The sequence below is a fragment of the Microtus oregoni genome, unplaced genomic scaffold, assembly GCF_018167655.1.
Source record: "Microtus oregoni isolate MIOR12 unplaced genomic scaffold, Mior012 000004F_ref0000308, whole genome shotgun sequence".
NCBI classification, from domain to species: Eukaryota; Metazoa; Chordata; class Mammalia; order Rodentia; family Cricetidae; genus Microtus; species Microtus oregoni.
Window position 1 is genome coordinate 35995651 of NW_024543063.1, and position 144179 is coordinate 36139829.

Sequence of the window (144179 nt, forward strand, 5' to 3'; positions counted from 1 at the left end):
TTGCCTCTGTGAAACTTAAATTCCAAGAACTACTTTTCATCATTTTCCCCCCAAGGAACCCAGAGGCTACAGCTGCCTCGAGAGCGAACAAAGGACTAAGAAAATGCTAGGCTCAGATCTTCTGTTGCTCAAGTGTGCAATGGAAGCCAAGCAACTATGAACAGTGTGCTGGAAGCATCACCATGATTGGCGTCATGTTTCACTTTCCTCTTGGGCAGTCTTCCTTTCATGAAGGTGACCATGGAACTGAGTTCTGGATCTTTTGGGATATAGAAAGAAATGGCTTAAGGGGCTTTGAAGCTTGACCCCTATAAGCATGCTATATGTGACTTTGAAGGGTTAACATTATGATCAATTAAGGTACTACCCAAAAGAATAGTAGACTCACAAGTCAGATCCTTGCTTTGGATTTAACTACTCTATGACAGTTTCCTCTGAGATGAAAAACTCTACCTTGGAAGGAATCTCACTAAGACACAGGATGGTAAAGGGGGTGGTGGGACAACAGGATGCTCTATAAGAGTTAAAAAAAAAATCACATCCTTAAGGGAAACTCATTATTCTCAAGAAACAAACAACACAAAGGTACCAGGAAGTCCCTGAAACTGATCAGATTCACTAGGCCCCTCCCTCTCCAAGGAGATATAAGCAGTAAGCCTGCTAAGAGATACTCTCAGACAAGCTGAGATGCCTAAAAGAAGCAGAGACCAGCCAAGCTGCCTGGAAGAGGCTCAGGCCAACTGAGCTACCTGGAAAGACCTTTCTTCTTTGTTGAGCTATCTTCAGGTTGTGCAGTACACTCACTTCTGTGAGCTGTCATTCATGCTGAGGTAGGCTTCAGTGATGCAGATGCTTTGGAGTCATTTCTGCATCTGTAAGTAACCCCTCATCCATATTCCTGTCATTCTATTGATCGTATTGATTCACCAAGTTGGACTTTGGTGGTGTCCACACCACCACCTATTGCTGATCTGAGATGTATAGACGTTTGTTCACCAGGATTAGTATCACACAGTATAGCACCTGGAAGGACAATTGCTCAGTTGGAGAAACTTCACTGCAATATCAGAAACAAATTTTGAAATTCATGGAGCATGCCTTACCACAGCTTATACACAACATTAATGTACGCAAACAGCAAGACATCACAGGGAGCAACCAGAAATCGGATGAGAGAGTGAGGTGGAAACGGACAAAGTCAGAATCTAGTTCTACCCCATTGTTCTTGGAAATTTCCACTCTTCACCATTAAAAAATAAACATGGTTTGTTTTCCCTCTGAGTTTAGTAATAAAACATGAGCCACAAAAGGGGATTATACAGCGACAGCCTTAGAATAATAAACACGTAATTTTAGTTTAACATATCTCTTATAGGAGATTGAAAAAAGGAAGGAGAGTCTCGGGCTTGTTGAGGAATTTAGAAGGACAGAGACAACTCAATCAAGGAGCGTGAAGACAAAGGGAGGTGTGCAAGGCTAGGAGGCGCCTCGGAGTCAAGGTGAGTTCTGACAGGACATCTCCTTACAAGTAGGCAAGCCAAAGACAAAATGAAAATCAGTATCTTCGCAGAATGTGATGAGCTAGCTGTAAGGAAGCAGCCAAGCAGCCTAGCAGGTTGGCAAGGGAAGTCTTAACAAGCAGGGGCCTACCAGGAAGGCCTCACCCCAAAAACATCACTGGAAATGTGTTCAGCAGTGGTTCCTGAGCCTATCAATGTCAGAATCATCAGAAGAGTTAGCCGAGACAAAGTCTTGGTCACTCATAGTTGTCAAAACAGAAAAAGAAAAGAAAGAAGAAGTGCGTGGAGAAAGCAGAGGTGGTCTGTTCCCACACTGGATTGTCCCTTCCCATCCTTTCAAACACACAAGCACATTGCTTGCCCCCTTGAAAACAAACTGGCATGGGCCTGTTGGCTCCAGAAAGCACACTGAGAGCTCCAAGCTCTACCGTCCTTCCACTCTATGGCACCACAGGCACCTGACCAACAAGCCTCTACTTCCTGCTCTGCTCCAAAATTCACACAGGAGTCTCTCCCTGGGTGGATTTTCTCCCTCTCCCTTCTGCTGCCTGGCAGATTCTTCCCCATCCTTCAACATGAAGATCAAGTGTCATCTGCTCTCCAAAGCCCACACACACACACACACACACACACACACACACACACTTAGAACACAGCCATGGCCATTTCCCTTTCCAGGCTATTTTGCTTTGTTTCTCTGCCACTCATATTATACGGGGTGATGCCCATTGTCTCCTCATCACGGAAACTGAATACCAGGAAGAAGAATACATCCTCGTCCCCACCACCGCTCCTCTGCACTGACGTCAGCACTGAACAGGAAGCGGCATCTCATTGCTCACTGGGGTGAGCTACTGAGTGAATGTGTTAACAGATAGCCTCATTCTGCAGCTCCAGCTTCCTTCTATGGGAGGTAAGATCTGCCTGCTAGGAGAACCCTGCATTGGATGGGCTCATCCATTTTCGTTCGTTTGTTCCGCAGGAGACATTCAGAAAGGTGCTGACTGTGTTTGTTATGAACGGCACATGCCAATCTCAAGAGGAGGATTTGGTGGACCTGTGCCAGCCAGGGTGTCCAGTGGGGGTGCTGGGGAGCAGGTCACAGGTGGGTGGAAATCCTGACTCCGGGGCCAGCCCAGAAGCAGCAAGCAGCTTGCAGAGCACCAAGCAGGCAGAGGAGGGACAGACACAACAATGGACACTCAAGAGCATTCTGTGCTGTTGCTAGTTAGCCTCAGGAGTACGCAGCAAAACACACCAAGTTTAAATAACTCATTTTTGTGGTTGGAAGAAAATGAAGCCCAAAAACCTCTTGGGGGCTGGGGGATGGCCGAGTGGGTAGAACACTAGTTATACAAGCATTAGACTCCCCAGTTTGGACTGTGCACCCATGTAAAAGCTAGGCACAGCAGTGTGCATCTGTAACCCCATCACTGCGCTGGGAGGCAGATGCGGGTAGATCCCTGGAACTGGCTTTTCAGCTGGTCTTGATGTGTTGGTAAGATCCGGGTTCAATGAGAGACTGTCTCAGCAGAACAAGGTAGAAAGTGGTGGAGGAAGAAATCTAGAGTTGACCTCTGACCTCCATACGTGCACACGCACACACACAAGCACACGCACACATGCTCTCCTTTATGTACACACATACAGACACACACATAGACACATGAGCACATTCACATGCACACACACCCATTCTGGTGTAAGCCACAGAGGACACACTGAAATTGCTGTGCAAGATCATCGTTTACTTTGAGGGAAATTCCATGTGTATCACGCTGGGCTCACCATTAACCAGGCCCTTCATCTACAGATGTAGTGAGGAAGTACCCCAAGTGTGCTCGGGGAGCATCTTCTGTGGGAAGAGGGTGCACTGAGGCATAAAGAGAATAGAAGGACACACACCAACTGAGGCTCTGATCAGAGAAATGGATCCTCCTATAGTAGAGAACCTCATGATTCTACACAAAAACAGAGTCCAGAGGCCTCGGCAATAGCCCAGGGGCTATTTGGGGTTCATAGTGGAAGCCTCTGAACTATATATAGTACTATAGAAATGTCCCACCAAATTAATATTTCTGTCTCTGTTTCTGTCTCTATCTGTCTGTGTCTCTGTGTCTCTGTCACTCCTTCTTGTTCCAAAAGTTCTTAGTACAGACTGTAGCATAAGTTCTCTTTTTTATAGCAATATCCACATGCAAGGAAAGACTATTCTGTCCATCCTGGATGGAGGGCACAGAAGTGAGCACTTTTAGCTTCAGCGGGAGGAGCACACGGTGGCTGGTCACTGGTACCCGCTCAGGAAGCAGAGACACAACGCCATTGCTTCACCTTCTTCCCGATCTCCCTACAGTCCAGGTCCACATCCCACAGCACAGTGCTGCCCACGTCTGCTGAATTTACTTACACTTCTCTGGGAACGCCGTCCCAGCCACACCCAGGGGTCAACCTGAAAATTAAGATTAACCATTCCATAAAATGTGGTGATAAATGTCAAGTTCACCCCCTTCCATTTCAGAGAAGAAACTCAACTCCAATTGACCTAAACAAAATAGGAGCTGTCGTTTCAAGCTTCAAGTGTTGTTAGAGCCATGAGCTCAGATGAATTCATCTAGAATCTGGTCTCTGGGTCCTCAGCACATCTCTCTTAGATCTCGGTCCTGCTATCAGCCAGTCTTTGTCCTTGCTGGTTAGAAAAGAAGACATTCCCTGGCAACTCCGAGTTCATATCCTATCCTTTAACAGTAGCTCCAGCCAGAGGGGTGGATTTACTTTCCATTTGATTTATCTTGAGTTCAAGATGGGTCTTTCTTGATTCATCCAAAGTCATTCATCAGTCTTGACTAAATTTCTGTCTGAGAGATGGGCCTGGTTGTGGTCTTATCCCACAATGATATTTACACATTGTGAGGCCAGTGGTCCAAACCACACACACTAAAAGTGGGGAAGAGGTATGTCCCCGGAACAAGCCAGCATTATGCTGTTCACAGAGATGGAAGTTGATTCTACACGGACAGAAAACGGGACCCACTGCAATAAAAACGACAGCAACCGTGTCTTTCGACCTGATGTCTTTTCAGTCTAACAGCTTCTTTGCAGAGATGGACAGGAGCAAAGAGGGAAGAAGGATCTGGAAAGTTCAGGATTCTCAGGAGCTCTTCCATCCCAGGAACCACGCTCTCCTGCCACCTCCAGCCCCGCCTCTGCTGCTCCAGTCACAGGGAAAGGAAAAGAGAAGCTGTAACTCTACCGGCTCCTGCGCAGGTGTATTTCTGTTCTTTTACCTAACCCTGAAGGCTGTCTTTATTTTCTCCCCTACTGCGCGGCTTGGTGACTGTCTGCTTTAATCATTTTAGACATTTAGAAATTTGCTAGAGGGGGAAGAAACTGCAATCCCCACAGAACAGTGGCACCCAAAGTGCTTTTCCTATTAATGACCCTGGCCCTGCAAAGGAATCTGAGCCAGAGCGATAAATTGCCACCCTCAGGGCCCTAGGGATGGGGACTTGTCTCTCTGCCTCCTTGTCCTCCATCAGAAGCTGCCCAGGAGACAGTGTTGGTGTGGATGAGATAAGCGAAAGAGCTTTCCACCCCATGTCTTCCTTCTAGCAGGCTCAGGGCTACGGGCAGCTCAAGCAGGCATTCTTCTCTTGCCGCCACCTAAAGAGCCACCGGGAAAGCGGGCAAGATGTGATCAGATTGCAACTTGGATGTCTAAGTTAGTCTGAAGAGAGCTCAAGCCTTTTTAGGGCCAATTGGGAACTCAACTCTGGATAGGAGGGAAGAGCATTTTGTTTGTGGGAATTAGAACGCAGAGGGACTAAGTTCCCATCTAGTCTTTGAATAGTCTTACTGTGGTGTCTATATTGGTCCTGAACTGCCAGACTAGAGCCATCTTCCCGTGATAGCCTTTTGAGTGCCTGAGTGGCAGGTGCTACTGCGGTAATCAGATCCTATTTCTTCTGCGAGGACCTGGGGGGAGCTCCTCAGTGTTAAACTTGCTCTGTTCCTGCTTAACCTCTGGGTGACTCGGTGGATGACATCATTACTACACACACATAAGCACCCGAGTCCCGACCCCAGCACCCACGGAAAAGCTGCAAGTCTGTTACCCTGAGCTGAGGGGCAGGGGCGGGGACAGGCAGATCTCGGCGGCTTGCTGGCCTGTCAGACTACCCAAAATGTCAAGCCCAAGTTCAATGAGAGACCCATCTTAAAAATACGATAGAGAACAAAGAAGTTACTCAGCATCAACCTCTGGCCTCCACATACACACTCACAGGTGGAGGCGGGGGGAGGGAGAAAAGAAGGAAGGGGGGAATTCTCTGGCTCCTTGTTGCCTTCAAGATATCATCCTCCTGAGCATACCTCCCAGGCTCCTGTGGCTATCCCCTGCTAACCCCCAGTCAGTTTCCTCCTTGCCGTACCCTGTCTCCTTGCTCCCACTCACAAGCTCACAGCTGTCTCTTCTCCCTAAGTGAGTCTCGACATGACATCATTAGCTTGCTTTCGTTACTGGAAAAGTTGCTGTACTCCAGGGAAAACAAAAGAGCACAGATGCGTTTTCTCACATTCCTAGGTCACAGAGGCCCACGGTAGCTGCACTCGACTGAGTGAACTGGTGTTAGCAGAGCCCCGCTCCCTCTGAGGGGCTGGAGCAGGACCCCTTTTCCTTGCTATTCCTGGGTTCCACAACAGGGACCTTTATGCTCCTTGGCTCCCAATCTCGCAGGCCACGGTCAAAGCTGCAGAACGCTATTCATCAGGGGTCACGCTGCCTGCTTTTGTCTCCAGTCTCCCTGCTTACTTACAAGGACACTTGGAGTTACATCTAGAGCCTCCCCCAGTTGGCCAGGATATCTCCTTGCTTGGTCACTTCCATAAACCAGCCTTGCCCTGGAAGATGTCTTGGTTACTTTCCACAGCTGTGAAGAGACGCCATGACAAAGGCAATTTATAGAGAAAGCGCTGACTGGGGGCTTGCTTAGAGCTTCCCAGGATCAGCCCATGAGGGGAACACCATGGCAGGGAACATCAGAGTGCTGAAGGAGTATCTGTGAGCTTATATCTGATCTACAAGCTCAGTACGGAAAGTGCTAACTAGGAATGACAAGGACTTTTGAATCTTCAGGGGCAGCTCTCAGTGGCACACCTCTTCCAACAAGGCCACACCTCCTAATCCTTCTCAGAAAGTTCTACCAGCTGGGAACCAAACACTCAAACATACAAGGCTATGGAGGAGGCCATTCTCATTCGAACCACCAAAGGTTCTGCCTACCATGCAGTTGCCTGGGAGTGGAAAGAGGCTCCCAGGTGCCCTCAGTTTCCCACTTATTTTCTCAGGTGAATGATCTGTTTGTTATCATTTTGCACACCAGCACTTGGGATGGGCCTATTGCCACCAACCGAAGCCATACATGAGTGTAGAGGGGAAGTTCAATACACAAAAAGCAGCCACTTACATCCGGGCATGGAAAACAGGAAGTGGGGTGCTGAAACAAGGACCATAGGAACAAGGGGAACAGTGTACAGACTCCTTTGCTGGGGAAGATGGCTCTTGGCTCTGACCTGTGGCTAGACCTAGACAGAGGCACACAGAAGATTGAGGCATCCTCTTCACCCCCAGTTCCCTTCTGCTTTCTCCATGACAATATGTTCATGAGTTTCTTTTATATAAAATGCTTTGGAAGCTGGCCAGTGGCACATTGTGAACGATGACCAGTGAAACCATCTGTGATGGTTCTCGGCTCTCTCTATAAATATATGGTCATTTTAGGTGCCTTGCTGAGACCCAGTGGACTCCGGTTAAAGATCTTGCTAGGAAGATCACTTCATCATCTACTCGCACTACTGAGCAGCCTCTGCCAACGGCTGGGAGCGCTGTCCTAAGGCTCCACAGTCCTAGAAATCATCTTTCTGGAAGGACCCATCTGGGGTTGACCGTCCAGATGAAGCACAGCCTCTGCTTAGTGAGAAGCCCTGTAGCCAGTGTCAGCTAGGGCTTGGGGATGCTACACAGAGCCAGAGACACTGCCTCCCCCTCCCCACACACACACAGAAGGAAAGGGGAGCTGAAGCTGTCGCCATCCACAGTAAATATTACCTAGCAGCCAGCAACTAGCAGATGTCAGAAGGATGGAGCCGAGCCAGTTGCACTGATTAAAATATCACCGTCTGCAGACACACGGACTCATCTCAGCCTCTGTGTGCCTTTCACACATGGTCCAAAGAGACCATGGCTGCCAGAGAAGCCTATGTGAAGACAGAGACATCTGTGGGAAGACTGAGCTGAAGGAATGAGGGCAGTGGTGACATAGGGGCAAGAAAAGTCTAGTAAGTTACGGAAAAGAAACAGACATATGGAAAATGTTTGCCACACATACAATGAAGGTTTGTTACCTAAATGTGTTTGTTTTTCGATTTATGTCATTTTAAATTAGGTATACATGTGTGTGCCAATGTGTGAATATGTACATGTGAGTGCACGTGCCTGCCCATGAAGGCCAGAAGATGCCATCTGATCCCCTGGAGCTGGAGTCCCAAGTGTTTGTGAACTGACGTCGGTACTGCGGGTTCTTTGCAATAACAACCCACACTCTTACCAGCTAAATCCTCTCTCCAGACCCAATATGTTTGTCTTATTAATTCATATCCATTCTTCGCAAATTGATAAAAAAAAAGGGGGGGGGGGGCTGGAGGGGCTGAGGAGTTTGACAGTTAGCAGTGCTGGCTGCTCTTCCAGAGACCTGGTTTCAACTCCCAACACACACAACAGCTCACAACCATCAGTAGCTACGGCTCCAGAGAATTCCAGTTCCCTCTTCTGGCCTTCCCAAGCACCAGGTGTGTCTGTGGCATACTGTCACACATGTATATGAAACATCCATGGACCTTAAGTAACCTTTTTAAAATGTAAATAAGAAAAAAAAGCTGCAAATGAATTTAAAAAATCCAACTTCGTGATTTGACTAAAATATGTCAACATTATTCATGTGTACTGCTCAAGGGAGGGTGACTCTTAAGTCATTCTCTGTGGCGAAAAAGTGGACATAGATCAGAAACTTTACATTGCAAATACCGTTCCACCTGGGCGGAGGCTGACCCTAGGAAAACGCCCGCGCACACCTGTGAGAAGAAGCAGGAGACATAGTCTCCTTGCCACATCATGCATTGCTGTGAAAATCCAGAATTTACCTAATGGTGCAATTACACATAAATTGCTAAGTAAATTATAATACATTCTGATGAGCAATGCAACTGAAAGAGCTTGAGAGACAGATCTATCATTATATCCTGACATAAAATGAACTTAAATACACTACGCAATTCGAAAAGAATATTTGGGGGCTGTAACTATAAATTGTTTCTAAATATCTGCAAGTAGATAGATACTAGTCAGAAAAAATAAAAACCAATTTGTAACAGTATGGTAGGCTTGGTTTAGTTCCCTTCTAACCGGTTTTCTTACCATCCATGGCACAGATGCACCTTCCCATAGCACATGGAGGTACCCGTTGACCTGTTGACCATACAGATGTGAACTTAACATGTTGTCACAAATGCAGAGACCCCTTAAATGCATGAATAGAAGAGCCTTTGGGGTGTGTAAGTGATAGTGCCTGTGTTGGTTTGAACAAGAATCACCCCACCACCACCACCACCATAGTCTCTTATAAACATATGAGAATTCTTGGTCCCTAGTTGGTAGAACTATTTAGAAGAATTAGGAGGTGTGGTCTTGCTGGAGCGGGCTCACTGGGGGGAAGCTTTGAGGTTTCAAAAGCCCACACTATCCCCAGGAACCCTCTCTGCCTGGTGGTTGTTGTCTCAACATGTGAGCTCCCAGTTACCGTTAGCTCTAGCAGGGTGCCTACCCGACCGCTGCCATGCTCCCTGGCATGCTGGTCTTGGGCTCTAACTCTGGAACTATAGGGACCACCAAAACTCTTTCTTGTATAAGCTGTCTTAGTCGTGGTGTCTTATCGTTGTTTAGGTGGAAGCCCTACTGGCATCCATACATATCCCAAAAGGTTGGGATGTTTGGAATCTCCATCTTGGGGCCCCATTCCACGCTCAGGTCTCACCCCTCTTATTCCAAACCCCACTCCCTCAAAAAAGCCCTCCAAGCAGCAATCCCTTCCCTCAGAAAGTCCACCAAGGGTCAGCTCCTCCCCTGTGGGCTGCTCAAGACCACAACGCATATAGGTTACTCAAGAAATGGTAGCCATATTTGCCACGAAATTCTTCCTTTGCCCTCCTGAGGGTCACCCAGGAGTTTCTTCGCTCTATTCATTAAACCTGGATTTAATAATTCAGTTTGACTGGCTTATTACACCAGCGGCAGCGGATTTCCAATAACTATGGATTCAAAAGTTATCAGTCACAGCTACTGAAAAGTAATTAAGACAGAAATTGGTACCAGGAGTGGGAGATTGCTGCGACACACGGTCAGCCATGCTGTGTTTTGGAAGAATGTGGAAGACTTGAGAATTTGCATTAGGGAAGCATCTGAACACTGTATGCTGGGTGTAATAGCCCATCCCTGTAGGAACCATCTCAATGACAGTAGTTCTGGAAGTGATGTTGACTCTGGAGGCCCCGCTTAAGAGGTTTCAGAAGGGAACAATATTAACAGCTCTGTTAGAGACCATTATTGTGATATTTTGGCAAAGAAAAATGGCTGCTCAGGAGATTTCAGGCAGCTTAATACTGACCGTGTCACATGGCGATCATTGATTACTCTTAGGCGGGTCAACAATGAGAGAGAGCAAGCAGGATGAAAAGAAATACAGAATGGACAGTTTAAGGAGAAAAAGCACACCAGGAAATAGAACATTAGAGCCGTGGTTTGTGCTCCTAGAGATGAGAAGTTTAAAGAAAGACCTGAAGCAAGCGGTAATGAAGGACACATGCCCTCAGGGCAAGACCCTGGACTTGGGAGGAGGAAATGCCTAAGGAATCTTCTTCTCCTAAAACAAAGGAAAGCAACAAAGAAAAGCTTATGCAAATGTAATTCCAGGAGGGAGTCAGGTACCTTCCCAAGCTGGCTGCAGAACTTGGCTGCCTCTGCCTTGTATCTTGCTTCAGAGTCAGGTAGGATGGAGGAGTAAAGGGGTTGAGGAAACTTCTCCCCTGGTTAAGGAAAGAAGCTGAAGCTGAGGCTAACAGTGGCAGGAAGTCTAAGGAATCCACTTTTCAGGTTCCATCCACCCTACATGGGAACCATTGTGTGAAACTGTGAAAGACAAGCCTGGATTTTACTGGAGACCCCAAGACGTTGGAGATACCAGAGACACTGGATGCGTGCCACCAAGGAGAGCTGCACACAGGGAGGGGAACCAGCCCAAGACAGAGGAATGTGTGAAAGTTAGATACAGAGCTACAGGATTTGGAGTTTGCCCTGCTGGGTTCCCATCTGGCTTTGGTCCAGTATTTCCTCACTTGGCCCTCATTCCTCTCTTTTAGAATGGTAATGTCTATTCTGTGCCATTGTATGTTGGAAGGATGTGATCTGCTTTTTTAATTTGATTTCACAGAGCATTATAATTAAGTTGTTTTGAGTCTCCAATGAGATGTTGGACTTTTAAAACTGTGTCGAGACTGTGAAAGACTACTGGTACTTTTGAAGCTGGGCTTTACCTACAAAACCATCTCTTTAACCCCAGATTCTGAGCTTTCTTATTTACCTCTTAGCTACGTAATGTTTTGCTTTGCTCTGGTACATATCAGTCTGCTGTATTTGCTTGACAAACTGACCCACCATACTGAGGCACTCCTATTTACTTCCAGTGTGTGGAGACACTTTCCTGAAACCTGCCTAGACGCATCAACTGTTGCAATTCCTTTCAAGCCAGTATGTCTCCCTTTCTCTTCTCGTCTGCAGTCTGTCTTCATAGTTAAACTGTCACTCTTATGCACCATTTCATTCTAACATTTTTATCTCGTCTGAAAAAAATGGAGTCCTGGGTTCACTTTTATTTAATCTAACTATTGGTGGGATTATTAACCCTTCCCCTGTGGCACTTGTTTTCCATTTCCTCCATCTGCTCCTTTGTTCTTTCCTTCCTTATTATTTTGAGTAAAATGAATACTTTTCATTACTCCAATTTATCTCCCTTATTAGACTTTTAGTTCTATCATTCTGAGCTATATTTTTAGTGATTTCTCCAGAGTAGCACTATCTATAAAAATCTAATTTGAGACACATATGTATATTATGGAAAAGTCAAATTCCCTAGCTATATTAACAAAATTAAAAGAAATCATTGACATTAAATTAATAATTCATTTATTGGGAATAGGGAGATGTCTCCGTAAATGAAGTGCTTGCCGTGAAAGCAATGAGGACCAGAGTTCAGTTCCCTATAACCTGTGTAAAAGTCAATCAAGCATGGTAGCAGCTTGTGATCCCCACACTCAGGCAAATGAGGCAGAGACAAATGGACATGCTTGTAAAAGAGACTAACCAGAATGGGCTAGCTCTGGGTACAGTGACAGACTCTGCCTCAATCAACAAAGTGAAGTGCGACCGAAAAGGATGTCTGATCTCAACTTCAGACCTCCCGAACCATGGATATACATATTCAGGATCATCTGCACACTCGGCTGCATCCAAACAAGCGTGAACACATACAAGACATGCAAACACACACACAGACACACGCCGATTAATAATCCATACCTAATATACTCAATATACTATCGTTTCAACAAATAACAACCACAGAAGATATTGCTGAGAGACCTTACATTCTGGAAGTTGCCTCATGCTAAGTCTTGAAATCTAATGTCAATTTTATACCCACAGTGAAAATGACAATCATTCCTGGAAGAACAATAACAAAAAACAATTCTGCAAGGGGGAAAAGGTGGTCTTGCTTTGAGTTCTCGTTTGAACTCTCATTTGTTAGAGCTACAAATTTTGTTTGAGTTGAACACTAGTCGTAACGCTGCCTGTGTAACCGCACCTGGCCACCGGCTTGCTGCCGGACTGCAGAACGTATGTCTGCCGACTTCATTCAGAGCAAAGCACTCTTGCAACGGCCGTCTCATTTACCCCTCCCACCCTTTATATCACAGATGCACAGGACAGGTAGCTATTGTTTTCATTTTAATCATCGCTATTCCTTTATATACTTCGATTGCAGAAAAATAACTTGCTCAGGCAGTGAAGTGCTTTTTCTGCATCCATATCAAGGCAGGGAATGGTAACATGTGCCTATAAACCCCAGCCAGGGGGAGGCAGAGACAGGACAATTTCTGGGGCTCTCTGGCCAGCTAATGTGGCTTAGCTGGTGAACTCCAGATCAGTGTGAGACCCTCTCTTTAAAGTCAGTGGAGAGTGACGAAAGAACACACTTAACATTGACCTCTGCCCTACACACACACACACATGTACACCCATGCACACACACTACACACGCCTTTGTACACACACAAGAACACACACACATTAATTAAATAAATAAAGTACGGTGGTGTGTCATTCCAGCACCCAGAAGGCGGAGATAGGATTTGCCAGCTCTGGGAAAACCTGGACTACATAAGAAGACTGTCTTGAAAAAAATCCCAAACTTAGGTTTAAGGTTTACCTTCACATTATGTAAGGCTCTTCATTCATTTCTGTATCCTTGAGTGCCCACTCGGTATCATTTTTCTTCAGCCTGGAGAGTTTCTTTTCCATTCCCTGGAGCTCTGATCTGCTGGCAATGAACTCTGTTTTCTTTTCTTCATTAAATAAAGTGCCTTTAGTTTGACTTTACTTTCAAGTGTATTTTTGCTGGATATAGAATACTGGGATGAGACATTTTATTTGTATCTCAAGCTCTCTAAAGATTCCATTCCATTGTCTCTGGTCCCCATTGTTTCGGCTGGAATGTCTGCTCCCATTCCCACACTGTTCCCTGTACCTAACAGGCGTTCCTTTTCTTCTCAGGTAACTTTGCAGTTTCTCTTTAACTCTCTTTTGCTTTTATTGGTTTGACTACAATGTTACAGGTGAGTTTCTCTTTTTTAAAAATCCTACTTAGTGTTAATGTTCGCTGAAATTTTCTTGGAACAATGAGTTGCTGGGATCCAGTTTTGAAATGTTCATCCCGTATTTTTATTCTGGCTATTCGCCTGCCACCATTTCTCCCTTCTACCTAACACTCACACACACACACAGAGAGAGAGAGAGAGAGAGAGAGAGAGAGAGAGAGAGAGAGAGAGAATAAGGAAAGGGGTTATTTCACTATTTGATACCTTCTCAAACCACTACAGCTGTGTTAAATTTTCTTCCTTTAGTCCATACCCCTTTTTACCATCATTTTTATATTTCTCTTTTTGCTTCAGTTTTGTGGTTTCTGGGGGCCTGGTTCAAGCTCAAAGCCCCTCTCTTCTGTAGTGTCCAGTCTGGACTCGCAGTTTTCCATTCTAGTATTCCCATGAGTGTGGACCTGTATTCCCGTGAGTGAGTGTGAACCTATATTCCCGTGAGTGAGTGGGAACCTGTATTCCCGTGAGTGTGTACCTGTATTCCCATGAGTGTGAACCTGTATTTCTGTGAGTGTGAACCTGTATTCCCATGAGTGTATACCTATTCCCGTGAGTATGAGCCTGTATTCCCGTGAGTGAGTGTGAACCTGTATTCCCGTGAGTATGAGCCTGTATTCCCGTGAGTGAGTGTGAACCTGTATTCCCGTGAGTATGAGCCTGTATTCCCGTGAGAGAGTGTGAACCTGTATTCCCGTGAGTATGAGCCTGTATTCCCGTGAGAGAGTGTGAACCTGTATTCCCGTGAGTATGAGCCTGTATTCCCATGAGTGAGTGTGAACCTGTATTAAGTTTTAAAGGCTCTGTCACTGAAATTTTCCGTTACTCATTTCCTATCTTTTTTTTTAAAGTATTTTACTATTGTTAGCCTAAAGCTCTCAGCGAAAACATCAATACCTCAGTTGTCTCTGCTCTGACTCCCTCACCTCACTTTCTCTTGTTCTGCACATGCCTGGTTTTTAGTGCCTGACTAACTGCTCGCGGATCAGCTGCTCACCCCCAAGTTCGGCCCTTCGGATTTCTTCACGTTTATGGCTCTTTGTAGGCTTTCAAGTGGAGGGAAGCCGCGCTGTGAAACCGCGCTGTGAGCATGTCCCCGGTGACCTGTGATTCTGCAGTCAGGAGTTGGAGCCCTTTCACATCTCCGTACCCCAGACCGACAGGGAACACCTCACTGGAGTTCTGTCACATGATTAACATGCACCAAACCCGTGGCTTCAAACAGCAATCATTAATTTATCTCACATTTCTGTGGGTTGACAGTTTGGCCTGGAGTCAACATGGTGCTTTTTCTCATCTCATTTGGGGTCCTTCACGCATCTTTAGCCACAGGCTGGGTTGGCTTGAAAGATGCCCTTCCGAGCATTGGCACAACACACACACCTACGTGACCTTTATCTCATCTACAGAAACAGGCTTGGATTTGTTCATGCGAGCTAAACAGCACAGCCGTCCAGAGCAGGAAGGCTCTGTAGCTTGCATGCTGGCATGTCTGCTGCATACTACTGGGCAAAGTCGCATGGCCAGCCTGGAGTCTGGAGACGAACAGACAACTTTTCCCCTTGCTGGAAAAAGCTTCAAAGCCAAGTCAGCAAGGATACACAGCAGAGTTATGGTGGCTCTTACACTCACTCTACCAAGGGCAATAATGGTTTGTACTTTTGAATTCACTTTCAACTCAGCATTCAAATTAAGTTTTCAAAGATAATTTTAAAAAATCTGAGTTTTGGGCTACTTAGGAAAAACAATGAATCAGAGACGATAGTAATTCAAAACTGAAAATGTACATACAATCCATGAACACCAACTATGACAGGGAGGGCAGGGTTTGTTCTTCAGTAGCCTACCAAGTCGAGTCTGCAGTTGCAACAGTGCTAGGCTTAGGAGGAGTGCGCATTCTAAGAACAACCTTGTCTCTGTGGGGCAAATGAAGAAGAAAGAAATCAGTATGAACTACAGTTCAAGTAAAGAAGACGCCCATTGCATCCTTGAACCTACAGAGCTGTAGTCAGCCACCCAAGATCAGCAAAAGAATGGGCCATAAGTATGCCAAAGTGGGAGGCGCTCACGAGGCTCCACCTCTTCCTGAGGACTGCTAAGTAGGTGATACCTCCTAGTGGAAGAACAGGCGTTTTCGTTGGTGGTAAATTGTCCAAGCTCCTCTAGGTAAGCCCTTATCCTATAAGTAAGCCTACTTAAATTCACTGGGTTGCCTCCCCCAACAAAGAAAAAGAAGGGTGGTGGAAGGGGAAGATTGAAGGGATCAGACCTGCAGCTTATCTGGGAGAAGAAATCTGCACTGACAAACCAGGCAGTCTCAAACATGTACAGACCTGTTTGAGTTAATCCTGTGTTTAAAATATGGAAGGAGGGATTATTTTTTCTAAATTATTTCATTGTGACATGACATATATCACAAAACATAACATTCTGAGTTTAATTCAGTAGCTCTTGTGGTATTCACAATCACACACAATAGTCTCCATCTAATTCCAGAACATTTTATTCTTCCCCCAAAGAAAACTCATATCCGAATGGTTTCTCTCCGTCCCTCCTTCCTTGCAGCCCCCGGAGCCCACTGACCCACTCTGTGACTGCAACTCTGTCTCTCCTGGGCATTTAATGTCAACGGGATGAGCAGTGAGCAGTCTTCATTGACTACCTTCTTTTATCTACCGTGATGTGTTAACTATCACCCACCCTGTAACATATACCGACATTTAATTTTTGTTGTTAAATAATATTTTATTGAACGGGTAGATGTTTTTCTGCCTGTTCATTGTTTGATGAGCATTAAGTCTACAACGCTAACACTACCGTGAGCTCGGGTATATGAGATCTTGTGCAAACACAGGTTTCCAGCTTACTTGGACAGATCGCTAGGAGTGGGATTGCTGGGTCGTTTCGGTGTACACTTGAAGGAGTGCCAATGCCATGAGCAAAGAATTTTCTGCCAAAAGAAACTGTTCGCAGTGAAAGGAACGTCACTGAGAGTGAATAAGCTGCCAGTTTCCAGAGTGGTCGGAGACTAGAGGAGAGTCTTGGCACCTGTGCTAGACTAGCAAGAGGCCGGAGTATAGGGCTGGGAGGTGAGTGTTCCGGAGCTAAACTGTATTGGTTACCTCTCTGTGGCTGTGATAAAACATCACAATCAAAAGCAACTTCAGGAAGAACGGGTTTATTTTAGTTCACAGTTCCAGAGTCACTCGTGGCGGAGAAGGCACAGCATGGCAGTAGGTGAGGGAACCTGGCTGGTTACATTCCATCCACACACATCGAACAGAGAGAAAGAACAAGGGGGCACACAGTAGGGCGGGAGGGAGATGGGGGGAGAAAAAACAGGCAATAGCATGAGGCTATAAACACTCAAAGCCCTCCACAATCCATGACACACTTCCTCCAGCAAGGCTCCCCCTCAGAAAGGTTCCATAAGCTCCCGCAGACAGGGCCACCAGCAGGGGACCAAGTGTGCAAATGCTTGAACCAATGGGAGACATTCCTCAGCCGAACTGCCACAAGGCTCCAATTTGATTTCTGCTGTTTTGTCCTGGGCGGCCCTAGGCACTTGCTCTGTGTCAGCTCCTGCGTCACCTCATCTCTGAAGCAGAAGTGTCTCCTCCTGTTCTGTTGAACCGCGTGGCCTATGGGAGGCTCCTGGCGCAGGCCCTGATGTGCAGAAACAGTCAAGAAGCAAAGTCAGTCAGTGCCATGGCCACCATGAGATTGCAAGGGTAGGAAATTTTTCTCAAAAGACAAGGGAGTTATCCCCTTAGCATTGTACTCCTCCCACAAACTTTCTGATTCTCGGCTCTTCGATGATTTTCTTTCTGAATACCATTTTATCAGATGCTAGCCGGTTAAGAGCCACCGGGACAGTAAGAACAAGTCCGCGGCATTCCTTCAAGACCGATCTGACTTCTGATCCAGCTGAGTAAGCGCAAAGGAGGGTCTGCAAGTGAGTGAGGTCCGACTCCTCAAAGGAATCCTGTCTCCTCTGGGTCAGCAAGTGAGTGGCTGGATCAGACTTGCCTCGCTGCTGGACCAGACTACCGTGTACCTGTCCCCTCCAGTTCTCCAAAGGACCCTGTGGCCAAGGCCCCGGCTTCAGGTGGCAACTCCATAAGGGGCCATGAAAGGATTGGGCAAGAATAAAATGTGTCTAAATGCGCAGTGACCAAAGATTAGTTCAAAATAAAATGTATAACAAAACAGAGATAATCCCTGAGACACTCAGCCCAGATCTGAGACTTCTGTATGTTGTAGACTGTAGTGTCATTACTCCACACACAAAGATTTCTGCTCTTATAAACACATAAAAATTTAATTATAGACAACAAAGCTTTTGGTACTTTCCTACAGCCATTCCTCAGCATGTACGCATCAAATCAGAATATATTTGCAGTAAAACAGGATTTTTTTTAAAAAAAACTGCTATTTAAGTTACTGACTTGAGATCGTCTAATGAGTTTTGGCTAAAACTTGGGACAAGCTTTTCCACAGCTTCTGCAATGATCCTGAACATATTTCCACCATTTTAAACTAGACATTTTTACAAAGAGCATGTTCAGTACTGGTAATTATAAAATCAAAACAGCCATCCGTTCTAAATAGTGTTGATGTTCTATGTGCTACAGAACCAAATATCCAGCCAAGGTTTGGTTCTTTATGTAAAACTAAACAAGTACATCTATCTCATTAGTATGAAGATGTGCTTTTGTGGTTGAGAAATGGCAAAATTCTACATATACCAAAGAATTGTTTTAAAATAAATTTCTACTTGATTTCTTATCAGAAAATATTTGATTTGTATATCTATCCTATGTGTTTATAAGTGTAGTACTGCCCACAGTTTTCCTGGGTGAACTTGAGTCACAGCAGACACAAGCTTAAGAAGCCCTGGCTTAGAGCATAATGCCCAGGTGTGGGCTTCTGGCCCTTGACATGTCCTGCAGGGATGTTCTGCTAGATTTCTCTATGAGCTACCCACAGCATCTCTGTTAGTCAGAGGAACAGACTGGCAGAATGAACAAGGACACACAAGGAGAGACAGATGGTAGACAAACAGGTGACAGACAGATGATAGATAGATAGATAGATAGATGATAGATAGATAGATAGATAGATAGATAGAAGATAGATAGGTAGATAAATAGGTAGATAGATAGATAGGTAGATAGATAGATAGATGATAGATAGATAGTAGATAGATAGATAGATAGATAGATAGACAGATAGATGATAGGTAGATAGATAGGTAGATAAATAGGTAGATAAATAGTAGATAGATAGATGATAGATAGATAGATAGATAGATAGATAGATAGATAGATAGATAGAAGATAGGTAGATAGATAGATGGTAGATACATAGATAGATAGATAGATAGATAGATAGATAGATAGATAGATAGATAGAAGATAGGTAGATAGATAGATGATAGATAGATAGTAGATACATAGATAGATAGATAGATAGATAAATAGATAGATAGATAGATGATAGGTAGATAGATAGAAGATAGGTAGATAGATAGATAGTAGATAGATAGATAGATAGATAGATAGATAGAAGATAGGTAGATAGATGATAGATAGATAGATAGATAGATAGATAGATAGAAGATAGATAGGTAGGTAGATAGATAGATAGATAGATAGAAGATAGGTAGATAGATAGATAGACAGACAGACAGACAGACAGACAGATAGATAGATGATTGATAGATAGAAGATAGATAGGTAGGTAGATAGATAGATAGATAGATAGATAGAAGATAGGTAGATAGATAGGTAGATATATAGATAGAAGATAGGTAGATAGATAGATAGACAGACAGACAGACAGACAGATAGATAGATAGATAGATGATTGATAGATAGAAGATAGATAGGTAGATAGATAGATAGATAGATAGATAGATAGATAGATAGATCCTCATTCATGAGCTCTATATCCATGGGTTAGAAACCTGTGAATTCAGTCAACTGGAGATAGAAAACAAAACTGTGCCTGTACTAAGCATGAACATAACTTTCTTCTGAGTCGTTATTCCCTAAGAAGCTATAACAAAACAACTATTTGCATAGCATTTACATTTTAGCCGGTGCTGTAAGTAGTCTCAGGCTGACGTAAGGCCCACAGAAGACTATGTGCAGGTGATGTGCAAGCACCACTCTGTTTCATAGAAGGCACCTGAACATCTGTAAATGTTGGTACGTGCAGCTGGTCATGGGACCAGTCCCTGGTAGACAGAAGTATGATTATGTGCAATGCTCCCCATGCGTGTGTGTGTGTGTGTGTGTGTGTGTGTGTGTGTACAAACTGTAGCCCCAGTCGTCAGGGAAAAGAGAGTTTTTAATATCATACATACATATCATAGAGATACAATATCATATATATACGTACATATATACTGAGAAAGTCACTATTCTCTAGGCACCAATATTGAGCACATTGGCACTCTCCACATGTTCATTTGCATCAATTGTGTAAATTCCATATCTGTCCCACGCAAAGCTTCTGCTATCATATCCATTTTACAAAGCAACAAAGGGAGATAAAGAAGTTATCACCTGCCTGAGGTAGTGCTGAGATTCCAGTGGTGGCCCGGAAGCCCCATGCTGTCACCCTCTAAACAATCCTGCCAATCACATAAAGAGAAAAAGATACTGACCACAGAAGAGCATACATGGTGAGATACTTCCTGTAACAGTGCCTCTACCTCCATGTAAGGTGTGAATCTCCTTTGGTCTTATGTCCCAGATATTGCTGGAGGAATCTGAGTCCCAGACAGGAAGTTCCATAAAACTTCAAGACCCAAACCCCAGCAGTAAGTACTTTTCCTTCCCATGAAGCCTAGCTATGTTTGCACTGTCTGCCCCAGGCGTTTGGCCTGTGCTTAGCTCTGCTCCACTTCTCTCTCCCCTTCTTGCTTCCAGTTTATTTTAGCAGGTGTCTTTTGTCTTGACTAATCGCTGAGCTCACTCTGCTGACCAGGAGGTAGTCGCTCTTCACCAGAGTTTTGTTTCCAACCCCAGGCTGTAGGGTCTTGCTCCTTAAAGACTCCCGTAGCCCCTCACCTCTTCTTTCCCAGCGTCTGTGGGATACACTTGCTTATTCCCGCCTCACTTTGGCCTCAGGTTAGGCGACTCCCTTTGCCCTGACCAGGCAGACCAACATGAACCCTCACTCCAATGAGCTGCAGCCCTCAGGGTTGTCTCGGTGCAGCGACTGCTCCTCAGAGGACACAACTCATAGAGGTCCCACCGAGAACAGAGATGCGCTGATGATCGCCTCTTTAGCGAGCCAAGCGGAATCTAGGAACCACATGAAGTGGTGTGCACTCAGCCCCACTAACTTATCCTAAACATGTCAGACACTAAGCTTGCAGCTCAAATGCGAATTCATCTCATGTGGCTAAGCTGGCTCACACCCTAGCTCCCTTTTATACCTACAGAGGGTGCTGCTGAGTCAGGCTGCATTGTTTACTTTAGATTGATGGTTCCTGGAGAATTTTAGTGCCTGTAAGAGACAGGTTAAGAGCCCAGCAGAAGTGAGCATATGGTTTCAGTTTCCATTTCTCCCTTTCTGGTCTGATGTTAGCAGACCTTGGGAGAGACACAGGAAGAATCTATACTTGTTTGTTTTGATTTTGTTGTAGTTGCTGTTTTTGATTTACTTGTTTTTTGAGACAGGTTTCTCTGTGGAGGCCTAGCTGTCTAGAACTCACTCTGTATACCAGGCTGGTCCTGAACTTGGAGATCGCCTGCCTCTGCCTCCCACTGTTGGGATGAAAGTGTAGATCACCTGGTGAATCTACACTTTCATAAAGATGTCTTCCCTGGCTCCCTCCCCAACCTACAGACATGGGAACTACTGCAACAGAGCTAGGCCTGAGTAGAACTCAGGAGTCCACTAATTTGGGTGGGAAACAGTTCGCTGGAGTCCATTCTCTCCCCCCACCACGTGGGGAGGGAACTCGGGTCACCAGTTTGGGGTGGTGAGCCCTTTTACCCACTGAGCCGTCTCACCAGCCCAAGGCACATTGACCTTGCTTTGTGATTGAGAGTCTCACTCGGAAGTTAAAACGCTGGTGGCTCTTCTGGTGAACCAGGTTTTAATGTCTAGCACCTTCATTTCTGTCACTCTAATTCCAGGAGATCCAACACCCTCTTCTGGCTTCCGTGGGCACTTCACGTATGTGGGACACAGACAGACATGCAGGCAAAACACGCATACAAATAGAATACAAATAGATCTTTTAAAAATTGTTATTCAGGAAAGAGACCCATGGGCTTCATCAGTCTGCTAATGTGGTCCTCTGTTCTCTCTCTCTCTCTCTCTCTCTCTCTCTTTTTCTCTCTCTCTCTCCCTCTCTCCCTCTCTCCCTCCCTCCCTCCCTCCCTCAGAGACCTCAGCTCTCAGGCCTCCCTACTAGCCTCTAATCCCATGTTGATTACAGCAAAGGCTTTTAGTTATGACCACTGACGCTAATGGACAGGTTGGGTGCGGCCACTTGGATTCTCCCTCTTGACCTAAAGAGCAATGTACAGTAGACTCTACAGCTAGCAACTCTGAAGCTTCAGGACAAGAGATGATACCATTGTGTGCCAGCGGTACAGGGAACACACAGAGGAGACAGGGAGCTGGCCTCTGGCGAGAAATACACAGCTATGGAAATCAGCTGCTTGAGCTCAGATTCTGAAGCCATGAGAGGCCAAGGGACAGGTAGCTGTGGCAGCCCAGCAGCTTAGCTACACTCTCTGCCCTTGCAGAGCCTTTTGTCCCATCTCCCTCTCCAGGTACCCCACTTCCTGGTTTGCAGGAATGTGAACAGGCCCCATGGGACTGCTTGAGGCCATGCCTTTCCCCACTGTGATAGACTGGATCCCTCACACCGTCAGTCAAGAGAAGTCCCCTCCTCCTTTATGTTGCTTCTGACCAGGATTTGGTCACAGCAATAAGAAATTAACCAAACTCTGGCCTAGCTGAAGTTTCTGCTCCCTCACCTAAAGCCCGGACCATACTGTGTCTGCTTATTACTCATGTACAGTGTCCACAATAAACATGTCCTCCCTCACACGGCTGCAGAGCGGTCCAGGATCAGACGTCCTGAGCCTGTCTTCAGCCACTTCTTAATCCTAAATCAGACAAGTCACCCAGCCTTCAGAGGCCTGTGGGCTCTCCAAGATGAGGACAATAGCAATGGCTTCTTAAGATAAAATTTCATTGTATATAAAATATATGCCTGTCCCATAATGAATATCGGGAATTATATGCAGTTATAGTGGTCACTGTCCCCAAGTCACAAGCCTTTAGACCCCATGAGAACTGCGCCTGCTCAATCCCTTTGGAGCCCAGCCCTCATGGGAGCTGATAGTGACTCTGCCTGCCGCAGGCCTGGTTCACCGTGCCACCCCCACCCCCTACATAGACTCATTGCCTTGGTAACCTTGAGCTTGCTCTTGGTTAAAAGCTGTCCTCAGCAGGATGAAGATCTTTTCTTGGAGTCCTACTCGGTAATTTGGATGGACTTATTTATTTGCGAGATAATTTTTCTCTTGTGCTGAAGTTTCTGTGCTTCTCCGAGCCAAATTACAGTTTATATCGTATCTCTGCTAACTCCTAGCCAAATAGCGCAGAGCAAAGCTAAGGCTGTGAACTCTTAGCCCACGGAACGGACTAGACACACACAGAGCTGCACACTCAGGGTCAGGGGGCACAGTTACATTCCTGAGCAGAATACACTAGGCGCACGCAAAGATGGCCAGGGCTTGAGGCTAGCCATCTGACCTTGTCGGTTTCCTCCGCGATGGGACCCTGCGGGCTTCCTCTCCTATTAGCAGATGCCGTGCGATGCCAGGCTATGAGCGCACACACGCGGTGCAGCAGCTGTTCCTCCTGGACCTGGCCCCGCCCTCGGGGCTGTCAGGGATGCACACCGAGAGCGTGCTGCGAGGGTCCAATTTCAGATCTCAAATCTATTTGGCTTAACCTCTGTCCCTCTGTCATTGATGTACCCATCAGGGGAGTCACCTTGGGTCAATGCAGAGTGCTCGAAAAGCTTGTCTGGGAGATTTTTTTTTTCCTACCATCAGTCAGTTTCACTGCTGAGTTTATGGTTGTATTTTTTTAAATAAAACAAAAGGTTGATGGGAAAATAAAATCTTCTGAAGTTCAAGTCGACCACAGCCCTCCATCCAAATGAAACAGAAACTAGAGCCAACCATGACAAATGCTGGTCTAATTCTTACAACTGCCTCCTTCCCATGCCATTCAATGACACTGACCGCGGGCGAGTTGTGAGAATGGCAATAAAGGTGATGCAGGTTAGCAATGAACACGGGGGAGCTTCGTGCCCACACCTCCCTAAGAATATCCTGTGTTAGCTCATCTCATCTTCACATAAATGAAGTAGGTGTCTCAGTTTGCACCCGCACACCTAGAGGTGATGGATTTGCCAGAGTTACCCTACTGGGCACTGGCATCGCTTGCCGGCTGCTAGATCTTCTGCCGGCATCCAGACGGTTTCTGAAGGGCTCCGAAGAGAGGCTGTACTCAGACACAAGAAGCAGCCTGCCTGCATTTCTACAAGCACGGCAGTGCTCTGTCCATCTTCTCCTGCCAGGGACTGTCCAGTCTCTCCAATCCTGCCATAGAATTTCTATGCAATAGGGCCATATTCTTTTTCTAGAATTTAATACCCTAGGCCATGAGAAGTAATCAATGTCCTGGACACAGCAACTAATAACATCTTTGCTTATGTCTCCCTTGATTTATTGGGATGCATGGCGTGGAAAGAGAAATGAATTTTAGCATATGCCTGAATGTAAACATTTGATTCCTGTTGGGTTGGTGAGTGTCCCACCTCTGGAAACAGCTGCCCTGAGAACCAGTGATCAGCAGTGTTCCTCTAAAACAGTCCCCTGCTCACCGCCTCACTGATGATCACGTGGCCTGCGGCAAATTTTCTAAGAGGTCTTCACACAAATTATGACAACATCTGGGGGCCTTGCTTGTCAATGACATGCTCGGACCTGAACCGATTGCCTCGGGATCCCTAGAATGGCCCCAGGGACGTACACATTGAGTAAAATCCCGGATGATTTAGAAACCTCTTGAAACCATGGCATCATGTTCTCCAGGTCTGAAAAGATGAGGAGTTGCTTATTCTTACTCAACTTTCCAGTTGTTATGTGTGCCATCCCAGGAGAACATAGACAGCTCCTAGACTTCACTGTGTCAGATAAAGAGCTATCAAGAGCATCTCTGGGTGTCTAAATTCCAAATCCGACCCAGACACATCCTTGCTGTCTGTCTTTTACATCCCAGTTTACTGCATGGATGCTGTTCACCTTGCCAGTGAGGCTGGCTCAGTGACTCAGCTTCACCCTGTGCTCTTGGTGAGGGGTTTCCCTGATTGGATGCCTTGCCACAAATAAACATCTTCTTGCCCAGAGACAAACTATATCGCAACTGTATGGCCTTTGGATCACAAGCTGCCCTGGAGAAACATAAGACAAGGTCCTGTCACCTGGCTTTGATGTCATCTATTGGGAAGAGAACCTTCAAATATGTACCTTAACCAACTTTAGTGCTAGCTAAGAGTCTCCATATCCCTTCTAACTACACACATGACATCATATTGGACTCATAACATAAGCGGAAGGGAAGTGTGCCATTTTTAGAAGAAAGATTTCAGTATGCCTAAGCATGCTTCACTGTCTTTATTTCTCCATGAAATGGAAAGAGAAAATAGTCCACCAACTCGGGGTTTAAGTAAAGCCCCCAGCCAATCCTCATGAACATTCAACAGGAGCAAGGGACCGTCCTTTGTCGTATGAAGTCAGTGAGATGTGGTGACTATTTGTTACTGTAGCAGAATGCAGCCTAGATTGACTGACACACAACACGAGCCTCATGGGGACTTCAAGTAAGGACCTAGAGACCTGTCCCAGATAAAGAAGACATAACCCCTCTGTCAGACTGTGGGAAGATCTCACCAAAGTTATTTAGACACTAGGAATTTTTTTATGCTGCAGTTGGGAAGAGCAAACACCAGCAAGGAGTTTTCGAGAAGGTGTGATCATTAAATGTCTTCAACGGAAATTTCAAACCCAGTGGTACGCGAGTATCTCTCAGTAAAGGAATGAATGGCATATTTATTAAACAACAAGGAGAGCGGGAGGCGTCTATGCGGGCCGTGATTTTTCTGAGAACTGAGACGGTGCTCCCGATCCCCCAGCAGATACTCCGACCCAAGCCAGTTTAATTAACTTTTGTCATGTGGTTCACTGAATCTAGAAATGCAAATTTATCTGACTGTGTCCAGAGATTTGTCAAACATAACCTGAAAAAAAAAACCAACTTTCATTTGCTGTAAGGAGAGGAGGAACGGAGGGAGGAAGGAGTCGGAAACAATGTGTAGGTGCCACAGCCACCTCATTTTCCCAGAAATCACGCTTTGTTTGGAAAAGAATGAGGAATGAGTTGGACATGTGACAAGCAGACAAAACCTCCAAATAATGAAAAGTTGCTCCATGGAAAAGCCCCGTTATTATTGTGCCTGGGGAGATGGACATCGCTGAGGCAGCTGGGCTCGGCTAGTCTCCAAAGATAAGCCAAGAGGAGGCCAGTCCAGAGATGGAGCCGCTGACAGCCGGAAGAAAGCCTCCCGCTTGGGAATTGGCGAAGATTTTAAAATACTGCTCATTTGGCCGACCCAGAACCCTAGAATTACAAGTGCAGGGAGATTTTCCTTTATTGAGAACGAAGTCTCTGAGCAGAAAAGTGAGGCTCCCGATGCCTCTTTTGAAGTCAAGCCAAAGCTATGGCTGAGCTGTTCCCAAAGCATGTTCCCCTCATGGCCAACAATTCCACACTGGTGGTACTGTGGGAACAGGGACCAGCTTCCCTGAATGTCCAGTTTGCTACTGAAAACTGCCTGGATCTAGCCAAGAGAAGATCGAGGGGGTGTGTATGAGGCAATGAGAATTCAGATGGACAAAGACCCCCCCCACACACACACACTGCTGATGAAACAGGACAACACAGCTCCTAAGAACTCAGCTCTCCAGCAGTGCCTGGGAAGTGGAACCATCTCAGAATGAAGCCCAGAGCTCCAAAGCCAGTCATGGTCTCAGTAAAGTGCTTTATGGTCAACTATGAGGACCTAAATTCAATACTGGGGAGGTAGAGAGAGGGGGCTCCCTGGGGCTTGGTGCCAGCCAACCTAGTTAAATCAGCAAGTTCACACTGCATGTTGGTCTCCGGCCTCCACATACATGCACCCATACACAAACACACATGCATATGCGAATACATACATATGCACAGATACAGACACAATTCTTTTAAATAAAAGAGGGCAAAAAAGTTTACCTCTCAGCCCAAAACATACACTCTTGGCAGACATTGTTAATCAATCACGGCCATCATGCATGCTGAGCTCAGAGGTGGTAGCATCATCCTCGGCATCTTACCTAGACAGTCATAAGCAATCAACTCAAGTTAGCATGCATGAGAAGCACCATGCTCTTTGACTCTGAATTCGAGATTAGAACTTCCTACGTGTAGCAGGAAATTCAAGTACATGCCAAGAGCTGTTTGAAGCTGGCTAGCTTAGATTCTCATCCAGCAACTATTCATCCCTTCCAGAATGTTCCAGTGTTTGCAGACCATGATTAACAGAGCCATGCTCTTCGAGGGAAGTGGACCGTGTTGTCTGCCCAGAGGGGAGATTATGAGCAGTCCAAGACTATTACACTGACCCACTTGCACTGCCAGCAAGTAAGCCCCTGAGAACAGAGGCCTGCAGAGAGGATGTGGGGGGAGAAACACCTGGAAAAGCCTTTCTTTTTCCTTGAAGGAGGAGAACGAGGAAGAGGTTAGGAGAAGGGAGAAAGTGCCTCTCCCCTGCAAGACACTCAGATTTAGTTGTGTGTATCAAGATCATCTATGGCCATCTGAAAAGCAAGGCTGCAAGATAAGGCATTGTGCAAATTTTGTCAGAATAAAATGATAAGGAAAGGCCAGGGTCTCTACTTCCGGGTATGCAATTATAAGAGATAAGAAATTCTCTCCACTGTGGAAATTAGCTGAGTTTGAGTTTTAGATTTCTTGGCCCTGAAAAAAAAGAATTACCATTATCCAGGAGGAGGGGCTCTGGGCAGATACAGAGGAGAACAGCAGAGAGGAGATGGACTGTCCAGCAGGGGAGAGAAGTCCCCATGCAGCTCACGGCAGGCCTTTCTGCCCAGTGTTCTGTTGCAAAGACAAGGAAAGGAATCCAGGGGTGTCTTGCTCTCCTTCCTGTCAGCACTGTAACAAATTATCACAAGTTTAGTGGCACTCTTAGAGATCTGGAGAAGCCCAAAGTGGGTTTCCACGGCTGAAGCAAGGGCTCTGCAGGGTTGCAACCTCTGGGTTGCGTGTCTCCCACCCCTTGGCTTGCAGCCTCTTCTTCCATTTTCAAAGACAGCAGTGCAACAGCTTGGCGTCTCTGTCTCCATGACCACCATCCCCTTCCGGCCTCTAGTCAGCCTCTGTATAAAGGCACCAGCGGTCACACTGATGGGCCCATGAGAAAGCCCAGCAGTCACCTCATCCGAGGAGCCCCAGCCACTACAGAAAATCCCCCTTGTCCCACAGAGGTAAACATTTCCAGGTTTCAGGAGTTAGTACGTAGACACTTCTTGGGTGTCATAATTCACCCCACCACAGAGAATGCTATGAACTCTGCCACTCGTCAGCCCTGTGACCCTAGACAGGTCCCCAGGTCTCTGTTTCTTTGTCTGTAAAAGATCTATTTTGTATGATTGTTGTAAAGAACAAAAACATGTTCATTTTAACAAAGTGCTCGGTACATGGTTAGTATTACTAATGGAAATAAATGCAAGGCTGAAGCCAGAGAATCCGGAGTCCAGCTCAATCACAGATCATCAGGATGCCCGCAAGGTTACTGCAGCTCTCTGAACCGCAATTCTGCCGAGAAGTGGCTACAGCATCTCACCTCTACTTCTGTGACTCTGTGACTGTGTGTGTGTGTGTGTGTGTTTATGTGTGCATGTACATGGCTATGTGCTTGTGTCAGGTCCAGGAAGAGGTTGGGTGTCTTCCTCTATGACCGTTCACCTTATTCTTTTGAGACAAGGTACCTTGCTAGATCTGAAGCTTGCTGTTCCAACTATGCTCCCCAGATCCTCTTGTCTCCATCCCTTAAAGAGGTAACACGCTGGTGCAGCAGTGCCAGGCTTCTTCATGTGGGTGCTGAGAAATCAATCTCGGGTCCTCATGCAAGCGTGGCAAATGCCGTTACCCACTGAGTCACCTCCCCAGCACTGCGTGGGCACATTTGCAATGGAGTGATACCACTGTTGCAAGCCTAGTGGATGGCCGGAACCGCTGAGTAAGGATGCTGGGGACTAATGGAAGATAATAATAGCCGGCCAGATCCGAGCACTTCCTAAATGCAGACAAGGTCCTACTTTCTTTCCAAGCATCTCCACGTTTAATCTTCACCTTGTTCCAAAAAGAAATGGACTCTGTTGCCACTCAGGTTTTGTAGATGAGGAAACAAACACAGAAAGTTCAGTTAAGTTGCCCTTAGTCATACGGCTGTAAGGGGCTTCTAGTCTCTTCCTGTGGCTATCACAGCAGGGTAACAAACTGGCTGTATAAAAACAACAGAAATAAACCACCCCCAAATCCAAAGACTAGAAACCTCAAATCTAAGTATCAGCAGGGCCATTTCCCACTGAGAGCTCCCAGGAAGATCCTTCATTGCTTCTTCCAGTGTCTAGCCTCAGCAGGCATCCAAGGTATTCCTAGACTTGTAGGCACATCATTCTGAACTCTCTTCATCTCTTCACGGAGTGGTGCCTCACAAGATGGTAGAGCACCGTCCCATCCTCCTCTCTCAGAGAAGTCCCAGATGCAGGGGTAGCAAAAACAGAGTCCTAAAGTTAATGACCCTGGGAACAGCATCCTCCCTAAGCCCAGATGTAGGGGTACCTAAAGCAGAGTCCTATAGCTAATGGCCCTGTGAGCAGCATCCTCCCTAAGCCCAGATGTAGGGGTACCTAAAGCAGAGTCCTATAGCTAATGGCCCTGGGAACAGCATCCTCCCTAAGCCCAGATGTAGGGGTACCTAAAGCAGAGTCCTATAGCGAATGGTCCTGTGAGCAGCATCCTCCCTGACCCCAGATGCAGGGGTAGCTAAAGCACAGTCCTATAGCCAATGACCCTGGGAACAGCACCCTCCCTAACACAGACTCCGTTGGTCCATGTTTCACTCAAAACTGATTTTACTTCAAACTGAGGCTGAGACCCATTATCATTACTTAATGTCAGTGTAACAGCAGCGTGATACCCAGGCTCCCACACGATATATCATCCTGTAGACTTGGATGTTAGCAGGACACAGCAGAAATACAGCCTCCCAACTTCCCAATGTGCTCTTGGCCATCAATATTGATGGTGTGTCATCAATCAAATCGGGCAGGCTTTTACGTGTTCTCATTTTTAACCAAGTCTTACCGTGCATCACAATGGAATATTTAAAACCATGTACACATTTTATCAAGCCTTCATGACCACTAAATGCTCTCTGGTTTGAAGCTCCAAATATTATTCATTATGTCTAGGGAGGTGCTGTGCAAAAGTAAAGAAGCCATGCAGGAGCTGAGTGATTAAGGCTAGAGACACAGAAAGACCATGAAACGCCACTGCCTTGATGCAGGCTCCAAACCCTCCCATTCCCTTCTCAGCTATTGGTCTCGAGGTCAAGAAACCTGGCTTGAATCCCGGCTGTCACGTGAGCGTGGGCACCCTCCTTCACGTCAACTTATCTTCATTGTCCCTGTTTCTAGAAGAGGAAAGGCTGCCTACCTCAAGAGCACTGGAGAATGGCAGTGAAGTCTGGGGGATCCCTAGAGTTTTGCCCAAGAATCACCTGTGGGGCTGGAGAGACGTCTCGGCAGTTAAAGAGTGCATACTGTTCTTCTGGAGACTCAAGTACAGTTCTCAGCACCCACAACAGGCAGCTCACAACCACCTGTAACCCCAGTGCTAGAGGATCTGACACCCTCTTCTGGTTTCCATGAACAACTGCATCCACATGCACAAATCCCCCATACACACACACGCGCGCGCATTTAATTTTACAAAAAGAATAACCAACCACCTTTGCAGAAAAGCCTTTCTGATCAGGTCACTTTGTAATTCATTTTCCCATGTAGCCCATGTAGGCAAAGCCAAACCTTCCTAGCAGGTGTCTTACGGTGCTGATCATGAGACTCTGACGTGGTGGTGGTGGGGGGGCTTCAATGATGCTAAGATGTGTCTGTTTTGATTATTGATTTACCCCCAGCACAGTATCTGGTGTATGGTAGCTCTACCCCATGCCTGGCCCTTATGAACATTCCCACAGACTGAGTAGGGACAGACTTGTCTGTGAGCAAGCCCACATAGCAGTATTGTGGGTTAACCCTTACACTGTGGGAATCTCTGCTCTGGGCTTTGTGGAATTTTTCGCAGGCATATCTTACTTCTGGCTATCCTAGTTTCAAATCCACTACTCAATTGCATGTGCCTTAAGAGGCTCCCGCCACCCAGGCATAACCTCTTCTCTGTGGCTCCTTCCAGACACTTGTCATAGCGATGTCCTCCATTGTAAAATTCCTATCCTGAGCCACTTGACATCCACGCAGCCTGTGACCATGGCCACCTATCTCTGTTAGTCACCACGGAGTTACCTCCCATAGTTGTGGGGGAAATATATTAATCAAGGTCAAATCAAGGACTCACAGTGCACAGCCTTACATGCAAAACAAATGCACACCTGTCCCTTCTTCCTAAGTATGGGCATGGCCCCCAAATCCTTCCTGTACACACCCCAGGCAGCCCCTTCCAGTCTGCTAGTGTCACCAGAGTGAGCTCATCATCCTCTTCCGATCAGAGAACTGTTAGTAGATCACCAAGACCACTTCCTCCTCTCTGTACATGTGCAGTCTCAATTTCCACCATTCATAACAACTGTTGTGCCTATGCATCAGAGCTCCAGCAGACATGGGTGTGTGTGTGTGTGTGTGTGTGTGTGTGTGTGTGTGTGTGTGTGTAGGGGGGTCATGGCTGCCTCCTGGTCCATGGATATCTCATTATTCCCTCCCAAGAAGGGTCACCATGTTTGTTCCTTTCTCTGCTAGAGGCTCTGTATGGACAACCAGGAAGCCTAAAACCAAGGTCCCTACTTGGAGGAGTGGCATCTGCCAGCTAGGCAGATTCCTTGACAAGAGAGGAGTTCAATGATGATCGTATACTTAGCACCATGCAGTTTGAGGCAGTGAGCAAGAGAATCCAGTTTATACCACTCTAGTATGTTAGAGGCTCAGTGAATGGAACTTTTAAACCCAGCAAATATGTGAAGTACTGTGAGATGCGAGCTCAGTCTGTGGATGCCTCCGTCCGACTGGGAGAATCAGACATATGGGTCTGAAGTGAGTCGTGATCCCCAAGTACGCAGAGGAAGCAAAACCACATGGGCATGAGCCATCCGGAGGAACCTAAGTACAGCATGACCCATGTGTGATGGACAAGTCCCATGCACAACAGTTGCTGTGTGCGCCTCCTTGTCCTGTGACCGCCTGGACCAGAGGGCATGTTAGGCTGAAACAGGAGATGTGCCTATAGAAACCACTGGTATGAAGTCAGTATTCAACCAACATCAGCTGCTGGGGTGGCCGAACGCATGCAGTGTTGTGAGCTAGAACAGACTTTGGAAGCTTTGGAAGGATCCTCTTAAGGGGAGGGGGAGGGGGCGGGGGCGGAAGAGTCCGTGCTCTGCGGAAGGAGACTGAGTACCCCAGTGTGGGCATGTGACAGAGATCCTAAGCAAAGGATAATTCTAGCTAGGACTGGACTGTGGGTCTGCAGTTATAGAATGGAAAATCAATACTTAAAACTCTCCGTAGAAACTGGTATTATCTGGGCCAGAGCGATGGCTTGGTGTTTAATGACATCTGCTGCTGAGCCTGACAGCCCGAATCCCAACCCTAGGACCCACAAGGTAGAAGGAGAGAACCAGCTTCTGCAAGCTGTCCTTTGATTTCCACTCACACATCGTGCAAGGCGTGTGTAAGCCCACACACACACGGATACACAATAATTAAATAAATATAGCAAAGATTTTTTTTTTTTTGGTTTTTCAAGACAGGGTTTCTCTGTAGCTTTGGAGTCTGTCCTGGCACTAGCTCTTGTAGACCAGGCTTGCATTGAACTCACAGAGATCCACCTGCCTCTGCCTCCCAATTGCTGGGATTAAAGGCGTGCGCCACCACCACCCGGCTGGAAAGATTTTTTTAGAGAAAAGCAAGTGATAAAGAAAGGAGGGAGAGACAGGCGGAAGAACTGATGGAGGAGCAAAGGGCAGAGGGACGAGGGCACCTTTAGAGACTGCTCATTTGGGACCTGACATCTTGAATATAAAGAATCGGACTTTAGAGAAGAGAGGACTAGGTGGGAATCCTGCCTTTGGTTTTCTATCATTTTAAGATGATTTTGAACAGATGGCTTTCTCTCAGTAAACCTCAGTTTCCTCGGATCCAGTGGAGGCCGATGTCCACATCACACAGCTGCTTGATGAGAAAGAAATGGGCTAAACTGTACAAAGCCTGGCACAGTGTCTGACCAGAGGGCAAGCCTGTTCAGCCCTCTCTCTGCTCAGTGTCCCCATGGCCCTCGAGAACAAAGAGTCAGGAAGTTGTGTGCAGCAAATATTAGCCCTTCTCATCTCGTCCTATTTAGTTACAAAAAAAAAAAAAAAAAAAAAACCCTCACTCAGTATTCCCAGGCAGTCTCCCATCCAAGAACTAACCAGGCCCAACACTGTTTAGCTTCTGAGATCAGGCACGTTCAGGGTGGTATGGCCAGAGACAAAAGGACCAATGGAACCAAATCGAAGACCAGGATATCAGTCCACACACATATGAACACCTGATTTTTGACAAAGAAGCAAAAAATATAAAATGGAAAAAAGAAAGCATATTCAACAAATGGTGCTGACATAACTGGATATTAACATGTAGAAGAATGAAAATAGATCCCTATCTATCACCGTGCACAAAACTCAAGCACAATGGATCAAAGACCTCAAAATAAAACTAACCACACTGAACCTCACTGAAGAGAAAGTGGGAAGTACACTTGAACACACTGGCATGGGGAGCCACTTTCTAAATAGAACCCCAGTGGCACAGATACTAAGAGAAACAATTAATAAATGAGACCTCCTAAAACTTAGAAGCTTCTGTAAAGCAAAGGACATGGTCAATAAGACAAAATGACAGCCTTCAGAGTGAGAAAAGATCTTCACCAACCCCACATCAGACAGAGGTCTGATCTTAAAAATATACAAAGAACTCAAGAAATTGACCATCAAACGAACAAATAATCCAATAAAAAATGGGGTACAGATCTAAACAGAGAACTTTCAACAGAGGAATCTAAAATGGCTGAAAAACACTTAAGGAAATCCTTAATCCTTAGTCATCAGAATCAAATGCAAATCAAAATGCAAATCAAAATCAAAACAACTCTGAGATTCCATCTTATACATATCAGAATGGCCAAGATCAAAAACACTGATGAAAACTTATGCTGGAGAGGATGTGGGGTAAAGGGAACCTCTGCGTTGCTGGTGGGAGTGCAAGCTGGTACAGCCCCTTTGGAAATCAGTATGGTGATTTCTTAGGAAATTATAAAGTAACCTTCCTCAAGACCCAGCAATATCACTTTGGGGTATATATCCAAAGGATGCTCGTACCACAAAGACACGGGCTCAACTATGTTCATAGCAGCATTATTTGTCATAGCCAGAACCTGGAAACAACCTAAATACACCTCTACCAAAGAATGGATAAGGAAAATGTGGTACATTTACACAATGGAGTACTACACAGCAGAAAAAAATAATATCTTGAAATTTGAAGACAAATGAATACATCTAGAAAACATCATATTGAGTGAGGTAACCCAGACCCAGAAAGACAACTATCACATGTACTCACTCATAAGTGGCTTATAGACATAAAGCAAAGAAAAACAGTCTACAATTCACAATCCCAGAGAACCTAGACAAAAATGAAGACACTAAGAGAGACAGACATGAATCTAATCTACATGAGAAGTAGGAAAAGACAGGATATCCTGAGTGAACTGGGAGTGTGGGGATCATGGGAGAGGGCAGAGGGGAAGGGAGGGGAATGGGGAAAAATATATAGCTCAATAAAGCAATTTTTAAAAGAAATTGTGGTTTGCAAAAAACAGTGGAATGATATGTTTGAGAACAGGAGAGAGTACAAGCAGGCATCCTAGAATTCTAAATTCAGATAAATAACAAATTTTATATTTTGTAGGAAAAAAAAACCCAACCTGATTACTGCTACAACTGCACCATCAACAGCTTGGTTCCTGGCCTGGGGCTGGCTGGGACCCAGACTGGCAGTCAAAGCAAACAAGAACAAAAGCCCAGAAAAATGACACCATGTCCCAATTCTGAGTAGTGTTTCAAGCCTTCTCATATCTCTGTTAGCCGAGACCAGAATGGCCAGCACACACATGGAGAGGGCTCTCCCTCTCGTCTCCTCTCCTCCTCTCCTCTTCTCTCCTCCTCCTCCTCCTCCTCCTTCTCCTCCTCCTCCTCCTCTTCCTCCTCCTCCTCCTCCTCCTCCTCCTCCTCCTCCTCCTCCTCCTCCTCCTTCTTCTCTCTCCCTCCCTCCCTCCCTCCCTCCCTCCCTCCCTCTCTGATCTACAGAATTGTTGGTTTCCAAACACCCCTCTCTGCATGTTAGTCTGCTTGCTATCCTTCACCAAACAAGAGCAGGCCACTTCTCACCACCCCTCAAGCCCTACACTGTCTGCCTCCAGGAGTTGGGAGGGAAGAGCCTGTCTGGCAAACCAAAAGACAATGCTTACAGAAATGTATTACTGACAACTCTCAGTGACATTCATGTTCTCCTTGGCCACCTTGTCTGCAAGCCACGGAGCAAGGCAGAGTTTGAATTGTGACCCTACTGCCACCCCACAGAAGGGGAGCTCTGAGACAAAGAACTTCTGGGGACCCCTCCCCCGCTGAGAGCAGGCTGCCCTGCCTGTGACACAGTATAGGTAGTGAGCACTCACAGCAGGTGACTAGAGGCCAGCGCTGGTGGTTTCCTGATGGATTTGTTTGTATCCTTGAAACGCCAAAAGTGTTGGGGGGTAGAATGATGGGAGCAGAGAGTGCAGAAAAGGGGAGACAGCAGGAGGTTCTTTAAGATCACCGGGGGGTGGGAGAATAGGGGGGGACCGAGCATGAGCTGCTGGGAAGAAAATCATAAAGAAGTGGAGCTTGCTGGGGAAAGTAAGGGTTGACAAGAGCATTGTCACACCCTAGCAAAGAGAAGACAGGAGATGACACGCGTGCAGAGCCTGTGGGGCTCCGCTCAATAGCTGCTTTCACGGGGCCACTCACGTCAAGTGCACATAAGACGATCCGAGGAGCCTGATACAGAATGCAGAGAAATGGGCGGTTAAAGGCACTAAAGTGTGGGAGCCTGGTGTGAAACTCTGAAAAATGGGCTGTGCGTGGTACTAAAACACAGGGGCTCCTTTTCTCCTTTCGTGATGGCCTCCTTTCAACTTGTCACATGGCCTCTTACTTGTTATTGAACATCATTCTACATGAGAGAAAAGAAAATGACTATTTTTCTATCACTACCGTGAATTCTAATAAGCGCTCGCAGAATTAAACACTTTATTGTTCTGTGGCTGCCGCGCGCGCGCGCACACACACACACACACTTCGCTCTTTCCCAGAAGAGCAGGAAAGCCACCCAAATCAGCAGCACACTCTACCACCTCTTACTGTGCCCACTCTGCCACCTCTGCTGGCCTCCACCTTGCTGCAGTGGGGAGGAATGAAGGGAGGAGACCATGGGTTCATCTCCTCCTTCCACATCCTCACTATCCATGAGGAAAACAGGATCGGAGATGACTCTGTGGTCACTTTATGGCTCTGAGGACAGGGCCATCTGCCTGCCATGCTCAGGGCACCTTCTGTCACTGCGGTGGACAGAGCGCTGAGCCCATGTTTGCTTGGAACCCGTGCGAGCTCCCATGCAGTAAGGGTGAATGGGAAACCTGTGTGCATGAGACACTGAAAATATCGAACACACAGACAGGAGACGAAGGGCCCCAGGGGCTGTGTGCAGCTCCTCAGCTCAAGAGTGTGCTCCATCGTATCATCCGGAGTTCTCCTTAAAACACTCAAATTCAGAGACTAAAAATATGTAGGATCCCGTGACCATTATAGCATGGTTCTAACCCAAGTGTACAGACCTGAGCGGAGCCCTGTGCAACTGCTTGCTTCTGGGTGTAGGAGCTTCCTCTGGAAGCCAGAGTCAAACTAGCAAAATCCAGGCAGATAACCCAGCTAGGGTCAGAGACAAGACGATTAAGTAAGAAAGTCCTAAAGCAAAGCAGACAAAGGAGAGTGGTTCAGTGGGGCCAGGCTAGGAAAGGACAGATCAGGATCAACGAGCTGCTACTGCCACCAAGTCCAGCTTTGGTCCTGACCTGAGGTTTAAACCGAGGGCCAGCAGTATGCATAGCTATGCAGTTTCAGTCAAGATACGGGTCTGCCATCATCTCTGCCCTGCAATGTGGCCTGACAGAACTGGGTGAAACCTCTTCCTGGAAGAGAAGATCCCCCTCTGGCTAGTACCAGGACCTCCGTCTTTTCTTTCTCCTAGTGTGAGACTCCTAGGAAGATTCTGATTTCCTGGGGTCTGTTGTTTGAATGGTCTAACAGCTAAAGGATCGGCAGAGGTGTCTTCAGAATGTCACCATGCCAAGATGGCATAACCAACGTCCCACCTGCTCTAAACCATTCCTGGCTCTAATCAGGGTCTTCACTCAATGAAGAAGACTGGAGAGTACCCCACTGGCACAAGGATGACCAGTGCCTGGAGATGCCATCCTACTGGGAAACCCTGGAGATGCCATCCTACTGGGAAACCCTGGAGATGCCATCCTACTGGGAAATACCATCACTGCAGATTCCATAAGAAGCCCTAAGCAGACCCCACGGAGCTTTGAGAGGTGTCAGATCCAGTGGCTGGTGTTCACAGGAGAAAAGAGGAAGAATGGACACGCTAAGATGGGAGAGAGACCTGGGAGACAGGTGCTGGAGTAGAACCACAGCCACAAACACCTGGATGCACCAGAAGCTGAAACGGGCAGGGGAGCTTCTCCCCCAGATTGGGAGGATGTGTATCCCCACTGACAGCTTGTCTTCAGCCTTCAGACCCCAGATGACGAGAGAATGCATTTCTGCTGTTTTTAAATTTTCTACATTTGTTCTCTCAACCCTAGAAAACAATTTCCCTTATGACTCTGTTTGTACCTGGCTGCCCTCCCCACCGCATTCAGCCCCATCATTCCCATCACTTTTGCGCTAAGAACACCAAGGAGGCAGAACGGCTTACAGCGTTTATTCAGCGAGTGGTAGCTAGGTTTAAGTTCCAGAAGCACAGAACCTTCTTCATCATGACTGCTCGGTCTTGGATGCCTAACTCATAGGATGTTCCATATTCAAATCTCCAATCAAAGAATTAATGGGTGGGTAGTACTTTCTTGGAGACTCGGTATAGGCTTGATCTCCACCCCAAAAGTTCTCTCAACACTCTGTGAAGGAAAGTCTATATATTATCCATAATATCATTGGAGTTTATTCATTCATTTCTTCTTCCATGACCCTCCACGACCCTCTGAGGAAGGTGGTGGGTGGCTCAGTCAGTAAAACCACTTGGCACCAAGCATGACGAGTTTACTTCCGTCTGTAGGACTCACGTGGTAGAAGTAGAGACCCAATTCATGCAAGCTGTCCCTGACTGCCACATTCAGGCTGTGGCATGTACACCCACACTGAGACACACATACCATCACAGACACACACAGTAAATCAATACATTTAACAATAAAGCAACGCTATAAGGGCTCTCATTATGCTGTAGCAATTATGACAAAACAGCAGATGAGCCCTGCTCTCATGGGGTTTTGTTCAAGTGGGGAGACCCACTAATGCCCCACAAAAGCAGTAAGACATGAAGAAGGCATGACCACAGTGGGGAATGAAGGGATTGGCATGGGACCTGGGGTGAGGAAAGAGCTCTTGCCATCTCTAAAGAGTTGACATTTTAACCGAGTCCTAATGAAGTGTATAGTACAGGGACAAGCCATGCTAAAAGTGGGGGAAGAAAGCACCCCAAACCAAAGAACTCAGTGCCAAGGCCCAGAGGCTCTACAGCTTGAGAGATGAACGAGAATGTCATGAGGTGATAGTCCTAGTCTGAGAGCTAAATGGAACTGAGGGGCTGAGGCGATAGGAGAGGTAGGATCCCGATGACCCAGATCCAGATCTCATAAACAAAGAGGAGGCTCTGCTGCTTTTAAGGAGAGACACACTGCAGAGTTTTGAGCAGGCAGTGACTTGGGATGCAAGTCCCTCTGGCCCAGCCCAGAGAGCAGACTGCAGAGTGCAGACGTGAGTGTAGACTCAGAGACCTGTCATGGGGTACGAGCATGGACAAGGCCATGGCTGAAGGAGCTTCAAAGAAGAGGGGTTTATAAAATGTATACGGGTGTTTCCTGTGGCTCCAGAATCTTCAGTAGAACTGCTTTTTAAGTTTGCCTGGCTTTAGCCGAATGAGAGGTGTTCAGTGGATACTTAGAGATGGACATGATGTCCCCGCTAACTCACTAGCTGCCAGGCTGACTCAAGGCTTGCCACATCTGGGAATCTCAGCTTCAAAGGATGTCAGAACACGGTGAAGAAGTTTAGCACTGTTCGGGCTGCCTTCACCTGCACCCTGACATACAATATGAAGAAAACAGCCCTGCGCTGTTGGCACTGCCTGCCCCATTGTTCACACAGCAGCGAATTTCAGTTGTTTTATCCGACTGTGGTCAACCCCAAATCCTGAAAGGGCTGTGCCATCACAGCTTCTCTCAGTGTGCTGTGTATGCCATAGGCTGAGGAAATTGGATACTCCTTTCTGGGTTGTGACCACACCCTGTCTGGAGGTGAGCCAACAGCAAGGTAGTCTCAGAATGCTGTTACTCATGAGGGATGAGATCTACCACAGGTGCCCCCTGGAACACATAGAGCAGAATGACTGAAGAGGGGTGTGTGTGTGTGTGTGTGTGTGTGTGTGTGTGTGTGTTGTGTGTGTGTGAAACTTAGGAAACAAGAGGTTTCATCCTGCCCAATTTTGCTCTTGAATAAACTGAATAAAGCAACACTCACTGAAGCCTCTGTGGGAAGAGATGAGGATGTGGAGACGGGGTAAACTCCTAAGAGGCTGCCCCCTCCCTGGTGTTTTGTAGGATGAAGGCTTTACCCAGTAAGGCTAGGGATCCTCCCAGGTCTATGTGACGCTCTATTGTTATGCTTTACTAGGTGAGAGGGTTATTCTACAATGAGAGGACCCAATTTAACCCTAGAGAAAGAGCAACAGTGTGGTGTAGTGGTCAGTGCCTGCTGACACACGGATGGATGTCGTAAAGAATGTAGGTTGTTGGTTCACAGCCTCTGGGACCAAAGGAAAAGCCAAGGGTTCTGTGAGCTGCTTATCTTCCCATCATCCACCAGTCTTCTGTTATGGACAGGTCAAATGAAAAAATGGTGAGATCACAGGATTAACATAAGATCACTTATCCCCAGGTACCTTCAAGAAGTCATGAAAAGAACTGAATGAAAGCCCTGGAATGAGAGGATTAAATGGTTGTCCAGTGTTAAACAGTCAGCCATGAAAACATAATACAAGTAATATTAAAAGGACAGAGCAGGTTATATTTAGAAATATATAAACATATACATATATGCATATAATAACAGGATAAAAACAAAAAAATTGAATGAAAGTGGGGAGGATTAGATGGAAGGGTTTGTAGAGAGAAAAGGAAAGGAAGAAATTTGTAATTATATTATAATCTCAAATATGCTCCAAGAAAGAGAAATAAATCAGTGTCTTAAGCACTTGATCAACATTTATTGAACATCAACTATATACTAACCATTGCCGTTGTGGGGACTCCAGATCACTCTCAGGTTCAAGGATTTCTGGAAGGACCTGTAGCATCCAGAAAAGCTCTTATGCTCATGGTTATAGTTTATTGTGGCAAAAGATACATAAAAAATTAGCCAATGGAAGAAAGGCAAGGGTCAGAATCAGGATAGATCAAGTAGGAAGCGTCCAGTTGACCTTGCTCAGTGGAGCTATGAAGCGATCAGCTTTGTTTGTTAGGGGCAGGGAGCAATTCAAGCAGTTCTTTGGACAAGGTTAGTCCTTTACAACACATCCCTACAATAGGAAGATCCCAGGAAAAGAAACCATGGCTATGCCTGAGACAGCCTGTCCTCTGGCTGGGAAAACAGCATCAGCATCCAGGAAACTCATCAGTAAACACTTCTGAGGAATGATGCAAAATTTAGTTTTAAACACAAGGCATGCAGTATGCATGATTAAGCACTGTGTTCCTGCCCATCCAGTAGCTAACAAGCCACAGGGATGTGCTAAGTGCCCCGTAGCTCTGCAGGACACCAAGGCAACCAGGATCGCACCTGGCCAGACTTGAGCATCACCCAGTGCCTCCTTCTTTGGCTGGCCTTCCCCCTTGTGTCATCATCATGGGATCAACACATACTTCTTGGAGCACTGAAGGAGACCAAGTTCCAATTGAGCCTCTGAGGATACAGGCATAGAGATGATGGGCATGGGCTTGGCTGCCATAGAGTTAGCACGCCAGCGGGTTTAACAGAAAAGGCAAAGAAGGGTGATCCAAGATGGGGTGCAACCCCACCAGTACTCGGATCACCACCTACTAGTATGGCCCAGTCGGAGGGGAACTGACACAGAACCCTCTCTTGGGAGGACAGAACAACCAGAAGCGATGTGCCTGCCAGTCCTGGAGGGCAATAGCTGCAGCTGAACCCAGAGCCAGGACTGTGACTTCCTTAGAATGCCAAACCAATAGATGCAGAGAAGTTTCTAGAAGTGAGCCGCTGCTACTTTAACCATGACTCAGCTCTCCCTCCCTGCCGCCAGTGTAAAAACCAAGTGGGAATCAACATAAAGACAAATGCAGAAGTTGGCTTTGGAGAAAAGGGGACGAATGAACCAGAACCGGAGGGCAGTTCCTCAATATTCTACTCCTTAAGGAGTATACATTCTGTCCACTTTCAAACATGGAGGTAAAACTGACATAAAACTAACCACTTTAAGGTTTAAAAAAAACCCAGTTCTTTCTTGCTATTCACAATGGTGTGCAGGCTCGACCTCCATTTCAACCCCAAATAAAACCATGCACAGATTACTGTGCCATGGCTGAGGACTTGAAATGGGCTTGGCCAGCAGGAAAGAGGGTGAGGTGTGTGTTGGCAACCCGAACCTACAATCTTCAGCATGAGTTGTCTAAGATCTGTCTATGGACCCAGGGTGGGTCCTCTGACCTCACCAGATCTGCTGGAGAGAAGATCAACAGATCTTTTCATTCTCTGGAAAGAATGCATCTGTGTGTTTAGGAGAAAGGAGTGAGCAGAGGGCTGAAGGGGCCACGGAGACAGGGAGAAGTCAGGCAACATCCTATATTACTAAAAGGGAAAGTCACAGCAAGGCTTCTTGGGGAAATCACTGTTAGTCCAGAGCCTGAAGACACCTAGAAGTACCAAGTTCACCAGCTAAGAGTGCTCCTGGAGAGTGGGCCATTAAGAGAACACTGAAATCTGACCTTTACCTGAGACAAGTATGATAAACACAATTAATATATTCCAATAAATGTTCAAAGAGCATACTATGAGCAAAAGAACAGCAGTTCCTGAACCACAGGCACCAGCATCATATAAAAACTTATTAGAAATGAGAATTCAAGCCTTCACCAGTCCAATTCAAACTGACACTCTGGGGACAAGACCCAGCCAACACCTGGTCCGACATCATCAGGGAGATCTGCCGCAGGAAAGTGGAGACTGGAAGCAGAAGTAGCATATGGAAGAATCCAGTTGACAGAGGAGGTTCACTAGCCCATTCCCACGTCTTCCCTTCCCCAACAAACCATTTCTATTTCTGTTTCTAACCATGTGTCCCTGTTCTCATTCTTCGTCCTGGGAAGCAAGAACCTGGAAGCTTCATCCAGTGTCCCTGACTCAGGTCCACGCCTGTGACCATCTTACAGAAACTGCCATTCACGAACTGCTCCCCGGGGAAACTGCAAACATCTCCTGCACACACACAGAGCCGGTCCACCCATTCCGGAAACTACCACTATCTCTTTGTGTCTCTAACCCTGCTTCCCATGTTCTTATTTATGCTTCTTCAAGGCGTAGTTCTGTTTACCCGGTGCTCGCTGCGTGCTGGGCCTCGTAGTCTTAAACAGCACATAAACATTATCCAAACAACTGCTACTTAACCCCTCGAGTTAAGTACTGTCATTATCCACACTTCCCTGAGGGGAAATCAAGGCTAACCGAGTAAGGCACCTTGCCTAAGGGCACACAGGTAGTACACGGAAGAGCTGAGAGCTAAGCCCCGACTGACAAAGCTCTGTGCCACCACTGTCCTTCACATGAAGTTTAATTAGCCTGGTTTATCTGGCCCCTCCCACCCTCTTTAGTCACTGTGTGCATGCACCACATGTCGCATGTATTGCACGCTGAGATTACATACACGTCTGTGGCCATGTGGAGCGTGCGAGCTCTGGCGGGGAGGGCGGTGACATTCGCTCCTGCATCTTCCTAGCACAGGTAGAAGCTCCAAATGTTGAAGGTGGGTAGGTTCCGTTCCACAGCAAGCGACCCTGCCATGCCCATGGTGACTAACCCACGCGTGGTTCATTTCAGGGTGTCTGTCGCTCTACCAGAGGAGAGCCTCAGTCCCCAGTCTTCATATCTGGGAAGTGCCCGCTTTTCTGGAACTCAATACAGTTTCCAGGGACCTTCCCCAGGCTCCAAGACATGTTCTCAAAGTGAACAGAGACTGGAGCTTGGCATTTGGGTTTGAAAGCCAGGGCCCTGTGGAATACCCAGAGCTGACTGCAGCTAGATCTTCTGGAAGGGAGCAGCAGGCTTCTCGGTTTGACAACACACGGGCCTAAGCTCATGGTCAGAATTGCATCGCTTCCACCCATCTAAGTGGCCAAGTCACAGATCACCTGGCTTCCCAGGTTTCCCAGACCTAGGAAGACAGACCCCATACCCGATAGAGAGAAACTGCAGAGTTGCATTAAAAGGAATTATGAAATGCAGTGGGTGATTCTGTAGTCTACCTTACAGATTTATTTTAAAATTCATGGATACAATTCTAAGTTATGTGGCAACTAGGTAAGACACTGTTAGAAGTCATCTGAGGGACACTTCAAGGGGATGGGAATGTTAACAGAAGTTGATGCAAATCTTCATTTCTTGCCATGCTAATAATATCAAATTAAAAAGCAAGAGAAAAAAGACTTCTTAAAAGGAGCAACTATGGGCCAGATGTGAGACAGAGCATGGTGAACGCATTGCTTCTGATCCTTACAAACATATCCATTGAGCCTTTCCAAACATGTCCCCGATGCAGAAAGAAGCCCAGAGTGGCACTTACCTCTCCTAAGCCATGGCTGAACACAAGCCCAGGTCTGTCTGCCGGTTTCTAAGTGAGCATTTTGTGACGCCAACCTCAGATCTGTCCATTCCAGGAAGACTACACAGTGTGGGGAAGTAATTCACTTTACATGGCTTGACCCCAGGTACTTAAGAACAATCTGGCCCTGCAATGACATCTTGCCTCTACTAGACATCTTTTGGTCAATGCAGGGTCAAAGTTTTAGTAGCCATGAGGGCAGCTATGTTATGGAGGCTTCTATCGCCTGGTTACTTAGGGAAACAGGATAGCTTAATTTTATTAATTTGTATTGATTTATATATAGCTTGGCTCTTCCCCACAAAAGATTTGAGGAAACTTATAACCAAAACAATACAATGGAATCTAGAGTTCCGGAAATCCAGTGCTGGCAGAGACACATTCCCAGAACGATCATAGCTTCCTTCGCTCTCTGTGTAGGCAAAATGAGAAAATGCCACCACAGAATCTCAGCTTTGGAAGAGGTAGCAGCATGTCTCCAACCACTAAATGCAAAAGTCACTGCTGAGTGTATCTTAAAAGCCTGGGAATTAGCCCCACTTTGGTTCAGGTGCTCTGCACAAGGCCCTAACACATGTTTAAAATAAGTTTTAAATCTGTCTCCAGGCAACTCTTTTGCAAGTGGTACAGGGATTGCACTTTGGGGAAAAGGGGATAAAATCCACACTAGTTAACAATGAAGGCGCCACCATGACAGCACTCTCTTCGAATCAGCATGCTTCCGTAGAGTGTTTGGGTACCAGGTCCAGTGCTCAGCCCCAAACCTTGAAAGATAACTCAGAGGGGAATCCCAGCCCTTATTGCAGCAACTGTGAGTGCCATAAACAGCTTCCCACGTGCCCCGGGCCACCCACGAGCTAAGAGTGTGAGGCCCTGGAGGAACAGAGGTGTACTCATGACAGAATACCTGGATAAGCAACTTATAAGGAAGAATGGCTCATCCTGACCTTAAGAGATGCAGTCTATTATACCAGGGAAGCCACAACAGCATTCCCAGTGGCCAGTGCGTGTATGGCTAGGACCCCTCACATGACCACAGGTCGGGAAATTATACCAGGGAAGCCACGACAGCATTCCCAGTGGCCAGTGCGTGTATGGCTAGGACCCCTCACATGACCACAGGTCGGGAAATTATACCAGGGAAGCCATGGCAGCATTCCCAGTGGCCAGTGCGTATGGCTAGGACCCCTCACATGTCCACAAGTTGGGAAGCTATGCCAGGGAATCCATGGCAGCATTCCCAGTGGCCAGTGCATACGGCTAGGACCCCCTCGCATGTCCACAGGTTGGGAAACAGTGAGCGGAGAAGAATGCTGCCTCTCCGCTGACTCTTCTCCCTTACCCCCTTTCTCTCCAGTCACGGGAAGGTGTCACCCACATTCAGCAGGAGTGTGCTGTCCATGAATCCTCTCTGTAAACACTCTCACAGGCATGCCCTGAAGAGCGCTTCCAAAAGGACTCTAAATCCTGCCAAGTTGATAACGAAGATGAACGGTCACAGCAGCTAAGTGTCATCTGCAAGGTGCTTTATGGGGAGTGCTGGGGGAGAGGCCGGGCTCCCCCGCAGAGAGTCTGCCTGTAGTGCTCTGAGATCACTAACTGTATAGCCCCGACATGACAGGAAGAGGAGGCTTCTCTGAGACAGGGCTTTGTCACTTGTAAGTGGGGGGATAAAGGTAGACCTAAGCTCACTGATTAGGAGGTGAGGATTCCATAAAGGAGCAAACTGGGAGCAAATAGCTCCGTGGTGTAAGCTTCATGTTGGCCATACGTTGCCATACCGGGAACTTCAAACGATGATTTGGTGACATGGTAGTGGTGGCGATGGCGGGGATGATGACTGTCACAGTGGTTGAAATTGTGGGAATGGTGGTGGCAAAAATGGTAGTGGCGGTGACCATGGTGCTGAAGACAACGGGGGTGGCAGAGATTGCGAATGTCATGATAGTGGGATGTGGTAGTGAAGATGGTGTTGAGGGTGGGAGTGGAGATGCTCATGGTGTTGACACTGATGGTGGTGATTACAACGTTGAAGGTGGTGGTGGTGTTCGTGGTCCATGGTGGTGGTGGTGGTATACATGGTGATGGTGGGGTGTGTAACCGCTCTCTATCCTACCAGGAAGCAAAACTAAAAGCTAGACAAAGCTGCAGCCTGAAGGCTATAATGTGTGGTGGTGAGGAGGAGATATAACAAGTTCTAGTTAGACTACCAATTTGTAGATAAACTGAAAAAAAAAAAAGAAAGAAGTTTGCTGTGTGGATTCGAGAATTGCCATTCATGTAGAGATGTCACATTGGGAGGAACAGGGAATGGTCTGAACAGAGAAAGAAGGAAAGGGAACCTATACAGGAAAGTTAGAAGTCTGTGCAAGGATATAGTATGTCCTATAAAAGAAGCTACTGGAATCTCATACATGCACACAATACGTTTTGATGATGAAGTAAACCCCTATTTCATCCCTTTTATTTCCTCCTGACCCCACTGCCAACATTCCCTCACACCTTCATGGGCATATTCTCTCTCTCTCTCTCTCTCTCTCTCTCTCTCTCTCTCTCTCTCTTCCTCTTCCCCTTCGTCCCTCCCTTCCTCTTTCTCTCCCTCCCTTCCTCCCCTCCCTTTGTCTCTCTCTCTCTCTCTCTCTCTCTCTCTCTCCCTCTCTCCTTCTCTCTCCAAACTCCACCTAGTGTTGTCAGTGTGTGCATAGGTATAGGACCGTCTATTGCATTTAATGGACTTTGAGTAGCATCCCTGGGCTTATACCCTTGAAGACGGACTCTCCCTCTGCAAACAGACTTTCATTGCCAATAGCTCCTCAGCTCTCCCTGCTCCACGCTGGGATTGCATCTGCCGTGACCGTGTTCACGTCTTGAGCATGCAGCTACAGCTGCTGTTGTATCCAGGAAACACCATTCAGTGGTAGCCATTTTCTGACTCTCACACTTCCAATCCTCCCGACCCTTCTCCCTCAAAGACTCCTTGTCTTGGCAAGAGACGGCACAATACAGGAGTTATGGTGGTTTGAACGTGAATGGCCCACATAGGCTTATGTATTTCAGTACTGGTCCCCAGTTGGCAAAATGGTTTGGGAAAAATTAGAAAATATGGCCTCATTGGAGAGGTGTATTAGGGGGGGCTAGACTTTGCGGTTATAAAAGACGACGCCATTTCCAGTTAGAACTCTCTCTGCTTCTGTATGGGAATCAAGGTGTAATCTCTCAGTTACTGTTCCAGTGCCTGCCTGCCTGCCTGCCTGCCGCCATACTCTCCACCACGACGGTCATAAACGTGTCCTCTAAAACAGTAAGCCCCAGTAAACTGCTAGAAGTTGCCTTGATCATGCTGTCTTAGTACAGCAATGGAAAAGTAACTAAGACAGATGTCTAGGGCTGAACACTCTGTGGTAGCTTATTCTCCTCACTTGGATGCAGTTGTGGGTCTCGGTGTTAATCAACATCTATGGTTAAAAAAAATGTTTCTCTGATGAAAGCTGAAACACACACTGCTTTATGGGTATGAGCATAAGTCCTTAGGAGTCGGGTTAATACTGTGTCTGTTTAGCAGAGTAATAGTGGTAGACTCTCCCCCAGGGCCGATGACTACCCAGTCTCTGGTTCGTGGCCAAAATGGGCTATTCTTTAGAGTAATTTGATCATTTCCGTTTCATTTGAAAAGCACATCATAGGAAACATTACCGAAAGCTGTGCTGATATCAAAGTGTGCTACATGTTCATTTTCAATATGAACTTTACAACTAAAATCCTTGCTAGAAGATGAAATAATGTCTCCCGGTGAGCTTGATTCTCAGCAAAGCTACGCTGGTCTAGACGTCCTTTCTTTCTCCATCCAGCCATCCATCCCTCTCGTCCTTCTTCTTTTTCTTTTTTCTTTTTGTTTTTTTTTTTTTTTTTTTGTAAGTTTGGTTTAAATCCATTGTATTTCTAGCTCAAATCTGCAAAAGGATTCCTGACGTCTTTTTGAAAGCAGGGCATAAAACTATTAACTGTTATTCTAGAGGAAGTTCTTATTGTTTTCTTTTTCATTGAAAATTAATAACGGCACCCATTTAGAGAGTACAGTGGACTGTTCTGATACATGTTCACAATATGATTTTTGTCATGCAACCAACCATAACTATCTTTGAAAAGCCTTGTATCATTTTTCCAGATGAAGAAAGGGGCTTCACTTCAAAGTCTGAGAAAATAGCTCTACCCATCTTCTGGGGTCAATGGTTCTAACCAGATTTGTTCTAATTGTTGTCCAGTTTGGAGACGGTTTCCTTTCCAAAGATAGTGGAGTTTACTAGCTGCTCAACACAGGGGCTGTTTGGGCACAGACATGTCTCTCTGCTAGAACACTTCCTCCATATCCATCTACCCTGGAGGACTGGAACACCAGCAATTTCCACTCCATGCCACCGCACACTCTCGTCCACCCAGTCTGAGACTGTCTTTCATCTCTGAGAAGGTGGTGTTGGGGTTCTCAACAGCAGCATACGCAACAGTGTAGAAGCAATCCCCAAATCAGTCTGATATCCTTAAAATGTATATAAAGATAAGTTGAGCAACCCCAAAGAGCACAGGGGGTCTCCAAAATTCACCCATTTTCTTTGTCATTGGTTATAGGTCTCCCTTGGGGCACTAGTCATTCTGCCAGCACTGGAGTTACAATGTCAAGTGGAATGATACAATGTAGTCATGGCCCTGAAGAACCTTAAGAGAGATGCTAATCCAGTCATCTCACAGCTACTGCTAAAGCTCATATTCTTAAATTCAGCCGTGGACAACGAGGAGATGGTTCTTCAATAATGTAAAGTCATCCTTGCCTGGGATATCAGAGACGGCTCCTTCTAGAAGAAGGGACACTGAGCCAAGAGGTAAGAAAGTGTAGGAATTATCAAGTCAGGATTTCTCTGGAAAAAACCAAAATTAGGATCTGCGAGCACAGAGGATACTGTTTCCAAGGTCTTGTTCTGCCCTTGGAATTTCAATCTTTGGTGGTAGACAAGCCTTGGTATTTTTAGAATCTCTTGCTCTGTGGGTCTGGTGACTCCAATATGCAGAGAAGGGTAGGGCCTGCAGAACTTGAAGAAAGAAACTGAGGGTATCTGGAAGAGTGGGGGTAAATTCTCAGGAAGAAAAAGTCGGGCCAGGGGCAGAGCCAGGAGGAGGCAATGAAACTTGAGTAGCAGGAAAGATGAGGAAGGCATGAAGGCGGGGCAAGATCCAGAAGGCTCCATTGAGAATTCTGTTTTGTGTTTCAACATCCATGGGGATCTAATGGAGGTTTCTTTTTAAATTTAAATATTTATTACTGTGATCTTTGATGATTAGCTTTGCATTCCAAAAAGATCTTTCGACTCCTTGATAGGAACAGATTGGAGGGAGCACAAGGAATTATCCTGAACACTGTGTGGACAGTGGGGGTGTCCATCTGACCTGCAGGTTGCAAACCGGAGGCCAAGCAGTGGGAGGATACACGGAGAGGTCTGCCAGTCGACTGGCCTCCACCAGAGAAGCCGGCCTTGCCAGTCATTTTGGCAGCTGCGGTAAACACTAATCAACAGCCCCGACTGGAACCCTTCTCCTCAAACAGACCCCGCACAGCGGTTTCAACAGCCTGACTTGGCACGGAGCTAGCGAGGCCATCTCCGGATACAGGCAGCCTGCTACAAGCCATATGCCCAGCTTAATTCTTCCAGAAGTCTCAAGCTTGCAACCATGCTCACACCACACACATGCACACGAGCACACACACACACACAGGTGCAGGGATAGAGAGAAAAATTGTCAGCAGTGATTCTTGGCTGAGATTGGCAACACACACTGTCACTTGAACCTATCAATAGACCCGCTGATGATGTTTTTCACTTAACACCTAGTGACAAGGCTGTCAGAAACTGGCAGGAGAACCCTGCTTGCCCTGCCAAAAAGAAAGAACATGAAAATCTGTCGAAGCCCATGCATGTTAATAAATATACCCCTGGAATTCTTTTGTAAGGAACCTGAGGTTTCAGATGTCTAGGCAGTATTGCCAGGGATTCAGATAGCCCCACGGAGCTGGGAGGTCTCTCTCTGGCTCCGGTGTCCCGTCCAGGCAGAATGAAAGGGGGAAGCAGTGACACAGGAAACCAATGATACCAATCTTTGTCGGTTCTAATGTAAGGTCAGTGGAGGGCAAAGGAGGGCCCTGCAGGCTCTAATGAAAATTCATATCCACTGGTACAGGCTATCCGTGGTACCTGGACTGTGTCTGCAGGGCGACATTTCAGAGGAAAGATGCAACAGCCAGAAGCTACACCTGTCTAGCTCCTGTGCATCCATCCAAGCTACTCTGGAGGGGAGGACTCCCAGGAGGGCTGCAATTTCTTTCCCTGCTGAAGCTAAACAAGGTCGCGTGACTTGCTTTGGCCAATGGAAGCTATATATGTCATGCTTCAGAAAGAAAGCTTTAAAAGTCCTTCCGTGCACCTTTTGCCACTAGCCCTTTTTTCCTGCCCGGCAGCACTGGACAGCGGCAGCTCCAGCAACTGCACCACACAGTGAGGGCCCCACACAGAGCACCCCAGCTAACCTGCAAAAGGCAAGAGCTTAAGCGGAAGAGGAAGCTGGTTGCTGCAAGCCACCGATGCCGTAGGGATTGCTACAGCAGAGCCGTTTTGAAGAATCTCCTGTCCTCCCACGACCCTTCCTGTTCTGCAGAAGTGTTCAATGCATAACGTTGACTGCCCGTTTGGGACTGAGTCTAGCCAGGATGATCCCGGATGAGATCTTAAACTCCCTGGGATCTCCAAATCGTGAATGATAAGGCTATCTACTGAGTCATGGCTTTGCGGTAATTAAACAAAATAATGTCTGCAGTGATTAGCTTTCATAGCACTCTGCAGAAAGGGTTAACATGAGCCGCCCGCTACTGCTGCGCTTAGCAAGGCCTGTGCGCGAGCTCCGAGCTTGGCAAGTATCCGGGGATCTGACTTCCAGAAGGGATCCACTTCCTGGACTAATGACTAATGAAGTGACTAGCTACACATAGACACTTGTGCTATCCAAACAGTTTATGCCAGACCCTTGTTTTCCTTCAGCAGTGTGGAATTTCACTATAAGCCATGTAGAGGAACCTACATAACTCAGTAAGAACCTGGCATGTTCAGCCTACAGTGAGCCACTCTAGTTGGCAGGATTTTAAACACGTTGTCCTAGCTTGCTGCTGAAGGACTTAAGTGTCCCCTGTGTGAGTCCACGAGGAGGGGAACCTGGAACGTTCTCTCCACACAGGCCCTTGTGTCTTCGCTCTGTGCTGCTGCTGATCCTCTCGCTGAGATAAATCACAGGCTTGTACTAGAGCCTGAGAACCCTGAACCTCTGAACATAGCACCAAAGATCACCAGGGTAACACAGACAGAATGGTACCGGCACAGAGACATCTAGGCCATTGAGAATATGAGATATAGAAACAAACCCACACAGATACAGTCAAATGTGTACCGTAGAAAAAGGACAGCAAATGATGCTGGGGAAATGAGAGCCCTATCCTCTGCTCTACTCAAAAATGAATTAAAGACCTTAATGTAAGACCTGAAACTTCAAAACTACTAGAGGAAAAATAGAAGAAACACTTAGATACCCAGATGCTGGATGCTAGAAGCTGGACAGGACTCCAGTCGTTTGGGAAATAAGAACAAGAATTAACAGACGAGATTCTGTTCAAGTTTAAAGCTTTTCTACAGCTGTGGGGGCTTGAATAAGACTGGGCCCACAGATTTGAGCGTTTGGTCATTAGGAAGTGGTACTAGGAAGTATGACATTGATGGAGCAGGTACGGCCTTGTTGGAGGAAGTGTGTCCACTGGAGAGAGGGAGGGCTTTGAGGTTTCAGATACTCAAGCCGGACTCAGTTCTCCCTCTCTTCCTGCTGCCTGCCTCTCCCAACTTAGAGCTCTCAGCTCCTCTCCAGCACCACGTCTGCCTGTGTGCCACCATGCTTCCCACCACTGTCATAATAAACTCAATCTCCAAAATTATTAGCCAACCCCATGGTCATAGTGTCTCTTCACAACAACCAAATAAATGATTGACATACTGAAGAGGCAGATTATAGAATGGAAAAACAAACAAACAATAAACAAAAAAACTGACCAACTATGCATCTGCAAGTACATTAATACACTGAATAAAGAGTACCAAAAAAAAAAAAGCAAATAACTCAACTGTTAAGTGGGCCACGGTAGCGAACAGACATGTTTTAAGTGGCCAATAAACACATGAGGGGCTGGGGAGATTGCTCAGCGGTTAAGAGTGCTCACACTTAAGTGCGCACACACACACACACACACACAAACTGTTAAAGAGTAAATACAAGGGGGCTGGAGAGAAGGCTTAGCAGTGACATGAGCGAGCATTTGTTATTACAAAGGACAGGGGTTCAACGTCCAGCATCCACATGGTAGCTCACAATCACCTGTGACTCCAGCTCCAGGGGATCCAACGTCCTCTTTTGACATCCGCAAGCTCCAGGCATGCATGTGGTACATAGATATTCATGTGGGAAGAACACACACATATAAAATAAAAATAAATAAATCTTTTAAGATATTTTAAAACCAAACATGGGGGGGGGAGATCAATGCCTTTAGCCATCTGGGAAATGCAAATTAAAACTGCACCAAGATTCCGTCTCACCCTAGTCAGGATGGCCATCACAAAGACAAAATAACCAACGTTGTCAAGGAAATGAGGAGAAAGGAAGCTTGGTTCACTGTTGGTGAGGATGGAAATAAGTCTGGCTGCTGTGCAAAGCAGTAGGGATGTTCAGAAAAAAAAAATCATAAATTGAAGACCACAGGATCCAGATGTGCTAGTTCCTGGCATAAGGCCAAAAGAATCAAAGCCAGATCATTACAGAGATACCTGCACACCTACGTTCATCTCTACACTGCCCATACCCATCAAGTTATGGAATCAGCCCTGGTGGTCATCCACCGTGGCAAGTGGCTTATTCCATTAGGAAGAATGAAATTGTGCCATCTGCAGGCCATTTTGGTGGAATTACAGCTCATTGTGTCGCGAGGCAAGCCAGTTTCCCACAAGTCTCAGGTTTTCCTGAGGTGGCCAGTTGCAGGAGGAAAAAGGCGTATAGAAAGGGAAACCTGGAAGAAGATGTGAAAGGGAAATAGACAGTGTGGACAACAATGGCAGTGTGTCATATGTAAAAATGCCCATTATTTTACACAGTTAATATGCATTCATGAAAATGTTTTGAGACCAGAATTTCATCTTTTCCCAGTCCTAAAGGCTAGAATCTGAAACCCCGACATCAGCAGGACCTAAGGTGCTAGGAGAGATTCCCTCTTTGCCTCTTCCTCTATCCGCTGGCTCCAATTCCATTGACATAGCTAGCTGTCTTCGCACCGCCTGCTCCTCCTCTGCTTCCCCATGTCTTTCCAAGGGTGGCTTCCAGAAGGGACTGAGAGACCACTGAGGTGCTTTATGATGGTCGTATTCTAAGACACACTTAACCTCACTTACATCTGTAACGCTCCTCAGATGGCAATACAGACACAGCTTTTGAGGGCCACCATCTAGAGCTTAGTTTCTTATCATCTCAAACCAGATCTGTAGCCTCTGGGCATGTCACAGACTAAGACATGTGGCCATGGCTGTCTCCTAAATCACAATAAACCTTAGCTGGCCTTGCTCCCCATCACAGAATGTCCAGAAGAGGACCTCGGGTTTGAACGGACACCTACAATGACTACTCAGTTATGCATCAGCAAGAGGAATGTTGGCATGTCTAGTGATCACCCACCCATCACCCCGCAGCCTCTCGGACCAGGACCCGGCCATATACCCCGTGGTCCAGAGCTTACAGAAGGGCCGAGTGTCCCCTAGGCCCCCTCCCAAGGCTCTCAATAATATGGAGACTCTTAACTCCTCTCTCTCGCCATCCCAGAAACCCGACAGTAATTACAGCTGCCACACTAGAGCGTTTGAGGGTTATTGAGTTAATGACTATGAAGGCTGTGGAACTCTTCAGAGTAAAGAAGCCATAAAAATCAGATAAATAAAACAGTCAATCAGCACGTGTTTATTGTGTCCACAGGGTGCCCGGCACTGTACTTGGAAATAAAGATTAAAGGGGAGGAAAACGAAGGGGAAGAAGAAAAGTGAGTTCAATCAAAGTCTTTGCAGCCTGGGATGCAAGGCCAGCGATAATGTAAAGAGCGAGGGCCCTCGGAGGCATTGAGAGATGAAGGAGCTGTCTGACTATGTCGAGGGAGAGGATGAAGAAAGGGCTTGGGGAAAGGCAAGGCCAAGGCTTCGGAACAATAAATAAAACTATTCAATAAGGGGGAAAAAAGCCACCTGACTGCCCCCTCGATGAATCCAAATAGCGACAAAATGCTGATTTCAGTTCTCACAAAGAAAATTTTAATTTCTGGACTCTTGATTGATGTATTATGTGTGAAAGGTGTGAAGAAACAGGCTCCCACCATCCAGGTTAGGGAATAGAGTCAATTGGGACAACCTTGTAGGACAGCAATTAAATGAAGGCCAGCACAATTAGAGGTATGTATATAGCACGTCTTTAAAAAAAAAAAAAAAAAAAAAAACAGACTAAACTCTTCTGAGCCCGAAGGTGAACTCCCTCACCTTGGTTAATATGGCCGTAATAGCCAAGGGGAAACAGGAGTAGAGGAGAAGAGCCTTTTACAGATGCAACAGGCCACTGTAGCACATAAAGTCATCTCGGGGAGCATAATTGCGCCTCCAATTGCTTTTCATTATATTGCATTTTCTTACCTGCAGTTGGCAAGCAGGGAGACTGTTACATCCACAGCCACCAGACCACAAAGCCGATCAGTTCCCCCGTTTCTATAGCAAACTCATGAAAGAGAGAAGCCTGCTGGTACAAACTGCTTTGATGGGAGGAAGCATCGAAAATGCATTTTAATTTCAATTTGTGTGAAGCTTTTGTATCAAATTACGGATCAGGCCGGATGTGGCTCGGTGAAGAATCCCATTTTCCATCGGTGAGGGTGTATTCATTGTGCCGCCAAGGGGTGAAATAATTAAAGCTGCACGCCCTCCTCCGTTGGTGACTGCTGGTGTCCCACTTCCCAGGCTGATCAGATCAGGGGACAAACAAGAGATTGGTATTCAAAGACGACAGGTACCTACTTGGAGGCCCCAAAGCAGTGCAAAGTCCCCAGGCAAGCAAGCCCCTTGCTCCAACGTGATCATGGCAGTGGTCTGAGGTTCACCGCGAGATCACTAATGAACAGTCAGCCAAGGTTGCCTGAACAATCCGAAAAAATAAATACTGAAAGAACTCAAGAAAGCAGCGGAATTTTGAAATACCAGTAAGTCGTTGGTTATCAGGCAGCTGAATTCATCTAGTTGTATTGATACAAGTGAGACAGGGCTTGCCATTGGAGGAGAACACCAAAGGGCCAGAGAAGCCACCACTGCTTAAATACTTATGTATCTATCTGGCTTGGCATATCAAGACGGTCTCCTTCGGGCTGTGCCTGACCCAGGATGCTAGAATAGATCTGAGTGATTGGCTTCCTCACCCTTGTTCCCCAGATGCTGGAAGTGTTGGCGGCTACCAGGTCACGGGTGTTTTTAAGCACTGTATTTGGTGGGTCACCTAGGAGGATGCATCCTACCCCTTGACCTCCCTCTATCAATGCAGGCACAGTCAACGACTTCTTAAAGCTGGGGTCAAAGGCCGGCCCTCCGCCCACCACTGCCCCCAAGTCTCAAGACATGGTAACTGAAGTACGACTTTGGAACTCAACAAGGTCCCCACCCACATTCTCTGGTCCTCAGGCCCATATTCTCCAGACCTCTGTTCCCACCGTTATGTAAGTCTCTCCATTACAGACCCTCACAAAATGGGGCGAGCGATTATTTTAAACCCCACCCAGTAATGCAGGATGACCTCCCCAGCAAGATCCAACATCACATACCACCGTCTATTTTATCAACCCTTTACCTGGAAAGGCAACTTATTCCTCATTCCAGAAATCAGATGTGGAGGATAAGCTCGGGGGCCATTATTCTGCCTGCCACACTAACCTAAAAACTAGGCTCCCGTGAGGGATGGGGTATCTATCATCCATGCCAGCATCATGGTGCACCATGATCGGTTAGGTTTCTACCAATGGGGATCTGGGATCGGCCAGGGGAGAAGAGGGTGCACTGATTTGTGCAACGTCTCTGGAGCCAGAAAGAAGTGGCAGTCACTATGGGGACCGTGAACTAGAGAGGCTGTAACTAAACACCCGCAATGCTTTGAAGAGAGAAATAAAAAGACATTTGCAGGGCACTTGCTCAACAATTTAGAGCAAATTGTGTTGAGAGAGCCTCCTGGGCAGTATCTGAAAGAACTCTGATCTGCAGCATGAAAGGGGAGCTGACTTACTGTCAGAGTGGCAGAACCTTTCCAGCCAGGCTCATCTCTTCCACCAGGGCCAGATGTGGAACTCTGAGATCCATGCGGTGCGTCACTGAAATACGCTCTTTAACCCCACAGCACTAAGAGCTTCCTGAGCTCTCTGGTCCCAAGATATGCTAGCCTCAACCACTGCTTGAAGAACAATCAAAGTCTCTAATGAAGTTGGTGCCTAACCAAACAATATCCAATCTTCATACTGGTCCCAGAACTGTACCAAAGCCAAATGACCTGGCCGAGAAAGTATTGGACCTGCTGGAAAAGTCAGGACACAGGATCCTGGCTAACAAGAATGGTAAGAACCAGGAGCAGATCCAAAGGCGGTTGGTCAGAGTAGGGGTGGGGGAGCAAAATATAAAGACAGTTTGTTTAGTGGGAAACCCTCCTGTGAGCTAGATTTCAACACCTGGAAAAGCCCCTAGTGGCAAGTCTTTTCTGTAGCAGGAATGGCTCTTAGGAAGTGGAATTTGGGCCCCTCAGGATGGAGTGCAGAAGGGGAGAGCACGGGCAGCCACTCCCTTGAAGAGCTGCTAGCAGCACTCTGGACAGTTGGAAACCAATGCTAGGCTTTCTGGTGAAAGAAATCCAAGCTACAGTGCCACGGAGCCTCAGTGCTTCGTGGGGCTCAAGGGGCAGGAAAACGCCCTTGCTAGGGAACCACACAACTGCTTCCCTCGGCAACAGATAAACTGCGTAACTCTGAGTGTGATGATGAACGAAGGGCAGACCTGAGGAGTTAGAAATGACAGCTTGCCTCAGCCACAGAGCAGAGAAGTGGCCACTCGCAAGGTCAGCCCTTGGTTGGGACCGGCAATGAATATGGAGTAAGTTCCCACTGTCCCCAGAACTGAGAGAGATCACTGTGCCTACAACCATATTTGTACAAATAGAAGTTTACGTCAAACACTTGCTTTCCCTATGGAAGTCGGGAGTTGCCATGTCAGGCGAAAATCCTAGACTCTCGGGGTCTGGTGCACAACCTGGTGGACAATGTTTTACAATAGTGTCACAACTCACTACTAGAGGAGCTAGGAGTGTCCTGTATAACTTTGCATGAAGATCTTGATGTTCTTCAGGTTTCTTAGCTTGCCCCAGACCTTAAGCCCAGAAAAGTTTTAGTTTGGCTGGTTTTTCTATAATCCTTCTATTATAATACATCATGACTATGGAGATAACTTTCTTTGAATCCATGGATCCTTCTAGTAAGCCTCTAAAGTTTGGAGTGCACTCAGGGACCAACAACACACCCATGAGAAACAGACACAGGTATACTGATATATAGTATCTAGTAATTCCTAAGTCAGCTTAGGGGGCCACAGAGAAAATGTCCTGTTACTCTAAGAGTCAAAACATACGCTGTCCCTGTTCTGTCCTCGGAGCCTCCTTGTGCACCTATTATTGGAGTGTCTTACCTTATGTGATGTACAAGGTTTTGTTGTTCCCTAATAAATAAAGATCTTTAGAATTCCTTACAGGGTGGCTTCTTTTCCCGTTACCAAAGTAGAAGTTCTGACTTGTTTAAAGATCTCAGTACCTCAAGGGATCTCTGAAATGATGAGAATTTTAGTGGTCACTCCACCAAGCACATTTTTATGTCAAAACCTTTGTTTGGATGCAGAGATAAGTAGGACCAAAAATTCTCCTGGTCAGGTTTCATATTCCAGCGTAAGGAGAGTGAAGGACAATTATTAGGGTGAAGCCTTGGGAACCCACAAGCCCTTTCATCAGAATGGGTATGGTTCCTGGGCTGCTCTGCGTATGTGAAGAAAAAGGAAAGAGACTAAGAATTATCATGGTGGGAGAAATTGGAAAGGGAACTATTTAGCCATAACCACAGAAGCAGGGAACCGGTAAGGTCCCTTCAAGACCCTGCAAAGGAGCTCAGATCCTGAAGGAAAAGTGTGCAGACAGACTAGTCAGATGCACCTGGAAGATGCCTCCCCTCAAGATATAGTGGGCAAGGGGACAGGTGATTCTAATATCTAAGGACATCTGAGAAAGTGAATTCTCTATGCACGAATGAGAGGCTCTGCTCATCTCAGAAGGTACCCTTCAAGTTGCTATGGATGAACGAGTCTCTGGTGGTTCTCTCTCTCTCTCTCTCTTTCTCTCCTTGGCGTACCAGTTCATCAGCCACTGCCTTTCTACTTTCCCCTATGGCCCTATTTCCACCTCGGCCTTCGGGTTCCCTGGTCTCTGGTCCAATCAAGGGCAGCATGGTGGTACCAGACTTCCTGTTTAACTGCTCTGTGTTCCGTTTAGACCTAGATTCCTTCCCCATCCCGTGATTTTTACAGCCATGGCTGTGCTAGTCAGGATCATAGCCGGAAACAATATCATGAAGGAATTGAAAGCATTTAAGAACTCTTATGGTTCGGATGTAAACTGTCCCCTGGATACGCCTTCCATCGGCTCCTCTGTTGGAAGACTTGGTTCCCAGTAAATGACACTGCTTGAGAGGTTGTGAAACTTTTAGAACTGTGACCAGCTGATAGAAGTGTGTCGCTGGTGGGAGACCTTGAGATGATAAATTTACTTCTGGTTCTGGCCCAATGTATCTCCTTCCTAGTCTATCAAAGTGGGAACAAGCCATGCTACAAACTCCCCTCGAGCCAGGAGCCAAAACCAATATTCTCTCTTAAGGCCATCTATCAAGTATTATACCACAATGATGGGCGAGCTTGAGGAGGGACAGACCAAGGCTTAGCTAAGAGGGAAGTATCTGTGATTCTATGGTGGTCGGGAAGGGACACACCAGGGAGAATAACTAGAACTCAGCCAGATTTGCAGCACCGGTAAGACTCTCGTAGAGACCGAACATACCAGAAAGGAAGTCGGCAACACCCAGCTGTGCCCCATGATGAAGTAAGCCAAGAATTTAAGGACACTCAACCCCATCTCTCCCTTTCCTCTGGGCTCCGACTAGTGTTTACCTCTGACCAGAACAAGTGAGGAACCAAGGCGAGAGATCCAGCAGATGGTCCAAAGGGGCGTGCATGAGCCTGCCAGCTTAACACTGCATGCAGATCAAGATATCCGAATGGGAGAGAAAATCAAGGGACATGCTAGGAGCTTTTATTTCTTAGACGGCAGCTATCAGGGGAATTGAAAAGCTTATTTGGAGGTGCACTCTTTCATTGCAAAAGCTAACAGACTTCGTCTGCTATTAACATACTCAGATGTCTGGAGAGGCCTCTCCCCTCTAGTGCACTGAAAACAGAAGCCTCTTGGAGGATGACAGGAGCACCTGAGGAGAGCCAGGCTCTTCAGTGTCTCTCCGTGGCAGCACACACAACAGAGCGATATTAGCACCCCCAGCAATCACTGTCATACGACAGCTTCACTTTTCTGCCTTGCCAGGTTATGATGAGCCCAAATACACCTTGCTCCTTGCTCCTCAGCCACCTGCAGTCATCTGTGATCAATTCCACATCTCCACAGGTGACGGGTACCCACCCTAATGAACACCACCTGAAATGGGTCCTCCAGGAGAAGGGGGAGGAAATTCCTGCTTGAAACGAAAACCCAGATGTCTGCACAGCTTCCTGCTTCGATGGGCTGCTTAAAAGGTCAGCCACAATGGAACCCGCCAGCATTCTGGTCAAAGGGCTCAGAGGCGGTGAAAAACTGAAGGAGTCGTCCCAGGAGAAGGAAAGAGGGGGAAGGCTGCAGAGTGAGACTACGTCTTAGGGCTTCCATTTCTGTGAAGGGTCTAACCACTGCACTACTTCATCCATTTACAGAGGCCCTGGAGGGGTGACCTCCTGGTATAGTGAGGAAGATGTTATTTAAGTCCCTTGTTGAAAGGGCTACTCATAGAAAGAGAAGTTACCTTGCTGTAAGAACACTACCTGGGGGCAAGGTTAGGAAGCCACCTATTGTCCATCAATGGGGGTTCTTTCATGAAAAACGAAGAGGGCACCATTTCTGGAAGTCCTTGTCTTTTCACCTTTCCATAGGCATCTCTGCCAACTAAAAAGAGCAAGTATACTGTGGGGGCTTTGAAAGAAAATAGCCCCCAAAGGAAGTGGCAGCACTATTAGGAGGTGTGGCTTTGCTGGGGGAAGTGTGTCACTGTGGAGGTGGGGTTTGAGGTCTCATATGCTCAAACCACACCCACTGAGAAAGATCACTTCCCGTTGCCCTTGGATCAAGATATAGGACTTTCAGTTCCTTCCCTAGCACCAAATCTGCCTGCACGCCACCATGTCACACCATGATGACAATGAACTAAACCTCTGAAAATGTAAGCCACCTCAGTTAAATGTTTTTCCTTTTTGAGAGTTGCTGCCGTCGGGTTGGAGACTGGGTTTCAAACTCAGCTCTATGTCTTACGAGTTCCATGACCTTCTGAGACACATTTAACTTTGGGGGACCTTGCTTTTCTTACTTGAAACTCTTTTATCTTTAACAGGCAGTTAGAGCTGTTCTGTACTGAATTGGTGAGTAAAGGGAGACACAGATAAACTAACTTAACCTTAAAATATTAAATATATAGGATTGGACTGTGGCTTTGGTGTAGTAGTTCTTTCTGGGCATGGTGTTGCATGCCTGTAATTCCAGCACTCAGGAGGCAGAAGCAAAAGAATCGGATGTTCAAGGTCATCCTCAACTGTAAAGTGAGTTGGAAGCAAGCCTGGGGTACATAAGACCTTACAGAGAAATATTAAACACATATTACCACATGAACCAGTAATTTCACTCCTAGGCACACACCCAAAGAATTAAAAACAAATAATTCCATACTTGAATAGTAAAGTTCACAGCTGTATAATTCACAGTCACCCAGATATATATGTCTATGTATGTATGTATATGTATACATATGTAACATGTCCCCTAAGTGATTAGTAGATAATAAATTATCGTCTGTTCATACAGTAAAAGATGGACCAGTGATTATAAATGGCTAACAAACACATGTTTCATATGAATGAAACTTGAAAACATAGGAAGAAGTAAGAAAGGAAAACTCAAAAGGCCACATTATTACATGATTCTATTCATGTGATGCACCCAGAATTGATAAATCAATAGAGCAGAAAACAGGCTAGTCGGGCTAAAGGATGCAGACAACAGGAAGTGACTGCTTAGTGGGTATCAGATTTCCTTCCTGGTGGTACACACATCTTGGAACTCGATAAACACAGTGACTGCCCAGCATTGTGATGTATTAAATAACATTGAATTGTGTGGTTTAAAATGTTTAACCCTAGATTGTGTGACATTCATCTCAATTTTTAAAATTTCATTTTCTGTGTATGAGTGTTCTACCTATATGTATGAATATGCATTGTGTGCGTGTCTAGTACCTGCAGAAGTCAGAGGAGGACATTGGGTCCCCCAGCACTGGAGTGACAGATGGTAGTGAGCCATCATGTGGGTGATGGGAACTGAACATGGGGCCTCCGCAAGAGCAGTGAGTGCTCGTAATGACTGAGCCATCTCTCTTGCACCTGATCTCAACTTTTAAATAAGTATAGTATGAGACACATAACACAAACACAATAAAGGGTAGGTGTTCTTACCTCCTGGATGTGTCTTGAATCACCCCAGGAGCAGCATGCAGAACTCACTGTCACCTACAGGGTCAAGAATCGTTTCTTTGGAAGCTAAGATCACCTGGAGCTGATGTGATGTCCAAGCCACACATCTGACACTGTCCCCCCAATATCTCCCTTTATACCAGTAGTTCTTACCATTCGGGGGGGGGGGAGAGATTGAGTTTTCTAGGAGTGCTGAACCTATCTCTAGAGGAAAGGAAGACCACAAACAAAGATTGCCACTCCCGTTCTTCAAGAACATTCAAGAGAAGTGGGATTGCTCTGCATCTTTGTGAACTGGGGTCAAGGGAAAGCACAGCCTTTCTACAAGTCCCTCAGTGTGTATCACCTGAACCCCCACCAACACACTACCGCTGTCCCCCTCTATGCACCCCACCACCTCGCTAGCACTGCTTGCTGTCCTTGAAAGCCCACATAGCTTATAAAATAGTTGCCATAGCAACCCAAGCCTTCCCTTCCTTGAAATCCTAGTAGATACCACCATGGCATTGCCTGCTCAGCATACTACTGCACAGTGTGTTCTTTTGGGCTGCCTTGACTTCTTAGAAGATTTGCTGTTTATCTCCAGTTTGCAGTTGTCAGCCAAAAGGCACAAATTCAGATGTCACTAGGAACCAAGTAGTCAGATGACCTAGAAACAGCAGCATCTTCTAACGAGGTGTCAGTCACTAGGTCTACCATTTGTCAAGGGATGTCAGAAAAGGCAACAGACATCTTCCATTTTCAATGTTTGTTAATAACTACCTCTAAAAAACAACAACAACAACACATAGAAGGACAGAGGTTTTATTGAATGCAGTGGTTGGTCTTGGGCTGACAAAAGGCAGGGATAGAATAGCCACTCTGCAGGACCATCTTAGCCGTTCTCTTTTGGAACACTGCTTGGTGAGGATGCTTCTAGAACAACTTCTTGTTAGCATAATAACTAGTGTCTGATCTTGATACGAAGGAACTAAAGTTGTGAGTCTAAGGCTCACTTCTTGGAAGCTTTCATACTATGTTCTGATGAAATTTTGAAGCCAGAATAATGCAAAGTCAGGTTAGAGGTGATGGTGGATCAGATCATGCCGAGAATTCTTACACACAGTGTCTTAATTAGGATTTCTAACTAAGAGACTCCATGTGTGAAGAGACACCATGACCACAGGAACTCTTATGAAGGAAAACATTTAATTGGGGGCTGGCTTGCAGTTCAGAGGCTTAGTTCATTTCATCATGGCAGGAAGCATAGTGGCACACAGGCAAACATGGCACTGGAGACATGGTGTGGAAAGTTCTACAGATGGACTATCAGGCAGCAGGAAGAGAGATACTGGGCCTGGCTTGAGCTTCTGAAACATCAACGCCTACCCCCAGTGACACACTTCCTCCAACAAGGCCACACTCCAACAAGACCATACCTCTTACTGCTGCCACTTCCTATGAACCCATGAGGCCATTTCTATTCAAACTATCACACCTGGGTATTTCACAACTACCCTGTGATGGACACAAGAGATACAGTCGGGGTAAAACAGACCTTCCCTAGTCTCAGGAAGTCCAGAAATGAAAAATAAGAAGATGATGAGTTAGGCAGAATTAGGAGGAAACTACGGAATGCCGAGCTGTGCACACGAAGTGCTCAACATCACCGGCGGTCAGGGACAAGCCAGGGACAAGCACCTGGCCTGCTCATTTGACATGTGCTCATGTTGGCATGGTGAAATGGCTACTCTCAAAGCTACGCGTGAGAGTATAATTTACTAAGGCACCTTTGAGGGCGATTTGTCCACACCATTAAAGCTTAAACATCCATCCCTATGAGTAAGCAGTTCTTCACAGACACCCCTGACACAGGCTCAGAGGACATGGAGTCACATGTTCGTGGGACCACTGTTTGCACAAGCAAGGGACACATTATATGTCTATAAACAGGAGACTGCCATGGTCACATAATAAGGCATTGTATGGTGCATGAACCTGCGAAATATTTCAGGATATCCTCACATACAAAGACTTTGAGGCACAGTGATGAAGGAAACAAACTGAAGAAGAGTACACATTTTCTATGACAGGAACTTAGGGGCTAAACATATTTATTTTTCAGTTTAAAAGAATCTACACCAAACTCAGGAGTAGGGGTTCCCTAAAAGGAGGAACTCCCCAGAGACTGCCTGAGAATTATTTGCAAGGTTTAATCTTTGGAAACCCATTGCTGAAATGAAAAAAAAAAAAGAAAAGCATTCAGATGACTCAGGTGGATCTGTTTTCACAAGATGTCCTGTTATGTTCCACTCTCTCAAAAACCCCAAACTCATAGTTCTCATGGCCACATTACTTTACTGGACAATTTTCCCTGCTTGGGTAATTACATCAAGGTGAGAACCCCACTGAGTCAATACAATAGAACCTTAAACTTTCCTTATGTTTCAAAACCAGAATTTGAAACCAATTTGTTCCCTCTGATAAAGATATGTTCCTTTAAAAACAAAAGCTGTTCAGATATATACATATATATATATGTGTGTGTGTGTGTGTGTGTGTGTGTTCAGATATATATATATGTTCAGATATATATATGTTCAGATATATATATGTTCAGATATATATGTTCAGATATATATGTTCAGATATATATGTTCAGATATATATATATATATATATATATATATATATATATATATATATATATGTTTTTTGGCAGCCTGAGCCCTGCTGAGATCAACAGAACCCCAGATCAGCAAATTCACTTGGGAAGATGTGAGGATGAATACAGGAATTCTTCAGAAACCTACCAAGTCTGGGTGGCGGTGGCACAGACCTTTAATCCCAGCACTCAGGAGGCAGAGGCAGGCAGATCTCTGTGAGTTCGAGGCCAGCCTGGTCTACAGAGCTAGTTCCAGGACTGGCTATAAAGTTACACAGAAAAAAAACCCTGTCTCGAAAAACAAAAAAACAAAGAAAGAAAAAGAGAGAAACCTACCAAGTCTTATTACCAAATGGACCCAACACCAAAACCCAACTCCACCTGTATGACATATGATACTCAGGACGTCTGTCATTTGTGTTGATAGAGTCCTTTCTATCAACACACAGTCTCCTATGTGTAAGTGCCTGGAAGTGTTCCAGACTTCTCCTCAGAGAGACCTTCCCACGTCTGGAAGGGAGCACTGTCAGTCAAGGCGTCAGAGCCTCAGCCCTTCCCACCTTCTCCAGGGAGCCGAGAAACCGCTCTTCTGTCTGGCTTGCTATAGCAAGGCCCTCTCGAGGGTTCAGACATTCGGGAGAATAAATGGGGTTTCTGCTGCCATTATTCTCAGCTGTGCCGCCCCAGACCTGTGTCTCCTGTGTCCCTGGCCATCTCTGCAGTCCTGTGAACTGCACAGTACTTGAAAAAATGAACTTCTGCTCAAAGCAATCAGAGTCGGTCCCCATGCTACACATCTGAATCCTGCCCAACCTAAGAGTTTTAGGAGAATTTGTTTGTTTTGTTTCTGCATGTATAAGGATAAGGATATTAATACCTATCTTGTGGTATGGGGTAAGGCATTAAAAATATGTATTGCATTTATGAAATATAAGTCTGGTGAATATAGAGAGTCATATATTATATCCAATGGATATGCTTGTACACTCATGTGAATCTGTGACTTTGGTATATCTATGATAAGAACTCTATAAAGGGAAGGATATTAAGGTGTCTGGCCCTCTACTTTCTCCCCAGAGCTGAGAAAACGGAACTTAGTGGGTTCTCAGGGTTTATAAGAGGCCGTGGTTGATTCTACTCTTAACATTCACAAGTGGAAAGGAAAGTGATGTATAGGTTTTCAAAGAAGAAAAAATTGACATAAAAAGATGGCATTTGCGGACCTAAGTTTGAGCAGGAATAGTCACTGCACACCTCTGCTGGCCCACTTACTTTGTGTCTAATCCGAGGTGACCTTTTCATTGAAGGCCAATTTTCTGATACCAAATAACTTCCGACCAGAGGCTGCCTAGCTTGCCGGCCTTCACAGAACTCACCCATTCTAATATCAGTCACCGGAAATATCATTAGGATTGAAAATTTTCTGCAAAACAACTTTCAGCCCTAGAGTGAAGTCCACGGCCACGCAGGTGACACGAAGATTAATGACTTAGTTGGGCACGTGCACCAGCATTCCCTCATCAGCCCAAGTAATCAAGAGGCGGAGATGTGACGGCCTGGAAGGGCCTCCAGGATCCAGGCGGGCAAAACAGTCTGTGCCTGCGACTCTCTAGGGCCAGAAATCCATCTTCCCTTCTGTTAACAGGGAGCATATGAACCATGTGACAGAGATAGGTTGCCGGTTCCCATTTCCCTGCACGGAGGGCACCTTCACGATGAACCTGGGGAACACAGACCGTGGAAATTAGTTTGTCTCTTCCTAGTCTCCTATAGCCCATCTGCAGAGCAGACTCAAGGCTTCATTCTGGGCTATAGGAATTCTGCACTAAACCTTTTGCCCTTTTGAAGATTTGAGGTTCCCCAGGATATTTTTTCATGCACTGAGGTAACGCAGAGAAAGATACAGACAACACCCAGCCTCAAGAGGGAGACAAGGCCGGAGCAAATCTCAGCCTAAAACCAAGGCACTCCTGTTTCCAAACATCTTGATAGAATCACCGGTGACAGGCCAGTGAGAGGCTCAGGTATAGGTGTTTGCCAAGCCTGACAACCTGAGTCTGAGCCCTGGGGACCCACATGGTGGAAGGAAAGGATTGGCCCCTGTAAGGTATCCTCTACCTCATGTGTGACATGGCACATATGCACCCATACACACATGCAAAACAAATCAATACATGCTCAAAACTAAAAAAAAATAAAAAAAAAATCAACTGAAAGGAATTGTACGCAGTCTTCTCACAGAGTGGTTAATGAAAAGAGACCCTTCTCCTTTGTACTTCATTCCTCCCACAGTCCAGTCATTTCTTCAGGAAACGTAGATTAATAAATATTATTTGTATTCCTAGTATTTTCCCTCACATGTCTCATTAAAAAATTTTCTTCTTTCCTATGGGAAATTCATTCCAAGGGGGCTAAATTTGTTCTCCATAGATAACTCCTCCCAATACACAGACACAGACACACACTTGCACAAGAAACATGCACACACATGTATGTACACAGACACACACACAAACATACAAACACTCACACACACACACACAAACATGCGCACAGAGCAGTGGGCATCATTACCCACAAGTAGCCTGGTCATGGGTAACCAAATGACTTGAGCCAAGCCAACCGCTTTCATCTGATCCATGAACAACAGGAGAGGGATGCTAAGACATCACACACAGAGAAAGATGGGAGAAGCTGTGCACCGGGAGAACATGACCCCAGAACCCAGCTGAGAAAAGAGATAGATAAATAGGAGCAGGCCTACCCATGACAAAAAAAAAATAAAAGCTGAAGGCTGATTAGGGGGGCACATGCCTTTAATCTCGGAAGTCAAAGGGTAAAGACAGGCAGATTTTTATGGGTTTGAGGCCAGCCTGGTCTACACAGTAAGATGCTCTCGCTAAATAAATAAATTTACTTTAATTTCAAAAGTCTGCTGAAGAAGGAAAGCAAGACAAATCCACCCACTCCCCTTTACAAAGAGGCTTGGGGCTAGATATCAGCCACAGCCATAAATTAGGGTGTGAGCCACCTTGAGATCCCAGCATCTATCGAGCACCGGGTGTGCAACCCTTCTGTGTAGCCAGGATAAAGAACTCCTTGTAGCTTACACTAATTTATCTAACACAGAAAGTGCCTGGCTCTAACTCTGGTACTAGGGTGGTACTCAGTAAATGTTTTGGTGACTTGCTGAGATCTGATAAAGTCAGAAGACTGGGGGATGAGCATCTCTCTGGACCAGGCTTCTGTCAACTCAGCTTAGGCATCTAGCTTTAAAAGCCAACATGTCATAGAATTGGCTGTGCAGTGGGGGCCATGTAATCCCTTTACTTCTGTAAACGGCTTTTCAATGTCCAGCCTGGGCTGCAAATTTATTCCTGTTCAACTCCGTCCTTTCGATTCAGCCCAGCATTTTGATCTGTCTGCCTCATATGGAATCTCTGCTTGAACATCCAGCACGAAGGTTCCTTCGACCTGGCTTCCACATGCATGAAGCTGTAACAGGTTTGCCTAATGTAGCCGTATGCTAGTCACTGATACATACTAATAAGATAAAGGAGGAAACCATGTCCCAGTGCATTCTGGCAAAGAGAGCTCCCTTCCTCTCCCCTAAAGCTGACATTCTAGAAGAATTTCACTTACAATTAAGTGCCTGGTTAGAAATCCACCTGTTGACTATAAACTATCTTGTCAGGCATCTTGCTGGGAGCCAAGAGCGAAGTGCCTCCAGGCTGTTACTACGGTGCAGTAATCCAGTCGCAGAAGAATTAAAAGCTTGTTTAACAGGACCCGTTCCTGGTGAACAGGCTCTGTCTCCTCATCCTTTTCCACTTCACGAGCCACCTGTCTGATAATTCAGCCTGGGATTGCACCGTACATGAATGACAGAGCCTCTCTCTGGAAGTTTCTAAAGCCTTCCCACTCTCTCAGAAACTTCAGAATCTATATAGCCGGTCTCTGGCTACCCATTCCCTTCTCGTCGGCAAGTGTTTACAGCATGCCTGTACGTGGCTCTGAGGAAGAAGTCTGGCACAGAGAGAGAAAGCAGATGGGGTTGCTATTCTTATGGAGTTCGAATGAAGATTGCTGACAATTGTATTTCAATCAAACAACCATAACACGAGAGAGTCGGTGCTGTGATTCTCCAGGTCTGTCTTTGGGGGAAATATGAGAGCGGACTGAGTGACTTGGGTGCATCACCCCAGCTGACTCTTACCTCCTCTGCTCCACTCACATGCGCCAAAGAATCCCTCTCTTCCCTCACAGTCTAAGAAAAATGAGACAATGAGCAGCAACTACTAAGCTGTAAGTTTGCCAGCACAAATCTCAGAGGAGTTTCGCGCTCTACTTCAGAGAACTATTTGCGACTGTCAGCCAAAGAGACATAAAGGAACCTCGTCTACTATAAAGGTCCTGTCCAGTGTCTATCAGGAACACCCCAGAGGACTGGTGAGGTGGCTGAGTAGGCTAGAGCTCTTGCGAAGCAAGTGGGAGGAATACAAGTTCAAATCTCCAGAACCTGCCATATAGCCAGGCATAAGAGAGCGTCTGTAATTCCAGTGTTCCTGCTGTCAGATGAAAGAAGAGACAGAGAAAACCCTGAAAGCCCACAGGCTGCTATCCCAGTATATACAGAAGTGAACAAGAGAGACCATGGCTCAAACAAGGAGAAAGAGGACAGAAACCAAGATAGTCCTGGGACCTCTATATGAAGGCCGTGGCCTTAGTAAAGGGACACACATACACCCCGTGGAATAATCTTTTTGTCCACTGTGAAGATGAAGAAGATGTGTCCTTGCCAAGGCCCTTTCTGGTTGGCTGAGTAAAGAGCTAAATGACCAATAGCTAGTCTGGTTTCGATAATGTCCTCACTGAGTAAGAAAACTCCCAAGTATAAAGACAGGACTGTCTACCCTCATAATCCCAAAGGCCAGACAGAGCAGGAAGGAGAGTTCAAAAGAAAGGCACCCACGTCCTGTGGAGTCACCTTCAGCAATCAAGCACACTGTTCTTGTTGAAGACTCAGAACATACGTCCCAGCCACTTGGTTCTGGGCTGAATTGTGACTTGCTTTGGCCCAAAACATGCAAACAGAAGTGCAGTGCCCTGGTTCCAAGCCCACACCCAACCAGCCTCCCATTTCTGCTGAGATCCTGTACCTCTGCCGTCACCTTAGACCAGGCCTATGCCAGTGTGCTGGGATTAGACCACTGTGACAAGCCCTGTCTTTCCCATGTCTCCTGATTAAACAAGACAACACTAGTCAATGGCCATGTCGCCCTACATGTTAGGAAGCTTAGCCACCGTCGTCAGAGCCAACCCAATCTTCCTGACTTGAGACATGGGGTGATAGATGTTTATTTGAGCATGCTATGCATGCCACACGATCTTTGCTGTATGTTGTTCTTTTGGTGGTTGTAGTCAGAGAACAAAGAATTTAAAAGGAAGTATTTCAATGTGAAGTTTATTAAGAAATGATATTTATGTTCTGTGTCCAGAATCCTTTGGCGCTAAAGGTTTCTTATTGAACATAGGAAAGGGAAGCTCTGCCTATCAGAATGTCACAGCCATCTTAAGCAGGAGCCAACAACAGACAGAGGGGGAGAGCCTGCAGCCCACAGAGCAGCCAGCAGCAGAGATCTTATGCTTCAAAGTTCTAACATATTTGCAGGATGCATTTCCTGTCAGCCCGGAGACCGGAGCTCATGGCTGTGAACTGCGCTGGTGCCTGCCTTCACACCTACACTGAACGCTGGCTTCCTTCCCTGTGTTCTACTCTCCCCCATAGCAAGATCAGTCTCCCTGGCAGACAAGTCAGAATTCAAACTGCCACGGAGTCATTCTGATCCCTCTCGTATCTTGGAAAATCTCCTCAAGCTGTCCTTCCCGGGTTTGTCCAGTTATTCCCCACAACAGAGGTGTCTTCCGTGTGTCTCACGGAGCGCTGGCTCTCTGGGGTTTTGGATGGTGAGACAAGCTGCTGGTCCAAGCAAGCCCCAGAGTCAGACAGCCATAGATCTGTGTCCCAGAGACACCGCACAGAAGCCATGTGACCTTAGGAAGGTCCCATAACCTCTCAAAACTCCTTCTGTAAATGGGAAAATCATCATATCAATGCCAGCGGGTTGATGTGAAGATTAAATGAGAACGTAGAAGCACATCGCTAAGCAGCTCCTGTCATGTAGCCCAGCCAGCACGGACCTTTAGTGCTGTGAACAAGAAGATTCCATTTTGTCTTATTTGGTTTCAATGCTTGTTGTTGTTGCTGCTGCTGTTTTGTGTGTTTGTATTCTTTTTCTGCTGTTGATATGCCCTGTTTGCTATCTGGGTTTCGTGGAAAGCTCTGCACACAAACACAAGGCCACCTGTCAGCCTTCATCTGATAATCTTTATTAGGAATCACTCTGTGCCCAGCTCTAGGGTAAACCATTGATCAAGATCAGATTCTGCATCCTTGATCAGGAAGCTGCACCAACAACATCACCTCAGAATCGTGACAGGTAGAAGTCTGAGACCACATCTGACAATGCCTGCCTGCGTCCTAGCCCTGATTCTTCCCATCATCCAAGCCCAGGTTTCAAAGACACTACTTCAGCCAGCTCCCATCAAGAATACCCCCATTGACTCTAAGATGGGTCTCTCAGCAGCTAGAAGAACAGACCAAGCACCCACATCCCCAGAACCTGGTCTGCCGCCCAAGCTAGCTGATGCGCTTCCTTTTTGAGTCCTGCCAACTCAGGAAGCCCCTCTTCTGGGGCACCAGGGTCCTCTCAAGCTCTGGCCAAGTTCCTCTGTTCACACAGCTGCTTTTTCCACAGTCTACCTTCTCTCAGAGCACAAGCCTCGAGCTGTGATGTGGACCTCACTGCTGGGTCACCCCTCATGATGGCTCAATGTATCCGCATGGCCAGGCTGCAGGGCCCAGTTACTCACTTAAGCAAGTCTAGACGTTGCATGGAGGAAGTCCGTAGACGTGGTTCGTGTCACACCACAGCTGACTTTCAGTAGGAGAGATTATTCTCAATACTCTACGCTCAATCATTTGCTGGCCCTTAAGGGATTTCTTTTTTCTTTTGGAGGAAGAAGAAATCCACCTCCAGTCTCTGTCTTGAGCATACAGCCTGATACATTCCAGGGGGTTCAGGCTGCACATCTTACCCACCTACATGAGTCCAGCCCCCAACTTACCCATGCCTTCCTCCTGACCACCCATGCCGCCATAACTATGGCTGACCATGCGGACCAAACCCATGCCTGCCCAAATCACGCGTGATTGTTCTCCAATTCACAGGGGGAAAAAAATCAGGCCCTAGTCATGAAGTAAGTTTACAAGACTCACTATCCTCTTAAAACTATGAAGAAAAAGTTGGCTTTATTTGTTGGGTGGACTCTGGTCTAGGGCAAACACCAAACCCTCTTTAGCAGAAAGTCACTAAATGCTTCTGAAATGTTGTAGGATAGGAATAGTTATCATTGCTGTGTTTTCAAAGAAGGAATCAAGGCTGAGCAAAATGGAGCCTGTCTAGGGTGGCCTGTCAATCACCTGCCTAGGGTAGTCTGTCAATCAGGAGGAAGAGATGCAAACCATACCTACCCCAACACATCTTAACACCCCAGAGTCCACGGTCTCTTGATTAATCTGTCACCTTGCTCTTAGTATTACCCCAACTCCACTTTCCACAGAGTAGTTGTAATGGGCCAAATGGTGACCCCAAACACATGTATCTGTCGCTTGTAGACATGACCCTATTTGGTGAAGGTATCTTTGTGAACATAACTAAGGATCCTGAAATGCTAGCCAAGGCATAAATTAAATGACGTACTCTTAAAGGAGAGCAGTGGAGACACACAGAGAAGAGGTCACAAGAAGAAGGACACAGAGACAGAGGGCTCAGCCACAGCTGGGGGAGACCAAGCAATTCTAGCCACTGTGGGAAATGGCGAGAGAAACACCAGTTTTTCCTTTGGAGCCAAAGGGCCAACCCAGCCGATATTTTGACGTGAACATCTGACCACCAAAACTGAGAAAATTAATTTCTATTTCTTAAGCCCCCTGAGTCAACATGTGGGGCTTAGCTTTTTATTTTCATGACAATCACAGGACGCTAACGCTGACATTAGTTGGACACTTTCTCATGGTTTGGGAAAGTGTCTGTTTTCATTTCTTGAGACAGGGATTCATTATGTTATCCAGGCTAGCCTCAAACTCCAAATGGCCCAGTCTCCATCTCCCTGTTATGGGTGTGTGTCACCTCAAGGAGGTCCCCTAACACGTAGTAAGATCACATCACCCTCCAGAGGAACACCTTCCAGGGCCATCAGGTTACACCCCAATGCAAGTCCTCGGTCCCCCTAGGCTCTGTAGTCTGCTCATCTTCCACCACACTCAGGGCGGCCCCGCCTCCTAGGGTGGCTCATCTCTGCCATATCTCTTCTGTTTCCCCAAACATTCCAATCCTATGTCTACCTGAGGACTTCTGAGCACGTTCCCTCAAATGCATCCAGGACCTGGTCCTTCCCACCTTCAGGATCCCAACTCCACCATCTTTGAGACGCCTTCTCCAGCCATGTGTCCTAAATAGCCTGGCTGGCCTCAGCCCATTCCAGCCCACTCTTCTCTGTCCAACATTTCTTCTCATCTCCTTTGCTGACGCCACTTGAAAACCAGTGCGAGTCACATGGTGGGGATCCGAACTTTATTTCACGAGTCAAGTTATTTTGTTAAATGAATAAAACGCTAGAGACAAGCTACCAGATCAAAGGGGAGAAAGGATTCGTGTATCCTATCTTTGCCCTAGCTCTAAAACTGTTCATGTAGTACCAACTCTAAGCCCCAAACCTCATAGTCCCCAAAACAAAGCAGAAGCCCAGACCACCCGTCAGCATCCACGCCCACTGTCGCAGAGCTCACAAGGATCTGCCGACACCCACCCTAGAGAAGGCTTTGCCTCTCACACGGCACAAGCCTTTACCACATTTGCCCTGTCCCTCGAATGCTGTCGGTTCTCCCTCAGCCCCTCCCCTGCTGGCCCACACATCATCCTGAGGACTGTGACTGTCACTGAATCCAAAAGGCATTTCTGGTACCAGCAGGCATTCACCACTTCACTTCCTGCTAGAGCCACTCAGAGGCTATCCACCCGCCTTATGGACAGGACCCTGGGACTGCCAACAATGCCCTCCCCAGCTTGGGGCTGCCAAGAGAGCCCGGCGGCCCTGACAACTCCAGCATCTCAGCACCGGTAGTCCGACGGACTCCAGACTCCCCTGCAAGGCCCGAGCCAGCCCAGGCTGCTTAATGGGACCCATTAAGGGGCCTAATCACAGGCTGCAGGAAGTCGCTGAGAGGAGCTAAAGGCAAAGGCCTTCCCGAAACACGCTGGCACATAAGAGCTTGCTGGGTCCTTGGGCCAAGCCGCAGCCACGGTGCTCTTCTCCAAGGAGCGGGGCTGCCAATGGCTCTGCAGCTGCATGCCGGTCACAGAAGATGAAGTGACACAGCCTTGCCAGTCTGGCTTTGGGCAAAACTCCTTAGCTCCAGGTCCAGCTTCCTGAAGCTGTTTTCCTAATCCCTGTACCCAGAATTATGCACCTGCCTTCTTGGAACCTCCTTGGTCAGGTATCCAAGACAACCTTCATTCCCCTGACACCAGAAGCCAGCTGGACATCTGGGTTCACAGGGCTCCTGCTGGACATCTGGGCCCCCTCGGAGCGTTCGTTCTTCATGCATCTCCATAGTGATTCTGAGTAGGTGACCCCATCAGAGAGATACAATTTTAAACTCTTTTTATAAAGCTTAGGTTGGGTTTTGTTGAAGTCACCAGCTTAGCCTTTATTTCAGGCTTCATGTTACAACCAACTCATCTGCTACCCAGAAACATCCTGTCCGCTACACAATCACAGGGACCCCTTTTACCATGGAAGGTCCTGCTGTCTGAAGATGAAGCAGGCTGGTGTGTTGAAGGCTTAGGAATGCCATTATGGGAGGTAATGGGAACCTCAGGGGATGAGGAGGATGGGCTAGAAAATTAGGACTCACTATAGTGTTTCTTATACCTGGCCCCTCCCTGTGAGCTCTCCAGCTTCCTTGCTGAAGTGAACATCTCTACTCCCCTGCACCTCTCTACTCCACTGCTTCCTTTCACCACAAGCCCACAGAAATGGAGTAATCTGGCCATAGCTTAATTAGTGATCCAAGGTCACTCTCTCTCCCTTTCAGCTGCTGTTTCTTAGGCCCTTGTCAGAGTAACACAAAGTCACATAGAAGGGGAAACTGAGAAGCTGGGAGCGAAGACACACATACCTCTAGATCAGGTCTGACTCCAAAAGCTCCGTTGCTCCCTCTCCATAGGAACACAGTGTAAGCGAGGGTCTCCTCCCTTGTCACCAAGGACATCAGAGCAGCCATCATCCTTGACTTATCTGGTTCCACTAGAGGCTAAACAACTCTTCTGGCTTTGGGAGGCTTTGGATCAGCTCACTCTCCAAGTTTGTCAAGGCCAGGATTGGAGTGGTCCCATCAATGATCACACATAGCTGTTGTAATAGGAGCGGCGGGCTACGTCCCCGGCACCCAGCCGCCCGCGCGGCTAGCTTTACCCGAAATAATTACACGGAAACTGTATTCTTTTAAACACTGCCTGACCCATTAGTTTCAATTTCTTATTGGTTAGCTCTTACATATCGATCTAACCCATTTCTAATAATCTGTGTAGCTCCACGAGCTGGCTTACCAGGAAAGATCTTAACCTGCGTCTGTCTGGAGTGGGAGAATCATGGAGACTCTCTGACTCAGCTTCTTTCTCCCAGCATTCTGTTCTGTTTTCTCCACCTACCTAAGGGTTGGCCTACCAAATGGGTCTAGGCAGTTTATTAATAAGAAATCACTCCCACATCACATAGCCAGCTGGCTATGTGTGATCTAGGACACAGCATATCCCACCTAGAGTCCAGGAAAGTTCTTGGACCAAAGAAGCTCAAATCAGATCCTCTGCAGAGATGATTTCCACTAATATCCCTACCCCCCAGCAGTATGGCCTATGGAGGACCTGAGGCTGATACAGGGTCAGGGATAGTCTCGAAGCTTCTAAGCAAAGGTCCCCATGCCGCCTGACTGTAAGGATCTCCCAGGGAACTGGAAAGATTCAAGCTCATCAGTGATCTATTTGCTGTGTCCAGGATACGGTTGGGGGACATGGTCTCGATGCACATAGCCGAGAAGGACTAGCACCCTGGCACTCGCCTTGCTCTCCTAGGCTCACCTTCTCAAACTTGCTGCGTGGTGGTGAGTCTGCACGGTCAGCTTCAGTGAGTTTGGACACCCCATGGAAACCCCACTAGGAGGGCTTTCCCAGAAGAGTTTAACTGTGGAGGCAAGATCCACTCTGAATGCCGTGGCACCGTGGCATGGGCTCAGATCTCAGACTGAGCTTAAAAATGGTCAGCTGAGCTGCGGGGCTCACCTCTCTCTCTCCTTCCTGACCACGGATGCAGCGAGACAAGCGGCCTCCTGCTCCTGCTTCCCCCAACATGACGGACTATACCCTTGGAGCACAAGCCAAATAGACCCCACCTGCCTTAGACTTTGTCGGGCATCTTGTCACAAGAATAAAGAATAAAGTGATGCTGCCGGCATCACTTGACTCTCCCAGCATCCTTCCTTTTCTCCGCTCTCAGAGAGGCTGAGCTTCCGTCTTCAGTGGCTTTGAGCAGTCTGCTCCTGAAGTGTTCTTTCTCAGGTTAATCCTACCTCATGTCAGGAGCTCAACTTAACTGTCACTTCTGTGACCACTCTCCCTCCCCCAAAACCAGCTCAGGCCTCATTATCCTTCCTCATTGGTCCCTTGGTGACATTCATCAAATGTGTAGTGAACTCATTATCGGCATAATTACGGGCTCGTTATCTGTCTCCACCAACAGGCCAGGAACCCCGCAAGGACAGTGGCTATACATGCCTTGCTCACAGTGTATCCCAACGGAATGCACTTTTGACCCGTGGCACATAGGTATCTCGCATGTTCTGGGTGAATGAAGGAGGAAAAAAAACAGTTGGCTGAAAGTCAGAATCACACCCTGTTCTGTTTCCCACCTTGAATACGTTTAGGAAGTTCTGAATATCTAAACCTCTAGACTGATCCAAGCACATTTCTTGGTCTACCTTTGAACAGCCTAAGTTCAAAAACACAACGTCTGCTGAATGTATGTAATTTTTCCATGACAAAGGGATTCTTCACTTAACAAAAAAAAAAAAAAAAAAAGCCCCTGGAAGACATTCTTAAATGGTGCTTTCATCCCCTCTAGTGCCCATAAGCCGTATTAAGAGCTCATTAATTATCTGCCAAGGGGCTAGAACTAAGAGGGAAGTGGTCCAGACGCTTGCCAGGGGAAGAAATGATGATAAATCAGCCCTTCGGGAGGGTGTAAATCATGGGAAACAGGACTCAACTTCTAGAAGCGTGCTACACGGCTTACCAGGAAGTCATCCTCACTGATGAGCTTGCTAGGGGTGGGAACATCCTTGACCTGGAACCTAATTTGCATCTCAGAAAAGCATCCCATCTCCCTTCTCGACCAACGCGCAGCTTCTGAGGGTATCTCTGAGCTGTTGGCTTGGGACTGGAGCATGGCCATACACGGCTCTTCTAGTTCACTTGGTACCCCTCAACTCTCCACAGCACGCGGGCCTGCAGAGGATCTTCCCTGGTCTAGGTGTCTTATAATCTATGAGCATCCAGACCATCTCTATCCAGGGTGTCTGCTGACCTGGACTGGAGGAAGGCCCTCCTCAGTGAGGTTGCCAGACTGCTCGGGGAACTCCCTGAGGACAGGATGAGTTGCTAGCGGGTGTCAATGCAATCCACAGGCTTTGGTGTATCCTTCATCAAAATCCGTGGCAAAACAGGAAGCACTCCTGAGTGAGAAGAGGCTGTCTGCAGAGCTTGCCATGGCAAGGGAATCAGACTCTATTCCCTGCACTTGGCAGAAAAGAAAGAGCCGGCAGGAGAGAAGGCACGATTCCACTGAGCCCAGTGGGGGTCAAGGGCATGAGGGAGGCTAAATTGACTAAACAGAAGACATCTTTTGAGATTCATTAGGTGAGCAGATTTTACATTCTCTGGTTGGTCTCAAGTGGGGAAACTGAGAAACATTTTAGGGACCCTAGCAGGCAGTGATCGATCCTAGGAGAGTGGGGATACTTGTTATAATATGGTAAGGATTCTATTTTGCACATAGTCCTGCCATCGCGACTGTCTGCTGTGTATTCAGTCTCTCGCTAGAATGGCTCTGCATCTGCTTTCTGAAAGGTGGTGGCGTTGGTCCTTTCATGAGTAACAACCAGACCTGTGACCCATCTTAGGAACATTTCCAGCACTGTGAGGAGTTAGCTGGTTCTTCCTCTTCCTCACAATCGCTCCTCCCTCCCACAGGCTGGGGTCTTTGTACTTGTCAGGATTGTTGTATTTAAGCAAACGTCCCTCATACTTTTCCACCCTGCCCCACCCCCTTGTTGCCATGGCCCCCTAGGCCTTTCCCCATGGTGGACAAGTCTTCAGCCTTTGGGATGGATATATTCATTCGCCTCTCAGTCCTGACCCCTTCAGAGACAGAGTCAGGTCGGCGCTATCTTCATGCCTCAGAGCTCAGCACAGTACCTGGCTTACTGTACAAAGCGTGTGGTAAATGTCACATGAATAATTGAGTGATTGTTTTGCTTCATTTCACAAAAATGAAAATCAAGACAACAGCAAGCACAAGGCGATGGCAAAACCTCGTGGGGGCTTACGCGTCATCTGCAGGACTGTTCCTGGCCTTAAGTCAAGTATCCATGGAGCCCAAGTTGGCTTCCGTCTCCTGGTCACTTCTCTGCCTGCTTCTTGTTTAGAAATGGCTCTAGACTTCCCTTCTCTCGTCCGTATTTTCCCAGCATCTGCGGTATAGTTCATACAGCAAGATCTCAACAGGCATCAGTCACCCGACCTCAAGGCAGGGGTAGTGGACAAACGTGGTACCTTAACGAACCAGGCCAGAGCTGATTACAGGTAAGATCACAGGAGAGACCTCACCACAGCCGCTCAGGTCTGAGGAAATGACCTGTTGCTCATCTGGAATGAAAATGACAGCTAAAAGGCCAACTCACTGTGAGAACAGACAGTAGTGGGAACTGGGGTGCGGCTACTCCCAAGCTTTTCTTTGGGACACTGACAAGAAAAGTTTCTTTATCTATGTGCCAGGGACCCTGTCTTTATGGTGAGATGATCTAATTAAGTCAGGTAAGAGTCCCCATCTTGGTCTGTCTCCGCCAGATAATTAAAGGAAAATCAAAGCTTTGAGCCTGAAAAATTGTCAACACTCCAGTGTTTAGCCATTTGTAAATACAGCAGCAGCCAGCACCTCTCCAGTGATGGGAGGAGAGACAAAGCCATTTTCCCCACTCGCTAAGCCGAGCGAGCCTGCTATCTGCAGTTCTGCATATTGGCTGTGCAGTGCTAATCGTGACCCCGAGGCCTTACAAGATCGGGGAAAGCCTTCCAAAGCATCAAACAAAGATTAAATTGTCTTGCCTGTAGTTGCAGCATTAATTTAAATTACCATTCTTTGGAAACTGATATTGGATTACCAGCTCTCAAAAAGACATGGAATTTTATCTAAGGGCGAGTCTTTATGAACCAGAATGTCTGATGGGTGTGAGCAGCTTTCTTTGTGGGAATGGATCTTTCTAGATTCATGAGAGTCTTAAAAAAAAAAGAAAGAAAGAAAAAAGAAAGGAAGAGAGAAAAAGAGACTTGATTGAATATAAAAGCTACCACTTACTTAGAATGAATAACACCGTTTACAAGAATTTCAGTGTATTTTCTCATCTTTAACAGGAACTCCTCAGCGTGGCAGATGATACAGAATGGCAGGAATAAAGGCAGTATCCTAACTCCCTTTTTCTTCTTACACCCAGGTCTTGATGTGCTCCCATTCCAAAATTGCGGTTCCTCCCCCCAGCTTTTATAGGCCACTTTCTTTAACTGTGTGAAAAGTTGGAAGTGCCCAGAAATTTGCACTGTCTCAGCCTACCCACAGTTCTAAGGATGACTTACATGCTGGGCTGCAAAGGACCCGTTCCCACCATCTCAGACAAAGACAACTGAACTCATTCTCCAGAACGCCCCTGTGTTATCCCAATAGAGGAAGCAAGCCCTAGGCCTGCACTTGTGATCACAACCCAGCTGGGTTCCACCTCTTCCTGCTCCTGCTTGGCCCTGGCAGCAGCTCCCTAAGGAACCTCTCAGACCTGCAGCTCTGTGTCCAGACTTCCTCTGGAGAATCCCATGTAAGATGCAAGGTGAATCTTCACCCTCTGACAAACGGAAAAAATGGTCTCAGAGAGTGGGATTTGCCCACGGCCACAAATGCCGTATCTAGAACCCACGGTTTTCCACTTCTCAGTCATGCAATCAGTATGTATCAGCATCTGAACTCTGACCAGCTCCTAACTCCACTCAAAGGCATAAGCTGCTAGAGAAAGCAAGGCCCAGTATAGTGTTGGAGCATGCAATACTCCCAGGGAAAGGCTCCCAGAGTAAAAGTGTCTTCTCTATAGCTTTCCAGGGTGATTTGTTACAACTCCGTCTGAAGGCAGTCAAAAAGAATGAGGGCTTTCGCTGGGCTCTGAGCAGCATTCAAAGCGTCTGCAGTCTGGCCACAGACGTGCCTGTTCATCAGAGTTCTCCACCCAAGAAAGCTCAGGGGATAGAAACAAGGAGGAGGAAGGAAATTGGGAACATAACTGGGTCCACGGTGCAGGACGACGGAGAAAGGGATGGCCAGGCTTTGAAAGTGTCTCATACTGAGAAGACGGTCCTTCTGCCCTTGACCGCCATCACTTCCAGTTGTCTCCAGTTCCTCATCTATCAGCAGCCCTCCTCACGTCACCTTCAACAAAGCTCCACAGAGACTTCAGGACATCACCAGGACCTGAAGGCTTGACAAGCCGAGCCTCTGCATTCCTGAACCTGGCTCATGCTAGCTGAGGCTCAAAGGAACGAAGTTACCTATCCAATCCAGGAAGACGCAGAGCCGAGAGCTGAACCCAGAAGCACCAAACTCTAAGACCCATTCTTGCAGAATAAGGAGGAAAGGGAAGTGCGAGCTGCTTTCTCTTGGACACTCAATCTCCCAGCAGACTGCAGTACGCGGCTTAGTCAGGCTGAGCAGAGCGCCGAACGGTAAGGGGAATGAAAGTCTCACTCAAGAGCCAAAGAACCAAATTAAGTCTCACATCACAAAGAAATAGCCCTAAAGGAGCAGGAAAGCCTAAATGTGAGATGGAGTGTAAAAATAACAGAAACGTTCCAACTCTACAGATACACAGATCTGTCTGCTGGGGGAGAGGGCTAATGAGAGAAGATGCTAGAAGCCATTAATCGGCTCTTTCTTACCTTTAAGTCGGTGGCAACGAAAGCACAATCCAATCTCTTTGTATCGCTCTGCAAGAAAAAAAAAACAACCATCAAGTAAGCATGGAAAAGTGTTAAGTGATTGGTTTGGGTCAGGCCCTACTCCTAAACTCAAGCTGCAAGGGAAGACAAAGTCTGCTTTCCCCCCACTAGTTGTCAGCTGTGATGTTTTGAGTAAGAATGGCGCCCATAGGCTCATATATTTGAATGTTCGGTCATCAGGGAGCGGCACTGATTGAGAAGGATCAGGTATGGCCCTGCTCGTGCCACTGGGGGTCTGCTTGTTTCAAAAGACCATACCACCAGGCCCAATCTCTCTCTTTTCTCTCTCTTTTCCTCTCTCTCTCTCTCTCTCTCTCTCTCTCTCTCTCTCTCTCCTCTCTCTTCTACTTCCCCAGCACCACACCTGCCTACCACCATGCTTCCCACCATGATGATAATGGATTAACCCTCTGAAACTGCAGGCAAGCCCCAGTGAAATGCTTTCTTTCATGATAGTTGGCTCTGTCATGGTGTCTCTTCCTAGCAATAGAACAGTGACTAAGACATCAGTATATAAACCGAAGATAAAAGAGGACTTTAAAAATGGCAACATATCCAATTTGACCTCATGTAGCAGGGGAAACCTTTGTTTAGTTTAACTTGACTTCGAATCCATTAAGAAAACATTAGTAAGATAAGCAGGCATCCCAAACACACCTGGAAAAGGACATCAGGAAGGGATGGCTGAGGCTTAGGAATACTGCTTTCTCTGAAGCTCACCACTCTTGAGCACAGATGTGTCCCCTCCCCTGAGAGGCACCATGTGGGAATCAGAGCCACTTCTGCTCTCCCCACCAGAAGTCACCATGCTCAGGGTCAGGGAGAAGAATCTGAAATTCCTGATTTCTCTCTAGGGACTCTATGGCCCATTTAAAATGCAGAGAGCCAGGGAGAGAAGTAAAGCCCCATTAACTTGAAGTAGGGCCCCTGGAATCTTCCTGCACATATGTCTCCTCCAATATCTCCTCTAATGTGACCTTTGGCCTGTTAAAAATAGGATGCTAATCAAACTCTTATTTTAGGGGTTGTCAAGTGAACCCCAAGAACATGCAGAAGTGTCGGGCACACAGTAGATGCTCATAGCACTAAGTTATCTCCTGTAACAGAATATGGGAGAGATAAGCTAAAGGGAGTAGGACAGATGGGGACGGGAGTTGTCCTGGCTAAAACAGAGCCACCAGGAATCATTTTAAGTGAACCGATCCTGAAGGCTCGGTGTCAGTCCTCGGACAATGGGGAGCATTTAAGACAATGGTCATTCTCAATGAACCCAACACAGACATTTCAAGATGAGAGATGCATGTGCTTCTTAAGACTGTAACACATCCTGGCCCAAGTCCCTATGAGTAAGTCTATTTATCAGTCACCCAGGGAGTGTGGATATCTAGGGTCCAGCTCCAAAAGGAAGCTGTGCATTGCCTGTACCCCTCAGAGACCAGAGCCTGGAGAGACTCGAAGCATAAAGTCCTATGTGCCTGCTACCAGTAGATCTTGTACCTCAGTTAGATCAGTATTCTCTGTGTGGCTTATTAAATCACATACTGTGAAGCCCCAAGCCACCCTTTCTTAGTAGGCCTGAGGAAGAGACTGTGAACCCCCCTGTCTAACATGTTTCAGGTGGTGCTGAAGTCACGGGTATGGTTTCTGAATGAGAATGGCCACCATAGGCTCATGTGCGACCGCTTGGTCTCCAGTTGGTGGAAGGGTTTGGGAAGGATTAGGAGGGAGGTGTGGCCTTGCTGAAGTAGACGTGCCACTAAGGGCGCATTTTCAGGTTTCAAAAGCTCATGCCATGACCAGTTACCTCTATCTGCCATGTGGCTATTGTCTCCAAATGCAGTCTCTCAGCTACTGCTCCAGCGCCGTGCCTGAAAGCTGCCATGTTCCCTACTATGATGGCCATGGACCCACCCTCTGGAACTGTAAACAAGGCCCCATAAACTCTTTCTTGTCTTGGTCATGATGTCTTTATGACAAAAAGGTAATTAAGACCATCTTATACCTTTGTTTGTAAGCCCGAGTCGCTGCCTGTGGCCAACAGTGCCTCTCCTTCCTCTTGGCGCTCCTGCACTTGAGTTAACTGTGCATCACGGGCCTGGAAAGCCTTGCAGCTTTGCTGTTCTACAACTCACCATGTGTCTAAGCAGTATGGTGCACTCTTTGACTAGCTGCGTGGCAGTGTGCAAAGGCAGGAGACTCTCCGCAACACATGAAGACTGGGGATCGTGGTTTGTTTTTTTTTTTTTTCCTATTGCCCTAATTTTCTTCCTTAGTCTAAAGCGCACTCTTGGCTTCAATTAAGCTTTGCCCTGGGAGCCGGAGCTCGGCACCTATCAAAAATAAAAAATGGGCTGTTTGGCCAGGTAAAGTTTTCCTAAATGACCTGCCCTAGTAGGAGTCACAGCTCCTAAGGCTGTGCTTCTGTGACTCAACACTGCCATCTGGTGACCACCATGATGCCCCCCCTCCCAATTATACAGGTGTATTTCTGAAGACCATAGTGCACAATGGGAGTAACTATACTGCCACAGCTAAGCTCATAGTGCACAATGGGAATACCTATACTGCCACAGCTAAGCTCATGTCTTCATCACAGAGTAGCACAGTGTATCCATGCTACTCTAAGGAACGTATTCCTTCAGTTGGCTGTTACAAACATTAATGCCTTTGACTTTGATTTCCAGTCGGAATTCACTGACCTATTTGAGAGGACGTGGTCCTGAGGAGGCTGAAAATCCCACTAGGTGGATGCATCTCAAGCAATACTCATTTTTAAACCAGCGAAAGGAGTACATCAAAGCATTTGGCAAGAGGGGGAAAAAAAACTCTGCTCTCAACGATTTGATCTGAGCAAATAAATAAGTCATTTTCATTTCCAGTTTAACACAACAAGAATATTTTTACATGATAATTTGCTCTTAAGGATTCTAGCTGTGAAGTTTAATAGCAGCACACGAAGCTGCCTGTCATCTCGGATCTGCGTCCCCAACCCCTTCCTGACAGTTTCCGTGGACTCCAGACTGCTCAGCTAGAGGGATTCCAGGCCATGCTTCTTAACAGCAGGTAGAAAACTCAGCCCCAGAGCCAGGGAAGAATGAAGGGCTATTAGAGCACCTGGTCACCTTCTATAAGGCAACCTTAAAATACAGAGAAATGGTAGACCAAACTCTCCCTGCCAGTCTCCTAGAATCAGCCCAGGGGATGGATGGAATTACACATTATTATAGGAAGAGACTTAATCTAGGCTTGGAAGGACGACAGATCACGTTTTTCTCTCATACACAGATGCTAAATTTTAATTTTTATATATGTGTGTATGTGTCTATGTGGGTGTGGCCTAGGCCATGAAGCCTAAAAAGAGATTGTAAGGAAGGGAGGAGGCAGATGCAAAACGGTAACAGAATCCATGTGCACAAGAGTGAAATGTAGACGACCTCCAGGGTGACCCTTTCCCCCAAGGGAAACGAAGAAGGGGAGCAGGGGGCAGAAACAACAAAAACAAAGTCTGCATGAAAATATGACCATAAAGCTCGTTCCCGGGACCGGAGAGAGAGCTCAGCAGTTAGAGCACTTGCTATCCATGCAGAGGATCTGGGTTCGGTTCCCATCACCCACATGGCAGCTCTCAACTATCCATCACTCCGTTTCCAGAGCATCAGACACCCTCTTCTGGCCCTTACTGACTCAAACCTGTGAAAAACAAAAATAAATAAATCTTTAAAAAAAAAAAGACCAACTCATTACTGCTTATGCTAATTTAAAACAACATCAAATGGTACAACCAAAGGAGCCTTAGCAAACCAACAGCATCCGTCGAGAAATCCCCTTTTCAAGAACTGACTGATGACATCTACCTCGGGTTCTCACTGAAGGCTTACTCTGTGTAGGGCACGCAGCAGCCTCAATCTCCATGTAACACCACTGAAGGCAGTGATCCCAACATACAGATGAGCAAACTGCGGTCTGGTTGGTGAAGCCTCTCACAAGGTTTCCTGGTTAGTCCTAGGACAATCCAGGCATCTGATTCTAGGTCAGCCTGTGTCCTGGCTGGGGTGAGTCAGGAGGAGGGTGAACTGTACCACCTAGGCAAACCCTCAACATTCTCTCATCTGCCCTGTTCTTAATGCCACTACCATGTCTGCCAGCCCAGGCCTGTCCTGCCTATCCCAAAACAGCAAAGGCTCTTATCAGTGACATTCCATCCCCTTAGACAACAGTTCCCCCAAAAGGCTACTCTTGCTTGGAAAGGTCGACTGAGCATACGCATTGTCAAGGCAAGACTGAAGTTGGATCTGTTCTTTGCCATTTTAATCACAAGCTGGCAGAGGGCATTCTGAGCAGGCAGAGGGCAGGATATATCTGCATAATGAAGAGGAGACTAAACAGATATTGAAAAATACATCTCTATGTTGGCAAGGATCATAGGGACAAGGAAGGGTTATGCCTGGGTGGATGATAAAGGACTATGAGGGTAGGGTTGCCCAGAGAAGCGAGGGAAGACCCTTGGAAGAGAAGAGGCTTATGCCCCAGGATGTCACTAAGAGACAAAGTATTTCTCATCCTGAAACAGGCCACCTTAAGCCAGATTCAGGCACTGGAGCAGGAAACAGAGAAGCCTGTTGTAAAGTTCTGCTCCCATGGTAAGTCGTGGCATGTGGGAGATATGGAGCACCCTCTTTTCTTCTGGTCCAGAATGGCCCGCTCAGCACCCCCTCTTAGCATCACCTGCCTGCTGCTCCTGTCAAGACCGTGATCTCTCTGAAGGCAAGGACTCTCTGTTTAGGTCTCCACTAAAGCCCAGGCACCCTTGACACCAGAGGAGCTACCCGGCAGAGGGAAGGTGGATGCTCACATCAGAGGCAGTGCCACAGGCAGCCTTCCCAAGTCTTCCGCTGGAAGGGTGATGTATGTGTTTTCATATTTTCTCGATGCTAATTGCTGACAACATGATTCGGTGGCTCAACAAATCAGAACTGACACTATCAACCTGTTCAATCCACTTAGCATCTTTCATCATCAATGCAAAGGGACTTTGTCAACTGAGCAGGGCTGGCTTCCCTGGTGAGGCTAGCCTCTTGTTTCCTATTAGTGACGAGCGTTCCAAGTAAATAGATTGGCTTAGCATGCTAAATTGCGGCCAACAGCCCAGCAAAAACCTCAAACTAATGGAGGACGGTAAAAATCTGTGAGGGAGAGGGCAGGCCCGAGTCAGTGCACATTGACTGAGCACGGATTTTGCTAGCCAGTTTCTCTACCACTCAGCTTCGCTGTGCTCCACCCCCCACAGCATGCAAAGTGGTCTTCCGAAAATGCTAATCGGCCATCACCTCCCTGTTTAATATGCTTTAGTCTCTCTTTTTCTCTCTCTCTCCCTTACGTTTCCCGTCATCCTAGATCCTCTGGGCATCTGAGCCTGGCCTGGTTCCCTGATTCTCTAGCCCCGCATCCCCTGCCTTCTCGTCCCTCCACGGCATGCCGCCCACACCTGGCACGCCACATCTCACAGTACACACAGAAGACTGTAGTACTGCCAGCAGGGCCTGTACACCTGCTGACCTCTTTGGGGGACAATTTCCTCTGAGTCACTCAAGTTTTAGTTCAACTGCCTTACTGTTTGTTCTTAAGGAGCCTTCCTTAATGTAACAGGTTAAACAGTAGCCACTCACCCCCGAAAAGCTACACCCTAGCCTCACAGAACTTATACATGTAGCCATATTTGGACAAGGATCCTTTAGATGTAACTAAGTTAAAAACCCAAGATAAGAGCATCCCAGACTGTAGGAAGGGAAGCTAAATCCAGCAGGAAGAAGGACGAAGGAGGCCGTGAGATCAGAGAGAGGCAGCCGTGTGCCAATGAATGATAAGAGCTGTCACACGTTGGGAAAGGGAAGGAATGACCCTGCTTAGGCACTGTGGAAGGAGAAATGCCATATTGGCACCCTGATGCCAGACTGTAAGCTCTGGAGCCGTGGGAAGGGAAGTTTCTGTTTAAAGCCGCTATGATTTGCTAATCTGCTACAGCAGCCCTGGAAGATGACCATGTGACCTTCCTTCCTTCAAGAACCTTGTTCTGTGCTTCCCCAAGCCCTCCCACACTCCGCCTTTGTCTTTCTTTATGTGAATCTACAATGGTGGTTGACTTTGCTACTTCCCGAGAAAACCCTAGTGGCTATCAGCAGCTCAAAGTTAAAAATAAAAGATTTGGAATTAGGAAAATGAATTCGTGGATAAAAACATTTGCCATACCAGAACGGGGAGCAGAATCCAGATCACTGACATCCCTGTAAGCACCAGGTGGGCTTGGCAACCCCCCTGTAATGCCAGCACTAGATGGGAGGAGTCCCTGGGACAAACAGGCTAGCTAGATTAACCAAACTGGTGGGCTCCGAATTCAGTAACAAAGCCCTCAGGGGAAGAAAGTTGCAATGGAGCTGAAGATGACACCTGATGCCAACTTCTGGCCGCCACACACATGTACATACACTTACACACAGGTACGCACACACCACATCTATATACATATGCAAGTGCATACATTTATACATACATACATACATACATACTCGAACGAAAGAGTCCATATTGCTCTTCGAACTCCACAATTCTCCCCCAAAGTCTGAGGACAAACCTACTAGTTCCTTAGCCCCTCGTGCTCAGTGCTTCACTTAGTCCTTAATTCCTTCCCCTTCTTCAGTCGCTCCACTTCTACCCCCTTGGCTGACCATCTGAACCATGCATCTCTCTCCGTTATCAAAGGGTGATGATCCTTTAAAATGATTCGGAAGTAATTGCCATGAGTTTTAAGCCTGAATTCAGTGCTTCAGGCTTGGGCGCATCTTTTGCCCACGGACCCATCTTCACTGGAGTTGGAGGGTGGAGCCATGGTGGCTGTTTCATGTATTTCCCTTTTGGTAACTGCTCTTTGTGGGACACAGTACTATGTGGGCATGCACCATGACCTTACCTGAAGTGTTACGTGAACGAAAAGTTTATCCCAATCTCATGCTAAGTTCCATGAAGAGATCTTTGGCTTAATCTCATCGACAAGAAGGGTGTATAGTCTGTATGAGCCTCATAAGAATTAACTACCTTTTGCTGTTCCTCACCAAATCTATTTCAGGGTCTGCTATTGTGTGTTTGTTCATTTGTAGTGGTGGCAGGTTCTGTTTTGTTTAGGACAAAAGCACACACAGCCCACCCAAACTCACTAGCAGTGCAGGATGAATTTAAACTTCTGCCTTTTCCTCCCACGGGCAGAGATTAGCGATGTGCGCACCCATGCCCAGTGGGATTATTTCTGATAAATGACAATTATCTCACTATATTACCTGATTGTCCAGAGGAAATTTCCAAAGCTCTCTCTTTAGTTTTAGCTTTACACACACACACACACACACACACACACACACACACACGGTCAGAAGGTCTGTTTACATAATTACATGGAAGCTCACCGGGAGGTGTCATGACAAATGACAGAAACCTCAGGTTATGGCTGGTGGGAAAGTAACAAGGTGCAGACACTGAGGACAACCATCTGCGGTTCCTGTACATGTCAATACGAGCTACCATATGACCCAGCAAGGCCGCTCCCAGGTATACAACCAACGGGATTTGAAACAGGTGTTCAAATACGTACATGAATATTCATAGCAACATTGCTCTCGGCAGCCAGAGGTCATCAGCTGATGAATGGGTAAGCAGAGTATGATCCGGGCATGCGACAGAAGAGTTGGGGACCACAGCTAGGGAGTGAAACACTAATGCACTGAGAAAGAAACACGATACCACATGAAACAATAACTAGCCCCAGACTCACCGACTGCTTGATTCTATTTGCATGAAATATCTAGAGCGGTGTGTGTGGGGGGGATCCTTTTATCAGAATATACACTGGCAGAAACGATGGGCAAATCTGTCCTCTCAGCACTTGGGGAACTCAAGCAGCTCAAAGTCATCCTTTACTGCTACACAGGGAGTTCAAGGCCTCGGCTACATGAGATCCTGTCTCAAAAATAAGAGAAAAAAAGGTCGATGATTTCCAAGGGGCAATAGGTTTCTCAGGTTGTTATAGCAAAAATATCATAGGCTGAGAGATACGATTAGTAAACACTTATGACTTTGAGTTCGGGGCACTGGTATATGACATCAGGGGGCTAGTACTACTGGGACGCACTAAAATGCCCTGATACGGGTTTTCAATGCGTGCCACAGGGCATTAGTTCTGCCCGATGCCAAGAGAAGCCTGGGGGAGAAGGGAGGTGTGTAGGTTTTTTGCTAGTACTTAGTGAAACAAGGTGATGATTTCTTGACTGAGACTTCTCAGCACCTCGGTTAACAGGCAGCAAGAATCTTTGAGGGACTGTACAGATTGAAACACTGATCCAAGCTTGGGGGACCAAGGATCAGTCTCACAGAGTGCATTGTAGCCTTACGACACTTGCCCAGCACCCCCTCCTTGTTGCCCAGATGACGCTCGTATGTTTCCTTGCAGACATACTTCCAGAGCTCTCTGAGAAGACTTACGAAGACTTACGATCTCTTCTTTATTATGCTCCCTTAAACACCCTCTGTCCCTCTATGCTGGCACCCACAATTCCTTGTAATGCTTCCTTTCCCCTTTTTGCTTCCCTTACTAACCAGCAGCAGCTTTGGTCACAAAGAGCTCACATCTGTGTCACTTAGCATGGTAACCGAGGGGTCTACACTCTGCCTCACTCATAGCAACTCACCCAGTGAGTGGTTCCATTCTGGAATGAACCGCAGGCTACTTTCAACCTCCTTTGCCCACTAGAGATCCACAAGAAGTCTGCACTTACTATCAATGCCAAGCATTGTTCACCCTGCCCACAGACGGCCCCATCCACACCCCTTCTCAAGAGTTCTACTCACCTACTGCCATGCTACCTATAGTGCCAGGTTCATATAGCAGAGCCGTGACCTATCCCTAGCCACTGATGGCCTAGAGAAAATGACCCACAAGTAGTGAGTCACTGACCCCAGAAGTTATACGAAATGATATGGACCAGCTAGAATATCTCCCAGTTTCAGGAATTAGAAATAAGACACAAGTTGCCAACTGGTAGGGGGATAGTACACAAAAAACGTTTGTTCAAAATATTTGTTGAAATCTACGTCTATGCTGTTCAATATAGTAACCATTGGCTACTTAAATATAAACATAAATTATTTAAATTCCAAAGGTTCAAGTCATCTTTTAGGCGTGCTCCACAGACACGTGTTGCTAATAGCCTCCATCCCGGATGGGAATGGCTCGCTCACTACACAGAGGAAATTCTAGCAGACAATGCTATGCTGGGACTTTACACCCAAGCCCACTTCCCTTGAACAATAAAGTGCAGCATCCGGGTCTGTTTCTTGTGACCAAAGGAATTCCCACCAAAAACAATGTGTGCTTCAGTCTTCATTCACTGAACGTCAAACTTGTACCAATGCAAACAGTATGTTTTGCAATTGAGGGATAAAAGACAGAACTTTCCACTGATCAAGGCGCCCCGACAGCAAGGAGCTGTTCACACAATGACAGATGTGCCCATTGTCCTTGTTGGTCAAACCCTGGTGACTCCGCACCCTGCTTCTAAGGCTCTCCCATCCTTTGAGGACACTGTCCCTACCCTGCCTTCACTCTACTTCTGCTGCTTCTGTGCTGGCCTGGCTCACGCTTTGCTCCTTCTCACCTCCAACTCCTGCTCCTGTGGTCCCCTGGTCTCCGGGTGTGGTCCCCTGGCCTCCTGTTGTGGTCCTCTGGCTTCTAGGTGCGGTCCCCTGGCCTCCAGGTCCCCTGGCCTCTGAGCAAGGCCCCCTGGCCTCCCAGCACAGACCTTGCTCCAGTCTCAATCTCCTGTGCAACCTCCCACCCCTGCACTGTAAAGAGAGATGGCCTCCCTCCCTGCCTCCCTCCCTGCCTCCCTCCCTGCCTCTCTCCCTCCCTGCCTCCCTCACTAGCTGATGCTCTAGCTTTTCCTCAGCGGGCAGTTTCTCCAGATTCTTCTCCCCCACAACCAAAGCACATTTCTCTAGAGTTTTAGGCAAAAGATAAGTCAACATGATTATAATTGATAGAGGAATCAATAAAACATCTGGTCCTATATGGGTATTTGATCTCTTCCAGTGGTCACTGCCATCCCGTAAGGACATTCCATGTTCTAGTGGGGAACAGCACAGAGGGATCAAATAGCTGCCCTGGATAACACAGTTCGGAAGGAGCTAAGTAAGGATTCAAATCAAGACAATTTAGTCTAAAGCCAAAGTTCCCATGATGCGCAACTCCAATCCGGTCTTGGGACTTCTACGCATCAGAGCTCCAGGACCCTCGGGAATTCCCCATCCTTAAGGCGTCACCTTGCCCGTGTCTGCTTGCTTGTTTACTCGGCAGGTTCCCACTTTGTCCCCGCGCTGCTCTCAAACACATAATGGCCCTGCCTCCACTTCCAGAATACCTAAATCTCAGGCCTGCAGCACCAAGCCCGGCTCTAATGCCCGCTTTCTATCAAAGCTCACAGTCACACAGCTCTGTCTTTTACGAGGCTATTTCAATAACAGACAACAGCTTAAAGGCTGATTCCCCTTGGAACAATTAGTATTACCATGTGAGCCAGCGCTATGAGTAAATAAACTATGGTTTGGTGGTTAAATCTGGCCTGCCACCTGTTTTCCTATGACCCACAAGCTAAGAATGTGCTTTACATTTTTTAATGGTGGGAGAAAAAAAATCAAAGGAAGAATAATATTTTATGATGTGTGAAAATTATATGAAATTCAAATTTCAATGTCCATAAATAAAGTTTCCATGGAAAACATCCGTGCCCATTCATTTCTGTGTCTACAGCTGCTTCTGTGCAACCAGGCAGAGTTGGGGAATTGCAAGGGAGCTCGGACGGCCCACAATGCTGAAAATATTCACTGTCCCGACTTAATAGGGGATATCTGCAGACTCCGCATTAAACCGAAGGTGTCGGGGTCTGATGGCATCTCAGGCGTTTTTCAAGATGGAAACAGGAGGGAAAACTAAGTCCACATAAGTGAACTGGGGGTTGGAAGAGATGATGGCATAACTCCCCAATGCTGTGTTGTATGCACGGTAAGCAAGGACCCAGAAACTTCTAGCAAAACTAATGGGTGGAGGGAATGAGGATCGTCTCAGAACCTTGACCATACAAAATTTCTCATTGCATCTCTTCAGAAACAACTTCCAACGTAAGCAATACCACACAGGATGCATGCTGGGAGGGGAATACCTGCACAGGATGCATGCTGGGTGGGGGGTGCCTGGAATAAGTGCTGCCGTGAGGGTCCCGGCTAATTAGCCAACAAACCTGCATCAGCTGAGGCCTTCTCCAGCACAGCAGACTCTGTCATGAATACATCATTTTGGTCCCCCTCACATTCGGGCAGTATCTTTGGTCTTCTAAGTGTCCTGAGCACTGCCAGGGGGACAGTTATACTTTCTTTTGTTCTACATCTTAACTTCTTTCCAACAGACAGAAAGCAGAGAAGCGAGCATCCCTCTGCAGCCCCTGTCTCCTGCTTTTCCTCCGTTCTCATCAGCACACACTGAGAGAAGTGATCAGATCTCCACGCCGACTCATTACTCACGCATGGAGACAGCTGTCCAGTTCCTTCTGCTCCCGTGAAGGACAGAAAGAGGTGACAGAGACACTTCTTCTTTGCCGGTGTTTGGCTTGGGGTTAAAGTTAATGTCTCGATACTACACCTATCCTTTGTTTGAAATGTGGATATCACAGTCTCCCTGCCTCCAAAACACTATCCCGGTATTCACTGACATGCACCTTAAATAATGTTTGGAAGAAAGAATAACATAAAGAGTAGAAATATTACATATATAAAGATAACATAAACACATATGTAATTGTCTATAATAAAGAACACGAGGTTTGCTGAGTTAATAACCACTGACTACTGTGCACTCGCCTGAGCCAGGCCTGAGGTGCTTCCTGTCCTCTATCTCAATTGACTAGTTTGTAATCCTCTTCCTTACCGCCAGGAACCTGCTTCCTTAGAAAGCCTAACCACAAGTCTGGATCAGAATTTCTGAACTCACGTCAGGACTTTGAGCGGAAGTCAACTGCACATTCAGCAAGATGCGCTAAGTCCAACAGGGCTTGTCAGCTTGCCCGATGCATAGCAGAGACGCATAGCTCAGAGATCGGCGACAGCCAGGTAGCAAGCTGGAGGTGCCATGTGGCCGAGAAACATAAACAAAGACAATCGCCCCTGTACTTGGCAAGGGTGTACTAAGCACTCTTCAACTTGAGGACTCGGGGTCATGTAGAGAAGAGCATTGCCCTCCACCTCCGGGGGCAGAATGGGGGATGGTACAGTACACTACTCAGCTTTGGTGGGGAATCAGGCATTCAACAGTGACTGATTCAGGGCTTTATGATTGACCCTCTGCTTGCCAGTGGGGTGTTAAAGTAAGGTGTTCACACCAGGATTCTGTCTAACCATGACTCTAACAATGACTCCATAAGCACAAGATACTTCCTGGAGCATCATCAGTGATCCGTGGAGGAGACAAGATGGTGGAAGGAGTAAAGACAACTATGGTCTGATGTCCTGAGTTCTATCCCTAGACTCTATACGCTGGAAGGGAAAAAAATCCACTCCCAAAAGTTGTCTTCTGCCTGTTTCTGTGTCAGTGGTACCCATACACACACAAACACAATAAATAAGGAAGTTAATAATTAATAAATAAATGGTTGGAGGATGGCTCAGTTAAACGTTGTTGTGGTTCTTTGGAAGGACATGCTGGACAATATACAAATGCCTATAACCCTAGCTTCTGGAGATCTAACACCCTCTTCTGGTCTCTGCAGACATCCAAACACTTACTGCCTACACACACGGAGAGACACACATATACACATTAAGGAAAACTGAAAAGAAATCATAAAAAAATAAATACAAGTCAATTGTTTTTGAGTGAGCCGTGAGATGAACAAGTCCTGTGGTGGAGTGCTTGCTTATTCTGACCCCAGCCCTGAAGGCACTGCTGGGATCCTGCTTGTATGAGGAACCTTTACAGTCAAATGCTTAAGATGGAAAGGAGAATGGTCGTTTCCTGGGCCAAGGGTAAGAGGGACGCAGTCAGTTCACAGCATCTAGAACTTCAGGTTCCCAAGGGGAAAGGAGCTCTGTGAGTCACAGGCATGGATGGTGGCACACGATGTCAGTGCCTTTAACACTGTTGGGCGACGCACTCAAAATGGTGAGGAAGCTCAATCTGGTGATGCACATTTTCCCAGACATGTTTACATTCTTAAACAGCGCCTTGGTGATTGGGTCATATTCCATCTTTGTTGTTTTCCTTGTATTGTCGATGCTGAGGCTGTAACAAAACACTGATGGAAAGCAACTTGGGAAGGAAAGGTTTTGTTGAGCTCGCAGGTCACAGCTCATCATTGGTAGAAAAGGCTCACAGTCCTTGAATAACTATGCCTTTAGATTCTTTGAGAGGACAGTGTGCCGCCATGGGTGCAGGTGGCTATGGACAGTCAAGCCATGGCCGTGCTCCTCCTCGGTAGCTCCTAGACAATGATGCTACAGTAGGATCATGTGCAGGTGTCTGACATTCTCTATCCTAAGACACGGCTATCCATGGGCATGGCACAGTCTTTCCCAGGTTTACCCTGCAGACTTCGGCTTTTCTTTTCCAGGCCTTTCTTCCTCATCTCCTCTCCACAGGTGCCAAATCTCCACTGTGCCCTGAAGGTTCCTAAGTGTTGTCTCTGAGCCCTGGAGACAGTAAGTGCCACCCAATGTGCCTCAACAAATCCACACTAAAGCAAAAGAAAGGGTGCTGTCATCTCAAAGCCTCCAGGCCTGTATTCTACTCACAGCCCGAAAGACCTAAGGCTTCAGGCTCACACAACCAACATAGTCAAGCAAATTCCTGGAACCTCCATGCTGCCTCATTGAGTACTCGGATAGCCAATTCCATGTCTTCACATCTGTTTCTCATCCTGTGAAGCCAAGGGGACACTTGCCTCCCTTCAGCTCCTGGAGACTTGGCAAAGAGGAATAATACATTCCTTGTACTGAGGGGAGGAAACGTCTTAAATAATACAGAACTGTGCACCCGACTCTCACTTATCAGGGCAAATGATGGGCTTCGTAGAGCAGCTCCAAAGCCTGGGGCTTCTGTGTCTGCCAGAGACACATCAAGATGTACGGTGGAAAGACGGGAACATAGGAGAGCTGGGAGGGAGATTGGACAAGCCCTGGGAGCAAGCAAATGGGGCCCGGCCCTCTTGATGCATGCTCTTCCAAACGGAAACAGAGCATGAGCAAGCCGGCCACAAATCCACGACTTAACAGCATGTGAGAGATAGATGCTCCAGCGCGCTCAAAACCGCAGACACCCAAAACTCAACTAAGAATAAGACAGCATTATAAATTCAAATTAGCTGCGGTTGCTATGCAGCAGCGAGGGTGTGTAGGAACGCTCTCTCAGTGCAAATGTAAACTGTTGACATTTCTCCAGAGGACAGTTGGGCAATTTCTACTAAAATGTAAAGTACTCATGTGCTTTCGCCCAGCCCTCCCACTTCTAAGACTCCTGCTACAGGTCTGTTTGCACAGGATGGTCACAGCAGCCGAACTGGAAATAGCCAGTCTCAGCAAATAAACTCAATTTCCTTCAATAAAAGAATGATTACATGAAGTATGGTTAATATGCATGATAACTTGCAACACAATGTGATGGAGGAAGGTCATTGGCTAATAAAGGAACTGCGTTGGCCCATTTTATTGGTTAGAGGATAGGTGGGAGGAGTAAACAGAACAAAATGCTGGGAGGAAGAGGAAGTGAGCTCAGAGACTCCACAGCTCTGCTCTCCGGAGCAGACACCTCAACAGAGACGCCATGCCCCGCTCCCGGGATGAAGCTCCGACCCAGGATGGACATAGGCTAGAATCTCCCCGGTAAGCGCACCTTGGGGTGCTACACACAGATGATTAGAAATGGGCTAAATTAATATGTGAGAATTAGCCTAGAAGAGATTGGGCCAAGCAGTGTTTAAAAGAATACAGTGTCCGTGTAATTATTTCGGGCATAAGCTAGCCGGGCAGGCGGCCAGGGGTGCTGAGAACGCAGCCCCGCCGCACTTATTACTACAACAATGTACTAAGATGGAATGAGATACATACATACATATACACTTACACACACACATTTACATGGAGAAAACCTTGCTTTGAAGGTGATCATTAAGGGAGGGTTAAAAGAGGGGCTGAATTAAAAAGCCATGGTGTCCAGAATTATACCACCACCACCCATAGCATACCATTGGTTCTCTGAGACTAAAATATTTAAATAAGTCCGGATGCTCTGAATTGCCACTTCCAGCGAAGAAGGCCATCTGATGATAACCCAAGTAACTTTTTAGGTCAGATTTCTCCTAGCTGACATATGGAATCACTGTCAAAAACGTCAACATGTTATAGCATCCGTCCTTCACCTGGGGTAGAAGTGATGTTCACGCCTAACAAATGAAGCCACGGAGGAATAGAGAACCAGACTTTCTGCTCCAGCACCTAGCTGCTGACAAGCATGCCCTCCTCGGACCAGTCCTTAGCCAGGCTCTTCGGAGCTCCCTTCTCCACTTAGCCTCCCCTTGCCTCTGAGGCTACTTTGGCGAGAGTATTTTCCAAGCCAGTTTGCGGAGAATCCACATCCCTTGACATCTAATCAATTTCCTCTTCCTTAACTCCTAAACTTGACCAAGATTTGCTTAATCATTTTCAACTCTCCTTCCCCGTGCCTGCTAGCTATAAATCCCCAGGTGCCCTGCTGTATCAGAGATAAAGTTTAAGCTTGCCTACCTGGTGCGACAGTCTTTAGTAAAGTGACCCCTGCAACTTTTAACAAGCTCGCCTCCCCCTTGGCACTACTTACTATGGGGCGTGTCCCAGCCACAGCAGACACACCAGGGAATTTCTTAGAAGCGAATGGTCCTGGGCCCTGCCTCAGCCCTGCGGAGCCAGATCTCCACTCTGACAGAATTTCCAGGTAATCTGCTCTATGTTTAAGCTTAATAAGTGCTGATATGTCAACATGACCACCACCACCACCCCCAGTTGTTCAATACACATGGGCCCCGGATTCTAAACTTCCAAGGCGTCTCTCCTTAGGACCAATCGCTTCCAACGTGACACACTACCCATTACGATCTCCTAATTGGGGCAGGTATCTTAGTAGGAAGGTTTATGTTTTTAGCAGTCCTCCCATTTCTTAAGTGGATAGAACTTCTTATGCAAACAGGAAAGGAAATACAAGTCTGGATACAGACAGGAAATTAGCAGACCTAGGAAAAGAAGTTTTCGTTGCCCACGCTCTTTGAAACCATACCCCTCTAGGTCCATCTTGAGCTGCTTCTTTCCTGGCTCAGGAGCTATGAAGCAATCATTGTTCTGAGATCTGATAAAAATGGAACCTTTCCTGATAGACTGTATATTTCTCTTTATGTTCTTAGGAGTTCACCAAGATGCCCCTGTGGCAAAGTCCTGTCCCCCTCCCCCGTTCTACCCTCCATCCCCCACCACATCCGGCACTCACCCTTACAATGTCTCTTCTCCCAGCCAAAGCATCGCCCTCACTCTGCCTCCCAGCTCTGGTCCTGTCTGCTGTTCTGTTCGCCCTGGGTGGTTTACAGATTTTAGACTGTGAGCTCCCTGAGAGCAGGATGCTCAGAGCTCCAGCCCTGCCCCAGGTTCTGCCGGCAGAATCCCCTCCACAAATGACGGCGTGTAGCTTTGCCCAAGCATGAAAAAGAGACCCTCGCTGGACTCCGACTGACTCTGCGGGACTGTGATTGGAACGGAAAATGAAGGGCCAACAGCTTGCTCCAGAATCCCCACCAAAGCCTGCCGCTACAAAACCCGCCGACAACACTCATTACAGAACACTCTCCAAAGATGGTCTTTGCCCTCGGAATGTACTGGTCCTTTTGAAATAGATGCAAGCCCTACCGTGCCTGCTGGGTTCCATTTTATAATCCACTGCAACCACTGATAGGAAAAAAAAGGGACTCACCTATGCTGCTACTTCAGCCACTTTTTCACTCAGACAGGCAGAGCTCCCAGGAGGCGGGACCTCCAACCTCCCAGGCAGGAGAGGAATCAAAACCTTTTCATGCTCCCTTTTCAGACTCGTGGAACCAGGGCTGGGAGCGCTACCAGTCACAGCCAGTTGTGAGATTCTACGGAGAACCAAATGAGAAGCCTCATGAATGAGGCTTCAGGGCACGACGGTCACGTCCTATGCAAACAGTGCACCCATCCTTGCTCGGGTCTCAGGTCCAGCTGAAGAGGCCAGGGTTCAGTGAGTGTCCAAATATCTTTGAAGGGATTCCAGTGTATCCAGATCTCACGGCCACCCAGCACACAGTCCACTCTGCCTACACGGGTTGAGTTGCTTTCTCAGGTCTCACTCTGTAACTCATGGCAATCCTCCTGCCTCAGTCTCCAGAATGCTAGGATTATGTGATCCACCTCACCTTAGCCTTCTGCAAATGGCACCCAGACTGAGGAGTCCCAAGGAGAAAATTCTTCAGCCCACTGAGGTCACTAACATCACTCCTTATTCTTAGTATCCACCCAGGAACTTCCTTACTCCTTATCCCACCATAAAGGGACAGTGGCATTTTTACAGAAGTGGACATTGACTGTCTTGTCACCCATAGATCCACTCCTGTCAGTCTGAGGCTGTCGCACCCCCTAATCTTGGTTCCTCAGTAGAACAAGGATCTAAATCCAAGTCAACAGCAATTTTCAATTCCCAAACAATGGTGGCTTGTCCAAGGAGAGAAGCGGTGACTCTAGGTGGGCTTTCCCGGCTCTCTCCAGAGGAGAGCTCTCAGGAGATGCTGAGCTATGAGGGTAAGATGCTAAGACTGTAAGCAGGGGCTTGCCTTGTTGGCAGGAAAAGCTGACCAGGGCGAAGATCTTGCTCCTTCCCTCATTTGGGGAGCTCCAAGATTCTACTTTGCAACGAAAGGAGCCACAAGTGATCTATGTTATGACTCTCTCAACCTAGGACTAACCCTTAGAAAACCAGCCCTCTTGTGACAGGAACAGGGAGGAGTCAAAGCAGACAAAGACACGGAAAACTGCAGGTGTGTGTAATGTCACAAGATATCCATGGTGGCTCTTTGAGAGGAGCCATCCTGATCAGGAATGCCATAACTTGAATAACAATGACACCCCCTATCCGGGTCAAAACTCCACTGAAGAGAGGTGGACAAAGTTTTGGTGAAACTGAAGAAAACATGAAGCAAGAGCTGATCTGGAACCACAGATGAAGGTGAGCGGCAGCCTGTCATTCCGGGATGTTTCAGTACATCAAAGGAAAGCAGGCAAGCTGTCCCTCTCCGCAAAAGCAAGTACCTCTAATAAAAGAAAAGACTGAAAACAGCTCCCAATGCCCTCTTCCCAGCACCTAGCTACACCACCCCCTTTTATGTTCTGCAATTGGACACAGATAATGTTCATATGTACCTGCTTAACAACCCTCTCTTTTCTTTTAACTTGAAACACTAGATTTGTTATCTAGCCTGGAATAGCAGAAAAACACTATTTTTAACTAGCACCTGAGAGGCTTTTTTAATCCTGTCATTTTTTCAAAAAAAAAATCTATCTATAGCAAGAAACATATTTTGCTAGACTGCTTTCTGTGAAAAAAAAAGGGGGGGGGGAGACCTCCAACCTGCCTCATAAGAAGAACAAGAAATAAGACAGAGGTAGACGTTGCTGCAGAAGAACCGAGCTAGAATATTTCAGGCATAAAAGAAGGTGTTAAGAGATGAGAAGAGACAACATGGCAGGGAGTTGGTGTCTGCACATTGGGGTGCCCGTAAAAAGTGCCTGCAGGGCAATGGCCAAGAACATTTTACAAACAGCATGTCAAATATGCGGTCTGTAGCTATTCTGTTATTTAAAATTCATAAACAAGCATCTTCCATATTTAAAATCTTTAATAGTCTGAGGACTAGCAAGCAAGAAAGAAAAGGATAGGAAGGAAGGAAAGAAAGAGGGAGAGAGGGAGGGAGGGAGGGAAGGAGGAAGGGAAGAAGGGAGGAAGGGAGGAAGGGAGGAAGGGAAGAAAGGATCAAGCAAGCAAGGGAAACAAGCCAGCAAGCAAGCATTGTGTTGGGGATGAGGAAGATCTGAGCTAAGAGAACCCTCAGAGGAGACACGCAAATTCACCAGCCTTGTCCTAGAAATAAGAAGTGACCCCTCCCCCATCAGAGTTTTCACAGGAATTTTAGGGAGAATGCTGAGCAATCCGCATGCTATGAACTAGACAACTTCAAAGACCTCATCCGAAACCATCAGTTTCCAAAGCCCTTTGCCCATTTGTGGCAGGGCTGAATCCTAAATCCACTTCCACGTGCTTTTGAACTCGCATGACTGAGCCCTCTGAGGACAGGGTCATGCCTTCCCCGTCTCAGTGCCTGGCACAATGTCCGAATGCATATTTGAACTGGAAAAAAGATTCATTTTTTTAAAGTAACCTTAGATTTACAGGACAGTTGCAGAGACAGGGCAGCTAGGCCTCACAAAGCTTACAATGATGGTTAATGGACCCATTTCCCACTCTCTGTGAGCAACTACAGCCGACACTTACTCAGCGTAGCTTAGTTTCGCCTAAGTCCCTCTCACCGTGCCAGGATCCCATCCAGGCCAGCACCGCATTTATACACGATGTCTCTTCAGGCTCCTCTTGGTAGGGATAGCTTGCTAGCACTTCCTTAAAATGGTTTTGACAATTTTGAAGCACTGGTCAGGAGTGTTATAAAATGCCCCACAGTTAGAATTTGTCTGCTATTTTCTCCTCAGGAGTAGACCAGGCTTTGGAAAGCAGGGCCATGGAGATGAACAACCGCTCTCGCCACAACATGTCAAAGGTATACAGTATGTGGCGGTGAGGCTCACCGAGACCTCAATCACATGACTGATGTCATGTTTGCCGGGTTTCTCACTGGAGAATAACTACACCCATTAGTTGCCTTGTTTCTTCTGTCAATGCCACACAAGTCAAGGTCATCCAAGAAGAGGGAGCCTCAAATGAGAAAACACCTCACCTCCCTCAGACTGATATACCCTGAAGTCAGTGGGTTGTTTGTTTTTTGAGGATTTTTGGTTTTTTATTTGTTTGTTTATTTGTTTGTTTGTTTGTTTTATTCTACTTAGCCCAGGCTGTCCTTGAACTCTCTGTGTAGACCAGACTGGCCCCGAATTCAGAAATCCACCTGCTCCTGCCTCCCAAGTTCAGGGATTAAAGGCCTGTGCCACTAATACTAACCTTGTAGGGTATTTTCTTAACTGGTGGTTGAAACAGGAGGGCCCAGCCCACTGTGGGTGAAACCACTCCTGGCAGGTGTCCCTAGATAGTTTAAGAAAGCAAGCAGAAAAATCTATGGGGAGCGACCCAGCAAGTATCACTCCTCCATCGTCTGTCTCAGTTCCTGCCAGGTTCCGGGCCCCAAGTTTCCCTGATGGCGGACTGTAAGCTACCAGGGTTATTAAACCCTTCCCTTCCCAAGTTGCTTTTAGCAATGGTCTTTATTGTAGAAGCAGTTTTGCTTCTTTATCGCAGAAGCAAACTAGACAGCTCCCATCTCACCCTGTGTCTATGCTGGTCTCTGGGATAGGCTCCTAGAATACAGGGTATCCACACCAAGTATTTGTATTTCTCCTGCACAGAAAAGCATTATTTTGTCCCTCAGTTACTTAGTATCATCCAATCATTTATGTACAACGGTATGAACGCATGGATATTGACTTCCATATCTTAGCCTATAACCCAATACTATTTCAATTGATGGGTCAGCTTTTTCCACATCTGGCCATGGGAAGCTTCCAGCTGGATCAGGTGTCCCTTAAACGGCTCCCATTACTGTGGCTTTTTTTTTTTTTGAAGTTTCTGGAATGTAAGATGACATAGGCATGCCTTGTGTGTTTCCTGTTCCAAGTCTTAGACTCCAAGAAGACCACACTTCTGTGTCAAGAAGTGGTATTAAAACCATCATGTGAATAGCAAGTACACTGGAAGTTAGTGGTGTGTTGTCATCAGACTCGCCCAGCTACCCAAGCAAGGCAGTGTAATGGTGTACTAATGAGACATACAGGTATCAGTAAGGATGTATTTATATTTGGCCATCTATATCAAAAATTGTTCAAAGTCTGGGTTTCTGCCACTATAACAAATACTTAAAATGCCCGGCTTGTAAAGAGAAAGGGTTGTTGGGGCGCATGGTTTTAGAGGTGCAGTTGCCCAGCTTGTAAAGAGAAAGGGTTGTTGGGGCGCATGGTTTTAGAGGTGCAGTTGCCCAGCTTGTAAAGGGAAAGGGTTGTTGGGGCGCATGGTTTTAGAGGTGCAGTTGCCCAGCTTGTAAAGAGAAAGGGTTGTTGGGGCGCATGGTTTTAGAGGTGCAGTTGCCCAGCTTGTAAAGAGAAAGGGTTGTTGGGGCGCATGGTTTTAGAGGTGCAGTTGCCCAGCTTGTAAAGGGAAAGGGTTGTTGGGGCGCATGGTTTTAGAGGTGCAGTTGCCCAGCTTGTAAAGAGAAAGGGTTGTTGGGGCGCATGGTTTTAGAGGTGCAGTTGCCCAGCTTGTAAAGGGAAAGGGTTGTTGGGGCGCATGGTTTTAGAGGTGCAGTTGCCCAGCTTGTAAAGAGAAAGGGTTGTTGGGGCTCATGGTTTTAGAGGTGCAAGCTTGTAAAGAGAAAGGGTTGTTGGGGCGCATGGTTTTAGAGGTGCAGTTGCCCAGCTTGTAAAGAGAAAGGGTTGTTGGGGCGCATGGTTTTAGAGGTGCAGTTGCCCAGCTTGTAAAGGGAAAGGGTTGTTGGGGCGCATGGTTTTAGAGGTGCAGTTGCCCAGCTTGTAAAGAGAAAGGGTTGTTGGGGCTCATGGTTTTAGAGGTGCAAGCTTGTAAAGAGAAAGGGTTGTTGGGGCGCATGGTTTTAGAGGTGCAGTTGCCCTGTTGCTTTTGTGCAAGACTGGGGCAAGGGCAGAGCAAAACCCTAGATTCATGCCAGAAACAAAAAGAAGGAAAAGAAGAGATGGGGCCGCATTCTCCCCTTCAAGGGCACGCCCCCAATCTGAAATCTTCCACTAGTCCCACTTTTTAACAGCTACAGAGGCTGGGGACCAAGCCTCTAACACGTGGGCCCTTGAGAGACATCCATCCACACTACAGCACTGTACGACCATAAACATGGATTTGTACTGATACCCCAATTCGAAGAGGTTATTATTAAAAGAATCACATTCGCTCTTTCTCCTTACCTCTCAGTAAGTTTACACTGACTAGGTCCTAGGTCCCACACTGACTTGCCTGTTCAATTCCAAAATATCAATGTTTACAGCCATCAGAACTGCTCATACCCGTCCCTCCACGAGACGTAGCTCTGTCAAGCAGAGACACTCAGTAACAGCTTCTCCTGCCTTAAGGCTTACATATTCCATTCGCATCCAAAGTTACTTAGGTCATCCTCTTTCTCTGACAACCTCCCGCCCAGGGACGCAGCTTCAGATATTTATAATAAAGTTGGATTGCTTTGTCACAGTCTTCACTTCACCCTGAGATTTCTAAATGACTTTTTAATTTGCATATATTAAGGTTCATTCTTTGTTGTAGTAAAGTTCAATGGGTTTTGACAAAGGCGGAATATCATCTGTCACAATTACAGTCACAGGGCTGGTGAGATGGCTCAGGGGCTAAAGGTGCGTACCACCAAGTCTGGCAACCTGAGTTCGATCCCCAGGGCCCAGACCCACATGCTAGAACAAAAGAAGTGACTCCAGTAACTTGTCCTCTAATGCTCACATGCATGCTGTAGTGTGTGCACATGCATGCACACACAAAATAAATAAATGCAATGAAAATAAAAGTTATTAAACTAATATTCAGAATATATGTATTATTCAAAAATTTTCCTGACCCTTCACCTATTCCACACTCCCATCCCTTCCAATCCCTGGCAAACCACTTACTTATTTGTCTACATATTTTACCTTTCCCAAATGTTATATAATTTAAATCAAGTAATATGCAGCCTTTGTAGATGGGCTTCCTTCACTTTGCAACAGGCACTTACGACTCTGTGTCTCTGCTGCAGCTTGGTGGTTCATTGGTTTCTCACTGACTGACGCTCCACTGAGGAAATGGACAACAGCTCACCTTTGGAGGATACCTTAGATGCTTCCAGTTGGCCTCATTATGAATAACACCAATATACACATTTACATGTGGGCTTTTATGTGTACACACATTCGAAATCACAGGGATGGAAAGATGGTTCATGGGTCAAGACCATTCGCTGCATTTCCAGAGAACCTGAAATGAGTTCTGAGCTCATAACTGCCTGCAGGGGATCTGCTGCCCTCTTCTGGCCTCCCTAGACAACTGCATATATGTGCTTATGTCTACAAACAGATGCACACACACACACACACACACACACACACACATATATGAATAAAACTAAAAATGAATACCTTTTTAAAAACGTTGAATGTGGTAGGTAAGACTGTCTTAGGGATAGACTATTTCTCCCTATCCAGTATGATACTGGCTGCAGGCTTTTGAAAATTTTCTTTATTGAGCTTAAGAAGTTCCCCTCTATTCCTATTTTGTCATGATTATTTTAAAGATTTCTATTTTTCAATAAAGTGAGTGCACTTACCGCAGAGGCTATAAAGGACCAGATGCCCTGGATCTGTAGTTCTGTGCAGGAGTTAGCTACCTAGAGAAGGTGCTGGGAACCGGACGCTGGTCCTCTGCAGGATTGGTACATTCTCTTAACTACTGAGCCATCGCTCCAGCCTCTACTGAGAATTTTTATCATATAAAGATTATCTATCAGATCTTCAAGGGTTGACAATACTCCAGCAAGCAACTCCAACAGATGAATCAGCAGCCCCACCCTCACCCCTACCCAAGGCACTTTCTTCTTCAGACAGCTCATTTTCTGTGAGTGACAGAGGGTGGTACACAGGTCCATAAGTGTCTGCCCGATCGGGAACCATCAGAAGGAGCGAATAGCCAGGGTATCCACAGAGTGTGGCCAGGCCCACTTCACAGCTCACCTTTTCACTCTGCACACTCCTACTTCTTTCTTCTGCATTGGCAAGCACAGATTCGTAATAAACATCCTACATACAACTGCTTGGCCATCTACCTTCAAGAGCTCAGCTCTCACAAAGCAAACTCAGTTTCTGTGCCACTTCATAAACTATGGGGTGGATTTTATTAGTGCTCAATTTTGATGCTGGATGCAAGGTCTAGATTTGTTTGCCAGTATCCGTCAGTAGAGAGTTGTCCAAGATGCCGCATCCACATCACAGAATAATACAGTCATATTCACTGCCATGCCTAGACTCTGAAATGGCCTGGCTTCTATCCCCAGACAAGGGAAGAAGAACTCAGGGCAGATGTTGCAACCGGCGATCCTCTTCTAGCAACTACCAAACATGAAGCCCAAAGGCTAAATGAGTTAAAGATGAAGTTCACATTGGGATCTGCATCAGAATTTGCCTCTAAATGCTCTAGCTCCAGGTCAGGGAGTAGTACCACCTAGAACATTATTCCATATGTGCAAGCAGATACTCAAGGGGCAGTTCTCAACCTCCAGGTCAGGACCCCTTTGGTGGTCAATAACAGATACCTACCATATCATTCATAATAGTAGCAAAATTACAGTTATGAAGGAGCAATGAAATAATTTAATGGTTGGGGGTCACCAAAGCATGAGAAGCCGTATTAAAGGGTGGCAGCATCAGGAAGGTTGAGAACCATGGCTTATTGGGTAAAAGCACTTGCTATGCAAGCTTGAAGACCTGAGTTCAGCCCCCAGGACCCACATAAAAATGCCTGATGCTTCCAGCATGCCTAAGGATAAGAAGCAGGAATAGGAGAATCAGGCAAAAGTTTGCTAATGCGCAGAGTGCAAAGGCAGACATCACAAGAAAGATCCTACCTCAAGGAGATAAAAGAGAGACCTGTCTCCCAAATGTCCTCTGACCTCCAAACACACGCTGCGGCCCAAACAGATCCACATCTGTCCTCCCACACCTACACAATATACTTAGATACCTGCTGCATCTCTGGAGAATTCACAACGGTTCCCAGCTCACAACTGCCTGGAACTCCAGTTCTAGGAAATCTGTCGCCCTCTTCTGACCTCCATGGACATCTGGATACATGCGCACATACCCACACCCAGATATAGTGTAGATGCTCAATTATTCCTTGCTGAATGAACCAGTGAACACTAACTTGAGGTCAGGAGCCCTTGACCTTGGTATCTGTCTCTGAACACACATAGATGACTCAGGGCCACCTACACCAGTATGGCATGGCCTTTCTCCACGCTTCCTAAGCCATCCACATGCTGATACTCAAGAGCCTGAATTCCACAGCACTGGTTCACTGCTATAGATGACTAGCTACTTCACAGGATCACTGTTGGCCAACCAGCACCCCATCCTTAAGGAATAATACTTGTGCAAATGAATGCTATTCTGTTCCTACGAGGTGCAAAACTGAGTGGTGGTGGAAGAATAAAAATACCAAATATGCTGATGCCCGTAAGAAGTATAGATCTCATTAGCTCAATACAATTGAGACAAAGACAGACATCGTTAAGCTTGTAGAAAGTGATGTCATTAGCCTCAATCAGATACTCATTGACTTCAAGCTGGTCAGCCCTGTGCTCTGCTATTAAGGAAAGAATGAAATGAAAGAACATGGATGAAATGTATAAATCAGAGCTGACGACGCTGAGCAGCAGGGTGTAATTAGGGAAGCAAGGAATGTGCGCTATCACTCTGGTAACAGAACCCACGCAGACTCTTGTTCAAATGTATAGGCGTTGACTTTTGCACACATTTTGTGTATAAGATCTGGAGGCTGTTTCAATTCATGCACAACCTTACACTCCTTACAGAGATGCTGAGCAACTCCTATTAGACAACATCCCACTGGGTTTTGATCATATTTAGAGAAGCATTAATTTTGGCAATGTTCTGGATTACAGCCAAAGATTAAAATAGATGATCTAGAAGATGAGGGGCACCCCGACTTCATTGTGAGCACCTTCTGGGTGGAACAGTATCTGAGGAAAACAGGTAAATGGCCTTCTGTGTTGTGGAAAGGACACTGATCATGTCACCTTCCAGTGTTCCCCTGAGTATGGGAGACCTCCACTGTCATTGCACTCGCTGGGGACAGGGAAGTCTTTTGAAGAATGCATAGCAGTCTTTCCCCCAGATTTCTGATGACCTGTGAGGGATTCTGGGGGGACAGACCTTCCTGATACACTAATTGGCCTTCCCTCCACTGGGAGCTGGCCGGTGGGTTAGTCAGTCTAGTAGCAGACAAACCAGTTAATGGTATCTTGACAAAAGTTTGCCTCTCGCTGCAGTACCTGATGGTGACTCTGACTCTGAGAGCTTCTGTTTGAGTGGTGTGTGAACGTGTGCATCTATATGTGTGTGAGTGTGCACGCGTACGAGTTTGTGTGTGTGTGCACGTATGTGTATGTGTGTTGTTATAATATGGCTTGGTTTTGAGATGGGATCTTGCTAGCTAGCCTCAGGCTGATTTCGAATTGTAGCAAGGGTTGCTTGTTCATTCTGGCTGCCCAGAACCGAAATAATCATGCAGAAACTGTATTATTTAAATCACTGCTTGGCCCATTAGCTCTAGCTTCTTACTGGCTAACTCTTACATCTTAATTTAACCCCTTTTTATTAATCTGTGTATTGCCATGTGGCTGGCTTACTGGCTAAAGTTCTGGTGTCTGTCTCTGGCAGGACTACATGGCTTCTCTCTGACTCCACCTCCTTTCTCCCAGCATTCAGTTTAGTTTTCCCCACCTAGCTCTGTTCCCCTATTTTGCTATAGGCCCAAAGCAGTTTCTTTATTACCCAATGGTATTCACAGCATACAGAGGGAAATCCCACATCACCGAATTTGCTAAACCTAGTTTATCTCAAACTCTCAACCTCTGCCTCCCAAGTACTTGTATTATAGTGTGCACCACCATGCCATGCAGGATATCCTCGGAGGTTTCAAAATACTAATAACCACCATGGAGCTCAGTATTGTTAGAAGTTAGAATTACAGTAGGTTAAAAAATGCAGATAGCTGCAACTGGTAAGATCCTTCCCAGCGATCAGAGTCAGGGGCCGGAGTGATCAAAACAAGCCAAACTTGGTCTACTCTGCATTTTTCCAGGGCATTGCACATAGCAACATAGGAACCTAAGCTTTCTTTGTTTGTATCAACCAAACATTTGAATAGTATTTAAAGCATATCCTCCACTAGGGTTGAATAATGCTATGCCTGGCTGTCTGAAGCAAACAACATTCATTACCTGTGTCTGTCCAGCGCCTTCTTTGCTAATGACTACTCTGGACTGTCCACAGCAGCAGCAGAACCCATGCCTCATTTTCTGTGTGTGTTTCCCTATTTGGAGGGATTGCCCTATGAACCCAGTTCTGACCAAAGAGGAAGTCATTGGGAGAACATCTGACTATCGTACCTGCTCTCTTCCATTGAACATGGCTATGACACAGAACACTTAGACAGCCTTCCTGTAACCATGAGACAACCATCAGTTGACAAAGGTTGGGTCTAGACTTTACTAGAGGGATGGTAGCCCAAGGGGAAAAGCAATAAGCCACAGGGGAAGAAGTGAAGTGACAGTGGGTTCTGATATCTTTGAGTCACTGCCTCCAAAAAATATTCTATATGATAAAAATAAAGGCCACGTTTTTATAAGCCATTATTAAATATGCATATCTGTTTCCTGTACCTGAACAGATATATCATTCACACACACACACACACACACACACACACACACACACACGTTTTGAATGCATGATTCCTATCAAGTCTCCAGTTCCACTTTCCACGACAGTAGACATCAAAGAGACGGGGTATAAGTCCCACCCCTGGACTACTGCTTCCTCACCCTGCCAGTGGAGCACAGAACTTGCAGGGGAGTCCTGGTCTTTCATTTCCACCACATTTACTTCCATGAAGTTCAAACTTCAGAAGAAATAATTGAACTGTGGTGTCCCATGTCATCTCTTTATGCCCCAGCTTTAATGTCATGGAGTCACCAATGAACTGTTTCAGAAGGGCCCAGAACATAGCTCAATAGCAGAGAGCCAGCTCAGCATCATGGTTTCCATGTGAGATGCCCCCCCACACACACACACAGACTCATGTGTTTCAACAGTTTCAACACTTGGCAGCTGGCAGTGCTGATTCTAGAGGTTATGGGGACTTTAGGAGGTGGGGTTCAGGAGGAGAAAGCTGGACACTGCAGGGAAGGCCCCAGGAGTATGACCTCAGTCCTTTTTCTACCCAGGATTTTCTCAGCTTCCTGTTCTATCAGGTGAAGAGGTAGCAAGGCACTCCTGGCACATGCTCTCACCCACATGATGAACTATATTCCCAAAACCCATGATCCAAAATAACTCTCCTTCTTTTAAGTTGCCTTCTTTAGGTATTCCACCATGGCACTACATCTAGCAAGACCAAAGCCTCAGGTTCAATCCCAAGCTTTTTAGAGACCACATGCATCATGGTTCTCATTTAAAAAGAGAGGAAGAAACACACAGAGAGAAGCCAATTTTATTCCAAGTGCTCTAAGAAAAAATGGGATGGGGGCAGCCAAGAAAGAGGAAGCAAGGGCAGGCTGCATAACACCACCAGGCTGTCAGGAGCAAAGAGCAACCTGAGACCCCAGGCATGGAAGAGAGAAGCGAAGGAGAAGACATGGGGCCCCTCCGGCATGCTTGCCACAGGTCTGCACAGGCAGTGGAATGCTCAGCTAAGCAATTCCTTTCCTTGGGGCTCCAGCCGCAGAGAAGACATAACAATCATGCTTCCATCCAAAGGGTAATAAAACTCTGCTCAATTACACTAATACTCTTTGGAAGTTCCTACTGTGGGACAGATTGCGTGAGAAGAGCAGGGACATCCAGGGGGATGAGGCAAAGGCTGAGGCCACAAGGAAATCGTATGCTATGACAAGACATATGCACCTTTGATGGAAAAGCAGAGAATTCGCCATCTTAATTTTTTTCTTTTTTTAAATCCAGGTAGGGATGTGATGACTTCATCCTCCCTGGAGTTGCCGAGTTTCCCTGTGTGTGTTACTAAGCCAGATGCTGTTGACTGTACTTCATGCTGGGGTTTGGTGGGGGGGTAGAGGGGCTCGTTAACTTTCCATTCATCCTCAGCCTGTGCCATTCTGCAGGCAGGATGCCCAGCCTGGATGTCAACTTTTTACAAATAACAATTGAAGCTGTCAGTTATCTTGATGAGCAGAGCGCAGCTGAAAGAACAGCATAATTGGGGGGTGAAGTGTTACTGAGCTAATTCCCTGCAGCAACAAGAACAAGAGCGAAATCTCTTTCTGGATACAATGTACTACTCGCTGTTATTATTTGGTAGGTAGCACATAAAATTCAAATAATACTAGAGTAAAAATACAAAGTTCCTCTGCTTTATAGAGGCCAAATGTATCCTGGAGAAAGAAAGGGAGGAAGGAGGGGGAGGAGAGGAAAAGGGAAAAGAGGAGAGAAAACATCGTTCTTTTTCTTGGCTCAAATTTAAGCAGAGAAATTGTGATGCTTGTTTTTCTTGGGTATTTGTGTACTTAGCTACGAGGCGAACTGACTATAAAAAAAAAAAGAGAGCCAATGTGTCTAAGCCTGAAGGCAGAGATGGCGTGAATTTAAAAGTCCTATCACACACTGGATCACTCATTATGAAGTCAACCAAAATGTAATTTCTGGTATTCCCTCCATCCCTCCTAGTCTACAAATCCATGACTCCAGCCACCTGCCCACTCCTAGCTGTCCTTCTAGAACCTCTTTGAAACCGCCCTTCACTCCCACCAGGAATACAAGCATTCCTATTCTCCTGGTGCCCATCCATCTTTCTCTGTCTCTCCATTGACCCTTCTGAAGGACTCCAACCATCACTTGCCTATTGCTCCCCCTAGACAGAGAGGTACCAGAGATGGAGGGAAACGCAGTTTATTTGACTTTGTACTCCAGGACCTGGTGCAGATAGTGCGCCCACAACAAGAGCTTAATTAATGGGGAAAGAAAAGAAGGAATGAAGGGGGCAACTTAGAGGGCACTTGCTACTCAAGGGAACCGCTATACAGTAAGCCAAACTCCTGGGGTCAGTCCAGGGCACCAGAGAGCTAAGGCGCAGAAACTCAGCAGGATTACCAACTCACTTGAAGGTTTTCCCCATAACACGATTGTGAAGGGCCTTGTAGTAGGGTAGAAAAAGCAAGCCTGGCCGGGCGGTGGTGGCGCACGCCTTTAATCACAGCACTCGCGAGGCAGAGGCAGGCGGATCTCTGTGAGTTCGAGGCCAGCCTGGTCTACAAGAGCTAGTGCCAGGACAGGCTCCAAAACCACAGAGAAACCCTGTCTCGAAAAGCTAAAAAAAAAAAAAAAGAAAAAGAAAAAGCAAGCCTGACGACATAAACAATCAGGGCACATGCTTGTCTTACGCCATGGGATGCATAGTTAGGACATCAAACGTGAAAAAATGCATGAGGATTACCAAGAAACAAAAGAAACACCCCTTAAATCCAAATAATTGGGATGGGTTCTGGTCTGTGGAATGGGTCTGAGGTCTGAGGTCTCTGCCCCAGCATGGAACGTCCCTCAGCTGATCTCAAGACCTTGCTACCCAAGAGGGCGAGAACAGATGGAGAGCAAACCCGGACACCCACACTATCTGGGACACTAGCAGGAACCAGTGCTTGGAAGAGACCCAAGGATTAGATATCACCAGCCAGGTATTAACCAAGAAAAGAAACCAGAGCAAAAGATAGCAAGAAAGACCTTCTGGGGGTCAGCAAAACAGCTCAGCAGGCAAAAGTAATTGCTATCAAGCCCCATAAAAACCACATGGCGGAAGAGAGAACTGAATCCCACAAGCTGTTCTCCATATGAGTATCAAGGTTTGTGTGCATACACACATACACACACACACACAATAAATAAATCTTTAATTTTCTTAAAAGGTCTTCCTGACCAGTTCAAGATCTGAATAGAAGCGGGAGGAACTGCACTTTAAAGTAGCGAAGTCTTAACCCATTTGAAGCCAAGACAAGCCGCTCCTGGCCAGGTTCTGCCACTCACCACTGAAATACCTGATTCTCTCTGGGGCTAGAAAGATGGCTCAGCAGTTAAGAGCCCTGCCGTTCTTTCAGAAGACCTGAGTTTGGTCCCCTGAGCCCACATCAGGCAGGTCACAACTACCTGTAGTAACTCCAGCTGTGGGTGACCCAATGCCTTCTTCTGACCTCACTGAACACCCACACACGTGTGTGCACACAAACACACACACACACACACACACACACACACACACTCAAATACGGAAGGAAGAAAAGAAGGAAGAAGGAAGGAAGGACATGACTCTCCTTTCAAATCTCAGTCATTGTAATTCAACTCTCCCAAAGGCCACCTAATCTCATCAATGTCCCATCATGGAACAAAGTCCTGGTGACATCAAAACTCAATGAAGCAAGGCAGAATATTCAAAGTAAGTCCAAACCACTCATAATAAACCTACAGATCTCAGTACTGATGGTATGTCATAATAGCAATGTATCCTGGATGCTCAAACTAGGGCCCACAGCCAGAGGCAATGTCATTTTCGGGGACTGTTAAAGTGCAGACTCTCATCCCCAAAGACCTACTAGCCTTCAGAGTAACAGAACTTCTGGGTAAGTGTGTGCGCCAAGCCCTACCCACCAGCAGCGTCCTCCACCTTGGTAACTCTTTTCTAGTCACATCAGCCTTCTTTCTGCTCCTCAGATACTCTGCACATATTCCCAGCTGAGGCAACCTGGCCCCAACTGTCTTCTGTGGCCCCTCTTTCTAGGAACTATCTGTACTCAATCCAGGTAAAAGACCTGAGCATGCTCGTCTATGTGAACCAACTGTGTACCTACGCCATCACTGCACTGCGGTTCACTGAATGGAGATGACTCCATGATCATCCAGAGAGAGCTTGGAAAGGCACACGTCTCTGTGTCTACCCCAGAACATCTTTAGGGGAGCCCGAGAACTTGCATATCCCACAGTTCCAGGTGATGCAGGTGAAGCCCTTGGCACTAGACCTTGTGTTCTCCGTGACAGTCTTTTCAGTGACTTCATATACACATGAGTGTCTGTTTGGTGAGGAAAGACATCTGTGTGTTTCCTTCGCCCTGAGTCTCCAGCGAGCAATTCATAGTAGATGCCCTTTAATGTGCGTCAGATAAAGAATGAATTAGTTAGCAACTGATTCTTTACATTATGGATTTTGTGTCTTTTGTGTTCTGCTTAATCTAGTTTAGCAGCAATTTTGCATTCCATCCTGAGAGTATATGGAATCAGCCATGAGAGATTTATATTTTAACCAAGTGTAATTTGCAGGCATATAAACCACACACAGAGAAGAGTGTGCTTACTGTTCCTGTGCTTGACAGTGTATTTATGCTTTCAGCTTCCTTAGCTGGTCTTCCACTTGAGGGCAAAGACTCAGACCAATAGAATTCTAAGAGAATGTCGCTTCTTTTAATGACACAGCCTCGGTGGCACTCAGAGAGTGCAAGATCCTCACCCCCAAAATGGAAGAGGAAGAATAACCGTCATATATTTGTATTGTCAGTCTTATTCCGAGAGGTAACATTTCTCATACATCAGAATCAAACCCAGCATCGTAAAGGATAACTTGATCCTTAAGAACACATCTCAGAAACAAGCAGACTACTGTATGGCTAGTAAGATTCTACACTTGCTCCCATAGCTCTGGGCTGCTCTCGACCTTCGTCCAAGAAGCTCCTTTTCGCAGTGGGCAGCAGTCAATGAGAAATGTATAATGGGTCATAGTGGTAAGAACAGTGAGATACTGAGTGCTCAACCCTAAGTAGGACACCTATCTTAACCCTACCACCCCCAAGGCACAAGTAGCATTATGGGAAAGGGTAAAGAATGTAAAAGCCAGACAATGGTGGGATGAGTGCTGTAAACCGCTGTCTTCTGTACATGACATGGCTACAGAGTTCATGAACTCACGGCAGGTGCGGCTACTTGCACAAGACCTACTGAAGACCAAGTCAGCCAAAATTCCAGCAAATAGGCAGTAGACAATCTCCAGGTACCATCCCCAAACTTGGGGGCTAGTGGGTATTTTCTGGGATACGGAAAGCCCTTGGGTAGGGGGATATAGCCACTGGTAAGTTTCCCATGCTCCAGGGGATGGCCACATACCCATGTACATACAGGCAGCAACTAACTGGACTTGGTAGGTGATATATATATATCACGACATGAAGTTGAGAGGGGTGATGAGGGGGACACAGAGTAAATAGGAAGGGTGAAATAGGGGCATAGATAAGATTATATTTCACTGTGTACATGTATAAAATACTAAGAAATAAAGAAAATTTAAAATAAGTAAAATATAATAGTGAGAAACATGAAAAAAAAGATTATATTTCACCCATGACTCAGTTTGATCTTCCCTCCATCTAGTCTTATCAAATTGCATGCTCTGTGATGATTGGCCAGGCTTACTGTCCAGCCCTCAGTGCCCCCACCCCCACCTCACCCCTGCAAACGCAGATCCCAAGTCCTCCAGCCAGAAGAGCCACACAGATGAAGGTCCAGACCCTTGTAGCCACCTGCTTCTCCTGGCACGCTCCCTGTCATAACCACTGCCATTCCCTCCCCCTCCCAGCTAGCCTACTTTGACAGCTTTCCTGCCCACACCTGACTGGTTGTCCCCACCAGAACCTGGGTCTCCTCTTCCCTGACTCAGGTCTGCTTTCATCTCTTTAATGTTGAAGCAGAACCCCTAACTGCATAATGAGGAAGCACAATCAAAAGCCAGGGTTGCAACCTATGAATCTAGAAGCAACGGCACTCCATAGCTGGTCACTGGGGGCGGTACCTGGGGAGTTCAGGGTGGAGAGGGTAGCCTCGCTAATGAAGCCAGATTACAGGAGCCTGGAGTTTAGTGTGAGCCGCTTACTCTAAACAGCAAAGCTGAAGGGCCAGGTCCTGGAAAGACAACCTTCCTGTCACCATGCTGACAGGCCAGGAAGGCAGTGGCTGGGGAGATTCTGTCCCTGAGTGGCTTGACCGTGTGACAACATAGTGGAACACTAATAACCAGAGCCTGCACTGAAGAAAGCTGGGGGTCCTAAAAGGTGGGCTTTCCCCAGCACCGCTCGTTAGACAAGATTAAAAGCACTGACAGGGATGGCAACGTCGGAGAAGAAAGTTTCGTCACCAGCCCAGAGCAGGGACTCGAGCCAAGTGTCCTATCAATCAAATGAAGTTGAGGTGAAGACTCTGAAATTGCATGTTAATTATTATCTATATTACATTATTTCTAGATATTAGTTAATTATATTAATTACATAAAAGGATCTGATTCTGGATTGAAGAAACTTTAATTTAAAATACCCTTCCCGTTTCATGACAGAAAAATATTTTGGGGCAGATCCTTTCGGTGAGCACTAATTCTGGCTTTGGCTGTTGGCTCATTCAAGAAAAGCATTTGACTATTTTTTTTTTTTTTAATGACAGGTTCTCATGTAGCCCAGTGCGCCTCCAACTCGCTCTGTAGCAGATGACCTGGAATGTCTGGTCCTCCTGCCTCCGCCTCCTGAGTGCTGGGATTAGGGGCACACACCACCAGGGTACATTGTTACGCATTGCTGTGTTCCTAACTCAGGATCCCAGCAGGCTATGCAAGCACTGCTTCCACTGAGCCACACCCTCAGCCCCTTGGCTGACTTCTTTGATCTTTTGAATACTTAGAGCAATCTCAAGAGTAGGAAGAGCAGACCCTGTCAATGATCACTACCCTCTCTTAAGGTTAAAACTCCTTTGATTCAGCCAGACCAAGAGATTTGCCTAAAAGTCCATTGATGAAGCACTGGAGACAGGGACCTTTGTATGATGATGTGGGGGATGCTGGGCGTTTGGGAAGAAAGTTTTCATACGACCTTGGACTGGCCTCTTCCATGGTTTCTTCTGCCAGCTTCATTCCTGACCAATGAGCCTGGACCCCTTTCCTGCTTCCACACAACTCCCTCTGAGTTGCTACAACTCGTTATATTTATGCTCTGCTACCAAAATAAAATGATCTTTCTTTGAAACCAATGGTGCTGGTAACCTTAGCTTGCAGTGAAGTTGATTTTTGCACCAAAAAGAGCTTTAGTGGTTTATGGAGGAAAACATAAATTCAGGTCTTAATTGAATTGCCTCAGTGCTCTGTGTGCCTCCATTTATTAAGGAGTGGTCTTTTGCTTCTCCCGGAGTCGCAACCCAAACTCCATCCTCTTCTTAGTGTATGTAACACATACAAAGCTTGGATAACAAGAAAAGGGGAATTCATTTAAATAACTCGCTGCGGGAGAAGAGAGAAAGACTATTAGGAGCACTGAAAACAGCAGCTACGGCATCGTTCACTGTTTAGTAACAGACCATCTCCTCCATACTAATAAATCTGGTAATGCTACAGTTACCTACTAACCATCAACCTAGAACAATAGTCTGTCCTTATGAAACTTCCAGACTCTGGGACTCTGAGCATAATGACTATGGTGGTTAATTTTCTCTGCCAGTTTTTCTGGACTAAGTAAATTCCCAGAGAGCTGTTAAAACATATTTGACTCTGAAGCTGTGAGCACAGGAGAATTGCTCCTATTTCTCATCCGCCTTGTGGTGGCATGGGTGGGAGAAAGAAGCCCCTTCCCCACACCTATCAGAGCCTGGAACAGGTGGAAGTGCTGACCCTGTGGTCATAAGAACAGGAGAGCTATCCATGAGCCCCACCAGCTGCAACAGTCTGGATAACAGGTCCTGCACCCCGCCAGAGAAGCACAACAGAGCCAATAAAAGACTCAAAACCTGAATCCAAGAATACATCAAAAAGATCATCACCATAATCAAGTAGGTTTCATTCCAGAGATGCAGGTATGGTTCAAAATACAAAAATCTGTCAATGTAATCCACCATATAGACAAACTAAAAAAAAAAAGACACACATGATCATCTCATTAGATGCAGAAAAATCCTCTGACTAAATCCAACACTTCTTCATGATCAAAGTCTTGGAGAGATCAGGGATACAAGGGACATACGTAAACATAATAAAGACAATACACACCAAGCCAATAGCCAACATCAAATTAAATGCAGAGAAACTCAAGGAAATTTCACTAAAATCAGGAACAAGACATGGCTGTGCATTTTCTCCACATCTATTCAACATAGTACTACAAGTTCTAGCTAGAGCAATAAGACAACAAAAGGAGATCGGAGGATACAAATTGGAAAGGAAGAAGTCAAAGTATCACTATTTATAGATGATATGATAGTATACATAAACAACCCCCCCCCCAAAAAAATCTACCTGGGATCTCCTGCTGTTGATAAACACCTGTATGAAGTAAGTGGCTAAATATAAGATTAAAACAAAAAGTACATGGAGACTTATTCTTTATTATGAATACCAAGCCTTAGCTTGGCTTGTCTCTAGTCAGCTTTCCTTAAATTATCCCATCTACCTTTTGCCTCTGGGCTTTTATCTCTCTCTATTCTGTATACCTTTCTTTACTTCTTACTCTGTGGTTTGCTGTGTAGCTGGGTGGCTGCCGCTGATGTCCTCCTCTCCTCCTTTTTCTCTTTTTCTCCTTCTATATATTCTCTCTGTCTGGCAGCCCCACCTAGCTATTGGCCTTTCAGCTACTTATTAGACCAATCAGGTGTTTTAGACAAAGTACCCAGCTTCACAGAGTTAAATGCAACATAAAAGAAAGCAACACATTTTTGTATCATTAAATGTTCCACGGCATAAACAAATGTAACACATCTTGAACTAATATTTTACAACATACATGTGGAATACATGCATGTGTGCACCTTTCATGTCTTGGGGAGGTCTTCACTATTAAAGATTACAAAATATGACTGTTTTTCTGCTAATGATTCTATAGGGTTTCGTGGTCATGACACCTTTTGCACTTAGCTTACTAACATCAGGAATTTAGTCTTCTGTGTAGGATATAATACTCAAATGATGACAGATGCCAAGAATTTCATCTTGGCTTTTTCCCAAATGAAGAGGCCCTGGTCATTTATAACATGACCGATATTATTCCACTGGCTAAAACCCTTGCTTTCCCATTAATGGAAGTCCCATATTTAACTGGTCCACTTCTGAATTCTTCCTGAGATATGTCTTCAACTTAGCTACGATAAGTCAATGCCACGAGTATGGTATCACAACTCACATATTGTCCCTTTTATACTTTTATACTAGGAGGACTTCATTCAACTCATTGCTCTTCCTTCAATTCTTTGCTTCTGAGACAAGGTTCCATGTAGTCCAGGCTGGCTCCCATCTCCTGCACCATCGCACCTGGTTCACGTGATGCTAGCAATCAAGCCTGAGGCCTCCTCCTTGCTAGGCAAACACTCTTCCAACTAAGTGATCTCCACACCTCCCCAAACTTATCCTTAAGGGAAATAAGTAACTTTACAAACTATTATCCTTCCATCTAGGAAGAGTTTGTCTCTCCCTTTTTAAATGTCTTCCCATAAAAACTGTAATTTCAATTTTCTCCATTTAAGTTTTACTTGATTCTTATTGTATTTTAATTTCTAAAATACAGATGGATTTAATTTATACTGGGAGTGGAAGAATTTTCTATTGTACTTTCTAGGTCTTTGTTATCCATGTATATGTAGACTACTGATTTTGAGTGAGCTCTTCTTTCTTTAGTTAGCATGTATTTGTACATATTTTGTGGAACTATAATTAGATACATGCGTACAATGGTAAATGGCCAAATCAAGATGATCAGTCTTTCCAACTCCTCCAATACTATCACATCTATGTGTTGGGAGCCTTTGGGTGTGACTCTTATCTTGTCATCCCATGGAACTCTCCCTTGGAATCAGTGTTTCTGTTTTCCTGGCTCCTCCTACCATACTAAGCATACACAAAAAACAATGGTGTTCTTTTGTTCTCCTGGTGCTTTTTCATGAGAAAGAACAGAAGGTGGGCTGGGGCTGGGCACGAGGAAGGCTTTACCTTAAGGTCAGTAAGCACCATCACCATCGCGATCATCAAATGCCAAGAGAGGAGGATTACAGACTGGCATGCCCATGCATTCCAGAGCCGAGTGATTTGCTCTCATTCATTTCCGACCAATGATGCCTTCTGTGCACCTAAGACAGCTGCAGGGTCTCTCTGCTTTACTTCTAGATGGAAAGCAGAGCTTTTCTCCCCAGGAATTAAAGAAAGGTCCTAGGCTTGGCTGTTCCTCGCCAAAACTGGACTATGTACCTGAACTATATTCCTAAATAAATCCCCATGTTTAGGGTTTGAAACAGATGGGTGTCCCAACTTTTCACATTGCAATATGACACTGTCATCTCAACGTTCATGGTCAGAAACCACATAACCAAGTTACAAAAGAAAATATCACACACAGAGACACAAACACACACACACCTCCTAATGTTTATTTCATGTTGGGCTGTATTCATAGAGATCCTGGGGTACACATGACCCACAGATCACAAGTTGGACCCACTGAGAGACTGAAACCTGCCTGTCTTATTTCCTATAGCCTATTGCACTTGGTTATAGTAAGAAGGATGGAGCATACATAAAAATAATTTTTCAAGGACATTTCAGAGCACTGGGGTTCCATAAGAGTAGGAAGTGAGTTGCCAAAGCCACTACTCATCCACTGGCCTTGACTTGATGACAAATTCTACTGCTGCCTTCTGCCGCCTACAAGGCCACTATCACACTCCGTGGGCAACCCAGATGCTCTGCTTTGGGGCTAAAGGATCTCCAAGGCTGGTTCCCCATTGTCAAAGTCTCCACCTAGGAGCCTTTCTCTATCTTCTCCTCCATCCTCACAGTGAACCTGCACTTTTTCAAGCACTGTGATTATACTCATCTGGGTTACTAACATGTTCATAAATTTAATTCAGACCATAGTCCCGCCACCTTTTAAAACAAACATTCTGATTTGTATGTAATCCCATTCTGGTCTTTGTCTGCCTGTATAGAGTCATGCCGTCATCATGAATGGATACTTAAAAGTTCTATATTCCCACGATCCATTTAGTGTACTTTAAACATTTTTCCATCTAATCTTCATAATTACCGCTCTGGTGGCTGCACCACAGGACATTAAGGTGATCTGGTATCATTTGCCTAATTACTTCCCAGTTTTTCACTATTAGTGGCAAGTGGAAATGGATACTTTCAAACATTTGCCTTCTCTTTTAATGGACTGCGTCCCTCATATGCAAGGAATAGGGCTGCAGCGAGAAAATGGGGACCATTTAAGGCTGCAGTGCTATTGTGTCAAGTTCCATTTCTAAAGGACTTTGTCTGTGTATTCTTTGTACCATAATTTTATCGGTATTATCATGACGGTTTCATTAACAAGTATAAAGCATTACCTTGATTTAACAATGGTTTGACTTGAATTCATTTAACAAGTAGACAGACAGGTGAAACACTCGCCTCATTATTTGCTTTCCCTGTTAAATATCTCAGAATCAAATAAGGTATGAATTTTTCTCCGTATTTGAATGAGTTTTTAATATTGTGTAGATATTCATTAAAATCCGTGAAGAGGCAAATATCTTCCCCAATTTCTGCAGTGTCCCTTTTAATGATAATTCGAACTTTTTCGCCATTCAAAATGGTTTATTTTATAGTGTTAAATCTATTTTTTCCCTCTGTGGTTTCTTCCTTCTTCAAAACTGAGAAAACCATTTATCCAAATTCTCCTAGTAAATATTTTAGATCTTAAGATAATAATGACTTGATTTTCGATGTCATTTGCTAATAAACAAATGTTCTCTTCTCTTATGGCAGATACTCTGGGAATCCATCCTTTCAAAACAAACGAAATTTAAGCGGTATCATGGGGCTGGGGATTATGTGTTTTCAAAACCAGTCACCACTAGCTACATGTGACCACAAAGATGAAATATAAATAGCACAAATTCAGAGGCACAAAGAAAAGAAAAAGGAAGAAAGAAAGGTAAAATTTACACCAGATTTCCAAGAAATAGTATTATAAAAGAACGTAAAATATCTTGTTGATAATCTCAATTTGGGTTAAGCACAGTAAAATTAGTCAGTTCATTGCCTCTTTTTTCACTTTGTACATACGCTCTAGAATATCTGAAACTGAGTCTGTGGCTTCCTCTGTTTCTTCCGGGCGGTCCTGCCCCCACAGCTATCTTTTCTCTCTCAGTTCTTGATGGGAGCAGCTCTGAGCCAGTGGGATGCTGGTGATTACAGTGCTCACAACAGGGGGAACACTTACTTTATCGAGTTTAGCGCTATCAAGAGCAGAGACTTCCCTCACTGCCCCATGGTCCCTTCAAGATGTTCTTACAAAAGAGACTGACCACCCCTTAGTCGACAATATTTTAATGGACTTTGAGTTCACATGCATACTTTTTGGAAAGAGGGCAAGACTTGATCTAGTGTGAAACTCCCCAAGGAACGCCAGATAGTAGACCTAACCAAACTCAATTTGATTCTATAGCTACGTGATACTGACTGCTGAAGTTGTCTGTGTCAAAACTATGCGTGTGCTTATTTTGGAGCAAGATCCCTACAATGGTTGATACTACAAACACGACAGACTCTAGACTCTCATCAGAGATAAGCCTCAGTATGTGTCTAGGAGGGTTTGTCTACACTGGAGTAGCTGAAGAGGCAAGAAACATCCTGAATTTGAGCTGCAGTATTTCCTTGGCTTGTAGTCTGGACTGAATGAAAAGGAGAAAGTGAAGGAAGGGAGCACCAGCTGCCTCCAGCTCCTCCCGCCATTAACCCCTGCCACGGTGGACATTGGGAGTCAAATCAAATCCTTTCTTCCTTCATTTGATTTTTGTCAAACGTTTTACCAAGGAAAAGAAACCAGTACAATCCCAGTTTGAGTCACTGCTGAAAGCTCCTGGAGGTCTGAGAAGGGCCAGAATACAGTGCTCCAATTAATCTATCTTTAAATTTTTTTTTTGGTGCTTTCATGGTGTGTGTGTGTGTGTGTGTGTGTGTGTGTGTGTGTATGTACGTGTGTGCATACATGTGAGCACATGAATGCTGCAGCACATATGTGGAGGCCAGAGGACAGTCCAAGGGAGTAAGTTTTCTCCCTCCATTCATGTGAAATCTGGGGATCAAACACAAGCAGTGCCTTCGGTGGCAAGTACCAAGCCATCTCACTGACCCCACTCCTCCTTTATCAGCCATACATTTCTAGCCCTAACCTTGACCAGCTTGCAGAATGTTACAGACCCTGAGTCCACTCCTGCCCCCTCCCCCTTCCCACCTACAGCCCCTGGCGAATGTAACAAGCATTGACACCTGGTCTTTGCTAACTCTTTCCAGCTGAGATCAGAATCCAGATGTGACATTTCTGGCCCTGTCCCATCTCCAGGATTGCTTTTTCTGATAGATATGTCTTTCATATGTAGCCAATCGTGTTAGTTTTATTCTTTGGCCTAAATTATCTAAAAATTTAAAGTAAAGTAATCATAACTTCCTATTCTAGCATTCTCTAAAAGTATTTTTTCACTCTAATGATCTCTTTTAAGCCCAAACAGGATCCAAGTTTGACTGGCCAATGTCATACATCCCTGTCTCACAATGGGAAATAGTCTAAAGATGAGCTGAAGGGGTCCCATCCCCCTATTCTGCAAAGCCTGCACCAGAAGGAGCATCGGCTTCCTCCCAGAACTATCTGGAATGAATCCCTACCTTCGTAGCATTTGCGAGGCTGCCTCCACTCATCTGCAATTTATGCCATTGGTAACTTCCTGCCACTTTGCATGGGACCCCGTATTTATACGACAGAAAAAGTGATGAAATAACTACATGGACCTTGTAGCAAATGAGTTACTTCATTATGTCTGATTCTCCATAGATTATTCAGGCTGAAGGCTCCTCGGGATCATAAGTAGCCAAGATCATTTTTCATCTCATCATCCCATTATCCATAATGAGAAAATACTTCTAAATGTGAAGATTACTCTTTCCAAACATCCCTGGTGAACACTCCCATCGACATTAGTGCAATTTATTAACTGTCCTTTTTGTAGACACAGAAGGAAAGAGAGGCTAGGAGGCACTCACATAATACTGCAGGCAACTTGCAGGAGTCAGGCTCTTTCCAGACCCTTCCATGGTCCTTCAGGGCACTCTTACTGAGCCTGCGACTAACCGCCTCATCAATCATAATTTTACAACGCCCTAATGGGCTTTGAATCCCTGTACGATGTTTTGGGGGAGAGGGCAAGATCTGAGCTACTGTGAAGTTTCCTGGTGTTGGGAGAGGGCTCAGTGGGCAGAGTGCTTGCCACACAAGCCCAAGGACCTGAGTTTGGAGTCATTGCACCCACGGAAAATGTCAGAAGTACACCTGTAACCTCAGTGATGGAGAAGTAGAACGGGCGCTTGGAGCTCGCTGATCAGCCGGTCGGGCTGGGTTAGCAAGCTTCGGGTTTAGTGAGGAACCTTGTCTCAAAATCTAGATATCAGACATCAACTTCTGACCTCCATGAGGTCACATATACATACACGCATGCATGCAGCAACACACATACAACAAACATTCATTAGGAAGGCCAGTGGGTCCAACCAAACTCAGTTTGCTTTCCACGGCCTTAACTACTACTGCCAGTGCTTTACAGTTTGAAGGGGGGGGCGGGGAAGGGGGTTTCCACGTTCATTATCCTGATTCACTTGCATATATCCTGGATCCAATCTTTGCACTTTTCAGATGGCTGGTGAGAGTCCTGTGCCACGGTCATAGGTGCAATTGACCTCAGAGCCCAGGTCTTCTAGATTTAGATGCCAGGGTAAGAGAGACTCAAGATACAGTGCAGACGAACATAATTTCAGAATCCACTTGACCACTAATAATCTTCTAACTTTGCGTAAGTCACTTCACCAAAATGGGTTGGACCGGAGATTGATACTCCTTCCTGCCAGAGCACTGCGAAGTCTCCCAGGTTCTCATGATACTTCCCCACCAACAGCTGTTCTTCCCAGGCCTTCTGATGGACCTTTGGCGGGGCTTCTGCTCCCTTCTCTCCTAACGGAGAAGGGACCCTGATTCACTGTGGGAAGGAGCAGAGACCCAGATCTTTTTCTCTGCTGAAGAATCCCAGAACCCCATGGTTAAGAGGTAGATTTCATCTCCCTTTGCTGTGCAAACTGTATTTGAAATAGTTTGTTTGTTTGTTTGTTTGTTTTTTGGTTTTTTTTTGAGACAGGGTTTCTCTGTGGTTTTGGAGCCCGTCCTGGAACTAGCTCTTGTAGACCAGGCTGGTCTCGAACTCACAGAGATCCCCTGCCTCTGCCTCCCAAGTGCTGGGATTAAAGGCGTGCGCCACCACCGCCCGGCTTGAAATAGTTTTAAAGTAATTTAAAATCTTTTGTTATTATTTTTGGGTATTACGAGGCATGCATTGGGCACGTGAGTGTGTGATGCAGCTTGCTTTTTGGAGTCAGAAGACAACTTCATGGCGCCAGTTCTTTCTCTGTACAGCAAGCACTTCACCTGTAACCTTAGAGTTAAAATTCGTCCAGTGATAATGTCTATATTAGACATTTCACAATCAGAGCTCTTAAGAAATCTCTCCAGGGCAGGAAGCCCATGTCCTCTATTGGAAAATAAGTTTAGGGACGTGATCGCCTGCATCGGGTGATACAGGATCAGCACCTGAGTACATCCACTTACACTGAAAAATGAACACTCTGGTCAAGACAGATGTCTGTCCTTGGTCCGTTTGAACATGACAAATTTATTTTTATAGAGTTAAACATGTCTTTTTCTTGAAATGTCTCCATGAAACTCTAACCCATAATTCATGGGATTGTTTGGCCACAAAGAGAGACACTATTTCACCTTAGATAAAAATCTCATGAAAAATGTAAGTGGGAGATAAAAACCAATCCTCTCCCTCTCTCCTCCTTTCCTCCCCCTTCTCTACCTCCCTCCGTATTTCTCTGCTCTAGAGAAATTGCAGTGGCCTTATTTATTTTGTGTCCTTTCTCCAGAAGAGCTGGAGGGATGAGCCAAAGCCCAAATGTGCTCCAGGTTCTGAGTTGAGCGCAGGTGTCCTCCCATACTGTGAATTGGCAAGAATAATCTTAACTGCACACACAGAAATGAACATGATTTAGAATTTGAAGGGGGGGTTAAAATGTCATTTGTTACTGCTCTGGGCTTCCAAGAAGAATGGAATTCATGGACTTCATCTATTCCTAGAAGAGTTAAGTGTGTGTGATGACTGACCATTGGCTGCTTCTGGAGTAGACTAAAAGTCAAGCTGCTGGGCAGGCCCATGAAGGGTTTTCTTAATTAGATTATTTGAAGCAGGAAAACCCACGGAAACTCTTGGCAACACCTGGTGGCAGCACTCATGAAACGACATGGAAGAAGGAACCCTTTGCTTTTGCCTGCTTGCCCTCACTCTTGCTGGCAAGTTCGTCTACCCTGTTGCCGTGGCTAGTATTAAATCCAACTTTGATTCTAACATAGGCTGATGATCAGCAGTTCTCCAGGAAGCCTCTGGGATTCCAACCACATTGGGACAGCCGAGACATCCAGCCTTGTGGTCTGAGCAACTATGAGAACCCATCATCAGACAGCCATTGTTGGACTACCCAGACCACATCCTGTGAGCCAGTCTAATAAATCACCATTTAATACAGATATTCACGCTACTGGTTCTGCTCCACTAAGGAACCCCGACTAATACAGTATGCCTCACAGTCATAGAAATGAGGCGCTGGTATTCTTAGGCTTAATAATGTGGTCTCTGCAGGAGCAGGGTGCTTTGGTAGACATGGTGGGCCCGCCATTGCAGGGCAGCTTCAGGCCTAAATACAGTAGCATTTATGAGCAACAGCTGTTGTGTCTGGGAAAAAATCATTTTATTTCTATGAGGCTCATCTTCAGCATCCAGAAAAGAAAAAGAAAGTGTCATAGTGGAGCTAGACATGGGCCATCACTGGCCAGTAATACATCTAGATTATGATTTATGAAAGAAAAGGGAACCTGACTCTCCCAAGCCTGAAGACCCAACTATCGACTCACGGAAGATACAGGGAACAGAGATCCATGCTAAACCACATCATGGGCACCAAAATAGCAAGCTCAGACTGTGGAAGGCTCTCATATAGACAACCCTCATGTTTTTGACAACAATAACAGAAAGAAAGAAAAGACAGGCATGGATATAAAAAGACAGAAAAGAAACTGAATCAAAGACATAAGGGGTGTGTCAGCCTTCAGTCAAATCTGATTTGGATTCGGGCTTAATTGCGAAACAATTATGGAACCTCCAGTTTCCACTCAGATGTAGCACTGGACAGACCGTGACTCTCACCCATATGCCAAAAGCAAAACATTAAGACCAAACACTGCAAGTGTTGAGCTTCTCAAATGCATTGGAGAACTGATGTCTGAAGGTGACTGATTGGTGGGACCAACATCAGGAGGAAGAGCTATCGATATGGAGAGGAGTGGAGGAGAGCGAGGGGAGGGGAGGAGAGAAGAGGGGAAGCCAATAGCCTGGGGTAGACAAAACTTGATAGACACCTATAAGAGGAGTTTAGTTAGATTAATTATGATGTTATGATAGTATTTTCTCAAGGATAAATAGTTACGGTGTGTTGAAATACGAAGCGGCGGGCTGTGTCCCGCCACCCGGCTAGCTTTACCCGAAATAATTACACGGAAACTGTATTCTTTTAAACACTGCCTGACCCATTAGTTTCAGTTTCTTATTGGCTAGCTTTTACATATTGATCTAACCCATTTCTATTAATCTGTGTAGCCCACGAGCTGGCTTACCAGGAATGATCTTAACCTGCGTCTGTCTGGAGTGGGAGAATCATGGCGACTCCCTGACTCAGCTTCTTTCTCCCAGCATTCCATTCTGTTTACTCCGCCTACCTAAGGGTTGGCCTATCAAATGGGTCTAGGCAGTTTCTTTATTAATAAGAAATCACTCCCACATCATTTCCCCTTTTTCTGTTTAAACAAAAAAGAAAGGCTTTAACTTTAACATAGTAAAATTACATATAGCAAAACAGTTATCAAGCAAGAATTACAGTTACTATATTTATATCTATTTTATCTTTTATCATAACTAAGGAAAACTATAACTATCTATTCATTCTTCAACTCCATCAAAGACTCCAGAAGGATATAATACTACCTAAGTAAACAAGAAATAAGAAAACTCTAGAAATGACAGAGACATCTCACTGCCTGGACAGTCACCCAAAGTTCTTTTGTACCGTTGGGGCATCCATCTTCAGCCTTCAGGCCCATAGTATCCAGCAGACATTTTCATGAAGCAGGAAATTTCAAAGACAGTTCAGTCACTATCTGCTGTGTCCTGCAGAATGTCTCGCAGACTCTTTCATGAGTCAGGAACCCCGAAAGACCATCTCACCTTTAGGCAAGTTCAGCAGTCCTCTCTCTGCAGGTTCTCTGTGTCCATTTTATGCAACAGTCCAGGCAAGAGCAGTTTCTTGCCCAAATGGCTATCAAACTCCATAAGGATCCTCTTCGATGCCCATCTTCCTCTCGAAGTAGATTGGTGCCACCAGGAGCAGATATGTCTCATTGTCATGAAAAGTCCTAAGTTATTAAAACATTAAATGCCATATTCTGCAGTCTTTGAAAGATATGAAGAATGTCTATCTAACTGAAATGTATCTCTATATATCTAGAAAATCTAACTAACATGACTACAAGCTTGACTATTATTGATGATTAACCATTAACCTATATTTCTTAATTATACATTACATTTTTAAATGAACTACACAATCACAATACCTTAATCAAGATCAGAAATACATATACACATAACAAAATTGACTGTAAAATCCACACCAATGCAAATTACTCATACCTATATCATTTCCCCCTTTAAATGTAAAAGAACATTTACAAACAATATTTTGGGAACATGGGCGCAGTTTTTTCTCTCCAAACTGCTTCCTGCTGAATGGGGGTGCTGTTAATCAGATCGTTTAGGGTGTAACCTGTGTGTCAGGTTCATCTCAGTTGGCAGTTGAGTGAAGTAATTTTGTGAAGATGTTCACAGCAACTTTTCGGGAGGTCGTGGTCTATCATACCAAATTGGGATAGAAGAAATCCACAGGGTCTGGTCCTCTGTGAAAACAAAAGAAGACCCTCTCCAAAGCATCATATTCTTAAACCCAAAATTTGAAATCGTAATACCCTTATATCCATTTTGGTTTAGCTTAGCAGCCCATGTAATGAAATGTCTCTCTGTACTTAGCTCCTTTATAGTCAAAAATTTTAAAGAAAGCACAATGTACATAATCCAGACTCTCTGTGAATTTTCCATTTTTACGTGGCTTATTTTTCTTTATTTCTTTTAATCTCTTAACTATCTGTACTTTGTCTCTTTAAAGACTTTACCTTTTTTTTTTTAAACCATTAACTTTATTCTCTATATTCTTTTTCTTCTCTCTCTCAAGCCTACGTACCTTTATCCAACAGTGTGGTATTTTATGTCTGAATCTGTTTTATTGTGAATCTCTAACATTTTTTTACTATCCAGGAACATTTCTTAAAATGTTAAGCAGTTCTTAAAAACTTAAGTTGCACCATGTACAGGTAATACGGTACCTCCTGTGTCCTGCCCAGTTGAAACCTTAAATGCGCTGTTTTTATGGTAATTACGGTAGTACCTGCCTGAGACCAGCACAGTTCAGCATGGCAGAGCTGAGCCAAGCCGCTCCTGCCTCAGAGCCATTTGGTGCCCCTGAGCCACACACAGTTCCAGGCACACAGCAGTCCATATTGCCATCAAGCAAGCCGTAGAGCTTTACTCCAAATGCTTCATTTAAAAGCTCTGTCTCCCACAGGAGCCAGACAGAGATCGCAATGGCGGCACAGCTCAGAAAGCCAGCATTTTAAAACAGCCAGTTTTTTCCTGCTGCTGAGTCAGGACAATTTCTTTGCGGCACGCAAGCAACCCAGAAACAGCAAAAAGCTGTCTTAAATTCTCTCTCTCTCCTTTTTAAGTCCTCTCAGGTTTTACGTGGAGTTCATTAGCACGTTGGGTACCACTCTGTTGAAATACGAAGCGGCGGGCTGTGTCCCGCCACCCGGCTAGCTTTACCCGAAATAATTACACGGAAACTGTATTCTTTTAAACACTGCCTGACCCATTAGTTTCAGTTTCTTATTGGCTAGCTTTTACATATTGATCTAACCCATTTCTATTAATCTGTGTAGCCCACGAGCTGGCTTACCAGGAATGATCTTAACCTGCGTCTGTCTGGAGTGGGAGAATCATGGCGACTCCCTGACTCAGCTTCTTTCTCCCAGCATTCCATTCTGTTTACTCCGCCTACCTAAGGGTTGGCCTATCAAATGGGTCTAGGCAGTTTCTTTATTAATAAGAAATCACTCCCACATCATTTCCCCTTTTTCTGTTTAAACAAAAAAGAAAGGCTTTAACTTTAACATAGTAAAATTACATATAGCAAAACAGTTATCAAGCAAGAATTACAGTTACTATATTTATATCTATTTTATCTTTTATCATAACTAAGGAAAACTATAACTATCTATTCATTCTTCAACTCCATCAAAGACTCCAGAAGGATATAATACTACCTAAGTAAACAAGAAATAAGAAAACTCTAGAAATGACAGAGACATCTCACTGCCTGGACAGTCACCCAAAGTTCTTTTGTACCGTTGGGGCATCCATCTTCAGCCTTCAGGCCCATAGTATCCAGCAGACATTTTCATGAAGCAGGAAATTTCAAAGACAGTTCAGTCACTATCTGCTGTGTCCTGCAGAATGTCTCGCAGACTCTTTCATGAGTCAGGAACCCCGAAAGACCATCTCACCTTTAGGCAAGTTCAGCAGTCCTCTCTCTGCAGGTTCTCTGTGTCCATTTTATGCAACAGTCCAGGCAAGAGCAGTTTCTTGCCCAAATGGCTATCAAACTCCATAAGGATCCTCTTCGATGCCCATCTTCCTCTCGAAGTAGATTGGTGCCACCAGGAGCAGATATGTCTCATTGTCATGAAAAGTCCTAAGTTATTAAAACATTAAATGCCATATTCTGCAGTCTTTGAAAGATATGAAGAATGTCTATCTAACTGAAATGTATCTCTATATATCTAGAAAATCTAACTAACATGACTACAAGCTTGACTATTATTGATGATTAACCATTAACCTATATTTCTTAATTATACATTACATTTTTAAATGAACTACACAATCACAATACCTTAATCAAGATCAGAAATACATATACACATAACAAAATTGACTGTAAAATCCACACCAATGCAAATTACTCATACCTATATCATTTCCCCCTTTAAATGTAAAAGAACATTTACAAACAATATTTTGGGAACATGGGCGCAGTTTTTTCTCTCCAAACTGCTTCCTGCTGAATGGGGGTGCTGTTAATCAGATCGTTTAGGGTGTAACCTGTGTGTCAGGTTCATCTCAGTTGGCAGTTGAGTGAAGTAATTTTGTGAAGATGTTCACAGCAACTTTTCGGGAGGTCGTGGTCTATCATACCAAATTGGGATAGAAGAAATCCACAGGGTCTGGTCCTCTGTGAAAACAAAAGAAGACCCTCTCCAAAGCATCATATTCTTAAACCCAAAATTTGAAATCGTAATACCCTTATATCCATTTTGGTTTAGCTTAGCAGCCCATGTAATGAAATGTCTCTCTGTACTTAGCTCCTTTATAGTCAAAAATTTTAAAGAAAGCACAATGTACATAATCCAGACTCTCTGTGAATTTTCCATTTTTACGTGGCTTATTTTTCTTTATTTCTTTTAATCTCTTAACTATCTGTACTTTGTCTCTTTAAAGACTTTACCTTTTTTTTTTTTAAACCATTAACTTTATTCTCTATATTCTTTTTCTTCTCTCTCTCAAGCCTACGTACCTTTATCCAACAGTGTGGTATTTTATGTCTGAATCTGTTTTATTGTGAATCTCTAACATTTTTTTACTATCCAGGAACATTTCTTAAAATGTTAAGCAGTTCTTAAAAACTTAAGTTGCACCATGTACAGGTAATACGGTACCTCCTGTGTCCTGCCCAGTTGAAACCTTAAATGCGCTGTTTTTATGGTAATTACGGTAGTACCTGCCTGAGACCAGCACAGTTCAGCATGGCAGAGCTGAGCCAAGCCGCTCCTGCCTCAGAGCCATTTGGTGCCCCTGAGCCACACACAGTTCCAGGCACACAGCAGTCCATATTGCCATCAAGCAAGCCGTAGAGCTTTACTCCAAATGCTTCATTTAAAAGCTCTGTCTCCCACAGGAGCCAGACAGAGATCGCAATGGCGGCACAGCTCAGAAAGCCAGCATTTTAAAACAGCCAGTTTTTTCCTGCTGCTGAGTCAGGACAATTTCTTTGCGGCACGCAAGCAACCCAGAAACAGCAAAAAGCTGTCTTAAATTCTCTCTCTCTCCTTTTTAAGTCCTCTCAGGTTTTACGTGGAGTTCATTAGCACGTTGGGTACCACTCTGTTGAAATACGAAGCGGCGGGCTGTGTCCCGCCACCCGGCTAGCTTTACCCGAAATAATTACACGGAAACTGTATTCTTTTAAACACTGCCTGACCCATTAGTTTCAGTTTCTTATTGGCTAGCTTTTACATATTGATCTAACCCATTTCTATTAATCTGTGTAGCCCACGAGCTGGCTTACCAGGAATGATCTTAACCTGCGTCTGTCTGGAGTGGGAGAATCATGGCGACTCCCTGACTCAGCTTCTTTCTCCCAGCATTCCATTCTGTTTACTCCGCCTACCTAAGGGTTGGCCTATCAAATGGGTCTAGGCAGTTTCTTTATTAATAAGAAATCACTCCCACATCAACGGTGCTAGAAAGATGTCTCAGAAGTTAAGAGCGCTGACTGTCATTTCCGAGGACCAGGGTCCCATTCCCATGTGGCAGCTCCCACCAGTCAGTAACTTCAGTCCCAGGGACCCAACTCCTTTCTTCGGGCCTCTACAGGCACCAGGAGCTCATGTGGTACACAAACATGTATGTAGGCAAAACATCCATACATACAGAATTTTTTTAAAAAATTAAGGAGAATTCCCCACAACCAAGTGGAATTTGTGTGGGGAATGCTAGCTTAATACTTGGAGATTCACCAACACACGGCACAATTTACAGTGTGAACAGGAAAAGGAGGAAGCAGTAGTGTACGGACTGGTTTTCTCCTTAAACGATCTTCTTCCATGACTTTCATTCAGCATTTGGCAATTAATTAAATTTCCACATTGAATAAGTTCTAACCCTTGATATAAAGGAAGAAATACAAATCAAGGCTGACAGATCAAAAAGGAAGAGATAAAAAAAAAGGTCTCCATTAATAGATAACATGATTGTCAGAACCGAAAATGCCAAAATATTAAAAGAAAAATACTTCTTAGAACTAGCATTTTACTTTGTCAAATTGATAAGAAACAAAGTCAACTTGTCTACATGTTAGAAATCAAAAAAATTAGAATCAAATTTTAAAATAACTCATGTATAATAATATCCCAAATTAAATTTTTAGGTGTATAGCTAACAGAATATGTGCAAAACCCAAACAGGGAAAATAACAACAAAAGGAGATCAAAGGGATATAAGCTGGAAAAGAAGTCAAACTTTTACTATTTGCAGATGCAATCCCTATCAAAATCCCCGCACAATTCTTCATAGACCTTGAAAGAACAATACTCAACTTTATATGTAAAAAAAAAAACAGAATAGTCAAAACAATCCTGTACAATAAAGAAACTTCCGGAGGCATCATTTCTATTATAGAGCTACAGAAATGAAAACAGCTTGGTATTAGCCTAAAACCAGACAGATATAGACCAATGGAATTGAATAGAAGACCCTGATATTGATCCACACATCTATGAACACCTGATTTTTAACAAAGAAGCTAGAATTATATAACTGAATAAAGAAAGCATCTTCAACAAATGGTGCTGGCATAACTGGATGTCAACATGTAAAAGAATGCAAATAGGTCTATATCATTCCCATGCGCAAAACTTAAATCCAGATGGATCAAAGACCTCGACATAAATCCAGTCACACATAACCTCATTGAAGAGGAAGTGGGAAGTAGCCTTGAACACATGGACACAGGAAATAATTTCCTAACTATAACACCAGTAGCACAGACACTGAAAGCAACAATTAATGAATGGGACCTCCTGAAATTGAGAAGCTCCTGTAAGGCAAATGACACAGTCACTAAGACAAAATGGCAGCTTGCTTAATGGAAAAAAAATCTTCACTAGCCCCACATCAAACAGAGGACTAATCTCCAAAATATATAAAGAATTCAAGAAACTACATATCAAATTACCTAATAATCCAATCAAAAAATGGAGTACAGATCTAAACAGAGAATTTTCAACAGAATTGCAAATGGCTAAAAGACACTTAAGGAACTGCTCTACATTCTTAGCCATCAGGGAAATGCAAATCAGAAGGACTCTGAGATAACATTTTATACCAGACAGAATGGCTAAGGGCAAAAACACCAATGATATATTATGCTAGAGAGGATAAGGTGTGAGGGGAACACTCCTCCATTGCTGGTGGGAGTGCAAACTTGTACAGCCACTTTGAAAACCATTATGGCGGTTTCTCAGAAAATTGGAACTCAATCTACCTCAGGACCCAGCAATACCACTCTTGGGCATATACCCAAAGGATGCACAATCATACCACAAGGATATTTGCTCAACTATGTTTATAGCAGCATTATTTGTAATAGCCAGAACTTGGAAACAACCTAGATGCACCTTAACTGAAGAATGGATAAAGAAAATGTGGCACATTTACACACACAATGGAGTACTACTCAGTGGTAAAAATAAATAAATAAATAAATAAATAAATAAATAAATAACATCTTGAAATTTGCAGGCAAATGGGTGGAACTAAAAAAAGTCATCCTGAGTGAGGTAACTCAGACCCAGATAGACAAATATAATATGTACTCACTCATAAGTGGCTATTAGATATAAAGAAAAGGATAACCAGCCTATAGTCCACAATCCCAGTGGTTAGATAACAAGGAGAACCCTAAGAGAGACATAATGGATCCCCTGGGAAGGGGAAACAGACAAGACCTCCTGAGAAAATTAGGAGGAAGGAAGAAGGAAGGGTAGAAGGGAAGAAGAAGGGGAGAAGAGGAGGGAGGAGGAGAACATGAGGGAATGGGATCCTCAAAAAGGGGGAAGGACAGTGAGGGAGCCATTAAATGGCTATTGAGAAACACAGCACTAGGGAAGTGCCCAGGAATCCTCAAGGATGACCCCAGCTAAGACTCTAAGCAACAGTGGAGAGGATGCCTACATTGGCCTTCCCCTGTAATCAGCCTGATGGCTGCTTTAATTGTCATCACAGAATCTTCAACCAGCCACTGATAGAAGCAGATACAGAGATCTACAGCAAAGCACTGGGCCGAGCTACCTGAGACCAGCCCAAGAGAGGGAAGAGAGATAATATGAGCAAAGGGGTCAAGACCATGTTGTTGATACCCACAGAAACAGCTGACCTCAGCTAGTGAGAGCTCACTGACTCTGGACTGATAGCAAACAAACCTATATAGGATCAAAATAGGCCCACTGAATGTGGGGGACAGTTGTGAGGCTTGGACAGTCTGTGGGACCACTAGCATTGGGACCAGGATTTATCCCTAGTGTTTGAACTGGAGGGAAACCTTGCTCAGCCTAGATAGAGGGGCCCTTGGTCTTGCCTCAGAGTGAAGTGTCTGGCTTTGTTGACTCCCCATGGGAAGCCTTACCCTTTCTGAGGAATGGATGGGGAAATGGGGTGGAGGGAAGGTGGAGGAAATGGAAGGAGGGGAGGAAGTGGGAACAGGGATAGCTATGTAAAATAAGAAAAGATTGTATTAAAAATTCTTAATAAAAAAAAAGAAAATAACAAAAGTCCTGTTCATCAAGAGCTGGAGAGAAGACTCCGTGGTTAAGAGCATGGGCTACTCCTGCACAGTTCAAGAGTCCAGTTTACAGCGCCCATGTTGGGCTTTACCTACAGCTCCAAGGAACACAGCACCCTCTTCTAGATTCCGTGGACACGTGTGCCCACATGTGCATAAATCTACACATAGACACGTGATTAAAAACAAGTCTGAAAAATCATGTTACGATATCGACCCTTTCCACGTGAGTCACCAAACTGACGATCCATAGCAACCTTCTACGCTGCTTTTGAAATTCTCCTGTGAGTCTAGCATTATCTAAAAATAAGACATTTTCTTAAATCATTCTTTGAGACAAGTGATACTTGGTTATCTTAAGGAGGTTCTTTGGTTTTCAATACTATGAAGTGTAGGGTTAAGCCAGCCCCTTTAGGGGGCGGGTTTGCCTCGGGCGAATGTTGACTGATAAATCGGGCGTGGAGCCTGCGCGCGCTCTCTCTTTTTCCTGCAGGAACCTCGGTTCTGTAAGTTTATTTAATCATTAAAGTTGTATATATTCTTTAATATCTGCCTGCATTTATTCACGCAGCTACAATGAAGGTATTGGGGTGATGCTTTAAAATCTTTATCTCTTAGAGATATACACTTAAATTTTAAATCACTATAAAATTACCAAATTGTAGCCATTACCACATTATTTTATTTAGGCAAGAATTACGACTATTAAATGAAAGTATCATGGAGAAGCCAGCTTCCTGTCACAAAATATCTCCCCGTCATGTATGTACTAAATACCATGAGAACAATGTAGCATGGCAGGCACAGCTTCACCAAGTATTGCCTGACCACATGCAGGGAGATGGGTATGGTGCCAACGCCATGTACTTCTGCCAAAAATACATCACTTGACTATTAATCACACAGAAGCATCACAAAACCAGACTAGGTGACATTCTACTATATAACCCGTGCTCTTCAAAAACTGTGGGACTCAGGAAAGACCAAGTCAGGCTGAATTACTGTTTCAGACTAAAAGGAGACTAACAAACCATAAGGTGTAAATGCACCATGCAGTATCGAACCAAAAGAAAATTCTCTTTCCTGTTAACTGTACCAATGGTCCTTTGAAAATTTACATTTCCTGATTTTGATCACTGTATCCTAGGTATGTAAGAGAAGGTTTTGTCTTTAGTGACACAAGGGAGTGTTTGAATACAAGGGAACGTCACACCTGTAGTTTCTTCTCAAATAGTTCAGAGAGAATAAATCATCCGCACACATGAATATGCATGTGTGCATATGTGAGTAGAAGGAGACACGATGCTAGAATATTCATTATATCCATATAGCATTTGTGTGTAGCATGGGCTATATTTATAGACTATTTTTATCTGCAGAGAAACTGCTGAAGCGAGTGTGTTAAAGTTTTAACCTTAAGGGGGTCTATAGGGCACATAAATATCCTTTATAAGCTTCATAACTTTTCTAGAATTCTGAAACTATCCCCCCAGAAAAATTTAGTGTGGAAAAGGGGAAACAGTAACATTTGAGCCCACATATTCCCACCCAATTTCTGTCTGTCCCAAAGCAAAACTTCTCCACAAGTCCATCACTCATTGGACCATCTTGGCCCCTTTTGGTTTCCAGTTGCCACTGGACCATATTGCCATCAACCTGGTGTGTCAAAACAAGTAAGCTTATGGTTTTGAGTTCTGATGATCAAGAGTCCAAATGAGGTCTTCTTGGGCTAAAATCGAGGCCTTGACTCTGCTGCAGCGTGCTCTTTACACGCTGGGACCGTGGGCTTTCTCACCTCTGCCAGATTCTAAGGACCCCTCTTCCATCTTCGAAGCCAAAAGCACATCACTCTCCAGCCTCCCTCTGACTTTCTCTTTTGGTTCCCTTTTCCACTTGACAGCATGATTAGATTGGGTCCTCTAACATAATCCCAGGTGACCTCCCCATAAGAGCAACTAATAGGCAAACTTAGTTCCATCTTCAGCCTGTATTCTTCCTTGCTGTGTAACAGAAGACACAGCCTCCTGGGACTGGGAAGTCAAGCTCTTTGGGGAACATTATTCTGCCCATCACAGGTAGCCTTTGCCAAGAATGCTGGCAGGTGTGGCCTGTATCAAACTCCTTCCAGGTAATCAGGTCCCCAAACTAACTCTTCCAGAACCGTGTCTCTAGTTAGTTCCGAATATTGTGATCAACACAAACGCAGCTCCCTTGGTCTTCCCAATAAGTTTTCTGGCTTAATTTATTTTCTGGCTGTGTTTGTTTGTTTGTTTGTTTGTTTGTTTCGTAACAGCCTTTCTTCCTTTGACTGTTAGTATCGTTGTCTAACCAAGCCTATAAATTGGAAGGCTGTTGTAGACAAATAAATTTTACTGATAAGAAGACTCTTCCTAATGTTTACCTTAAATTGCCTTTGTCGAAATGTTATCATATTTCTTCCTGTCATCAGTGTGACAGTAACAGAAACAACTAGTCAATATCTACTTTATAAAACTCTTTTAGATTTAGAGGCTGTCGCTCTGTTCCTCCAACAGCTAGATAATATGTCAGCCAACCAGCCAATCCAGGACAAAGACAAGTCAGGCTGGATTTTTAAGTGATGGAATGATAGAGTCGAGCCCTAAGATAAATACACTCTGTGCAGGCCCCTGGGCCATGAGCTTCCTCCCCTCTGCCAGCTTCGAGCGACCCCTCTTCCATCTTCAAAGCCAGAAGCACATCACCTTCAAGTCTCCCTCTGACTCTGACTTTCTCATCTTCCTTTTATCCACTTTAAAGGATGAGTCGATCGGGTCCTCTGATATAATCTGGAATGGTCCCCTCAAATTTGGCCAGCGTGGCCCCTTCAGGTGTCCTCCCTTGGTCAGCACACCTCTTTTTACCCCTCCCCTGTACCTTAAAGTTCTTACTGCCCAGATTACCCATCCTCATGTCTGGCATAAAACACTTCTGAGCTCAACTCAGACCCAAAGCCTAACTTCATTCATTGGTAAAAGCTTTCTCATTTTTTTAAGACCCTAATTGTGTGTGTGTGTGTGTGTGTGTATGTGCACATGTGTTGTGTAAGTGCATGTGTGTGTGCATGTGCATGTATGTGTGTGCGTGTGTGTACATGCACGTGTACGTGTGTGTGCGTGTGTGTACATGCACGTGTGCGTGTGTGTGCGTGTGTGTACATGCACGTGTGCGTGCGTGTGCGTGTGTGTGCGTGCGTGCGTGTGTGTGTGTGTGTGTGTGTAAGAGAGAGAGAGAATGTGCACTTGTGTGTGCAGATCCACACTCACATGTGTATACATGCATATGAAGGCCAAAGGTCAATTTTAGTCGGTGTTCCTCGGATGCCATGCACTGTGTTTTGTTATTGTTTTATTGAGACAGAATATCTTGCTGGCCTGGAACTATCTACCTGGGCTAAGGTTGGCTAACCAGCCAGCCCCAAGAATCTCCTGACCCTGTTTCTCCCACATCTAGTTTATAAGCCAATGACACCATGCCCAGATTTTATTACATAGGTGCTGGGGATGAAACCCAAATCCTTTGCCCCACGACCTGTGTCCTTAACCCTCGCTCGAGTCTGGATGATTCTTTTTCTCTTCCCCAGGAATAATTATTCATTGTCTTCTCTATGGCCTTCAGGACATACCAGAAGTTCCCTCTCACAAGCAATTGATTTGTGGTCTTGTAGTTCTCTATACTGTCATATTTTCTCTCCCTTTTTCCCAGGAGGTTTTATTTTCGCTTTTATTTAGCTCAAGTCTGGTTACTAGACAGAGCTAGCAAGGCAAGGCTCACTATCCAACTAGTCTAGCCTATTCTAGAAGTGCCAGGCCAGTGAGAAACAATCTCATACATGGGGCAGGGTGGGGACAGCTTCTGAGGAATGACACCTGGGGTTGATCTCAGGACTCAGTCTGTACCAGAAGGAGGGGGTATTTCTGGAGGAATATCATTAACGTTTTCTCAACTGTACTCCGTTTCTTAAAATTGCCATCGTGAGACGAGCAAACGGACAAAGAGGAGAGACACCATCTCTCTCTTCTAAAATGTATAAACAGGAACCAGCCTCCCCCACCAGAAAAAGGATGGCTGAGAGAGAGAGAACAAATCAAAATCATCAGCACAGCTAAGAAAACCCCCACTGAGAACTGAGACAGGGATGGTTCTCTCTAAAGCAAACGCACACAGGGTATTGACCACAGGAAGAGCAAGATTTATCTGTGAAAACAAACTCCCCAGAAACACTCTGAGCCCTCCCTTCCAGCCAGAACTATCAATTATGATTATTAAGTGCCTGCTCAGCTGCGGAATAGTGAAAGAGGCAGGGAGGTTGGGTAACTAAGCAACGGGCTGGAAACTCAAAGGGTAGGAGTTGATTCTGGCTCCTCCATAAAAGTGATAAGTGGCCTTGGGTGAACTCCCCTTCCTTGTTTTCTTCATCTGGAGGGAGGAAAAGCAGAGAGAACCAAACACTGCACTTGTAGAAGTATGAGTTTATGGCACCTGGGGAACGAGAGGCTCATGGCGGAAGGGGGGGGGGCTTCCAATCACGTGGCTGTTTATGAATGGTTTGAGGCTGAGTGCTGTGGTGATGGATAGGCCCTTAGATGCAAATTTTAAAGTGTGCTTTTTAATTCTATGGAGTCCAAGGGGAACCTCAAGTTAAGAAGCCCCTACCCTAAGTGCCCTGGAGAGTTCTACAGGACCCTTGGCCACCTGCTTTGACCCAGCTCTGAAATCACCTTGACTATATCTCTACTAAGTTCCAAGGTTCTTGTCTTGGGTTTTCTTTGTTTATGCTGCCTTTTTTATGAGCTTTCAAAAAGCCAGAGCTCATTCATGTATGCATCTTACCAATACACAATTTTTCTATAAAGAGCGGGGTCTTCATACACACTTGTTGGGAAGTGGGAATGGCTGAAAGAATGAGCTAAGAGATGACCAAGAAGAATGAGCCAACCTCCCCTGCTGTGCGTCACAGAGGCTTCCCATTCACTGCAACAATCCTACTTCACTCAATGAAACTGTGCTGAGGGAGACAGGTGACACACACAGGTGCAGAGTTGCTCGGGGGAGGTAGGGATTCCAGGTACGAGTGACAGAGAAGTAGGAAAGAGTAGCCTAGGCGTGAAAGCTGCTAGAGGGGGTGGAAACTCCAAGAGCTGGGCTAGAGCGAAGAAATGATGACAGTAAAATGGGAAACACATGGTGTGGGAGGTCCTTCTCTCTATGTGTTGCTTTTATGAGTTAATGGATAAAGAAACTGCCTTGGCCTGTTGATAGGGCAAAAGTTAGGTAGGCGGGGGACTGGGGGAGGAACTGGACTGAATGCTGGGAGAAGGAAGGCGGACTCAGAGAGATGCCATGGAGCAGCAGCCGGAGATACAAGTGCTGCAGCTTTGCTGGTAGGCTACAACCTCGTGGTGATGCGCAGATTAATGGAAATGAATTAAATTAAGATGTAGAGTTAGCCAATCAGAAGCTAGAGCTAATGGGCCAAGCAGTGTTTTAATCAATAGAGTTTCTGTGTGATTATTTCATGTTTAAGCTAGCAGGGAGGCTGGGAACCAACAAGCAACCCTTCCCCCTACAAACACATGACACCCTCAGTGGTGGACGGCAGTGGTCTGGACCTTACATATGTCCTGAGGCAGGACACAAGCAGGTGCTAATGTGTGCTGAGTGAGCCCAGAACCCAGTTAGTCTGCCTCTTCTCCAATCTGCTTCCTCCACACAGGGTGAGAAGCTTTCTTTGGGCTAAATTGAGTGGAGATGAATATCACCAAGCCACGATTCACAAGAGTGAAAAAAGGAGAAAGAGTTCAAATATCTATCCACCTACTAGTGAATGAAAAAAATCAAATGTATTCTATTTATGCCATGGATGATTTTTGCTAACACACAGGAAACTCAAGACACCATGCTAAGTGAAAGAATTTGGTCATCGAAGGTTACAGGACAAAAGATTGCACTCATCTGAAATGCCCAGAGCATAAATTGGTAGAAAGAAACCAGACAAATGGCTGGCAAAGGAAGAATGCTTAATAGGTAGAGATCCCTTGTGAGTGGAAAGGCATTGGAACCAGAGACAGGGCTCTCAGCATAGCAAATGCCACCGACCTGTACACAGCGAAATGGTATTTTATGTGAATTTCACCTCAATTTAAGGAAATATACAGGAGAATACACAACCATCTTGATGAAACTCATTGTTGGGGTCTTAAGAAGATCAAGACTGCAGTTTAGGCAAAGCAGGGGCCTCTCCAGCTTGAGGCAGGTTGCCATGGACACTTCTCTCCTGAAGCCTCCACCCCTGAGATTTCTCCCGTCTTCAGAGTAGAGACCTAAGTCACTAGAGGCCAGGAAGTGGCGGCACACACTTTTAATCCCAGGACTCAGGAGACAGAGGCAGAGAGACCTCTGTTAGTTCAAGGCCACCCTGGGCTACACGAGATTGAATCTGTCTGAAAGGGAAACAGAGCTCACACAAAAATCCTAGCACTTGGGTTCACAGGCCTTTCATCCCAGCACTCAGGAGGTGGAGGCAGGAGCGATATGGCTGGGAAAAAAGAGGAATCTAAGGCAGGAGGAGACAGCAGCTCACTGCAGTCTAGGCAGTAAGTCTGAAGAGACAGTCTAAAGACAGGACTGTCCTTTCTGTCTGACCATGAGTTGAGGTGAGAGAATGCTCTAGTAGCTGGCTGCTCTGCTTCTCTGATCTCTCAGCTCTCGCCCCCTAATATCTGACTCTGAGTTTTTACTATTAAGATCAACTAGAGTTCGTGTAACATAAATGTATTATTAATTGTTAACATAATATCACCTTCCTAAGTGAGATAAAGTTGGCATGTGAAGTATAAATGTTCCTTAAAGAGAAAGAACAAACAAAATCCACTATGTGACTTTGGGGCAAGTGGCACAGGTCCACGCTCACTGGTGAAGAGTCCTCACAAGGTCAGAAAAAGCCACAGAATGGGGGCAGTTCTTTGATTGATTCTCCTTCATTATTTTTACTATTATTTAGAATGGTTCCGAATAATACAGTTATAGCCCGGCAGCACTTTCCTCCTTCCAGATATAACTGTCATTCCTGTAGAGTGAGTTTCAGAAATGTTTATATATTATCAAAATTAAGTTTCCAAATGAGCTCCAATATCTGGGAAGGGAGGATAATAATATTTCACAGAAACTAATTGGAAACTTGTTTTGAAATAAAGTAGTTATTATTTCCATCATGGAGAGATGAAAGCGCTGAGATTTCCTTTTATCTCACCCAGCCTCGTATCTTACATTATTTATTCAAACTGAAATTAAAACCTGGCCAAATCCTACCGAGGCGCTGCCTATCAGTTAGAGATTATTCTGCTGGAAATGAACTTTTGTGCACAAATTTCATTATGCAGTTACAAATGACTATTATTAAAATGTAACATAGAAAACTAAACTGCCTCCCCCTCCCCAATCCTGGCTACTGCAAGAGGTTCACTCTCCCTTTTAGAATTATTCTTACATTGTCCCAAGCCTGGTCCCCAAACATCTAGAAGAATCGTCAACACTCTTCCCCTGTCCCACTGACCTCCTGATCACATACTCCCTGCGCTCCCCCACAGAGTCCCAGGGGACCCTTAATGACATTTTTTTTGAGGTTGGATATTTATTTAGTGTGAAGGGAAGGGAGGAGAGAGAAAAGGAGGGAAGGAGGGAGAGAAAGAGAGACCAAAGGGGGAAGGGAAGAAGTGGGAAAAATGGAGCGAGGCAGAAGCTTCCTCTTTCAGGGAGAGAGATGGAAAAGGAAGCATGACATCTTTTTTTAATTGTCTCAGGCTTCACACGCTTAAAATCAAACATCCAGGAGAGTTCTTCAGCCTGATGACGTCACCAAGACCTCTTTCGCTTTTTTCTTTTTTTTTTTTTAATTTTTATTCTTGAAACAGGGTCTCACTGTGTAGTTCAGGCTACCTTCAAACTCATGGTCCTTCTGCCTCTTCCTCCCAGACGCTGGAATTATAGGCAGATACCAACTCCCCCTCTTTTCACTTCTTCTACAGACTCAGACTTCAGAGTTACTTCTCTGAATGAGCTGACCCTCCTACAGGTCTCTGAATCCCAGCCTGAGTTCTTTCCTGTGCCCCAGCCTCTAGTCTAGACTGTTCTTCCTTGTTCCTTGAATGCCCACCTCTACCTTGCCCCTTCCAAATCCGACCAAGACATAACCGCCCCCACGAGATTTCCCGACCTTCCTTTCAGCTCCTGGGTCAGCTGCAGCTGGGCCTCCCATCATCTGCTGACACTTACAGCACTGTGGATTTCTCTTTTCCATTTCCTCCACCATCTCCTGGGAGGCCAGGGGCATCTCCAGTAGCAAATACAATGACAGCACAGAGCAACTGACCAATAAATGTCTCATTAGTCTGGAATTGAGATTTCATTATGGCGTCTGGCGTCTGGAAATGCCAGTCTCCCACAGGAATCCTAAAGAATACTCAGGACTCACGCTCCCTGGCACTAACTTTGCAGCTCAGCAGAACTCTCTTGGTTCCTCATGCTGGGCCCTTCTATTCTTGTCAATTGGTTTGATTTTTAAGTGGTCTTGAAATCTTGTCATATTTGG